At 42.6% G+C, this 110,606-nt stretch overlaps 4 protein-coding genes and 1 long non-coding RNA gene across 11 annotated transcripts; 3 read left to right on the forward strand and 2 right to left on the reverse strand.

Moving 5' to 3' along the window:
- The first annotated feature begins 11,020 nt into the window (after positions 1-11,020).
- itpr3 (inositol 1,4,5-trisphosphate receptor, type 3) lies at positions 11,021-55,211 on the forward strand. The gene is made up of 58 exons (XM_072713005.1): positions 11,021-11,471; positions 16,520-16,590; positions 19,016-19,137; positions 21,376-21,462; positions 23,858-24,016; positions 24,261-24,359; positions 24,933-25,016; positions 25,122-25,268; positions 25,393-25,488; positions 25,832-25,876; positions 27,178-27,320; positions 28,421-28,520; positions 28,847-29,007; positions 29,517-29,658; positions 31,026-31,187; positions 31,444-31,616; positions 31,877-31,996; positions 32,238-32,426; positions 33,585-33,836; positions 34,188-34,332; positions 34,453-34,597; positions 35,177-35,373; positions 35,769-35,889; positions 37,402-37,456; positions 37,543-37,708; positions 37,984-38,178; positions 38,956-39,030; positions 39,184-39,303; positions 39,409-39,531; positions 39,656-39,856; positions 40,472-40,723; positions 40,864-40,989; positions 41,082-41,207; positions 41,909-42,029; positions 42,183-42,352; positions 43,463-43,611; positions 43,896-44,004; positions 44,084-44,168; positions 44,263-44,438; positions 44,814-44,973; positions 45,319-45,461; positions 45,758-45,958; positions 46,069-46,179; positions 46,716-46,811; positions 47,310-47,411; positions 47,588-47,674; positions 47,832-47,942; positions 48,358-48,550; positions 48,687-48,806; positions 49,056-49,228; positions 49,693-49,857; positions 50,592-50,775; positions 51,545-51,643; positions 51,735-51,866; positions 52,061-52,222; positions 53,134-53,294; positions 53,615-53,776; positions 54,082-55,211. Exons 1-58 carry the CDS (start codon positions 11,377-11,379, stop codon positions 54,202-54,204), a joined length of 7,989 nt encoding a protein of 2,662 aa, XP_072569106.1. The 5' UTR covers positions 11,021-11,376; the 3' UTR covers positions 54,205-55,211.
- A 1,135-nt stretch (positions 55,212-56,346) lies between these two features.
- Positions 56,347-67,877, forward strand: apobec2b (apolipoprotein B mRNA editing enzyme, catalytic polypeptide-like 2b). Of its 2 annotated transcripts, none has more exons than XM_023813401.2 (3): positions 56,347-56,746; positions 65,228-65,758; positions 65,960-67,877. In XM_023813401.2, exons 1-2 carry the CDS (start codon positions 56,445-56,447, stop codon positions 65,754-65,756), a joined length of 831 nt encoding a protein of 276 aa, XP_023669169.1. In that variant the 5' UTR covers positions 56,347-56,444; the 3' UTR covers positions 65,757-65,758; positions 65,960-67,877. The 2 variants fall into 2 exon arrangements, with proteins under 2 accessions (XP_023669169.1, XP_023669168.1); XM_023813400.2 differs by having other exon boundaries at positions 56,348-56,746; positions 65,228-65,784.
- Positions 67,739-79,524, reverse strand: oard1 (O-acyl-ADP-ribose deacylase 1). 5 transcript variants are annotated; one of them, XM_023813404.2, is made up of 7 exons: positions 79,160-79,240; positions 78,096-78,259; positions 77,137-77,238; positions 74,016-74,178; positions 69,062-69,120; positions 68,524-68,636; positions 67,739-68,343 (listed from the first exon to the last, which is right to left on the reverse strand). In XM_023813404.2, the coding sequence occupies exons 2-7, from the start codon at positions 78,108-78,110 to the stop codon at positions 68,241-68,243; spliced, it is 555 nt and encodes a 184-aa protein (XP_023669172.1). In that variant the 5' UTR covers positions 78,111-78,259; positions 79,160-79,240; the 3' UTR covers positions 67,739-68,240. The 5 variants fall into 5 exon arrangements, with proteins under 5 accessions (XP_023669172.1, XP_023669173.1, XP_023669170.1 ...); XM_023813405.2 differs by having other exon boundaries at positions 79,083-79,175; XM_023813402.2 differs by lacking the exons at positions 78,096-78,259; positions 79,160-79,240 and adding an exon at positions 79,378-79,524.
- A 3,899-nt stretch (positions 79,525-83,423) lies between these two features.
- On the reverse strand, positions 83,424-95,001 carry LOC111844677 (sodium- and chloride-dependent GABA transporter 2-like). Of its 2 annotated transcripts, XM_023813353.2 has the most exons (14): positions 94,776-95,001; positions 90,722-90,856; positions 90,427-90,567; positions 90,239-90,317; positions 89,978-90,110; positions 89,758-89,892; positions 89,409-89,512; positions 89,157-89,281; positions 88,975-89,087; positions 88,744-88,881; positions 87,698-87,800; positions 87,454-87,554; positions 84,673-84,843; positions 83,424-83,746 (listed from the first exon to the last, which is right to left on the reverse strand). In XM_023813353.2, the coding sequence occupies exons 1-14, from the start codon at positions 94,969-94,971 to the stop codon at positions 83,594-83,596; spliced, it is 1,827 nt and encodes a 608-aa protein (XP_023669121.1). In that variant the 5' UTR covers positions 94,972-95,001; the 3' UTR covers positions 83,424-83,593. The 2 variants fall into 2 exon arrangements, with proteins under 2 accessions (XP_023669121.1, XP_072569107.1); XM_072713006.1 differs by lacking the exon at positions 88,744-88,881.
- Positions 90,454-92,871, forward strand: LOC140591684 (uncharacterized). Its single transcript, XR_011991963.1, has 3 exons — positions 90,454-90,586; positions 90,732-90,873; positions 92,662-92,871. It is a non-coding gene; the product is annotated as an uncharacterized lncRNA (long non-coding RNA).
- Positions 95,002-110,606: the final 15,605 nt, after the last annotated feature.

Consider the following 110,606-nt stretch of genomic DNA (forward strand, 5'->3'; position numbering starts at 1 on the left):
AGAGTGGGAGGAGTTGAGACTAGTTGGCAAACAGGCCGAGGCACCAGCCGGTTTCTGATATCAGGAAAGATGCTGGGTCATAAGATTCAAGTTTCAAACCAAGTTGTTCTGCCCACCAGGCTGCCTTCTCCATCTTGGCCATGTCCTGATCACAGCCTCAGATACCGTTATACAATTAGGCTGCCAGCCATCAACTCAGATAAAGTACAGTAATCCTAATTATAAAGTGACTGATGTGTCAGATTCAGTTTGAGATATAGATATTATTCCAATAGCTCAGTTTTAGGACTAATAACAACACACACCATCACAACCACCAAATCACTAACTATAACCTTCTTTTTACACATCTGAGTGCTATCCTGTGATTAGCATCACAGGTCACCTCTCATCGTCTCAGTGTTAGCCGTTAGTAGCAGTGAGAGTCAACTCTGACCTCTTCTCTGGAAATGCAATGCTTTACAACAGCTTCAAAACGAGGTAGGATGGTTGGGGATGGAGGTTGGTCTGCTTGTCCAATTTCAGCTCCTGCTCCCATAGCTTCCTTTCCCCTATCAACAGGAAGCCCCAGACACTGGGAGGCTGTGTCCCGCCCGTGCCACCAACCAGTTTTACTTCCTGTGCAGGGAACCTGGAAGGCGGCCCCAGAAATGCAGCTCGCCCACCAATGATGTTGACCAGATGACATGTGCCGAGTTCATTGTTATAAGTTTTTCTGTGTACCTCATGATTACATACTGAGTATCTTAAGATTACATGCTCAGCATTTCTTTATGTAGTAATATTGTCCCTTGTTACAGTAGTTATACATTCAGGAGTTTTGTGTAGTATTACTGCATTTACTCACTCAGTATCACTCTGTACCATTACTGTGTTTCCTGATTCAGCAGCACTCTGCAGCATTATTGTTTATTTACTCAGCGGCAGTCTGTTACATTATTGTGTTTACTCATTTAAGGATATCATCTAGTACAATGTTTACTTTTTTTGCAACACACTACATAGAATAATAGTGTTCACTCATTCAACAGTACTGTAGAATTACAGTATCAATGTGTAATGTTACAATACATACTCATAAGCAACACTTTGCAGTGTTTAGCCTTCTGAAAAGTTTCAGTCCTTCTTGAAATACTGTCCTGAGATGTGTGTAGAGGGATATCAGACCATGTTTAAAGAACAAAAAATCTCAGTTTTCAATAGGATGAAGGAGATGAAAATCTTGATCTGGTGATGGAGATCATGGAAGGCATTGGACTTTATCCTGGTGTTCATGAAACCCCTCTTAAATTTATGTAGCAGTATGTATGGAGGCAGTATATAGGAATATTAAAAAGAAAAATGTGAGCTTGTTGACCACATTATCTCCTTGCTGATTCAGCTTGTCAATGGTTGGCATGTCCAGTCATACTTTTTTATGTTAGTCACCTTTACACATTTAATAACTTTGCAGTTTTTGTTACCAGTGCAAAATTTGTACCCTGACTATTTGGCCTCTTCATAATCGTTAGTTGCTTCATATTATTTTAAAAACTCATACATTAAAGTACTGATTGTCACTACCTCTTTTTTACCTGTCATTTTCAAATGTGGTGTTTCCATTATATCTCCTATACTTTGATTACAGTTATGCCAAGTTATGCAGCTGTTTAAGTTAAGAGCAATTCAGGTTAAGCACCTACAGTAACTGAAGGGTGCAAAAACCAGCTCCATTCTGGAAATTTGTACAAATGCCAGCTCTGCACCTCTGGGAAACCTAGGACTGTCTGGTCAATGGGATACTAACTGAACATTTAAAGGGTGAAATTTTTAAGATGGACACAGGCGATGGAGGTATGATGTTAAACTGCATCTGGCCCTGCAAGTGGTCCTCCAACTTGCTGGGAAAACAATTGAGGGTTGGTGGAGGGATTGGGAATCCAGCCACCGCAAAAAAACTCACAACAGCTCCATCTAAACAGGCACGACACCCTTCTGCTCTCTGTGGGAGTACCTCTGCTGCAGCCGCCCACAGGAAGGCTGCACGCACCATGAAGGGGATGGGGGAAAGCCTTCAGGAGTCTCATCTCTGGAAGAGTCGAAACTGTCGAAGAGCTAATAGGCTCAGGCCTGTTGGGGATTGGGGCTGGTGTGGTGCTGAGGCGTCGCCAGGCTGCATGGCTGCACTTGGGTCCTAGTTTGAAGCGACCCATCCAGGTAGGTGCGTGGAATGTCTTGTCTTTCTGGCAAGATGACCATCTTCCTCTGCTGTCGGGGGAGCTTCGTAAACTCCGTGTTTCGGTGGCAGCACTCTCTGAGGTATGCAGACCAGGGAGAGGTCAGATCTCTGTAGGTGGGTACACCAACTTTTGGTCTGGCCGGTCTGATGGCTGCCATACTCAGGGAGTAGCTGTTGCTGTAGCGAATCAGCTCCTCCTGATGGTGTCTGATGTCACTCCTTTCAACAAGCCTATTATGAGACTCAGGCTAAGGCACTCCTTGGGTGTCTTGTCTGTTGTCTCAGTGTATGCTCCGACCACGGTGAGTGATGTCTCGTTGAGGGAGACATTTTACTCACAACTTCTCTCAGTGGTTGATGGGTGCCCATGAGGTGACAATCCTCCGGTCATGGGTGACTTCAGTGCGACCACTGGCACTGACAGGGCTGGCTATGAGGATTGTGTCGGCCCCCATGGGTCTGGAGACCAGGGTAAGAGTGGCTGCATGTTCCTTTACTTTGTGAAAAATCAGGGGCTGCAGGTTCCTGGATCCTGGTTCCAATGCCCTGGGCCAGATCATTGCATTTGGTACTCTAATACTGGTGGTATGGTGAAGGAGATTGATTACATCCTCGCTTTCCTGGAAGCTCCTGCAGAACTGCAGGGTCTACAGAAGTGCCTAGTTTGTGAATTCTGACCACAGACTTGTTGTTGCTACTCTGAAGATTCAGCTTAGATCCAGTAGCCTACCACCTACTAGGAGAATGAGGCTGGAGCTGGCCAGACTCCAAGATCAAGCTGTTTCTGATAAGTGCCGATTCTGGGCCGAAGAAAAAAAAAGGATTCCTCCAATTGAGCCCTACTTTTGAGCACCACATCTGTTTCTATTAGTCATTTTGGTTACCTGGTTCAGGTCTGCATGTGGTAACATACAGTAGAATATAATGTAGGCTGGCAGGTGACACATGCATAAGTATAGGTGACTGACCAATAAGCACACAGTAAGAACTTGATGCTTAAAATTTATTTAAGGGAAATAGTGTTCTACTGTTGTCAATGTCATTTAATTACTTGAGATGGAATCGCTGATACTGACAGTGTTGACAGTAACAGAAAGATTGATAAAAGGTTGACAGATAGATAGATAGATAGATAGATTTGACAGACAGTTGAAACCATTGTATGTTGTACAGGTGCACCACTTCTTTGCGTCCTGTACTCTCCATATATATCAAAATATATATTATCTCTATAATGTTTAATCTCAAAATTAAATGAAAATATATTGGGATAACTTTCTTTCAGCCTTCTCAAAACCATTGGTTAACTGTGGGATGAATAACTCGTTTGTTTACAAAGTTCCCTGCAATGCACCCTATCCTTATCCCATTGTGTCCATGGAGACAACGCTTCACAGTGTCACCATGGATACACCCTGCTTGGCCAGTGAAGCTCGGTGAAGGCGAGCAACTGAATCACATCCATGGGCTTATAAATCATAAGAAAGTTCTGTTGTGCTTTCAGTTCAGTCAAACTTAACCAATATAAATGGCTGAGTTATGGAAATGTCTGACACCTGGGGTCAAATGAAGCCAGAACCAATCATCTGTTGGGTCAGGACAGCTGTACAGAGAAAGAGCTTCAAGCAGCACTAATAATTCCCTGATGTTCCTGTTGCTGTACATTATTGCCTATTATCCATGTCTGTTAATGTATAAATGTGTGTATTCAACTATTGTAAACATGCATTTCCTTGAGGAATAATAAAATAGGTGTATATCTGTTTGGGAGCCATTAATTCCATGCTACTGTGTGTCATGCCCCGCTCCGTCCGATCCTACTGTGTGCCACGCCCCCTCGTTAACCTCATGTGGAATCCCAGTGTTTTACAGCTGTTTCGGATTGTTGTCATTAGTTCAGTGTATTTAGTCCGCGTTTCCGTTTGTATCCCCAGTCCGGTCATTGACGTTGTGTTTGTGTGATGCTCTTTTGGATTAAACCCCTTATTTCCCCGATTCCTGGCTTCCGTGCGCCTGCTTCCCCGCTCCGTGCTACACTCGCCATAACACTGTGTTTCTTCTTCAGAACAGCAAAGCTGGAAACATCTCAGTCACTGTCTGTGCAGCATTCTGTATTCTTCCAATTAAAAATTTTTTATATTTACTAAGTGATATAATGCAGTTTTTGTATACCTGGGAGAAAATCAGGAGCAGAAATTTTGACAGAAGTGATAACTTGCATTATTTATAAGTGTGAAATTCCTGTCCATCCAGTTACAGGCCATTTTTCATTAGCGTACCCTTTGGGGTCTTTAATATGGGACACTATCTTGATCTGTGATAGAATGTGACCCTACAGATCAGAATGTGGGTGCCTTAGGATGATGATACACAGCGCAACTTTTTTGAGCAATGCTGCCAATAAAATTTCAATAATCGATGCTGTTCAATAAAATTTTAAGGCCCCCCTTCAGCAAAAACTTTTACCATTCCACCACCCCCCCCAGCAACACTCCCCACCCCTCGGCACTGATCACTACACCATTGTAGAAAATTGACTCAGACAGCCCACTGGCCTCTGACCATGTTAATGCTTCGCCAGCTACATACTGTAGCACCTGTTGAGACATTTACAGCCTGTGTTGAACTGACATAAGCTGCAATTTTAGTGATACTACAGTGCTTACACTACTTCTATCACTATGACTTTTAAAATTGCGTAACGTTAATTGATTTACAGTCTATAACATTGTTTATTAACACTTTGTGAGCATTATAGAAAAATGAACTGATATAAATTGAAGGGGCTCTGTTTTCTTGATGTGCAATATTTTAATTTAACAAAACACTGCAATGATAATTTGCAAAGGTCATTGGTACTTTTTTTGTTGTTGAGGGAAGCAGGAGCTGTGAACTGACAAAAAAGTTTGAATGGAAAAATGTTAGATACGCCTCGACTTGCCCTCTGAGGTTAAGGATGGGGAGCTGTCCCTTCCCAAGTTAATGTGCTATTCCTCCTGAAACTCCAAACAGGAGCTTTAGGTAGCATGGACAGTGTGCTATGGTTTATGCAGCTATCTAATAAAACCATTAAGGCCAAAAGCTGCATTCACTGCACACTGCTTGTTGAGAATAGAATAGAATAGAATATTCCTTTAATGTCCATCAAATTTACATCAGATGGAAATTCATCTTTAACAGTGACGTAAGCACACAATACAGACAAGACTATACACAATAAACATATATCAATACAACTAAATATAAATAAAATATGTTAAAATCAAAAAATTTAACATAAATAAATTTAAAACAAAATACATAAAATACCTGTATAATAACACTATCTGCTAATAAAAAAGTCTGAAAGAAAGAAAAGAAACAGAAGAAAAAAGAATCAGGAAAGAAAGTTAGCTTCATATAAACAATAAGTTATTTCATGCCATAATCTTGTACTGGATAAACAATTATGGAAAATGGATAATTCAGTGCAACTTTAGAGGCACTGCAATATATGAGGATGACAGGGATACATGCATCTGTGAAGTTTCTTATTTACTCAAGTGATCTGAATTCCCTAGTTCAATTTTTATCAGATTATTCAAGTCAGCCTATGTGTTTCTATGATGCTTCAAAAACATTATTTCTTCATCTGCCAGTGAATTCAACGATCTTATCAGATCTCCAGCCGCCATGTTTCAAACGATCTAAATGTAACACGCTTCCGCCAATCCCCGCCTTGACGCAATGATTGCCGTAGGGTGGGCGTGGTCAGCTCGGAATGCATTTTCAAAGCCGCATTGAATTTTGCTACAAATATCCCACGGCGTCATGATGAAAATGCAATCATAAGTGTCCTAACTGTTAGTGTAAATGCATTTAGGACAAATAACATTTAAATGATAATTTTGCTACTGTTTCTGCTTGGACACGTTACACATATCAAATCAATTTGGGTTATACATTTTCATTTTAATTTTGCTACTTATAAAGCATTAAAATAGTATGCACTTTACAACTTAAGACTACTGTTGGAAATGGCAAATGTAAATAATATAATTTAATTTTCAATTTCATTCTGCACCAAATTTTGCACGCGTGGAGGTGATGGAAAATGTTAATTTAAATACAGAATTACATTGCCATTTTGAATATTGCATTGTCATTTTGCATATTGTATTGCCATTTTGCATATTGCATTGCAAATTGAATTTTGCTACACATATGCTTCCATATCAGGGTGCTGCTTTCAATCTGCTAAAATATGCTGATGGTACAACTCTCACTCTCTCTCTTTGAGGTTTTGCGTGGAAGCTTATTTTGATCACGTGTGTTCTCAAAACCATATTTATAGAGCAAAAGAGCTGACTTCACACATCCCTATGCACTCCTAACATTCGTGCCACTCTTGACAAGTGAATGATTTACATATTTATATGCCCAATATGAATAACAGGCTTGCTGACTGCACAGACTGCATCTACTGCAGAAGTGCAGACAGATTTGCCTGAGAACATGTACTTGGCACTTGGTGTGCAAAATCTGACAGTGCACACATCAGTTTAGCTTACTAGAATCCTAACACAAAGAAATCTAGCTTGCTAGATCCCTAACTCTAAACATTTCAGCTTGCTAGAGCCCTAACCCTAGACTGAAAAACTGATATGAAGCCTGATGAGGAGTTCAATCCAAAAGCCAATTTACATATGAACCATCCAGGAAAAACTTTATCCCAAACTCTTAAAATTATATTGTGATACAATGTAATAAACATATAGAACTCATACAGTACAGCACTGAGACATGCTTGTATGAGAAGACTGAATTCCGGTTCTGCCCCCACGGACTTTCTGAAACTCGAATATACACACACTCACACCCACACATACTCACTGAACTGCACCAGTCACTTTGTGCAGCATTGGTCTGCTAATTACCTCATCCTACTCATAGTCTACCTCATAACGACTCTGTCTGTTCAAGGCTGCTCTTTATCACTTATCATACTTACAAGCTCTATTTGCACTTTATGTCTGATTTGCACTCTCTGCCACATGCCCTTACTTGTATATTGTATTTATACATATTTTCTTACTTGTATTTTTAAATTTTTATTTTTTTGTATTAATGTTTTCTGTTTAACAAGGGTTTGTGAGAAACGTAATTTCAATTCTCTGTGTGTTCTGTACATGTGGCAGAATTGACAATAAAGCTGACTTTGACTTGACTTTGACTTCACGTTGTTTATTCAATTTCATTTAAAGGCTTGTTAGGTTACAAAAATGTGTTGGTCCCTTTCCAAACAAATCTGCTTATGCTTATGGATTTTTTATTGATGGTGCATTACTACCAGAGCTCTGTTAAAACTGGCTGTCTTCACTGTCAAATGCACCTGCCTAAGCTTGTTTTTTCAGGTGAGCCCAAACAAAGATTTCCCCAGTATGTGGTCAGTCATGTTGTTAAAAATATGTATGCAAAGCCCTCTGTTCATGGTTTGTGGATTCAAAAGAATATTCACTGTTTGTAGTCTATTGGTATGTTTTGCAAAAGGGTGTCACATCATTTTCCATCATCTCTTATATTGAAAAAAATCAGACAATATAATGCATTAACATTTAATTCCAGTACTGAAGTTGGACAATGAAATTAGAAGATTTCGTTTAGACCATAATACTTCATTAATATGGTGTAGTGCCTTCTCTTGCGGCCAATACAGCATCAGTTCATATTTGGAATTCACCAATACAAGTTCTGCACAGAGGCTAAAGGGATTTCCTGGCTTGCTCCTCCAAAATACCTCCAAAGTACCTCAATAATATTCAGATCTGGTGACTGTACAGGCCATGGGAGATGTCGAATTTCACTTTCATGTTCATCAAACCACTCTGTCACCCATGTCTCCCGTGCTACACCTCACGCCACAGCTGGGACTTCCCCTTTCCAGCTACTTTGGGGACGGCCGATGCGCACAAAGATGACTCTGCTGCCTTCCGCTCCTGCGCCTACACAGACCGACATGGACGTACGTCACAGGGTCAGCCAGCGGCAGCACAAAATGAAGGCGCACACTAATGCCAAACGTGGTGCTCGTCCTCCTTCTTTTCAAAAAGGGGACAGGGTGCGTGTGAGAAACCCGCTACGTGTGCCTAAGGGGCACAGGAAGTTCAGCGACCTTCTTACAATAAGTGAGAAGGTTGCTGAGGGTACATACTGTACAGACTGAGTAATGGCAGTACATGGAATGCCTCCCACCTTACTGGATTTCCTGACACTACAACTACGTCTACAAAGGAGGACACTCATCCATCTAACCGTCCTCCTGAACCTTGACCCATGCGAGATGTTCGCCAGCCTACCTGGCTGAAGGACTATATCACTCGGATGTTACACTTTCATATCGTGATGCATATGGTGTTTCACTAGGTTACTTTCCGGCGTTAAATTATCAATGCACTTTAGGTGATGCACTGTATGTAACTGTATGTAGTTAATGTGTAACTACACGGTGATGTTGCGGTCAGTAGGGTTAGTTCTGCATACCCATGTTACTATTTCTGGAAAGCGCCTTATTTCGTTGTCTGTGACCAAGAATAAGCTAACGGAATGTTACTACTTTAAGCCACAGAATGTTTTTACCTCATATGTTTTGAGTAATACTTAGGGTAGGTGCTCCTTCTTAAAAAAAGGGAAAATGTTGTGTTCTGTGCCTTTATTTGAATAGATAGCTATACAGGATGTACTATGCATGAGGCTGGATAGGATGTTACCCGTATGTACGAGTTCTGCAATGTGACTAGTAAAGGACTGGTTGATATACTCCGTCTCACCGTCATTTATTACACCAAAATACCACACACGGTCCTCCAGAATGATTCAGTAGTCCTTGGCAGTGAAGCACCCATGTAGAACAAGTAGTGGGCCTAGGGAATGCCATGATATTGCAGCCCAAACCATCACTGATCCACCCCCATGCTGTACTCTGGGTACACAGCAGTCCAGGTGGTAAGTCTCTTTGGGACTTTGCCACACCGTGACTCTCCCAGATGTGGGAAAGACAGTGAAGGTGGTCAGAATAATACGTTTCCCATTGTCCACAGCCCAAGATTTGCGCTTGACATTGGCTTGAGTGAGTAAATGTTTGGCTTAGCAGCCAGACCATGAATACTGACCCTGTGGAGCTCACAAAGAACAGTTTTGGAAACAGGAGAGTCAAGGTGTGCATTTAATTCTGCAGTGTGTTGGGCAGCTGTGATTTTACGTTTTTTGGATGCAATCTAGGTTAGTGCCTGGACATCCCATTCAGACAGCTTCCTCTTGCATCCCCAGTTGGATGTGGTCTGTCCTGCGTGGTGGTCTGCCATCATTACCCTGGATGCTGTGGCTCGTGATACCCCAAAAAGACTTGCTGTCCAGGTCATAGATGCGCCAGCGAGATGCTCACCAACAATTTGTCCTCTTTTGAGCTCTGATATGTCTCCCATTATGTTGTGTGGATTGCAATAGGCCTTATTTTATGTACCTATTGCTCTACTAATTCAACCATCACACTGTGCTCTTACTGATGGAATGTGCAATCATTAAATACTCATGGGCGTAAATTATGGGGGGGATGGGGGGGTTGTAGCCCCCCCAATAAATCAAAACCAGCTAATACAACCCCCCCAATAATCATGTTTCCCCCGTAATGGGTGGAGACCTCAACCCCCTCAATGTTCCAGCCAAAGTTACGCCCTTGTAAACAGTGGCCACCAGGCCACACATTATAAGCGTGAAACCTTTTGCCCAGGTGTTTCAGTTTCATTGTTCAACCCCTGTACATGCATGCCACGCCTTACACATCCAAGCTTGCACATATACCTATAATAATTTCTGGTCCATTATTCCGTAGGAAATGTCGATCACTGAAAGGCAGTCAGTTTGTACAAGTTGTAAAAAGGAAATCGCACTTAAATCTTTTGTTTGGCTGCCGTCTATTTCGTTCCTTTGCTTAGCATAAATAGTTGTTAAATGCATACGCTATTGTGGGTAATGTGTTCGCCTAAAGCACACATACTGTACTGACATCGACAACACATAGAATTGCATGGAACCGATCAGTATAACTACATCATCGTCACTTATTATTTAAACTCCCTGGAAGGAAAGGCTACTTTGTGCTGTCAATCACAACTGTATTTCTTACTATTACTAGTACGAATTATTGCTTGATCGTTCGGTGTACATCTACAAATATTTATTCAGCAGACGCTTTTCTGCAAAACGTCTTACCGGTCAGAGCATATATCCTTTTGCTGTTTAAATGTACAGTATATACTGTACGTACATTTAAACAGCAAAAGGAATCTACAGAAGACAAACACTTCAACAATTTGAGGTTTTGTGTGTTGCTTATGTGACATGTTAAAGCTTTACAATATGGTAATTAATACCATCTAATCGTGAAACATGAATATATAGTGTATATCGCCATTCATATTTACTTATACCTTTCTTTAAGTGCAACGGTAATCGATTTTATTTTCGTTTAATTAATTAAATTACTCATCCGATCCTACACACAATTAAAATTCTGAAAAATTCATCTGTGGCGGGTTACGACAAATTGCAAGAGCAACTTAAGCATGAATAAAGGGATGTCATTAGTAACTTTTAGTTTCCGTTTCGGTGACAGCTCACTGGCAAGTTGGCGAGTGCTTGAATATGTTACTGGTGCGTTTCCAGTACTTAAGTGAAGCCGGCTGATAATGGTTTTCGGGTGCCCTTCTTCTGCATTTGTGGTCTGAACTGCAATTACCTGTCTGTAGTCAATCTTTTGAGTATCCCACCTATTTGCATTGTGTACACTTCCTGGTTTGAGTACTATTTGGCCCAAGTACACAGCAAACCTGTTAGGACTAACTAGAAGTTTTTTCAAAGCTGTTCTCCCAGTATCCGTTTGCAGTTTCAGAATAGTCGCCTTTAGGTTTGATTTTTGTTTCCACGTAAGATAAGAAGGCAGGCTGAAACTTTGTGTATGAGTTGGCACACAGCAGGGACGGGTGGCCAGGAAGAGCGCAGCGTTTAGAGAGGCGGCGGTATCGCACGCCGATATGTGAAAGGAAAACGATCGGCGAATTTCTCGAAGAACTTCATTTTTTACTCCCTTCTCCCGCACCATACTTTGTTCTTTGGAGAAAACAATGATGTCTGATTCTGTGTCTAGCTTTTTGCATATAGGGGATATTGTGTCCCTGTATGCAGAGGGATCTGTCAATGGCTTTATAAGTACGCTTGGGTAAGTAGTGTATAGCATTCAATTAAGTATATAGGTAACAGTAGATTTTTTGAGTTATATGCAAGCTTATATAATTGCTAGATGTCTATAGAAACTTTTCAACTGTTTTGACATTGATTCGTATTTGGGCACTATGGTGGAGGGAACGTGTAATGATTTGCGCTGGTGTCACTTTCGCTACTGGACACGATGCAATTTTCCTAAATAATCATAATTTGCTGCATCCAGTGGACCCTGTATAACGTAGCTTGTCTTAATGAAACAACATTAGGAAGCAGCTCGTTGGGTTAAGACGCTACTTCCTGGGTTCATGCCGATGTAACGTCTCCTTAAAGATGTGCAGCAGGGTTTCCACACTTTAACTCGGACGATCGTTCTTGTTTCCAGTATCACGTTACATATCTAACTTTTCCACAAGTTTGTTTGATAAGACACTTTCCTTTATTTGGATACGTTTGATCTACACAATTGACCTGGTAGAAGGCAGTATACTCCAGCAGTACAGTGCATACCCAGATAGCACAATGATATTGTTCCAACGTTGAATTAGTTAAATGCGTTGAATTATGGTCAGTGTTAAAATATCAGCGTTGAAACTAAATTGATTTTTGGTCAGATTTTTAATATTGAAAAACTGATGATGACAAAACTTGATTCAATGTTGATATAAAGTGAAACACTGAAGATGACGTACGTTGCTTCACCCTTTTTCTCTGATATGGAATCAGTGTTATATGTGTGCTAACAACATTTTAGCTGAAGTTAAATGTTTTTCACCTTTACATCTGAAATTTAGACCTTGATTTAATTAAAGGAAATACATTTTCTGTTCTCCAGCCACAACATCATCAGGCACTTTAACTATAAATCTGTAGTTTATTCGAGTCAAATGGACCGGTGGTGCAGTATGTGTAATGGCTACGTATACAAGTGGAGAAGTTTGTGAACTGCCAGAGAACACTGTTGGGATGAAATTATATATGTTTCTTATGTAGATTGCTTGTATAAGAAACAGAGAGCGCTGCATCTTTTTTGGCATTTTACGTTATAAACATTCAGGTACGTTATTTATTTTTCGAGTACTTTAATTTTTTCTCTGTGCCATAGATGTTAAACACTGCTGCATATAGAATTTTATTATTCACTAAAACTGTACAAAATTTTGTAGGCAGGGTGATTTGAAACAATGTAACAACCATCTAAGTATTTATTCTGGTTCTCCCCTGAGGTGAGATGATAGCATTGTGCCCTGGGTGGACAGTATTGCGTTTTTGTATTGAGAATGATGGAATTAGCCCTTATTTGTTATTAAATGCCTGTCTCAGGGGAACACAGTGCAGTCCATTGTGCCTCGCTCTTAGGCTCCCCCTATGAACATAAATATTCCTGGTGCCGGATGCGATCCAAGCATGTGCAGTGGAGATTGCCATCCAGTGTCCAGTGCAGGACTGTTCAGTAACTTCCTGTGGTTTTCTTTAGGGAAGTGTGTGTGTGTGTGTGTGTGTGTGTGTGCGTGTGTGTGTGTGTGTGTGTAAATTAATGGATAGCTATGAGGTATTATCACTGGGGCTATTGAAATAACAAACCACAGTCAAGCCCCCTGCAGCGGCTGTGTCCCTTTAGGTGCGCTCTGAGAAAGTTCATCCAACTTGCGTCATTCACTTCTTGAATGTCAAATAGGATAAGTGCACAGTAATCGCCACTACCAGGAAAAATGCAGGAAACCTGACACCCCCCCCCCCTTCACTCCTTCGATTTGATATAATAAAAATATAAGAGTAGAGGAGATTATTGGACTTTTTTCATTTTTATCAAAAGTAGAAAAAAGACACAATGGTAAAAAAAAAAAACAACAATTTTTCCTTTCAAAGTAAAGTTCTTAAACATCAGTAGTGCCTGGGGCACGCTTAAGTTATGCAGAAAGAGTACTGTTTGTTTAGAACAACTGACCACGTTGCACAATTGTTCCTGGTCTCCCAATGATATGAAGTATGAGCCTTCTTTCATACAATAGCTTTGTGTCGGAAAAGGGTATTGTTGTTATCTACCAGCACAAGCTACAGGAAATTGTTCTGTAGTATACTGGAGTAGAAGTTCTCTGAAGAACTTCTCTTCTGTAAGGGTATGGAATGGAGTAGTGATGGAGTACTGTGGGAGCATGCCAAAACAGTAGTGATGTTATGCAGGACTATGAGACAGAACAATGATGGTGTGGTGGTATTCTACAGCAGTCATGGATGGAGTAGGAGTAAGGATACGTTACTGCAGTTTCTATTGCATTATTCTAGAAGAGTGCTCAGGGCTACTATGGAATAGTTTTGATAAATGAACTATTTGCATATTAATTTTCTTCCTGTTTACCTGGCACACTACAATTCTGTCTTTGGTGCTGGGCTGTGATTGAATTAATTGGCTCTACATTGTACTGAAAGATGATCATAGTCATTGTTGCTTCTTTTAAGTAGGTACTGTGGCATGCTGGAGAAAAAGGACAGAGCTAAAGCAAAATCAAGTCCTTCACCTGTTTTTGGGCGTGGGATTGTTCTGCCTGCTGGTTTGCATGGGACCACACTGCATTCAAATGCCATGCTTTTGGTGATGAGTGTAAACTGCTCTGCAGGAGCATTTTGCGTGTGGTTCAGCCTCACCCAGAAACAGAGAATACTAATCCATCTCTTTTGTACCAATTTAGAAATACCTAAATATCCCATGTCACTGCACCATCTCAAAAGGGACTGCCACCCCATAAGGTAATATAAGCTATCAAGATGACAAAACATTTGCATTGTCCTTACTTTAAAACTTGAGGTTAAACTGTTTTTGGCTTTATCGAATGCCGTCTTTGAAATTCCAAAGGGGTTTACATTCGTCAGCTATAGCCTGCTAGGATTAAAGTTTACTTTGGAAATGCCCCAGACACAACGTTGCAACAAAATGTCTGTAGAAAAATTAATTAAAAATCACACATTTTGTTTGCCGTACAATGACCAACTGAACTAGATGCCTGAATATAGCTGCTTTCACCTGACAAGCCAGTTAAGACAGGATGATTCCTCTAATAACACTTAGGAAGAAAGGCTTGGATCTGTGCCCCACACACACAGACTGCTGCTGCCATATCTCACTCAAACGAACTGTGCCATTGACTGTAACAATGGGAGACTTGCTTGTGGATTTGTTGGGATGGTGCAGTCCTCCGGCCTGTAATCAAAGTGCAGTGCAGATGGGGAGCCTAAAAGAGGAGACTCTACACAGCTCGGCTGCCTCGGGCCTCGACTCCTCAAAGGTTTACCATCATGCATCTGACATCTTTTCACTAGCTCCCATCTTTCTGAATGTTGCAGGAAACTGATGCATGGCGGAGTGTCAAACACTGGCCAAGGCCTACTTTCAGTTAAGACCTGCTTTGTGCCGTGACTTTGATTTGTATTGCACCCCAGCTTCGAACACGTAGCGAAAAGAGTTACTGACTCCACTAGTCTTTTCTTTGATTTAAACTGGGCTAATGGTCTATGTATATGTTAAATACCTTAGTAACAAATGTATTATCGTGGCCCTATCAAAGGATATGAAACAGAAAGAAACAACATGCGTCAAGTTATTCTTATAATGATGCTGGTGGCTGTAATGTACGGTATGTGTGAGCCATTAACGTTCGTGTATACTTGCTCCACTGTTTTTGAGATGCTTACATAAGATAATGCAAAATCTATCAACAAGAGCTAGCAAGGTCTTATCATTTTCTATCAAATACACTGTGTTTCTCACCTGTAGTTAGATGAAAAATGACATCCTGTGTTTGGTAAAACAAAGGAGTGAATGGGTTATTAAATAGGCATTTTTCTGATCTTAATGGGCCAACACCTGCAGATAAAGACTTTGGAGTGTAAATGATCGAAACAAACTGCACAGTTTTAATACATCCACATTCACTTCACTTGCCCATATACCATACTGACTTTTGTAGTCTGTTAAATCACATGCAAATAAATTATCCATTACCAGTAGGTAGCTATTGTTTTGTTGTTACCTTGAGTGACTAGGCACCTATAAATGTATTTACAGTCACTGATGCAGTTGACAACGTGTTTTGGTTCAGCACACTATTCTCTCTAAACTCTACACACTGTAGTGTGTGAAAATCTCAGTCATATTTATACTGGTCTTGAGTAGGCATTTGCATTAGCAACCTATTAAACTGGCATAATAAACCGTGCGGGGGAGGCACGGTGACACAGTTGTTGGCACTGTTGCCTGACACTTCTGCCTCTTGTTTCCTAGATGCATGTGTATGGAGTTTGCATGTTCTCCCTGCGTCAGTAGGGGGTTTCTTCCAGTTTCTCCAGTTGAAAAAAAATGCTAAGGTGTTTTTAACTCAATTTTATAAAAATCAATGAATGCAATAAAGAAACTAAAAATAAAGTCTTGTATTTTGTTTGGTTACTTATGGTTAAGGTTAGTTAGGGCTGGGTAGGGGTTAAGGTCGTAATTGCTGGTATTAGAATTTTACCCATAGAAATGAAAGGATGGTCTCCACAAAGACATGAATATAAACGTGTATGTGTGTGTAACCCTGCACCGGACAAGCAACCCTGCATAGGACAAGCAGGTACAGAAAATGAATGGATGGATGGATGGAAAAATCTGTGATTGTACTAATGAAGTAGTCTTCCTCATTTACTGAACTCCTGATCTGTTTTCTTATGTAAACATGTTACTCTGAGTAAAACATGGGGGGATTGAAAGATTAGTTAAGTCCTCTGTATGAACAACAGAAGTTGCCTTCTAATCTCCTTCTAGATAGTCAAGAAATTCGCTGGATGCCGACTTAGCATAGGAAATGCCTGGAATCAGTTTCTATCACCACCAGTTCCATCTGTCTTTTCCTGAGGCTGATTAGAGGGGAGTGATTATCTCTGCTCTTCTCTGTAACATTTCTAGACTTAATCTAGGCCACCACGGACCTAACAACACTACTGGTGCTATGCTGTAATCCCCTAGACCCCTACCCACACTCTAACCACTAATACTGTATGTCTGTTCCATAGGCTGGTGGACGACCGCTGTGTGGTGGAACCTGCTGCTGGAGACCTGGACAACCCTCCAAAAAAGTTCAGAGGTCAACTAGTCGAGAACCATTTTTGAGAGTCTTACAATTTTTTAATTGGGGAATTTGTCCTCATTAAATATATAATAACACTGCAAAGTCCTTCACATGTCTGCTCTTTATTCCTGTTTTGCTTGCAAAACATGTTATTTATACTGCATATTGTCATGTCCAGCTCCCTCCTCCTTGTTAGGACGAGAGGGGCCCTCTGGGACCCCAGGCAGGTCCTTACCCTGGGTGCTGATAGCAGATCCGGAGCAGGCAGGTCCGGAACGACGGGCAGATCGGGAACGGGTGCCAGGATGGGCGCCGGACGAGCAGGCACTGCCCCTTTAAGGGCTCTAGGGACCCGGGGAATAGCGTTCCTTACGGCGCGTATCCCGCCTAGACCCAGGCGCGCCGGCCGGTAATGATATGCCGGCAGCGGCGGCTCCTCGGTGAAGGCGTCGGAGGCTTTCTCCCCTTCTCCCAGCGCCTGCTCGCCCGGCGCCCATCCTGGCACCCGTTCCCGATCTGCCCGTCATTCCGGACCTGCCTGCTCTGGATCTGCCATCAGCACCCAGGGTAAGGACCTGCCTGGGGTCCCAGAGGGCCCCTCTCGTCCTAACAAGAAGGAGGGAGCTGGACGTGACACATATACAGTCGCTTATTGGAGAGTAACCACTTTCCAGTTACGCCTTTGGGCTTATTTAAAATATACATTTCTGCTCATGTGATAGGAGAGTCCTTAGCACAATAGCCAAGCTGAATCCTGGCTTTACAGCACAAACATGTTCTGCTTGTCTGTCATCAAATTCAGTGAACCAGCAGTTCCAGCTAATTTTTGGTACTGATAAGAAAAGTTAAAATATTTATCATGCACTAAATTCTATAGGAATGTATGACTGTTTGTTCTCCAGGACTCATAAACTGCACGTGGTTAGTATGCGTGTCCTTTGGGGGGGGGTGCGGAGGTACTTGAATGTGACAACAGAGACAAGGACAGGAAGAGTCAATATTGAATATTGTGTCAGGCTGGTACAGTCTAAGAGGGTTTGTTGTGTAGATGTTTCAGCCGTAGTTTTATAACTGTGTCAAGTTATGCTGCCAAGCAAATTAAGTTAAGGGTGGGACTGAGACTGGGCCTGGGACCGGTCAGTATTGCTGCTACGTTCTTATTTTAGGTCACATTAGCCAAATGACTAGGACCCATGGTTCTCACGCGATATGCAGGAAGCTCATATTGTGTCGGTTGTTATTTTTGCTGAGCTGTAGAATTATTCTTGCTTCGACTATTGTTTGACTCCATCACCATACCAAGTAGCAGTGTTTTATTGTGCTTTATGCTTGACAAACTGATTTTGCGTTGGTGAGGAATACAGTGACCCCCCGCTATATCGCGGTTCAGCCATCGCGCCCCCACTATATCGTGGATTTTTCCCATTCACAGTTCTTTGCGTCACCTTGCTTGTGATCCGATTGTTGTGAGCAAACATTTTGTGAACCCATACTGAGCTTAAAATGCTTTTATATGTTACTCATATCCTTAGCCTGACATCCACATATCATATGTGTTTACAAAGTGTGTTTTAATAAGTTTACATGTGTTTAAAACGTGTGGGAGGGGTATTTTAAGGCTTAAACTATAAGAAAAAAATGTTTATTTATACAGTCTTTCTATATCGCTGATTTTCACTTATCGCTGGTGGGTCTGGAACGTAACTTCCGCGATAGGCGGGGGATCACTGTACTGTGTGGCAATAAGGATATAGTAAAATCCTTTTAATACAAATCATATGCTAACTTTTTTGAGCATTCATTCATTAGGCAGTTTTTGTATTCCCCTTTGTATTTCCCAAAATTTATATGACAAAGTAAAGTGTTTGATTTGGAATTGTTCATATTATTAATTACAGTAAAAAGCCTGGGGACCCACTGTACAGTACATGTGTGTATGTGAGTGTGTAGCATTTTAGGATCAGCATGTATTTCTCAACCAGGGGAAAGTTAACATGAAATGTTGGTTAGTGGTACTTAGCTTCTTCCCTTTTTTGAGAATCTGGTCACAAAAACTCTATTTCAAACACTTTGTATTATACACACTTACTGTATATGCGTATAAATACCAGACAAGAGCAGCTGTCTACTACTGCTTTATTACAGTGGTCTATGGCTTAACTCATTCCACTGAGCCTTCGCCTTGTGCACTAATTGTCTCCTCCATGCTATGGCCCCTTACCTTCAAGCTTCCCTCCTTTTGTCCAGGATTCCCATGACTCTGCCCCTTCCTATGACTCACTTCTACCACTTCGCCTCAAAGCTATTGTCCTTTGCAAGCTACCGTTGCTTCCCTTCAAACTCACTTGCTACACCAGATAGTACATCTGAATCCCCTCCAGGTGTGCCTTAATTATTCCAGATGGTTTGACTCTGGCCCCACCTCTGTGCTTCTCCTCAGATTGCCTCTTTAAGGTCTTCCCCATGAACCGCTACTCTGCTCAGAAGCAGTTCTGGAAGGCCAAGCAGGCAAAACATGAGAAAGATAAAATCGCTGATGTAGTGCTGCTCCAAAAACTGCAGGTGAGAGGCACAAGATTGTGTTGTATTTCCATCCAGTCTATTTTCAAATGATAAGGTTCTTATACCACAGAAGCTTGAAAGGTATGAAGTTCAGCAACTTTCAAAACATTAAAATCTGAATCAGATTTTGATTAGTGCCATTTCAGGTGAGAAAGATTATGACTGAGGAACGTAGTTATCGTGCCTAAAATGTGAAATGCATGCACTGAATAGTATTTTAGAGATCTCCTATCTTTAAGAGTTTCATTCACATGAATTGGTTCTGTAAACCAAAAATAATACAGTGTTACCTCAGAACTCGAAATCGGACCGAATCCTAAAAAGTTCGAGTTCTGATCGAATTTTCCCCATAAGAAATAATGAAAAAACAATTAATTGGTTCCCGGCTCCAAATAAATTACACCAAAATATGTTTTTTAAGCATTTAAACACAAAATGAACTGGACAAAACAAGAAAAGCATATTCTGTACTAAACACATCTAAGCACATTTATCAAAACAGTAGTTTGTCCAATTTATCCAAACAATGTGTAAAGTTAAAAAAAACAATGTGTTCTGCCCCGATTGTCCACTCCTTCTGTGTGCCACGCCCCCTCATTAACCCCATGTCCAATCCTCGTGTGATCAGCTGTTTCTGGTTGTTGTCATTAGTCCTCTGTATTTAGTCCGTGTTTCAGTTTGTTTCCCCAGTCCGGTTATTGTATTGTCCGTCTGCATTTTGCCTGCCTTACCTGTAACTAAACCCAGTATTCCCTGATAGCCTGACGTCTGCACCTTTGTCTCCGTTCCATCCTGGCTCGGCAGGACATTATCATTATAATGAAATGTATTAATGGTTTATTATTAATATTAAAATAATGAATATTGTTACTGTCTATCATTGTCTAAATGTATTTTTACGGTCTAAATATATGTATTCAGTTAGTGTAAACATGCACGATGCTCTCACAGCGAATGCAAGGCTGAGACTGAAGCGTTACCCTTTGTTTCCGCTGAGAGACGTGCCGCATGACTCATTTCCCCGCACGTACAAGTTATCTTAGGTCGGCATTCACGGTTTGACTTCTGAGATTCAGATCGAGTCCTAGGTAATTTTTTAATTTGGTTGGTTCGACTTTTAAGAAATTCGAGTTCTAATGAGTTCGAGAACTGAGGTACCACTGTATATATATATATATATATTGCCATTGGTTCCCACTTCAACTCAGTCATATATATATATATATATATATATATATATATATATATATTTATATGTATGACTCATATGACTTTGGAAAGAAGTACCTGCTGAACAACATAAGTGGGAACCAAAGCAGTGCTGGGTCCCCTCCCTCTTTGTAAGTCAAGACAGGGAGGTTGAGTATCAGGAATAGCAGCCAGAAAGAAAATGGCTACAGAAAATGCTTCCGAGACCAAACAGGTGAGACCAGAGTGGACAAGTAGGACAGCTGAGACGCTTCTGGCTCACTAAGCACGCGTCATTAAAAGTCCCAGCTGCATTTCCCAGGGGAGCAGCCTTCATGCAGAAAGATCTAACCTGGCCGTCCACACTATGCAGTTAGCATAAGATCCCAAGGATTCCCAGAATGATTCCATCAATTATCCTGATTGTTTACACAATTTATTCAATAAAGAAATTCGAGTTCTAATGAGTTCGAGAACTGAGGTACCACTGTAATTAGTATTAGTAATTAGTAATAGTACTAGTGGTGGGAAAAAAATATTGATTTTATGATTAATTGTGTTCTGCTTTTGACGATTTGATATTGATTCACAAAACCCCAAGATTTGCCCTAACCAATACCTGTATAGGTATGTTCCTCAAATAAAACGATTTTGGCATACAAAGCCTTTGGCCTTTCTTTAGGGGTTTTCACAATTTGTTTCCAGGGACTCAGCATTTGTAAATTTGTGTTCTATTCAGAGCCTTTTAAACATCTCTCCAAATATGGAAAGCTGCTATATAGTATTTCATATTATTCCTTTTTCCTATTTGATTGATATCAAATTATAATTGAATTGAGAATCATTAGCTTGCAAATTGGAATCAAATCAAATTTGGGCATCTGTGCCAGTAGCCAGCTCTAACTTGTAGTCTTTAGACTGCTCTGTGAGACTGCAGTACTGTAATGCAAGTTGCCAGTAAAATCCCAGCTGAGTGTTTCTCTGATCAGGCTTGTGTGGCTGCCTGCGCCTGCCTTGTGTTAGCAGTACTGATGCATTTGTCTCACACAGCATGCGGCAAACCTGGAACAGAAACAGAACGAGACAGAGAACAAGAAGGTGCATGGGGATGTGGTGAAGTACGGCAGCGTCATCCAGGTAGATCCCATCCGCAATGCCTTACTGTACTTCTGCAGGTGGAACCTGCTGCACCACTCAGATGTACCATGCCCGCCTTTGCCCAGTTAACTCAGTGCTGATGTGTTTGAAGGCAGTGACATGTTACTGGCTGAAACCCGAAGCCATCAGGCCCCATGCGCAGAGCTGATTGAGGGGAGAGGAGGTGGAGTTCGGTTTCCATGGCATCGACCCTGGAATTTGCCTGAGTCGTGGCCCTGTCTGCCTGCATTCCTCTATCATGGGGTATCTCTTTCCAGAGGAAGGCAGAGATGCAAGTCACATGCTTGCATTCATATCTTTATGGGGACTGTAAATTTTCTTTATATTGGCATAACTAGGGTTGGGCGATTTGGACCAAAAATCATATCCCAACATTTTTTAGCTGACCGGCGATATACGATATATATAACAAAGGACAGTATCAAGTCAGAGCCAAGTGACCTCAATTTCACACAAGCACTTTTATTAACAGACAGCTGTACATGTGCATGAAAAATATCTATATTGATATAAACGATATTGTCTCATCCTATATCTTGTAGGAAAATATGTTGATATATCTTAAAAACTTGATATATCGCCCATTTTCTGTAACTACTTGTCCTATTCAGGGTAGGGGGGTCCAAAGCCTATCCGGAGGCTGCGGGCACAAGGCAGGCAACAACCCAGGATGGGACGCCAACCCATCGCTGGGCACCTTAACCATAAGTAACCAAACACAATCACTAGCAAATATGAGATCAGCAAGGTTAACAATAGTAGATACTTTAGTTGATCCCCATGGGAAAATTCTCTTTATGCCTCCCCCAGTTTGCTCTCTCTAGGGGAGAGCAAGCTGGAGACGAAGGGCAGCTGCCTGTTGCGGCATCCAGGGAGCTGGGGGTTAAGGGCCTTGCTCAAGGGCCCACAGACATGCCAACCTGTATGAACCAGTATCTGGTATCTGTCCCCTATGTTTCAGGCTCCTGGCTCTCTGTGACATTGCACTGGATAGATGGTAAAGGATGATAGATGAACTATGAAGGAAGTTGTGCAAACCAGGATATGTTTTACCATTTTTGCTATAAATGTGTAAGACAAATATATCAGGGTCAGATAGTACTGAGATCAGCCTGTCAAGCCTGAATGGGATGGTGAGAGGGAATTCCCGTGCCCTTACAATACTTCTGCCTCGGAGAGATGTTCCTTATGTGTGCCTAATTAACACTGGTGCACTGAAGATTCCCTGTGTGCGAACAATTAAGTCAGGTCTTTGGAACAGAGCAAACATAATTGAAACTGTGATAGTAATTAAGATTGTGAGTGCCTGTGAGTTTCTGTCAGCGCCTTTTTGAGATTCTAATTAATACTGCACTTCTGTGAAGGCTTGAGCAGTTGTGTTTCTTTGTACATGTAAATAGGGTGGTTAACATTTGTATGACTGTAATTGAAGTGTTTGCATCTGTTGTAAGGCTGTGGGTCTTCTTGACACCTGAGACCAGCCAGTGCTTCAGGCCCCAGGAGACGGGGGATAAACTTGCTATCAACCTTGTTCTTGCACTTTTGCTGTAAACTAGGGCAATAATCTGCAAGCCTGGTTTAAGGTTGCAACTGTGTGATCCAAGCCTTAGAAGACGTTATTTTTCAATATTTGTCCTGTCGTCTTATCTAAAGACAAACAGCAGGCTTCCTGGAGATGGGTGGAGCCCGAGAGAGATGGTATTAGGCAGTTGTTGTCCTTTGACTGTGGTGAACATAGTACTCCACTTGTGCCTGTAAGGGTTAGGGTCCGAGGAGTGAAGGAAGTTTGATTGCTGTCCAGAAAGTAAAGGCTATGGATGCAGGTCTAAGGTCTTCTATAGGAGGAAGACGCGATTTCAGCTGCTGAACCTTCTTTGGACTGTTTGACAAAAATTTGATAGATTACATTAGATAAACTTTATCGTTGAACTGCATGGTTTCGTGAACAGTTGGTGCCTGTTCTGATAAACTGTCCCCACCTGAAGACAACTTACACGATCTAAAGAAATGACACATCCTTCACTGCTGGAGTCCCGTCACCTTTAGGACCCTATGAAGTGCCATTGTTCACTGATTATTCAAAAGTCCAATAGCACAATATGTAAGGTGGCAGTCAATGACACAACTCAAACCAGAGACTGAGGGCTGATCATTTGCCCTGGAGTTTGATACATTTGCACACCTTTCACATATCACCTGGTATTGCCCCTATACCTCTAACCTCTGATAGGTCATACGGTGACATGGATGCCTACCTGTGAGGCAAAGGTACATCTCACCTGGCGCTCATAAGTAACACTGCAGTTACATGTATGTATCATTCCCGGAGTTGTTGTGGAAATTAAGTTCTCTGTTGTCTTCGCCTTGATGGCAGCTCTTGCACATGAAGAGTAACAAGTACCTCACTGTGAACAAGCGGCTTCCAGCCCTGCTAGAGAAGAATGCCATGCGGGTTACATTAGACAGCACCGGTAACGAGGGCTCCTGGCTCTTCCTACAGCCCTTCTGGAAGTTGCGGGCCAATGGGGACAATGTAAGTGAAGAGGCACATATGTACACTAACACACAACTGTTATTATTTGTATCAATGTCAAGACTTCTTGATCCCACCTAAAATATGATCTGTAACTATTTTAGATGATGAAAATGTTTTCAACACCCTTTTTGTAGGAATTTTTATTCTTGTAGAAAGGATTTCTCATACGTGTGCATGTCTGACTGAAACATGCTTGATGGTGTTTGGTTATGTGTGATTATATCTTTGCTGCCCCCTGCAGGTGGTGGTCGGAGACAAGGTCATTCTAAACCCAGTGAATGCAGGACAGCCACTCCATGCCAGCAACTATGAGCTGCCTGACCATGTGGGCTGCAGGGAGGTGAGGGTACTCAGTGATGGGCGATCTCTACCCTTGAGCTTCCATCAATGCAGCTTCTGCCATTATCACAGCTACTTCTACCTTCAGGAAAACCGTACATTGAGTCATTTACTAAGCTGCAGGTCGTTGGTCTGTAGTATGTTCTTTATTTAGAACCACTAATTTCTTCCTGACCTAGGATTACTAATTATTAATTCTAGAATAATACACTTGATTATATTTGTTTATGTCTGCTGAACCTTCAGTGCATCTTTCATCCATAACCATGCATGTGGGCCATGATGAGCCTGGAGTTTGTCCCAGGAAACCAGGCAAGGGACACCAGAGATGGGTTGCCAGTCCATCATGATGTAGAGACACCAGTTCACATAATCTGCAGTTAAATACAGAGTAAATAAATGGGAATTAGGTCAAATCTTTATGACAGGGAAATGAAGTTCATGAAAACAAATTTAGAAGTATTACTTTTCCCAAATGCCACACATCATGTTATTAGGAGACCTGTTAACTAACAAAGTGGTCGCTTTTTGAACTACATAATCAGTCAGCATGCATTTGTGTCTCTCTCTGCAGGTCAACTCTGTGAACAGCAACACTAGCTGGAAGATCAACTTGTTTATGATGTTCAGTGATCATAAGGATGAGGTCCTAAAAGGGGTGGGTTTTCTTCATGATCTTCATCTTCATCATCATCACTGTTTTCTGCATGTGTAGAAGAGTTCTGTGTATCTTCTACGGCTAAAGCCTTGTGTCTGCCATCAGGGCGACGTGGTGCGACTGTTTCACGCAGAGCAGGAGAAGTTTCTGACATGCGATGAGTACAAGTCCAAGCTGCATGTCTTCCTTAGGACAACACTGCGGCAATCTGCAACCTCTGCTACCAGCTCCAATGCATTGTGGGAAGTGGAGGTTTGTATGAGCACTTCATGTGTAATAGGTTACATGCCTGTTTTGTATGTGTTTTCAACATGAACTGTTTCACCACCTTTTAGTTGTCCATGATATCGATCAGCTGGTTTCCTCTGCCTTTCAGGTCGTGCACCATGACCCATGTCGAGGGGGGGCTGGTCACTGGAATAGCTTGTACCGCTTCAAACATCTGGCTACAGGAAGCTACTTGGCTGCTGAGGTATGGCCAGTCAATGTAACAGGGACTTTAAGGCTCAAATTAGCTCCCCTGTGTTTGAAATGGTCAGAGACACCAAATATATATGGTGTTTTTCTCCGTGCTGGTTTCAGTGGTGGAGGGATGACGTCAAAGAGGTCCTGTAACAGGAAAGATTAATTTCAGTCCATTTATGTTCCTGTGCAAATCCCATTACGTTCTAACAAATTAAAGTCATTTGCAGTTCTTTAACCTTCATGATCACTCATGTAACATATTTAACGTTATTTTGGGCCTAACGTAAGTCATGGCTACAGGATACACGTCATATACAGTAACAATGAGAAGATGTGTGTTATTTTTCTAGGAAAACCCAGGTTATAAAGGAGACAACACTGAGGGCCAGACTGTTGTGAGTAATTTAACTGAGCTTTTTTGTTGTATCCATTGCCACCTGTTGCTGGAAGTCCTGAGCAGACATCCGAGCGGTTAGCAGCCCTTGAATGAGCTTCTGTAGTGGAGCTTGTCTCATGGCCATGCTCCCCCCCATACTCCCCCCATGCTCCCCCCAATGACTCAGCAATTTCAGACTCCTTATTGGTTTTTGAGCAGCACCTGGCTGAGCAGCTGGGGTTTGTTTTCCTATCATCCCCTTTGTTTTAAATCCCTTTGCAGTCCATGGTAGTTTGTGACATTTACAGCACAGTAGGAACCACTGGGGCCAGAGCCTGCCTTCAGCCAGGCCACTTCAGTGTCTAACACTTCTTAGTGAGGAGCCCAAGGAATGGATTTGAAAGATTTCATTTAATTTGGCTAAAACAGCTAAATATAGCTTTTGTTTATTCTGATTTTGACATTGCTTTGACATCACCACATTGAGATGGGTTCTAAGAACTTAATCTTCCACCCATCTGGCGTAAACACCTAATATTATTATTTTGTCTTTTGACTTGTGCTGGATCATTTTATTTGTAAAGCGAAAAACAAACAAATGCTTCTTGGTTCAACCTCATTGTGATGTGATATATCATGTGGCTTTGGTATGTAGTGGAAAAATCACAAAAATTAAATATCTAGATGGGGGTGCAATAGGCAGAGGACAAATATAAATAGGTTTAAAAGTTACACCACTCAAAGTAAACATAGGCTAAAAGGTTAATGGACAGCTATCAGTGCTACATCTTTTTTAGATTAAACACTGCATGTTAACCTAGGCCCATTTCATCAACGGTATTATTATTGGTCAATGGTTTGCTTAATAGATTCAAATTTAAATGATCATGTTCTGCTTTTGTCATTCCATTCAACATAAAATGGTCAAACTTTATTTCACCTAAACCTGGCGGTATGAATTGCCTTTTTGCGGCATGGCAGTATAGTTTGTGATAAGGGCATGACAGGAGATTATCTGGACGAAACGTGATTGGAAATTATGTGGGTTGCATGACGGAAAGTTAATCTAAATGACATGGTACCAGAAGGTAAAGGTAAGAATCTCAGTTTTAAGTGTGAGTGTGGCATTGTGGGAAGGGGAGTGAGTGTGGCATGATGGGAAGGGGAGTGAGTGTGGCATGATGGGAAGGGGAGTGAGTGTGGCATGATGGGAAGGGGATTGAGTGTGGCATGATGGGAAGGTTTGTTTTGCATAATGAGAAGGCATGCGTTGAGAAGGCACGATGTGAGGATGTGCTCATGCTATCCCTGCCTTTTCAGACGGACACTGGGCGCAGCAGCAAGAGGAACCTCGGGGAGAACGTGAAGTTCAAGCTAGTGGCAGTGACCCATGGGAATGACATTGCGTCACTCTTTGAGCTGGACCCTACTACCCTGCAGAAAACGGACTCCTTTGTGCCCAGGTAGATGTTGCGAGAGAAATCTTGGCAATAAATAGGAGGGCTGAGTGGCCTACGCCTCTGATCGAAAGACCACCAGTTTCGGCCTTGACAGAATAGTCACATGTGCGTGGGCCCTTCAGTAAGGCCCTTAACCCCCAGCTCCAGCGGTGCTACACACTAACTGACTCTGTGCTGTGACTCCCAAGCTTGCTCTCACCTGTGTATGTGTCTATGTGTCTCATGGAGAGCAAGATGGGGCAGGCGAAGAGATGTATTCCAGTGTACCTATACTTGTACTTGGGCGAATAGCAAGTAAAGGTTCATAATAAGGTTGATAAGGTTGAAAATAATAATGTATTCTAGCCCCTTCAAATGTATAAGGGTCAGGGGCAGCAAATCCCCGTGCATGTGGTAATTCATGAATAATACTTGGGCACTAACCTCAACCCATAACAGTTTGCTAGCCTGAATGGTAGTATAGAACATCTATTTACAGCCAATTTCAAAACAAACAGTATTGTACTGTACTGTACACTTTGCATGTCAAATTACTTCGCTATTTTCTATCTAGACCTTTTCATATAATATACAATCCATCTAAATTATGCCCCTGTATGTACAAAGTTACCATTGAGTGCACTGGGAGCACTACGTTTTGGACACATTATTAATAATGCTAAATTAACAGCACTGAAAATTTTAAAAAGTTATTGCAAGAAACTCGAGATTCCATGGTCACAAAAACATCTAACACGAGTGAGACTGGTTTCCGATGAAACCAAGTCTTTTAATATTAATGCTTAAGTATTACTAATATTTATATATTATACGATTTTATGCAACCCTAATCATTTAAAATTTTTAGCTAACGCATGGTCTTAGTTTCCGTGATCTTTCGGCAAGGTCAAAAAATATTGCCATTTGATTGTTCATGGTCATGTTTGTGAAAACTAAGACCGTCAATGTCAAATGCGCAAATGTAAAGGGGTTACTGTCTATTTTATATATGGGCGGCACAATGAAGCCAAGGGTTGCACTGTTGCTAAGGCAAAGTGAGGGCTGGGGTATGCACAGACTGCCAGAATGCTGACTGCTACTCTGTCCTCTGTCACATTCTATAGAAACTCATATGTGCGTCTGCGTCACCTCTGCACCAACACCTGGATACAGAGCACCAACGTGCCCATCGACTACACGGAAGAAAGACCTATCCGACTGATGGTGGGACCTGCCTCTTCTTACTCTGACTTTATTATCCTCCTCACTGCTGTCGTCTGACTCCACCTTTTTAAATTTGATTTCACTGCTGTCTTCCACAACACTTCTGTGATTCTACAAACATCTTTCTTTTCTCACTGTTGCCTTGGCCTGAAGACCAGGCATAAGATGAAGAAGAGTTTTTAATTTCACACTGCCAAAAATCACTTTGAAACACACCTGGGTTAAGCCAAAATGAAATAGCTTGCATTGTATTTTTAGGAAAATTACATTCAGTAGAAACTCTGTGGTTTTCACCATTGAATCTCTGACTTCTCGCTCTCAACCAGCTGGGTACCTGCCCCACAAAAGAGGACAAAGAGGCATTTGCCATTGTCTCTGTACCAGTGATGGAGATCCGTGACCTGGACTTCGCAAATGATGCTAGCGTAATGTTGAGCAAAATGGTGGATCACTTCAACAATGGTTTCATCAGCCAAAATGACAGAAGGTTATTCAATTGATATTTCTACATATTCTTCTTCCCAGCTTGGATGAGTGTTTAACGCTAGACATAACAACAATGCTATAAACAGACAGCTATTAAAAACAGAATCACAGATAGCAGTGGTCAGAGAGTGATTGCATTCCATATTCTGTCTTGATTCAGACATAATGTAGATCAGACATAGTGTAGATCCCCTTTACCCTATAGTCTAAGCAGAGAAGTAGGAAAAGGGGCAAATGGAAATATGACAGTTCAAGGTACCAATATAGCAATTGTTTTAGCAAGGAATATCAAGGTATCAATACAAAAGTGGGTCTTCAGAATTTAGTCCATTTGTAAATTTAGGTGCGTTATGACTAGAATCATTACTGCTAACAGGTATGTTATTTATTTAGGGAAATTCCAAAAAATACTACCTGAGATTTAATGACAAATTTATTTTCTGACTAGCAAACAGTAAAACATCAGCAAGAGTGTTTGTTTAGTTACACTGCTCTTTCCACTGGTGACAGATTTGCCATCAAACTGCTAGAGGACCTGGTGTTTTTCGTGGTGGACACGACCAACAGTGGTCAGCCCGTGCTGGATGTGACCATGACCAAGCCCAACCGCGAAAGGCAGAAGCTCATGCGTGAGCAGAATATCCTTAAACAGGTGACATCAAGACCTACTGTATGGTTTGAATCATGTGACCCAAAAGATTTTGCAAAAAAAAAAAAGAAGTTTGTGAACCCCTTGGAGTTATTTGGATTTCTGTATGAAAGGCTCCTAAAATGTGATCTGAGTTGAAGGAAACTAGCTAAGGAAAGTCTCACACAACAAACACAAACTGCAGTTTCTTTATTGAATAAATTGTGTAAACAATCAGGATAATTGATGGAATCATTCTGGGAATCCTTGGGATCTTATGCTAACTGCATAGTGTGGACGGCCAGGTTAGATCTTTCTGCATGAAGGCTGCTCCCCTGGGAAATGCAGCTGGGACTTTTAATGACGCGTGCTTAGTGAGCCAGAAGCGTCTCAGCTGTCTTACTTGTCCACTCTGGTCTCACCTGTTTGGTCTCGGAAGCATTTTCTGTAGCCATTTTCTTTCTGGCTGCTATTCCTGATACTCAACCTCCCTGTCTTGACTTACAAAGAGGGAGGGGACCCAGCACTGCTTTGGTTCCCACTTATGTTGTTCAGCAGGTACTTCTTTCCAAAGTCATATGAGTCATACATATATATATATATATATATATATATATATATATATATATATATATATATATATATATATATATATGACTGAGTTGAAGTGGGAACCAATGGCAATATATATATATATACAGTGGTACCTCAATTCTCAAACTCATTAGAACTCGAATTTCTTAAAAGTCGAACCAACCAGTTAATAAAAATGTTTACACTAACTGAATACATATATTTAGACAGTAAAAATACATTTAGACAATGATAGACAGTAACAGTAATTATTATTATATAATAAAATACATTTTAAAATAAAGATTTCTTATTAATTATTTTAATATTAATACATTTAATTATAATAATATTGTTGTGCCAAGTGGGGATGGTACGGAGATAAAGATACTTTACAAATTACTGTTTTGATAAATGTGCTTAGATGTGTTTAGTACAGTATATGCTCTTCTTGTTTTATCCGGTTCATTTTGTGTTTAAATGCTAAAAAAAACATATTTCGGTGTAATTTTTTGGGGCCGGGAACCAATTAATTGGTTTTCCATTATTTCTTATGGGGAAAATTCAATCAGAACCCAAACCTTTTAGGATTCGATCCGGAGTTCTGAACGGATTAAGTTCGAGTTCTGAGGTACCACTGTGTGTGTGTGTATATATATATATATATATATATATATATATATATATATATATATATATATATATATATATATTTACCAATACTAGTCATTACTCTGAATTAATATTAAAACCCATGAAATATTGACCCTAGTACTGTTATCTCCCCTGTATGTATATTTCCTACAACTGCTCTATAGGTGTTTGGCCTTCTGAAAGCCCCATTTAAAGTCAGGGATAAGGGGGTATCTTTGCTATGCCTGGAGGAGCTATCGGACCAGAAGAACGCCCCCTACCAGTACATGCTCCGCCTCTGCTACCGGGTCCTGCGCCACTCGCAAGAGGACTATCGCAAGAACCAGGTGTGACTACAGCCAGGGGTGTGGTCTGTATAAATATGCCAGCCAGTGTCAGAGTTCTCTGTGTTTCTGAAGCCAATAGAAGTGATTGAGTTTGGCTGACAATGGAATAGCTGTATTTGCATCCCCTGTTAATGACAGGCTCCTCCATGCCTCCCAAGACCAGTGATTGGGTTATATTGCATAACAATAACACGTTTGTAATGACTCCAGTGAGGTAATACATTTTAAGCACGTCCATCACTGGTGTCTCCAACAGGAGCACATAGCCAAACAGTTTGGGGTGATGCAGGCTCAGATTGGCTATGACATACTTGCTGAGGACACCATCACAGCACTGCTGCACAACAATCGCAAACTGCTTGAGAAGCACATCACCAAGACAGAAGTGGAGACGTTTGTCAGCCTGGTACGGCGGAATCGGGAGCCCAGGTGAGGCTGGTTGGGCATGGAGCTTCTCCACTAGTGCTGGTAATAAAAAAAAACATTTTCTGTGGACCCACTGTGTGGTGTTGATGTTAGTAATATAGTGTTTTTTAACTTGGGGGGCTGCTGTGAATGTGTTGATAGTACATTGTTGGGATCCACTGAGAGAGACTGGGAGACTGGTGCGTGTGACAGACAGAGTAGCGTGAAGGGAGAAACCTGGTGCTGCTTTATAAGAGTTGGTGACAGGTAACTTTTACCTAAAGGTTCCTGGACTATTTGTCAGACCTGTGTGTCTCCAACAATGTGGCCATACCTGTGACTCAGGAGCTCATCTGTAAGTGTGTTTTGGATCCGAAGAACAAAGACATCCTTATCAAGACTGAGTGAGTAAATAATAGAGTACTTTTCTGCAAATTATGTTTGTTTTATCAGAATAAGCAACTGGAATTTCTAATTTACTTAAAGCTGAACGAGAAGCTAGCAGTGAGTCTGTAATTCCAGCTTTGCATGATAAGATGACACTGACAACATAAAAAATCTGAGGAGGCCTCTTGCTATGTTTTCACTTTTCTTCTTCTGCCTGTTGCTGCATGTATTTGCGCGCTTGCGCATGTGTCTGTGTAGGCGACGTGCTGTCAAGGGTGGGCCCCAAGCCTCAAGGTACCCAAGCGACGAGGATTTTGGAGATGAGGATGAGGTGTGGCTGGTCTGGAAGGACAAAGACAATGAAAGTCAGGAGAACAGCATCCGACAACTGGCACAGGGAGCTGGACAGGGCAATGCTCATGATGAGAATGTGCTGACTTACTACAGGTACAGCCCCAGAAATACCATTAGAAATACCCCAAAAAATGCATTACTCTCTCCCATTGATGGTATCTGATAAAAAGAATATGCTCACAATCTTACAAAAAAGAATATACTTATTTATACGTAAAACACCCATTACCAAATATAAGTACAGTGGTACCTCAGTTCTCAAACTCATTAGAACTCGAATTTCTTAAAAGTCGAACCAACCAGTTCGAAAAAAAATTACCTAGAGCTTGATCTGAATCTCAGAAGTTAAACCTTGAACGCCGACTTAAGATAACTTGTACACGTGGGGAAATGAGTCACGCGGCACGTCTCTCAGTGGAAACAAAGAGTAAAGCTTCAGTCTCACCATCGCATTCGCTGTGATAGCATCGTGCATGTTTACACTAACTGAGTACATATATTTAGACAGTAAAAATACATTTAGACAATGATAGACAGGAACAGTAATTATTATTATATAATAAAATACATTTAAAAATAAAGATTTCTTATTCATTATTTTAATATTAATAATAAACCATTAATACATTTAATTATAATATTATTGTTGTGCTGAGCGGGGATGGAATGGAGACAAAGACGCAGACGTCAGGGTATCGGGGAATACAGGGTTTAATTACAAGTAAGGCAGGCAAAACGCAGACGGACAATACAATGACCGGACTGGGGAAACAAACTGAAACGTGGACGAAATACAGAGGACTCATGAAAACAACAACAGCTGATCACACGGGGATCCCACACGGGATTAACGAGGGGGCGTGGCACACAGAAGGAGCGGACGATCGGGGCAGGACACATTGTTTAGATACATTTATTTTCTTACTTTACAAATTACTGTTTTGATAAATGTGCTTAGATGTGTTTAGTACAGTATATGCTCTTCTTGTTTTATCCGGTTCATTTTGTGTTTAAATGCTAAAAAAAAAACATATTTACGTGTAATTTTTTTGGGGGCCAGGAACCAATTAATTTGTTTTCCATTATTTCTTATGGGGAAAATTTGATCACAAGTCGAACTTTTTAGGATTCGATCCGGAGTTCTGAACGGAGTTCTGAGGTACCACTGTACATTCAACAGCTAGCAATAGACAGTGTTCTCTTTGTAAATAAAGGCTTCATTCATAAATGGAGATCTGTATCTCTTCCCAGGTACCAACTGAAGCTCTTTGCCCAGATGTGCCTAGACCGGCAATATTTGGCCATTGACGAGATTTCTAAGCAGCTGGATGTGGAGCTGATCTTTTTGTGCATGATGGATCAGACGTTGCCCTACGATCTGCGTGCCTCCTTCTGCCGGCTCATGCTACATGCACACGTTGACCGTGACCCACAAGAGCTGGTGACTCCTGTCAAGTTTGCTCGCCTCTGGACTGAAATTCCTACCTCAATCACCATAAAAGAGTGAGTCCCCTTCCCATGTTGCTGTGTTCTCTAGAGGGTACAGATTGTCTGTTCTGCAGAACATGCATGTATTTTGTATCAGAAAACCACTGGGCCCCTGAGCAAGGCCCCTAATCCTGTGCTGTGACCCCCAAGCTTTCTCTCCCTGTATTTGTATGTCTCATGGAGTGCAGATGGGCTAGGCGAAAAAGACAATTTCCCCAAAGAGATCAATGAAGTATCACTATTCTATTCTATTGTAGGAGTACAACTGGATAATCAATAAATATGCATTTAAATATGCTGGAAGATTTGATTAGTTGTCATGAACTGTTGAAATGTCTCTCTCTCTGTCTGTGCCTCTTTTCTCAGCTATGACTCCAACATGGATGACACTCGTGACAACAAGAAAAATAAATTTGCTAACACCATCTCTTTTATGGAGGAGTACCTCAACCATGTACTCAATGATGACCTCCCCTTCGCCATCAAAGAGAAAAACAAGCTCACCTATGAGGTGGACCCCTGTTACCTGCCTTTTGCCATCTGGATTAACAGTCCACTTACACTCACCACTGCCCTGTCCTGCCTTCATATGACGACTCCACAACCTCTTTCACTTTTTTTGCTTCCCCAGGTGGTAAGTCTGGCCAGACACCTTATTTATTTTGGCTTCTACAGCTTCTTTGAGTTACTGAGATTGACCCGCACGCTCCTTGGTATCATCGACTGCACCCCCAGCCAGATGCTGATGAATCCCATGTTCAATGATGATGGCAGCGGTAAGGTGCTAAAGTGGATACTGGATGAGATGGGCACCCTGAAGTCCTCTAAATTACTGTTATTATTATTAATAAATCAATGCAATATGTGTCCTTTGCCAAAGACTCAAAGTTGTGACACGCACCAAGGTCTCATAGTCATGGAAATGTGTAACTTTAGTGTTGGGTAGAGGTTGTACGCAACAAACCAGCCTTAAATACAGGATAGACTAATATTTATTTAGCCTGCATTTTTGTCTCACACCATTGTATGTATTTGCTACAATTATGCATTTAAGAAATTATAGTATAGTGCCGGGTAGGCAACCCGTATCCTGAAGTGCTGAAATCCAGCAGGTTTTCTGTCCTACCAGATGAGTTACTATCTGCCTGAGATCAGGTGTGGTTCCTCAGAGACCAGGTAAGATGGAAACATTCCAGGATCAGGGTTGCCTACTCCTGCTATAGTGTATCTTGTAATGTTTATGTCAGGTAAGATAGAAGAGCATTTTAGTGAAAACAGGAAATAGGAAAGTATGAAGGTCAGTTTAACGTGTATAAGAAAACAGTAGAAAGTAAGAATCACCAAAATCACTCCAGGGAAGAATATGAAGCGCTCCATCCACCACATGGGGCAGATGATGACCACCATGGTGCTGAGTCGTAAGCAGTCACTGTTCAGTGGCGGAAACAGGTCAAGTCTGGGGGCGGAGGCCCTGGGCCGCACCAAGGACAGCATCGACCAGCAGGATGTCACCGTCATGGACACTAAGCTGAAGATCCTGGAGATCCTGCAGGTGGGCAGGCGATGGAAGCATACTGTCAGAGCCAGAACTTCTGTCTTAGTGACAGGCTTCCGAGCCTATCTCTAGATAAGCTGAGAAATTTGGTATATTTCGTGTATTTCAGCCAGCATGCCTCATTCCAGCAGTCCTTGCACTGACTTGCACTTTTTATACAACATCTCAACAACTCGTCCACATTGTATATATTTACCAAATGATATGTGATCATTATCTTGTCTTGTTTTAACTATGTCTATACATACTATATGGATGTGAGCCACTTAAAACTGGAGACAAATTCTCTGTATGTGTGAACATACTTGGCCAAAAATAACCTGGTTCTGATTCTGAATGAGAAGTGATGAGCTTCCTCCCCCTTCCCTGCATTCCATTCACCTCTTTTCCAGTTCATCCTCAACGTCAGGCTGGACTACCGGCTGTCCTTCCTGCTCTCTGTCTTCAAGAAGGAGTTTGTGGAGGTGTTTCCCATGGAGGATGCAGATGCCACCACAGCCATGGAGCTATCAGGTAACCCAGCTAGTATTCTTTTGGGCAGTTCCATGGAGAACCTGTCATGTTGGTCTGAGTGCAAAAGTGTCACCAGTAACTCACCATATACCTTTAAACCAATGTTTCCCAATCCGGTCCTCAGGGACCTGCAGACAGTCTACATTTTTGCCTTGGGAGGGAGCAAAAATGTGGACTGTCTGAAAGGGAGCTGGGAGGGAGCAAAAATGTGGACTGTCTGGCATGGAGCTGGGAGGGAGCAAAAATGTGGACTGTCTGACAGGGAGCTGGGAGGGAGCAAAAATGTGGACTGTCTGACAGGGAGCTGGGAGGGAGCAAAAATGTGGACTGTCTGGCATGGAGCTGGGAGGGAGCAAAAATGTGGACTGTCTGACAGGGAGCTGGGAGGGAGCAAAAATGTGGACTGTCTGACAGGGAGCTGGGAGGGAGCAAAAATGTGGACTGTCTGGCATGGAGCTGGGAGGGAGCAAAAATGTGGACTGTCTGACAGGGAGCTGGGAGGGAGCAAAAATGTGGACTGTCTGGCATGGAGCTGGGAGGGAGCAAAAATGTGGACTGTCTGGCATGGAGCTGGGAGGGAGCAAAAATGTGGACTGTCTGGCATGGAGCTGGGAGGGAGCAAAAATGTGGACTGTCTGACAGGGAGCTGGGAGGGAGCAAAAATGTGGACTGTCTGCATGGAGCTGGGAGGGAGCAAAAACATGGATCATCTGTGGGTCCCCGAAGATCGGATAGGGAAACACTGGTTTGAACTCTTATTTTGATCAACCACATCACAGACTGAATGCAAGGCAATGTGTAACTTACGGCATACACTTTTATTATAAAACAAGCAGCATAAGTATTCAAAATTATATTCGAATACCATGATCATAAAAAAGTGCGTGGAAAACTCTTAAAAACCCTAATCATTCATGCTTGTAAGTAGGATGGTAATCCTCTCACCAGAATATGGCATTTTTTGGGTATTTTTAGGGCATTTTACAACAGTGTAATACATTTTCAGGGGAAAATCTAAAATGTTTCCATATGCATTTCTGAAGAAGGTTTTATAATATACTTCAAGGTCAGTAGTATTTGGAGACCTGGTCATTACACCAACAAAAACTTGCATGACATCTCATTCTAAATCTATAGGCATCAATATGGAGTTAGCTGCCACTCTTCTGGGAAGGCTTTCCACAGGATAGAATTTTTGCCCTTTCATTCAGAGGACCACTGAATACCTTTAGAGGAACTAGAGCAGAGATTACAAAGCCAGACCTTCATGTGCCTGACCTCACATCACATCCATCAGAACATCAGTGCCTGACTTCAGAAATGCTTTTCTGGGTGAAGAAGAGTAGTAGCTGTTATAGCTGCAAAGGTGGGAAAAGTCCATATTGGTGCCCCTGGATTTAGAATGGGATGTCATAAAAGTTCCTATAGGTGTAAGGGCAAGGTGTCCCAATACTATTGACCGTATATTATGTATTCCGCTTTTGATCCAATCTGTATTCTGTCTCTTGGCAGCAACTATAAACCTACCGCGTATAGGGGAGCAGGCAGAAGCTATGTTTGGAGTTGGGTAAGTGGCTTTGGAACAATTTTCTGGACAATCCAGGGCAAAGAAACAAATATGGGAGGATTTGAGTTTTTATTGATGTAACACAGGAAGGAGAACAGCATCCTGGAGGTGGACGATGAGGGCGGACGCATGTTCCTGCGAGTGCTTGTCCACCTCATCATGCATGATTATCCACCACTAATCTCTGGTGCCCTGCAGCTCCTCTTCAAACACTTCAGCCAGAGGCAGGAGGTCCTGCACACATTCAAACAGGTACACCTGCTAGGCGGTAGATCTTTAAGGTAGCTGTAGCACAAACCTAACAGTGTATATGATTTATATTACAATGAATATCTCACTGGTGACAACACTGTTCAGCATGCAGTCTGCACACCCCATATGTGACACCGATCATTCGAAAATACAGTTCAAATTTATATACAGTATCACTCGTAAACAAATATGAAATATCCCTGACCAGAAGCACTGCCCTAGGGTAAGTACCACTACCGTTTCCCAATCTCTGTCTCTGTCCTGCTGGTGGGCAGGTTCAGCTGCTAATTTCCGGTCAAGACGTGGAGAACTACAAGCTCATTAAACGCGACCTGGACCGCCTGCGCACCATTGTGGAAAAGTCTGAGCTCTGGGTGGAGAAGAAGGGCAGTTCTGGTGGGGGAGACAGCAAAAAGGACAACGAAAAGAGCAAGGACAATGACAAGGACAAGGACAAGGAACCAGTCAAAGTAAAAACCGTGTTCTTTCACTCCTTTAGTAATTTGACTGTCTGACTGTTTTCTTAGGCTGGGGAAGGTGTCTTGACAGATTGTCCAGACAGATTTGTATTTTACTATGACACACCCTGTGACATCATCGTGGGTGTGCATTCATGTGTGTTTTTTGCTGCGGTAAAGATAAGCACAGCCAACAAGTCTCATTTACCAACAAGTTGAGGCATTATGTTCAGCACAGATCAACATAGTCTACATAAACAATGTGGAAAATGAAATTAGACATTTTTCTGTCAATGTGTGTTACATTTGGTTTTTTGCTGGCTATCGCCCAGTAACTTTATTCTTCCCTGAGCCACAGCTCTGTGTCTATATTATTAACTGACTAACTACAAAAGACAATATCTCTTTGCAAAATATTGCCAATTTATGCAAATTTTCCGCAAAAAAAGCATGTGGAACTGCATCACAAATTAAAAAACACTGCAAAATCAAACATTTTTGGCCACAACAATCACCAAAAAAACTTAAGATTAGGTTTCACACGATGCCTGCTTTATTCAGGTCATTAAGGCCAGAATCAGCATCTATTTCTGTGGGTTAATGTGTGTTGCCCCACTCCAAAATTTTTGACTGATATTATTCATGAATAAAATTGGAATATAATGGAGGACAATGCTGAGATAATGGTGGAGGAAAGGAGATGTTCAGATGTGGGGATGATGGTGAAATAGCCGTGTTGTGGTCAGGGTGTTGGGACACGGATGTTCAGTCTGTGTCATGTTTCCTCAGTCAGCTCCTGAGGATGCTGCTACCAAGAAAGAGAAGATGGAGAATAACAGCGAGAACTACCAGTCTGTCAAGGAGGTGCGGGATAATTCTGAAGTTCACCTGGAGATGAATGAAGGACCCACTGGATCAGACTTAGAATTTGCTGTCTTTGTTCATTGTAACCTGTCCCTGTGCATTTGCGGTGCTTGGTCATTAACACCTAGCTATTCAAATATCTGTAACCTGCAGATCTTGGAGGGATTGAATAAGATGTGTAGCTCTGGTGTGTGGAAGAAGCAACAACGTCTACTAAAGAACATGGGGGCTCACAAAGTAATGTTGGACCTTCTGCAGGTGTCCTATGACAAGGTGAGCCCTGCTGTGCTCATGGGGCCTGCAGTTGTCAAAATGGTGGAATCGTGTGTATTTTATTGTGTTATTTGTGCATCATGTGGAGTCATTGATTTTTTACAGAATGACACTAAGATGCAGGAAATCATAAAGTACACTCACCAGTTCTTGCAGAAGTTTTGTATGGGGAATGCAGAGAACCAGGCTCTCCTGCACAAGCACTTGAATCTTTTCCTTAATCCTGGGGTAAGTAGTTACCAGAAGATAGTGAGAATTCCATGGTTTGCAAGTGGGAGTTTCTCCTTGGATTTAGCAACAGCTTTGCATAATTTTTTCATCATTTTTCCTTTGTGTCCTCTTCCCTCCTCAGTTGTTGGAGGCAGAGACTGTTCAGCACATCTTCAACAACAACTACCAGCTATGCACGGAAATCAGTGAGCCAGTCCTGCAGCACTTCATTCACTGTCTAGCCACACGTGGGCGCCATGTGCAGTACCTCAACTTCCTGCACACCATCATCAAGGCTGAGGGGAAATATGTCAAGAAGTGTCAGGACATGATCATGACCGAGGTGAGGCTGAGCCTGGAGCCTAACAGGCTGTGTGCTTCTGCCCGTCAGTACTGCAGTGGTCTGTCCCCTAGGCTATGAAATATATCAGAATGTCAGTACTGCAGTGGTCTGTACTACACCAGTTATCAGTACTGCATTCCTCACCAACATTTTACTTAAGGGTGCACAAATGATGTAGTAGTACACTCTTACTTAAGGCATTAATTAACAAGTAACTAAGTGTTAGTTACATAATGATTCCATGTTCATTCATCATTAATCAACCATGGCAGTTTATTTTGTACAGAAACTGTATTAGTTCATGATTTGTTTTTGAGTAGTGACTGAGTAAGTAAGTTATTTGTGCCCCCTCAAATAAAATATTACTCCTGGTGCCTCAATGTCTTGGACTGTGGGTACAGACTAGGCTACCAGTACTGCAGAACCGTATTTTCTAACCTTTCACTGAAAACACATACAGTATTATGTCTGTTGATTCCCCAAATTCCTGAACAGAAAGTGCAGCTATGTCATTAATATTAGCATGAGACGACAAAAATGTAGTTTTGATTATTAGCACCATTTGATTTTGTTGCTACACTGGTGTTTAATGACTGTCATTACGGGCTGCTCTAGCTGACCAATGCTGGTGAGGATGTGCTGGTTTTCTACAATGACAAGACGTCCTTTGCCACCATGCTGGAACTGATGGCGTTATCACGAGAGGGCATAAAAGAAGGCAGCCCACTGCGGTACCACATCGCCCTGGTGGACCTGCTGGCTGCCTGTGCTGAGGGCAAGAATGTGTACACTGAGATCAAGTGCACGTCACTGCTCCCCCTAGAGGACATTGTCAATATGGTCACTCATGAGGACTGCATCACAGAGGTCTGCCTTCACTCCACCTTTTCTTATGTATAAACTTTTACAATCTTCATTATTAGAGTGAACTGTGCATCTCTGGTAAACCTTACACATTTTAAACTATTGTGCTTTTCTGGCTGACTGATTGTGCTCATTGTCTACAGGTGAAGATTGCCTACGTGAACTTTGTGAACCACTGCTATGTGGACACAGAAGTGGAAATGAAGGAGATTTACACCAGTAATCACATCTGGAACCTGTTTGACAACTTCACGGTGGACATGGCTAGAGTAAGTAGTCAGACAGGGTGTCTCACGTAAAGCTTATCTGCCACCTCAGTCAGATATGTGAATGAAACCCATCCCTCATCTCCTGCTTGCAGGTATGCAGCAACCGAGAGAAGCGCTTCTCAGACCCGTTGCTGGAGAAATACGTCATCAATGTGGTGCTGGACACCATCAATGCGTTCTTCAGCTCCCCGTTTTCTGAAAACAGCACTTCCCTGCAGGTAAATGGAAGGTGACCTATGCAGGCTCCACTGTGTGCAAACTTGTACCCACCTGTATATGCATTCATTTGAATGTGCATGTATATGCATGTATGTACTGTAGCTTCAAACAATATTTATACTTCCTGGAATATCAGCAGAATTGATTGATTCATTGCAGTAGTTTCCGATATAGGAATACTATCTCATGTCTTGATTCCCATTTTCTAAATTATGATTTACAGTAGAATGTGTTTTCCCTGTATTGTATTGTATTGTATTATCTTGCCTTCACTGTGGATGGGATGGTGGCTCAATCGTTAGCACTGTTGCCTCACACATCTGGGACCAGAGTCTGAGTCTCTGCCATGGCTCCATGTGTGTGAAGATTGCATGCTCTCCCCATGTCATTGTTGGGTTTCTTCTGGATACTCCAGTTTGCCTTCCATGGGCCAAAAACATGCTGAGGTTAATTGTTAGCAAATTGTCCATATGTATACCTGTGTGAGTGAATGGTGTGTGAGTGTACTGTACTCTGCAACGGGTCGGCGCCTCATCCTGGGTTGTTGCCTGCCTTGTGCCCCATACTGTACCTTCTGGGACAGGCTCTGGACCCCCCATGACCCTGAGTAGGACAAGTGGTTACAGAAAATGGATGGATGGATGCATTCGCTGTGCCTGAAATAGCCGGCACAGTAAATGTGTCTCTTGTTGCTTGTTAGACCCACCATACCATAGTGATCCAGCTGTTGCAGTCCACCACACGGTTTCTCGATTGCCTCTGGCTGCAGGCACAGCACCGTGGCCTTGTGGAATCCTGCATCCGGACACTGGTCATGACTGGTAAGGGGCAATGGCGCACGTGTGTGTGTGTGTGTACTGTATTATGACCATCAATGTATGTAAGGATTGGTACTGTACCAGTTACCCATCATAGCTCTCTGCTGTTTCCACCTCCTCATCCCATCTCCTGACACCTCTACCCACACTGAGCAGCCAAGTCTGCAGGCGTGACCGTGGAGCTGAGCGCCCAGGTGAAAAATTTACTTAAGAACCCCGGTACTCTGTCCCGCACTAATCCCAACTACAAGAACCACTTAAGGTCAAACCGTCCCCCCATCCCCTGCAGCCCCTGGGACTACAAGAACATCATAGAAAAGCTGCAGGTAAGCTCAGTCCCTCCTTATAAACTAGCTTAAGAGCTGGGACATCAAGAACATCACAAAGGAACTTCTGGTCCTAACTGAGATATATGCCACTGTCACCTAGTAGAAGCCTTTACCAGAAAACACATTTTTGTTGGAATTTCCAATAAACATACTTTGGCGTGATAATTTTATTGCAGATGGCACAGTGACTAAGTAGGAATCCCTGAGGCCTCAAGGTTTCATTCTTGGTTCACACATGTTTGTGTGTATGGAGTTTGTATGTACTCCCCATGTTTGTGTATATGGAGTTTGTATGTTCTCCCCATGTTTATGTGTATGGAGTTTGCATGTTCTCCCCATGTTTGTGTATATGGAGTTTGTATGTTCTCCCCATGTTTGTGTGTATGGAGTTTGCATGTTCTCCCCATGTTTGTGTGTATGGAGTTTGCATTTTCTCCCCATGTTTGTATGTATGGAGTTTGCATTTTCTCCCCATGTTTGTGTGTATGGAGTTTGCATGTTCTCCCCATGTTTGTCGCTTCCCTCTCATTCTCTAGCGCAGTTAAAGAGATTAATTGGTGGCTGTAAATTGCCTTTAGACTTAATGAGTTGTGCTGGCCTGGCACCTCATCCATGATGCCTTTTACCACCTACGCCATGTTTCCTGAGCTATATACCAAGAATGCAAAAATCATACTTGCGGCCTTTGCAAGACCAGTCTTGCTAACCTGCCTCCAAGAACGAACTTGGGGAGCAATGAATTATGGGACTGGTCTCGTTTACCAAGAACGCAACCGATATTTGGGGCGGGGTAATAACGTCATCCAGGGATTTTTACTGTCCTCTGTACCTCTGTTCTTAGTATTGGAACTGGTATTTAGCAATGGAAGATAATGTAAAATGGGTACACTGGAACACAAGAATGGTCAAATATGCATGTTAAGAAACACCCATAGACTCTAGGCTTGGTATAAACCTGACCTGCATAAGTTATCATGAGGAATAGATGAATGGATTATTTTATTGCACTGTAGAGTTGAATTACTTACTCACACAGAAGCCCCCAGCGGCCTTTTGGTTAGCCCTTCATAAAGTGTGCTGCCTGCCACATGGCCTGTCATATGTTAGGATGTGATAAACACCCTGGAGAACCGCCTGAAGCCGTTGGTGGACGCTGAGCTCTCGGTGCTGGTAGATGTGCTGCAGCATCCTGAACTGCTCTTCCTGGAAGGCACAGAGGCCCGTGCACGCTGTGAAACAGGGGGCTTCATCTCTAAGTGAGTGTTTGTTTCTGTAGGTGAGTGGTTGTGTGTATGTCAGGGCGTGCATGAGGTATTCAGCATGAGATATTCATTAAAATGCAATACATTTGTGCATGTTCATGCATGTAGCATGCAAGTTGTCCTACGTGTAATGCAGGTGTCATTCTATGTATAACATGTTGCTCTGTTTATAAAGCAGATTTATCATGTGTGCGATGCATGCATGTTGGTGGGCTTTCGAACTCTGCTTTGTGCATGTGTTAACATCACTCTTCATGTTGGCCACCTTGGGCACCTAGGCTCATACAGCACACCAAGTCCCTCATGTCCTCAGAGGAGAAGCTGTGCATCAAGGTCCTGAGGACACTGCAAGAGATGCTGATTCACACCTACAACTTTGATGACAAGGTAAAAGTAACGGTCTCGATTCTTGAAGGGCATGTGTTGTGTCACCCAATGCCTGACTGGAGATGCCGTTTCCCTACAGGGAACAGCTCTAAGAAAGGTGCTGTTACAGAACTACCTCTTCAACAAAAAGGGCAACAGCAAAGGGGAATTAGGGGAACTGGGAGGTAAATTTCTTTTGCTTCTGATTTATGTGTGTGTTTGTGTAAGCAGACAGAGTTATGTGTATTTGTTTCTTTATTTGTCTGTCTGTGTATGAAGGACTGGAACTGGAGAGGGACTGGGGGGTGGTGGCTGCGGCCCAGTGCCATTTAGACAGGGAGGGAGGCACCCGACTCTTCATTGACCTCATCATGAGCACCAAGAACGAGAATATCTTCCAGGAGAGCATTCAGCTAGCCATCTGCCTGCTGGAGGGAGGCAACACGGAGATCCAGGCAAGGATAGTATATCATGAAGCCTGATGGCGAACACACACGGCACATGCTGGCATATTTTGTTTTTAAAGAGAATTCTTAGCTTGAAAAGTTATTGTTAAATTGTGTTAGATTATAAATTATTTTAAAAAATAAGACATTTAATGCTTTTAGATCCTTAAAAAAGAAACTGATTTGAGGTGATGTGCCCTTAGTCTGTTTTCTGCTTTCTTAGGTTATATTTTTCAAAGTGTTTTGTACATTTATACAGTGTATATACAGTGTTTATACAATATATACACTCATAGCTGTTTCTCAGTGGATTAGGAACTTTAGCTTTGTAAACCTCTGAGATTGTTCTAAGGAGATTCAATCCTGACCCCAACTTGCTTTTAGAATTCCTTCTACAAGCAGATGATGGGGGACAACAAGTCAGAGAAGTTTTTCAAGGTTCTCCATGACCGAATAAAGAATGCCCAGCTGGATATCAAGGCCACTGTGTCTGTCAATGTGGGCGAGATGACCAACAAAGCTAAAGACAGGGAGCTGGACCCTGGTGAGACGAATGTCATTAAGGGTTTGTCTTAGTTGGATAGGTACTTAAAGAAGTGTGAATTTTCTGAGTTATAACAATTTTCCAGCAGCACTTCTTTCAGATGAGTGCTGAATTGGAATGTCGCATTTTAGTCAAAGGTCTTTTTGAACTGGTTTACGTTTTATTAAGATGGGTAACTGGCAAATTTCTGGTCTTTACTGAAATAGGGCTTGCTTTTCTGATCTTAGGAAATATATAACAAAAAAGAATGCATAAATGCCACACAGGTTAGGCTGACATCAATTCATGGTATCAGAGTGCCCCGGTCCTTGCATCTAGACACCCAGCCCAGTGTTTCTCCTCTAGCAGAGTCCCAGTCGCTGGAGCCTGCACAGGGCTCTATGGACATGCGGGAGGCGGAGATGGAGATGGGCCCAGCCATCAGCATCATGAAACCCATCCTGCGATTCCTGCAACTGCTGTGTGAGAACCACAATCTGGATTTGCAGGTTGGTAATGCTGGGATCATGAGAAGATGCAAGGATTGTCATAAGGAAAAAGGAATCATGTCAAAACATTTATATTAATGATTTGCAGAAAAAATGTAACATCTTCATAGGAGCTGTATGTGAAAATCACAATATGTTATAAGATGTTTCACTCTTTCTGTAGATACTGCCTGTCATACGTTAACTATCATACTCATCTCAACCTTGATCTCTTCTGTTGAACTCAAATTCAGCTTGGAACTTCCTCCAATAGCTTTCAGTCTGCCTGACCAGTACACTTTTATTGCCCATGCTAGAACTTCCTACGCTGTCAGAACAACAAGACCAACTATAATCTGGTGTGTGAGACACTACAGTTTATGGACATCATGTGTGGTAGCACTACTGGTGGCCTGGGCCTACTGGGCCTCTACATTAATGAAGGCAATGTGGGCCTGATCATCCAGTCCCTGGAGACACTCACTGAGTACTGCCAAGGACCATGCCAAGAGAACCAGGTAGGCTTACCTAATTCAGTTTGTGCTTCTCTGGCTTCAACAAAGAAGGTACGCTTTGCCTGGAAGAAATGCCACTAGGATTGTAAGGAAATCTCACTCTCTCTCTTTAGACCTGCATTGTAACCCATGAGTCCAATGGCATTGACATCATCACAGCACTCATCCTCAATGACATCAGCCCACTGTGTCGCGACCGTATGGACATGGTGCTACAGCTCAAGGTGTGGCTGCTCTTCAACAGGCTTCAGTTCTATCTACCCTGAAATACCATGGTATCTCTACATCCTTGTGCCTGATACCTCTAAATCACCCATTCTAAAAGTATGGGATGTTGCTGTCACTATCAAATCTATACCCTCGAGCCACAATACTCTTTCTCAGTCACAGGATTTGAAACCACAATATTATTACACAATACACTCATACGCTGTATACCTACTGTATGCCCAGTTTATGACATATGCCTGTTTATTAATTCAAAAGCCTTGTCCTCAAAATAGTGAGTTATGTTGCTACAGCAGAATATGTACGATGTGCAGATGGGGTCAACAGGTTCATTTACTGTGCAGCCCAGCATTTGAACAGATAAACGCAGAAACTGTCAACCCATTAAGGGGTTCAGGAGACAAATGGTGTAGGTCGTGCTCCCTAAAAAGGGGAACTTCACATGAAATCTTCCCATGCATTTTTACCACATGTCATATTGCATTGATGTCCTGCACCATACTTACTGTTCCTCTGCATCTGTAATTCACAGGACAATGCTTCCAAGTTGCTACTGGCCCTGATGGAAAGTCGACACGACAGTGAGAATGCAGAGAGGATTTTGTTTAATCTTCGTCCTCAAGAACTGGTCAGGGCACGCCTCCGCCCCCATTTTTTTTTGTAAATCATTTAGTCAGAATTGTCATCATAGTGCTTTAGTAACACAATGCTACACCAGAAAAGAAAGTTATGCCTACATGCCAGGAGGTGGAGAGGAATATTTTGATTTGCTTTTGGTGGGTTAGATGGCTAGGTACTCTCCCTCTTAACACTCTACATTGGTGTCTACCATCGGTATCTGTATGGGTGGAGGTGACCAAATCACATTCTCCTTTAAGTGTTACATCACTGTATTAAAAACCTGCAGTCTGTAGAGCAAAAATAACTGATTATCGTACTGCTAATCTTGATCCTTTTCAAATTAAGATGAGAGTTATGAGTTGAGGGGGAAAACCTGTGATTACCATTTCAAAAGTCAACTTGTGTGAAAATGTGCTAGACTAAATTCTTTTTGAAATTTAACCTGAATGACTAGACCTTTCTAGACCTTTCACCTCATTGTTGATGTCTCTTTCTGCCTATGCAGGTTGATGTAATAAGGAAGGCATACTCAGATGAGAGTGACTGTGATGATGACGACGTGTCCCCTCGTGAGGTCGGACACAACGTCTACATCCTGGCGCTTCAGGTCTGCTTGATAAAATGTATTAACTGATTCATAGGTAGCAGAGTCCCCATTAGTAGAATTGTATCTGTTGGTCAGGAAGGAGCTAAATATATCCTTAGCATTTTGCACCTTCTGCTGCTCCCACTGATATCCCATTTTATCATGATCACTATCAGCATTCTGATGTCTCTCTACAGCTGGCCCGGCATAACAAGATTCTTCAGAATTTGCTTAAGTCCCTAAAGAGATCAAAGGGAGATGGGGAGGAGGGCATTTCCTCAATGGTGAGTTGATATCTTGCATCAGTCTATCTTATCTAGGTCTACTACAATGTCAAGGCTCAGCCCAACCACAAGGCTAGAGCAGAGTGCATTGTATATATCAGCACTCATTTACTGCCCTGTCTTCCTCAAGCTCAGTTGATGTTTTTGTGGCCCGTAGCTCAACTTGAACAACCGTCCATTATCCAAAATGTTGAAGTCATCAGTCCCAGTGGAACAAGAAGAGGAGGACCCACTGAAGTACTATGAGTTACACACTTCACAGATTGAGGTACAGTCCACCTCGCAATTTTTTACAATACAGAAAGGGCAATTTTTGGCAATCTTTGTTTGATCATTAATTTCATAATCCATACAGTTAATATCCAGATATAAGTATGTAATTTTATTTTCGTATTAAGTTCTGTTGGGACGTGGTATTCTTCACCCTTATTTTCAAAACTATTTCACGTCATTATCAACTGTTTCTTTTCTCTGTGTCCAGATTTCATCCATAGCTTTGTTCTAGATTACTTTCGGGGTACTCAAGAATTTGACAGAATTTAAACCTAATTACAGAATAAATGTATAAATCCAAACTAGGCCTTAAAATAAAGCTTGACATTAAAAATCTGTAAAATCCTAATGCTAAATTAAAGGCAGAGCATATAAACCAATCTGTCTCTATCGCCTTTGTTTCATACCAGATTGTGAGGGATGACCGCAGCATGGAGCAGATTATATTCCCAGTCCACCCTATCTGCCAGTTCCTTACTGAAGAATCAAAGGTCCGTATCTTCAACACCACCGAGCAGGATGAGCAGGGCAGCAAGGTCACTGACTTCTTTCAACAGACAACCTTTCTGCATAATGAGATGAAGTGGCAGAAGAAACTCCGCAGTAAGTGGCAGAACATCAACCTCCTTCATTTGTTTCTCCAGTATCCTTATCACTATGTTGATATTTTATCATAATCTCATCCTGGGAAGGGCACTTTATTTTGTGCCAGCTAACTGACTGGGCCGCTATTATCCAGGTATGCCGGTGCTGTACTGGTTCTCTCGCCGGATGACCTTGTGGGGGACGATCTCCTTCAACTTGGCCGTCTTCATCAACCTCATTATTGCCTTCTTCTACCCTTATCATTCAGGACAAGGTGATTTGCATTATACTTGTATTTGTAGTTGCATGTTTGCCACTAAACAAGACATAAGGGGGGGTTCTGATAACATTCTGATCTTGATAACCGATCAAATGCTGTCAAGCAACTAATACAATATGAAGGATGTGAGTGGGGTGATGCCAGGGAGTCTCAGTGTGGGAGATGTGCTGAGGTCCTCAGGTAATAACCTGAGGTAATAACCTGAGGTAATAACCCTCGGTGCTGTTTTTCTGGTCTCCACAGGAGCTGTTGACTCCTCCCTGCTGTGCATGCTGTTCTGGGGCTTTGCTGGCCTGTCTGTCATGGGTCTTTTCTCCCAGCGCTATGGCCTGAGGCCTCTCACCATAGCCCTCATTCTGCGTTCAATCTACTACTTTGGCATTGGTCCCACATTAATCCTACTAGGAACGCTTAATGTAAGTTTGTCCCCTGATGCTTTTTCTGCCAGGAAAGTTGAATGTGAATCAGATGCCCAGTATAAAACTGCTGGGAAGACTGTATGAGGTTTTTCTCCCCTAGTCACTTAACCCATTTGGAATGCTCAGTGTAAGTTTGTTCTTTGTCACCAGCTCCTCAGTAAAGTGTGATTTGGCTGGTTAAAAGCTATATAGCAGAATGAAGGCCTTAATACCAGGTATAAGTATTTATACAACATATTATATTTTGCAAAAAACTGCACTGAAAGTCAGATTTGTCTTTAGCACTTTATCATTATGAATAGACATGAAATCAGTGCTCTCTGATTATAGTACCATTTCTGCAGGTGTCCGCTGTGGACGGAGATTGTCAATCTGCATGTCACACTGCATTTTCCACCCCTCTGTTATCCATCTCCTCTTCATGTCTCTTGTTCTTGTGCTCTCCTGCCTTCCTACCACAGCTCATCAATAAGATTGTATTCGTAGTCAGCTTTGTGGGCAACAACGGCACCTTCATCAACGGTTACCGCGCCATCCTGATGGACATGGAGTTCCTGTACCACCTGGCTTACGTGTTGACCAGTTTGCTGGGACTGTGCGTCCATGAGCTCTTCTACAGTATCTTGGCAAGTCCCTCAAAGTTACACACAGACACTTATCCTGAAACTTTGCCATTAAAAAAACTATACAAGCTATAGAAAAGCAGGTCATGAGCTAGAAAGGCAGGGACTCAATCAAAAGTGACAGAAATGCTAATAATAAGACTAATAATGCACCACAGAGCAAATGGGCTAAAGATTCACATGCTAACATGCTAAACAAACACAGGCACACATACTATAGACACAAAGCCACAATAGGTTTAGAGATACAAGCTAGCAGACTACAGCACATAGTCTGATCTTAGATTTAATATTATTGAGCTCCCAGGTAATGAGCCATTTTGTCTTGTTTTTAGCTTTTTCTGAAATTAATATGACTTTAAAGCACTCTGAATAGAATATATTTTCTGAGTGCTTACTAGAAATTTTCAAACATTCTTTGTGAAGCATAAACTAATTTGTCAAGAGCAACAGTATTTAAATGGATGGATTATATAAATATTTCTAATTGCTTTACAGAATTATGGTTTACAAAAATCAATTTTTTCAACTCAATTGTGAGAATAACAATTCTCCACATTTGCACTGTGCAACTCAAGCAAACTGAGGGTTAAATTAATACAAAGCAAAAAGATGAATGATTATAAGCACCCACAAGCTGAAGAAGAAGGTCCTCTGGTAGAAAAGCTCTTCTATGTAATTAAATTATTTTTCTATATATATTGCTTAACTAATTCTGAGTTTGGTGTTGCACACAGCTGTTTGACTTGATCTACCGGGAGGAGACGCTCTTCAACGTCATCAAAAGCGTCACACGGAACGGGCGCTCCATCCTGCTCACCGCGCTGCTGGCCCTCATCCTTGTCTACCTCTTTTCCATCGTGGGCTTTCTCTGCCTCAGGGATGACTTTATCATGGAGGTGGACCACCTGCCACTACTAGGTACCAGCAGAGGGGGCCAGTGCAGGGAGCAAGGCCTGTTAGTGACATTCAGTGCAATGGGGGAGATGTTTTGTTATAAATCATTCCTCAGTTGGAAAGTACTTACACACCAGCAAGATAAAGACAGGTTTGATGCCAAGAGTTTATCAAAATTTCATACTACTTGCAACTTTATGAACAAGAGATTCAAATGGGATATAAGGTGTCAAATAACATTGGTGAAAAAAGAGGGAAAGAATGTACAATTATGTTCAGTGTGCATTATGCAACCTACAATTTACAAGTTACGCAAAGACTAATGTTCCCCCAGTGTTTACTTACCCAAAACATAAAAGTAAGTTTATCAAGAGAGCAAACCCATAGTTTTTGCATAAATCCATGCTGTTCCACACAGATTTGCAACACAATCATTAGTAAAGACACTAAGGATACAAATATAAAAGAAACACAAAGAAAACTCAGATCTAGGACTTTAGAAATCTCTACATTTTTGGAAATGTCAAATAAATCAACAGCATTGTACCTAACGACTAAAAACATGTGTCTGAAATATTCATTGGTAGGTCCTACTCTTGTAGCCTTATTAGTTTAGGTATAACACATAACTAGACATTTTGTTTGACTTGTTTGTTTTGTGTGCAGCTTCTTTGGCTGTGTAAATGCTGTTACTACAAAATTACAACATTTTATACAAATACCGTGTTATGTAGAAATTTTTTCGATGTTACCAGAGCAGTTTGGATTACTGTGCCTCATTCTGCATATACAGATGCTCAACACCAGGACACGACTGAGGAGACACTCGGGTCATGTCCCGGGGACCGAGTCAGCTGCTCCGCAGAAGAGAGGGTCTCTGTGGTTATCGAGGGTAAGTACTTTACCAGACTGGTACCCCAAACGCCTACATTGGTCACCTTTATCTTGTGTGGGAATTAACGTAGCCCTACCTCGGTCTCCAGCCTCAGAAGATGAGGACAATTCGGAGCGTGCCTGTGACACACTCCTGATGTGCATTGTGACCGTGCTAAACCACGGCCTGCGGAACGGGGGCGGAGTGGGAGATGTGCTGCGCAGACCGTCCAAAGATGCACGTGACGTTCCATTGCTTAGACCTCCTGTCATACATAAGCTATACTCATGCATACATTTTTTGTTTCTTTTTGGCCATTGCAGTATGTTAATACTCTTTATAAAGCACGTAATCCGGTGATTACTAATTCCAACCAGTACAAACATACACACCTGAACTACATTCTCCTTCTGTCTTTGCATGGTCTTTAGGAAGCGCTGTTCCCAGCACGGGTGGTCTATGACCTGCTGTTTTACTTTATCGTCATCATCATTGTTCTCAACCTGATCTTCGGGGTCATCATTGACACCTTTGCAGACCTGCGCAGTGAGAAGCAAAAGAAAGAAGAGATTCTGAAGACCACCTGCTTTATATGCGGTAAGAGAAGAAATGTCACATGAAGTTATTGGATTACACAGTCAATTATGGAAAAGGAGTATGGAAGCAGGACATAAAGATGTATTAGCAAATACTTCATATACTGTAGTTGCATAAATAAGAATCAAGACTTATGGTTACTCATAAAATCACAGAGGTATACAGTACAGAATACTGCATTAAGAGCTTTATAACTTCATGACTTGCTTTATCAGGAATCCTTTTATAATATCAGGATTAATACATACATAGATACAGTACACATAATGTTCTTCAGGGTACAAATAACAGCATAGTGGAGTTAGATCAGATGTCCTCAGTACAAACTGGAGCCTCCTCTGTGTAAAGACTAATGTCATGGTCCAGCTAGGTAATCCCATATTCTTAGCTTACTAATGGCATGACAGCTGTGTCCAACACCTAACCTAGAAAACCAAAGCCTGTTCCTCTATTCAAATAGTTTCCACTATACATAGATAACCTATATAAGTAACATACTGTATACCACAGAAATCCTATCAAATGTTAATACAGTAGGCCTGTCATAATCCAGGATATTGTATTTTACGTGTACAATCCCACTTGTACCTTCTTTACAATTTAAAAGAAATAATCTAAGCTGCATATCATTACTACCATTCATATTATGTATGAATTAATATAATGAAATAAATACAGTACACTTCTTGTCAGTTATTATAATTCTTATAATGTTTATTGTTATTTCAGTTGATTTATGCAGCTGTTACATAGTGTAGAAGCCTTTAATTATCCTATTTTAACTTTTACTTTATGAATATAATGTCTGTCTTGAAGCTGTTATATGCTGTTTATTATTGATTATGGAGACCTGGGCAAAAAGCTTGACAGTGGGACCTGCATGTGAGATTGGTATTGGTTCCCTTCTTCAGGCTTGGAGAGGGATAAATTTGACAACAAGACAGTATCCTTTGAAGAGCACATCAAGATGGAGCACAACATCTGGAACTACTTGTACTTCATAGTGCTGGTGAGGGAGAAGAACAAGACTGATTATACAGGGCCGGAGAGCTACGTGGCCAGAATGATCAAGGTACGACCACATTTCATTTGAATATGAGTAAAGTAAGCTCATCATCTGCAGTGCCAGTGTCCAAATGTATGGTATGCAGAATCAATTTCAGAACATTAACAGTAACTGGACGGGAACTGCTTTACATAAGATCATCTGATAAAAAATTCATAGTACTTGGCCCTTGTTTGATCTCCGTATGACTTTTACGGTAATGAGAAAGCTCAGAAAAAAATTACTTCATAAGTGTGGTTCATGTGTGGAAAAACTTCCCCTAGCAGCTATTGGTAAAATCATTCATTAAAATGTGCCATCTCACAGTCATGTGACTCCTCCCTCAGAATAAGAACCTGGACTGGTTCCCGCGTATGCAGGCCATGTCACTGGTGGTCACTGAGGGTGAAGGGGAGCAGAACGAAATGAGGAATCTGCAAGATCGGCTGGCCTCCACCATGAAGCTTGTCTCCAATCTCACAGGACAGTTGACTGAGCTGAAGGAACAGGTAAAAAAAAATACCACCAGGCAGGTTTTCTGCAAAAAGATATAAAGATTTAATTTTGGAGTATTTCAGTGTCCATACCTGACTATGAGGATTTCCTCTGGTAGGGATATCACAAAAGTGCGCTAGTTATAGAACAGTAAGGTGAGATTTCTATTAATCTAACTCTCTACAGTCCAGTCAAATCCTGTAAACAGCAGCAGTACAATGGCAAGAGAACAGATGGTGCTCTGATGTCAGCATTATGATATGAAAGGTGGTGTCTGTGTGCTGACATGCCTGTGGTATGTCCTTGTGGTCCTGTGCAGATGACGGAGCAGAGGAAGCGCCGGCAAAGGATGGGCCTGGTAGACGTGCAGAGTGGCAGTTGTGTTTCCACGGCCCCCAGTGCTGCTGGTGTTGGGAGCAACCACCAGTTAGTCAAAGCCTAGGACCCAGCAAACCCACTAATGACAGAGCATGTAAAAACAGAGCCAGTGTTAACAAGCTTGTTCAGAAACTCTGGTCGGTGCTAACAATGGGAAGGCTTGGGATGACTGGGATTAACACTTAACGCCCCTTACAAAAAGTGTAGCAACTCACAATGAGTTGGTTTCACCCATAAAGGTCCCCATATGGGATTTTAAAAAATGCACCTACAAGCAAACCTGCTGTTTTCGAAATGTACTTAGCAGCTGATTCTCAGCTGCTCTACCCACTGGCAGATGTATTCAGACAATCAGAAGTGAATGTGTCCTTTATTAAATTTAGAAAGGACACTCGACAGTATCTGTGCTCTATGTACTGTGTGGTTCTGCTTTTCCACAGTGCACAGACTCAGCTTCACGTTAAAAAGACGTGTTGCCATTTGCCGCTTCCCGTCAGTGCTGTACTCTGCAGTGGCATGAGGGGAGAGGAGGCGATAATGCAGGGCAGAGACAGCATGTCGACGGGGCTCTCATGTTATCCAGGAAACTCCCTCCAATGTCCTACTGGGAGTTCACCACTGTGAAGCAGATGTGAATCTCATGTTTTTTGCACACCCATACCTCTCTTGACAATGGGCAGGTCCCCATATATACCACACGCTCCACATGATTTTATTTCTACATATCCCGTATATGAATGATGTTCATAGACATTTTAAAGCCATGTCATGTGGTTCCTCATTCCGCAGTAGCTGGTAGATGCCAGCATCATGTTGTGCATAGATTAAACCTGGGACCTTTTGAAGGCTTGTTATTTATAAATGCACGAATGTGTTGCACATGGGAGTTGGCTCCCATGTGTAGCTTAATGGTATCATTCACTACTGACAGAACTAGCTTTGCCTGTTTTTAATGCCTGCTGTATTCAAATGAGACTTATAGACAAAATATATTGTATTATTAACCATTAACTGTTTATTTACTGTATGGTGATACATAATATACTAAACATGATAGACTGAGAAATTTGACATTGAGCATTTCCTTTATTTCTAATATTATACAACTTTATATAATTATAAAAGTTGGGGCCATTTAAAGGTGTTTAAAGCAGTGCTTCCCAGCTGGTGCCTCCCCCGCCTCTCAACTCCGAGGGGGGTTGAGAAACACCAGTTTAAAGCATTTAAATTAAAGCAATGACTTTGAATAGTTTCATAATACAGGGTCTGGTTACCTTTGCGTTTGAGGAAGAAGTATGTCTTTAAAAGTCAACATTGAGAAATTAATCACAATTGTGAAAACGAATGTAATATTTACGATCTGCATTTTGGACCTCTCCAAATCTCCAGTTTGGCCGGGACAACTTGAAAGCACACCCCTGCAAATGCCAGGATTTAGCCGGGACATCCCAGTGAGGATTTTGAGCGCAGGGGATGGTGTAATTTAAACACCCACATGCTCCGCCAGGAAGAATGTATTAATAGGCTGCTCCCTGCGGTCTCACTGACAAACCTGACACTGTCACCCAGAGAGAGATGCTTTCATTTGCAGAAGCCTGTGCCGGGATCCTGCTGCTTGGGATAGACACAGCTGATTCAATCCCAAGGAGGGACTGCTACTGTTATCATTATTCAGATGCATAATTAATGCTTTAGCCCAACACATTTTACAGTTTTTACTCAGACATAAAGCTTCATGTTTAAGCACAGACATTTAGGTTAAGCGACTAGCTTAAAGGTTCACCAGCAGACTCTCCTGCGCCTTGAACAAGCATGCTTTACCTACCAAGTACGTAACTGTACATGCTGATTAGTGCTACCCTTCGTGGCCATTAATATTTAGCAGTTTAAATGAGCTCTGGAAATCTTGTGTGGTATCCAGAAATGACCTGCTCCTCATGGAGACAGGCCCACTGAGACAATGGTAAGAAAGGATTCCCCTCCTCTCCTCTAACACACAGCCTTTGTATCAGCTATCCATACCCAAACTGGAGACCTGTACCGACTTCAGCAGACCACAACCCCCCCGCCTCTAGCTTTTAATAGCTGCACTTGGAATAAGAGCAGCTGTCTGTCTCGTTCTCTTGCCCTCTGAACCCTCTCTCTCCTATCCCTGCTGCTTTCTCACCCTCCCTGCCTTCTCTCTCAAATTCACATTCCTGCAAACCTTCCCCCCCCCCCCCCCCAGCCCGCATTCAAACCATCTGTATTCTAAGAACCCCGCTTGACATCAACCTCTGTCGAGTCGCTGCTCTAGTGCTAGCAATGTCTGATAAAAAAGAGGGTAAGGCTCCCGGCAAGCTCCCAGGGAGGAAAAAAATGGAGAAGAAGGCAGACAAGGCCCCAGAGAAGGAGAAGGTAGAGAAGAAGGTGGAGAGGAAGATGGAGAAGGACCCAGATAAGGCTGTGGAGAAAGTTCCAACAGAGAAGGCCACAGAAAATGCTCCAGAAGTCGCTGAGGGGACAGTGGGGAACGGGGCCCCCAGCGAGGGGGCGGTTGCCAGTGGGGGTGGAGAGGAGTTCGTAGTGGAACCCATGGAGCTGCCTCCCTTCGAGATCATTGTAGGGTGGGTACCAGCAGCCGTACTTCCACACCTCTGTTCCTGGTCTCTGGGTTTCCAATGTCCGGGGTACAGCTGTCCGCACAGGCAGTGGACAACCAATGACTGGCCTCAGTTTGTTACTGTAGACTATTGGACAGAGAAACTATCCAGCCCTTTTACCCGTAATATCAGTGTCGACAAAGTTTGACACATAATGGTAATGAATCCAATTTCATGATAAAATTGTAGTTTTTACATGTACTACATCTGAAGATGCACTGACTAGGTGTCAGCTGTACTGGGTTATCTGCTCTGTACAAAACCCTTCACCACAGCAGAAATAAAAGCAATACATTTGGCGTTGCACTCCAAAGCCAGTTATAAATAAAACTATGCTTGTCTAAACAGGTCATCTGTGCATGGGAGTATTTTTAAATGTGCAGTGAACAGAAGTGTCTGGTAGCTAGCTAGGGTCTGTGTGTCTCCTGAACTACCAGGCTACAGATATTCAGCTTGTCAGAGACCGAATATAGGCACTGGATTCATCTGAGGGGCATGCGGGTCACAGTGTCAATGATAATCGGGGGATTTAACATCAAAATGCTTTTCTTTGACACCTATTCTATTCTATTCTATTCTATTCTATTCTATTCTATTCCTTAAAGTACTCAGACTTGTTGTCCTACTATCAGTTTAACGCACTGTGCTCAAAAACCATTAAACAAAACAGAAATTTGTTTCGAGACCATTTGGAGACGACGTTGTCTCAAGACCAAATATGAGGTCGCATTTATTGGGGTAGAGTCCAACCAGGGTGGAGGGATGGCTGTAGGGAGACGCATTTTGTACAACAGTCGATAAAAAGATTAATCATTCAATGTAATCCAAAGTTACATTAGTGCTCGGACCTTCTATACACATTTTGTCTTTGACTAAATATAAATTCAGATAACCCACTAATTAATAGTCAATCTTCAAACAATACTTCAAACACCATAAACAATTTTTATGCAAATGACTTGTTAGAATTTATTAAACACCTTAATTGATTAAAGTGGAAGCTCTTTAACATTTTTGGGTGGTAAAATCACAAGAAGCTTTACTCAGCCATTCTTTTTCATTTGATTAATGATAAAGATATTACTGTGATAAAGGTGAGAAAATATCTGTTGATTTGGTGTCAGAGCTCATGAGACCTATAGGAATCGATAGTGACCTATCAATAAAACTGTTGACTTGAGTCTTTAGATCAGCAACTGAATCCTCATTGCTGGTTGCACTAGTTCGGACAAAATGGGTTCAGTGTCCAGGGTAAGCAATGGTAGCACTTTACAGGAAACATCTCCCTTGCAAATACAAACATTTAAATGACCTATGCGTCTTTGGAGTTGCCCTCTTAACACCCGATACTTCCCTGGGGCTTCTCGAGATTCCCAGATGGCATCGTGTGCCTTTAAAGCAGTCGACACACTATAGGCCTTGACTCAGTGCATTATAATATTCAAATTCAAACGCACTTTCAAGATTTCCAAATGCTTATCCAGTGCAGGATCATGGGAAACACACCAACAAGATCTGTGTCCTTAATGAGGGTGTTTATGCTGCATTGAAATACAGTCTTACTGTTAGTATAGATGCACGCTGAATTAAACACGTATGTTCGCTGTGTGCATTTGCTTTGATGTTACTACTTAAGGTCATTACAAAAGCAACACAGTAGAACTGTGTATTCTGATCCTTAGACTTTACAGCAAGCTTAAACTCATACTAAGGCAGACGCATAATTCCATCTGGCAATAAATTCAGTTTTTTATATTTCATATTTAGAATAAATGTAAGTAAACATTCACCACGGAAAATGGTTATTGTTATTATTATTTATTATTATTATTATTTTAAATACACTACTGTGAAAAAATAAGAGCACCCCTTGAAAAAAAGTTTTTTAAAATATAACTGGACAAACAAATATTTAATCTTCATCTGATATATGGGTTGGCTCCCCATCGTGGGTTATTCTGCCGGTGGATTCCAGAAAAAGCTTTGGACTGCTGCAACCCTGCACAGGACAAGCGGGTATAGGAAATAGATGGATGGATGGAATCTTCATTTAAAGGCTTTTGAGAAAGGTGAGGTAATCTAACAAGTTTGACTTCAAAATTATTTATTCAACAAAACTCAACAGAAATATAACTTTCCTAACTTTTGACAGAAATAAACTCTAGAAGGTGTTTCTCATAACTATCAGGTTTTTACATCAACCTGAAGATATGAGCAACGGAACGGGTGCAAGACAGGGCCCCTGGGGAACAGGAGCCGTACCCATTACACCAAACATGACAGGGCCCCTGGGGAACAGGAGCCGCACCTGTTACCCTAAACAGGACAGGGCCCCTGGGGAACAGGAGCCGCACCCGTTACTCTAAACAGAACAGGGCCCCTGGGGAACAGGAGCCGCACCCGTTACCCTAAACAGGACAGGGCCCCTGGGGAACAGGAGCCGTACCCGTTACACCAAACATGACAGGGCCCCTGGGGAACAGGAGCCGCACCTGTTACCCCAAACAGAACAGGGCCCCTGGGGAACAGGAGCCGCACCTGTTACCCCACACAGGACAGGGCCCCTGGGGAACAGGAACCGTACCCGTTACACCAAACATGACAGGGCCCCTGGGGAACAGGAGCTGCACCCGTTACCCCAAACAGGACAGGGCCCCTGGGGAACAGGAGCCGCACCTGTTACCCCACACAGAACAGGGCCCCTGGGGAACAGGAACCGTACCCGTTACACCACACAGGACAGGGCCCCTGGGGAACAGGAGCCGCACCTGTTACCCCACACAGAACAGGGCCCCTGGGGAACAGGAGCTGCACCCGTTACCCCAAACAGGACAGGGCCCCTGGGGAACAGGAGCCGCACCTGTTATCCCACACAGGACAGGGCCCCTGGGGAACAGGAACCGTACCCGTTACACCAAACATGACAGGGCCCCTGGGGAACAGGAGCCACACCTATTACCCCGTTACCCCACACAGGACAGGGCCCCTGGGGAACAGAAGCCGTACCCGTTACCCCACACAGGACAGGGCCCCTGGGGAACAGGAGCCGCACCCGTTACCCCAAACAGGACAGGGCCCCTGGGGAAGAGGAGCCGCACCCGTTACACCAAACAGGACAGGGCCCCTGGGGAACAGGAGCCGCACCCGTTACCCCACACAGGACAGGGCCCCTGGGGAACAGGAGTCGCACCCGTTACCCCACACAGGACAGGGCCCCTGGGGAACAGGAGCCGCACCCGTTACCCTAAACAGAACAGGGCCCCTGGGGAACAGGAGCCGCACCCGTTACCCTAAACAGGACAGGGCCCCTGGGGAACAGGAGCCGTACCCGTTACACCAAACATGACAGGGCCCCTGGGGAACAGGAGCCGCACCTGTTACCCCAAACAGAACAGGGCCCCTGGGGAACAGGAGCTGCACCCGTTACCCCAAACAGGACAGGGCCCCTGGGGAACAGGAGCCGCACCTGTTATCCCACACAGGACAGGGCCCCTGGGGAACAGGAACCGTACCCGTTACACCAAACATGACAGGGCCCCTGGGGAACAGGAGCCACACCTATTACCCCGTTACCCCACACAGGACAGGGCCCCTGGGGAACAGAAGCCGTACCCGTTACCCCACACAGGACAGGGCCCCTGGGGAACAGGAGCCGCACCCGTTACCCCAAACAGGACAGGGCCCCTGGGGAAGAGGAGCCGCACCCGTTACACCAAACAGGACAGGGCCCCTGGGGAACAGGAGCCGCACCCGTTACCCCACACAGGACAGGGCCCCTGGGGAACAGGAGCCGCACCCGTTACCCCACACAGGACAGGGCCCCTGGGGAACAGGAGTCGCACCCGTTACCCCACACAGGACAGGGCCCCTGGGGAACCTGAGCCGCACCTGTTACCCCACACAGGACAGGGCCCCTGGGGAACAGGAGTTCAACCCATTACCCCACACAGGACAGGGCCACTGCGTAGAATTCCTGTGATGGAGGAGGGGTTTCCTGCATGTACGACCCTCTCCTATCCCCCCCAGCATTGATCAACTCCTTCATATATTTTCTTGTATATTTGGGATCATTACCATGTATAATGACCCACATATAGATCAACTTTTTCACATCACATTCTCCTCAGGCACTTTTCTGGTATGATTTTGAATGTACTGTAGACACTATGATAAGTTGGACAAGTCCTGAGGCAGCAAAGCAGCACGATGCCAAACACTCCCACCACCATGCTGGGTATGAGATTCTTTTTCTCAATTTTTGAGTCATGACACCTGGTATTGTGCCCAAACAGCTTAACTCATCAGTCCAGAGCACATCATTCTCAAAATGTTATTCTGATGTTTAAAGGCAAACTTCAGTCTTAGTTTGATGTTCTTTTTTGCTGACCTCCCATGTAGGCCAAATTTATGCAGTCTCTTAATCATAGTAGACATGTCCACTTTCACATAGAACATGGGTTCCCAAACTATTCAGCGCACGACTTACTGCTGGTAATGCGAACCAAGCTTTTGCGCCATTTGTACCGGGACCTTATAGCCAGCAACAACAAGCTCCTTACCCCATACTCCTGAAGCACCTCCCCAGGACCCCGGAGGGACACCATCGTATGCCTTTTCCAAGTCCAAAAAACACATGTAGACTGGTTTGGCAAACTCCCATGAACCCTCCAGTATTCTTGGGAGAGTGAAAAGCTGGTCCAGTGTTCAGCAGCCAGGAAGGAATTGTTCCTCCTGAATCTGAGGTTCTACCAATGGGTGGGCCCTCCTCTCCAGTACCCCGGCATAGACCTTCCCAGGGAAGCTGAGGAGTGTGATCCCCCTGAAGTTGGAATACATCCTCCAGTTCCCACCACCCCAGTCTGTCAATCCAATGTAGAGGAGGTCAGTCAGCCAAGACAGCCCAACAACATCAAGAGCTGTCAAGAACTCAGGACGAATCTCATCCACCCCTGGAGCTTTACCACCGAAGAGCTGTTTGACTACTTCAGTGACCTAAGCCCTAGAGATGGGCAAGTCCCCCCCTAAGTTTTCCAGCTCTACTTCCACCAAGGTGTATCAGTGGGATTCAGGTGACCCTTGAAATATTCTTGCTACCACCCGACTTTATCCCCAGTTGAGGTCAGCAGTAAACAGCATGAGTAAAGCCCTGCTCTCCCCCCCCCCCCCCCCCCGTCACCTGACAATTTGCCAGAACCTTTTTGAGGCCAATCGAAAGTCCTTCCACACCCGAGTTTCTGCTTCGGCAACCACCCAAGCTGCTTGTGCTTGGCCTGCCGATACCTGTCAGCTGCTTCAGAAGTCCCACAAGCTAACCAAGGTTGGAAGTCCTCCTTCTTCAGCCTGACAGCTCCCTTTACCGATGGTGTCCACCATCAAGTTCGGGGATTGCTGCTGCAACAGGTACCAACAACCTTACGGCCACAGCTCTTAATGGAGTAGCTGAACATGGTCCATTCAGCCGCAATGTCCCCTGTCTCCCTCGATTAATTTTTTTTTAACCACAAACTCCACAACGCATTAAAAATGATCATGTGACCCACCAGTTCAGAAATATAAGTTGCTGGCGGCCGTGCTGCTCCTGGGTGGGTCCGGGGCGGGCTTGGGGTTCTGGGGGCGCTCTGCCTCCGGGCTGGGGTTCTGGCTGGGCTGGGGGGGCTTGGGTCCTGGTGGGTGGGTCGCCGGGGTGTGGGCTGGCGCGTGCACTGGGGCCCGGCCCCGGCGCGGGGACCTTCGGCGCATTGGAGGGGCTGGGGGCCTCTTTAGCTGCCTTAGGGGTATCCACTCTGCGGGGGTGGGGGGGAATCCAATAGAGTAGGAGAATGGACCCAACCTGGGTGTCTATTGTCTTATGTAGTCTGGGAGTTGACTGAATGGTGGGGTGGGTGTAGTTTTTCCCTCTGTGGTGGGGTCTGGTTGGCTGCCCCGGGCTCTGTGGTGCCCGGTGGTGCCGCTGCTCTGGGCCCCCGGACTGGATGGGCCTCGGCTCTCCCACCCTGGGTGGATTTCGGGGAACGGGGGTGCTTATGGGGGTCAGCGGGGGGGCTGGCTCCAGAGGGGGGGTACTTTGCCCCCCCCGATCCTTTCCTCCCCATCCCTAAATGCTTCCCTCCTCCCGCTCCGTCACCCCAACACACATGTAGGGCTTTGAGGTGCAGGTGCGTCGCTGGGATGCAGGGGAGGTATTCCTCCTCTGTCCCCCCGTGACCACCTGTGTCTCAATCACACATCACAACTTAGACACTCTCATTACTTACTCTCTCATGACACATACACTTAGGGCCTTGGGGTTGGGCACAAGGAATGGCGTCCAGAGGGCGGTCTGTTCATTCAGCCTTACCTCTGGTGCCAGTGCCCATTTCTCAATTTTAAGTTGCACATAGACATTGAGGGTTCTGGGGAGGGGCCGAGCTGACACCAGCTGCTGATTGGCAGAGGGTGGTTAGCACCATGCCCTTCCCCTGTTTTAAAGCACTTTAGAACAACACGCACCAACACCACATATGAGCAGGCGGAGGGAAGCATGGGGTCTTTTCACACCCCCGTTCTCTGTTCACCATCTGGGGCCGGGGGCTGGGAGGAGCTGGCCGTCCGGTCGGGGTCTGGGCAGGTGGGCTTCTCGGCTGCTGCGGGGTCCGGGGTGGTCTTCTTGTCCCCACGCCAGAGGAAAAGAGGGGTCCATCTCCGGGGTCTGGTGGCGGATTGCCCCTCTGGGGGCGGTGGTGCCTAGATCTCGGAGTATAGAGTATATATGGGGAGTGTGAATGTGCGTACGGCGTTCATTTCTGTGTCTTCATGTTGGGCGAATGGGTGAATATTTGTTTATGTGAACATGAGGGTGGGAACGTATGCTTGTGTATGTGTATGCCTGTTTGTCTATACGTATGTGTCAGGTTGGGTCTTAGACTCCACCTGAAATAACATCTCAGGCTCTATTCCCCCCCGCCACACTCCCTGCTGGTGGATGAGGCCCCCGGCTGCCGATGCGTTGGTGGTTCTCGATGTCCAGGGCTGGATGCTCTGGTGTGTGCTGGCTCACTCTCGCCGGTTGCCTGCCGGGGTCTGGCCCTTCCGGCTCTGTCGGGGCCCTGGCTGGGGGGTGGGGGGGCCCTTGGATCTCTGGGCCCGGGGTCCGGTCTGCCCTGGTGTGGCCGGCCGCCGACGGGGCCTGCGTGCTCGTCGCCACGGCCCCCTGGGGCTCCTGTGATGTGGCTGCCGGATGGCCCCCCTCCGGAGCGCTCCTCTTCCCTTTTCTCGGTGGGTGCTGCAATTGTCCCTGCGGCGGTCCTCCTGGGGTTCCCGGGCCCTGGGGGGCCTCTGGATATCTGGGGCCCGGGTCTCCTCCTTGTCGACTTCATGTCCTGTGTGGGCGGGGCTGTGGCTCCCCACACACACTACTAGACAATTACATGGAGAAACCTTAGGAACACCAGCGTGCTGACACACAGGTGTACACACAGGTGCTCACGGACACATGCTCACGGACACACACTGTCTTGATCGGCTGTTGTTTCTGGGCATGGGTTGTAATGCTGGTTGTGTGTGCTGTTCAACAACATTTAACGTTTGATGGTCGTTGTGATTAGTACAGATGTCGTATGTTGTCTTTCTCTTTTCAACAGACATGGATGCAGATTATCTGTTTTGTTTTTTTTTTTTTTTTGTTTTTTTGTTTTTTTTCTTTTTTCTTTCCATTCCTCTCTCTCCCTCTCTCTCTCTTCCCTCCCTCTCCTTCTTTTGAGGAAGTAAATAAAAATATAAAATAAAAAAAAAAATAAGAATTATAAAAAAAAATATATATATATAATAAAATAAATAAATAAATAAATAAATAAATAGATACAGATAAAGTAGTCCTCCGCAGAGGGGGGGTGGAGGAGGGAATATATATATAAAAAAATATATATAAGTTGCATCTCTCAAAGATACTGTAATGGCCTAATCATTTGGGATTTTTTTGATGCATCTGATTAATATGGTGATAAATGTAGGGATATACAAACTTTTCCTCATAAGGAATTAGTTTTTTATGGCATAAATGATTAATGAAGACGTGAAACTGTATAATTTTTATCATATTTCCCTATCAGTATTGTCAAAATGAAACTCTAACATTGTTATGCTGAAATGTTAAAAACGAGATCCAAGCGGTATACTTACTTATTCACACCACTGTGAATTATGTGAATTACAATGTCCCAGTTAGTGCTGCATCCTCGTGACCATATGGGTGGCACTACTTCAGAATGTTCTGTCTGGGTCTTTATATGGTTGTTTATACCAGGATTCATATTTATGTATAATTTTAATCTTAATCCTGCCGGTACCGATTGAATGAAACCTGCTCATCCACTGGATGTAACCTGTTTCAGTTGCTATATCTTGACAGGTCTTAAAATGGGACAATGGAAGATAATACATTTTCAGTGCAAACCTTCTCTTTTCCAGAGAGAAGATCAACCCCTTTTTCTTCAAGTTCCAGTTCAAGAACGTGGAGTACTCATCAGGCCGGAATAAGACCTTCCTGTGTTTCCTGGTGGATGCTCAGAACAGCAATGGGGAAGGCCTGCGGGGCTACCTGGAGGACGAGCACACAGGTGCCCACGCCGAGGAGGCCTTCTTCCACCAGGTGCTCCCGCAGTATGACCCCGCCTTGCGCTATATGGTCACCTGGTATGTGTCGTCTAGCCCGTGTGCCGCCTGCGCCGCCAAGCTGACAGAGATCCTGAAAACTCGCAAGACACTGCACCTCACCATCTTCTCCTCGCGCCTCTTCATGTGGGAGGAGCCGGAGATCCAGGTGGGACTGAAGGCTCTGGTGGCAGCCGGCTGCAAGCTGCGCATGATGAAGCCCTCAGACTTCATCTACACCTGGGATACTTTTGTGGAGAATGAGGACCAGAGCTTCACCCCATGGGAAGACTGCCAGGAGAATTACGAATATTACCAGGAGAGGCTAGCTGACATCCTTCAGTGACCGTATGAGTGGCCAAACTTTTGCAGTGGTAAAAAAAAAAAGTTTAACTGTCATAATACTGATTTTCTTAGCTACTGTTTAATTAATACTACATTCGTTCAGAAATTCTTATTATTAGTAACACCTCCAGAATTCCTTTTGTTAAGACAGAAAACATCATATTCTGGAATACTCCTCTAAAACCTTTTTGGTTTGTTTTTCAGGTCAGATCTTCAGAGTTGTTTCTTTCCCCTTGCATCCTACTTCTGCTTTCAAGCAACATTAAACCTGCACAACATGTCCAACTTGTCACCTCTTCCCACAGCCGGTCTGGCTCTCTTCACTTTCGCCCTAATATGTATCCCACTTCAGCTATTTCCAAGCATGCACAAATGCCTAAACATTACGGTATCGTCTACTCATGTAGACTCCCTGCCAAGCGAGTTGCCTTCTTTACACACTACAGGTCTAAGGCACGACATAGGATGGCTGACACCACCAGCCAGGGCCTGACATTTTTCTACTTGGAAGATAGTGTTCAAGTTGCCCTGTTGGACTCCACACGACCTCCTATTGAAGAAGGATCCCAATTCCTTTTGGCTGCTGTGGAACTCTCAGTCCCAGTCAATAACGGAACTAGCTCAGACTCAGACCAGTGTGAGCTGCAGGAAAGGGGGCCTTTGTCAGCCCCTTAGAACCCCCACATCTTTTCATTTGATGAAGTAAATGGCCGCCCTTTCTTCTATGATAACTCATCAGCTATCATCCAACCTTTCCTGCTCTCAGAATAGCAACAAATCTGTCTTCCAAATCCCAGAATTCTCAGCAAACATTCATTATGAACGGCCTGTTTTATACCATGTCTTTAGAGCTCCCCCATGTGGCTCTGCAGTGGTACTTCGGAATCACTGCATTGCCAAGCTGTTAAAGAATAAACAAGTGACAAAACAGCCTGGAAAAGGGAGCTATGGGTCAGATGGCTACAGCTATACACCGACCATCAGGAAAATGACCTCATTGTGTCATTCTGCTTGTCAGAAGACCTTTATCTTTCAGCATTGTGACTGTGTTTATTTTTTTAGCTGAAAATTCCACCCACTTATGACTTTCAATTATTTTTACATTGTTAAAGGTCTCCCACACTAGGATTCATCATATTCTGGAAAAACCAAATCTGTATTCATTACAAATCAGTTATAGTTTTCACATGTTATTCTTAAACACGCCTAATATTTACATATGTACAATCAAATGTATATATATTAGCCAAAAAACTCAACAGCTTCCAATTTAATTTTAAGATATACTTGCCTGTTCTTGATTCATTATATTTAAAACAGACAGTGGTGAGAAAATGTTTATTGACATAGCAAAGTTCAATGTTGTGCATCGCTTGTTAAGGATGTCTTCGGTTATTATTACTACGCAGGCCAGATCACATTTTAGGAGCCATTCATGGAGGAATCCAGTTCATTCCAAACGGCCCATAAACTTTCACTCCCAATTGTCTGCAAATCCTGTTTAAGTAGGATGAAGCATAAGAACTGGCTGAATTTCCCCAAATGTATAAAATGATATTTCAGTTTCTTGGGCATCTATTTTACTTTACTCCTCATACGGGCTTTTATATATATATATATGATGGAGACCTCTGTTTGCGCATAGAAACTAAGCATCTCTCTGTGGTAGATACGTATTTCAGGTCTTGGTCACACAATGAGCACCTGTACGTTTAGGTTATTACCTGCATATACTGACAGTTGCCAAAAGTAATCGGCATCCTGCAGATCCTGGATGCATCTACACCTGCCTACAAGAAACATTTCCCTCGCAATGTGTGGTCACTATTAAGCATTTCATATTTAGGTATAAAAGTGTACAGCTCACATATCGGGCCATTTTACTCCCAGTCATTGCATATCCCTAAGGAAAAAAACTAGTTTCCATATGGGTTCTGTCATAGGTTTGTCTCAGTGAACAGAAGTCACAAGAAAGAAACACGGTTTAACCTAAACTCTAAAGTGTTTAATCATCAGGCAAACTTCTAACAAAAGCAGAAAAAGAAACAATTCAAGTTCTGCAGCAAGAAAGGAATAATTTTCCAGTTAAAATTGTTTAAGATAATAAATGCAGTTCATCATATACAGTGTTCTATCATGTATTTTACAGAACACATAACATTTTAATCCTTCACATATTGCAAGCCACAACTGGCAGTCTTTATAGTGTAAACCTCAGAGCACTGGAACAAAGCTTTCTAAATATAGTTTGCACACCGCTTGCAACGTGGGTATGTGTATGTGACCACCTGCATTTATGGTGGAACAGGATGTGTGTGTGTGTGTGTGTGTGTGTGTGTGTGTGTGTGTGTGTGTGTGTGTGTGTGTGTTCTCACGTGTGAAGTCTGAGGTATGTGAAAAGGGTGTGAATGCGTATCTGTGCCTGTATGGTGCTTCCAGTCCCAAAAAGCAGATCCCAGGTTGGGCCCTGCCAGGGCTGCCAAGCTCACAGACTATACACTGTGATTCGAATGTTGGAGTCTCGGAACACCTCTTCAATAATCACTGACACTTTCTCCCAGCTCAGGCGATCGAGTCCACAGCCAATTCTGGATTGGAGTTATGCAGAGGCAAAAATATACACAGTAAGTAGATTAAGGGCTTACAAACCACTTCATTCTCATTTGCAGTTTAGCTGTGCATTATGAGCAACACATAACTACAAACAAACCTATATCACACCTTCCACTGCTGAAAACACAGACCATGGTTAGCAAAATGGCACACACCGTGGAATGGAGATGCTGGCAACACTGTTCTCCCAGCAGTGTGTCTTCATTGCCACCAGACTCTGCTTCAGACTCTCATAGGTAGGTTTCTGACTTGCCTTCTTCTTGGTGATCTTAACAGGGTGAAGAAAGAACAGATGATGGACAAGAGGCATTAAGAAAGCATGATGGTCCTCAGAGGAGGCCCACAACTCAACAGGTACCACAGAGTGTCATTTCAGTTCATGTCCAACTACAAAATATATCAATGTAAAGCACACAGCTGGAGAAGACATGCAGTTTTGGCAAACGTCATTCACGCCGATAAGCTTTTCCTGGGCTACATAACACCCAAAGGACCATGGTGGACAGCCAGGAAGCCCATGGCACTTTGCCATTGCATCATCGGCCAAGCAGCTGAGCGATATGTCACCGGGGAAGGAACTTGAACAGTTGGAGAGTTTTCGCATGACAGGGCCTATTCATTTATGGGAGAATCTTCCAGGGGTATCTCCAGGGCCCAAGCCACAACCCTAACTCATTCCAGTCTTCTCCTTACCAGGTAGTACACGAAACGATTGTGTCGCCTCAACACGGCACAATCTCCTGTCTTCTTGTCTGCAAGAAACAAGGTTTGTTATGCACCAGTTCTGGCCAGTCTGTAGCACAAGCATGTAAGGTGTTCCCACAGACCAATCAAATTAAAGCACAAGCTTTAAACATGCGATTTGATACGTGAGCAGACGGTAGTTTGCTGAAAGTGTGATGCCATGGATGATTGACAGTATTGCATTTCACTGCTGTTTAATAAACTTCTGTGACATAAGTGGATAGCTCATGTGTTTTGGATGTGCCATGTACACTTACAAACCCCCATTAGTTCGGGAAGCATGGATCAGAAATGATGTTCTTGTCTAAAGTAGGCACTGGAGTGGAGATTTCCCTTCAGGGTTCTGGATGCGGGCAAACATTCAGCTCAGAAGGAATCAGAGAAGTATAAGCTTTCAGAAAAACATTTGCTTAAATGTACACTATATGGACAAAAGTATTGGGACACGCCTCAATCATTGAGTGCAGGTGTGTTTCAGACCCACTGCCACTGGAGTATAACAGGTTCAAGAACAATTGTGAAAAAGGGGCCATTCTGAAGAGCTCAGTGAACATTGTACTGTCAAATGGTGTAACCTTTGCAATAAGTCAATTTATAAAAACTCTTCCCTGCCAAAATATTCCACGGTCAACTGTAACTGGTATTATTTCAAAGTGGAAGCCTTTAGGAACAACAAACTCATCCATGAAGTTGCAGACCACATAAAGTAACAGAGCAGAGTTGACAAGTGCTAAGCTGCATGGTGTGTAGAAGTCCCCACTGGTCTGTTGACTTAATAAATGCAGAGTTCCTAACTTCCTCTGGCATTAACTGCAGCCCAAAAACTGTGCACCGGGAGCTTCATGGAATGGGCTTCCATGGTTGAGCAGCTGCATGCAAGCCTCACATCACCAAGAGCAATGGCATGCATGAGATGGAGTGGTGTAAAGCGCACTGCCACTGGACAATGAAGCAGTGGAAATATATCCTGCGGAGTAACGAATCACACTTCTGTGTCTGGCAATCTGATGGACAAGTCTGGGTTTGGTGGATGTCAGGAGAACTTTACCTTGTTACCGTGTGATGGGTTGACACCCAGTCTTGCACCCATAGCCTCCGGGATAGGCTCCAGTCTCCCAGCAAGACGAGCTAAAATTCCCACAGACACACTCCAGACTCTAGTGGAAAGCCTTCCCAGAAGAATGGCAGCTGTTACAGCTGCAAAGGGGAGACCAACTACATATTAATGCCTATGGATTTAGAATGGGATGTACAAAGTTCCTGTTGGGGTAATGGCCAGGTGTCCCAAAGCTTTTGTCCATATAGGGTCTGAATTATTTATGATGTAGCTGTATTTCCGTAGTAACAGATTTTATAGATTGAATAGGTGATTTTACATTTGTGACCTCTAAGGGGAAAAAAAAGGTCTTCCACTGCATTTTTCCACAAATTTGGTTGATGCCATTTATTTATTGCTGAAGAGAGAGGACGTGGAGAGGACGCTGGCGTTGTGTGTTCGCCGCTTCTCCACCAAAAGAGTAAAAGAGTATAGTAACTTTGCCCTAAAACACCTTTTTACGACTTCGGCTGCTGTTTCTTCGCTCAGGACCCCTTACATATGTATTTGGGAATCGCCGTGCCTTCGTCCTCGGCTAGCACGATGCTAACCTACTCGGCTGCAGACCTCCTGAGTGTCAACAACAGCAACGTCTCTGTGGATCCTCTGGACATCTTCACCATGAAGCAGCTGGGTCTCCTTTGCCGACGTCCATATGTCCACAGATGTTCCCGGAGAAAGTTTATCCTCCATCAGACCGGGTTCTCCAGGCCGGTCATCTGGTCAGCTGGATGTTCCGGCGCACGGCGATTACATCATCAGACACTTCGGCTTTTGGGATTTGTAGTCCCGATATTACTGCAGCGACTCCTGTGGCTCTTCGGATGCAAGAAGTAAAACGTGGAGTGGATTTGAATCTTCTCAGGACTTTTAAAAGACATATGGCATGCTTTCACTGACAAAACTTTAACGTTCAATCCTTGGGTAATAAAGCATGTCTCATTCAGGAGCACATCCAGGACAAGGATTTGGATATCATGTGCCTCAGAGACCTGGCATCAGCCAAAAAGTGTCTCTGTCCTCAATGAGGCCTGTCTGCCTGGAAATAATTATCTTCAAAGAACACAAAGCTCAGGTCGTGGCAGTGGCTTATCCGTCATTTTTAAAGGTCATTTGGGCCTTTGTCCGGTGCCTTTGCCTGTGCTGTACTCCTCTGAATGCTTGGCCTTCTCCTCCAAACCACTGCACTCAACGACAATACATCATATCTACAGGCCCCCATTCCAAAGCTCTCTCATGAAGCCAAAGCAGCAGATTTCCTTTCAAAATCTAAAAACCATTAACCCTGAACTTCTTTCAGCTTAAGGATTACATTCCTGTTTCCATACCAATCTTCACCAATTCAGTGGATTTCTACAACTCCACCCTCTCCACCATCGTGGACCGACACACTCCCGCTAAAACGAGTACAGTTGCCTTTTTGCGCTCAGCTCCATGGTTTACACCAGAGCTAAGGAAACTAAAGGCAGCTGGTCGAGCGCTTGAGAGACGCTTCTTAGCTTTGGGTCTGCTAGTCCACAAGCTAGCTTACCAGGAACACCACAAATAAGCAGGGGCCCTCAAAAATGCTCGATAACGTTTTTACTCATCCATAATTTAATAACCCGGGTAACCATCACTCATCTCCTCCAGCCTCGAACACCATCACTCACCGACCCTACTAATGACCTCTAATAAATTCTCCTTTCAAAATAAGATCCTAACAATCCGCTCTTCATTTGCAGCTGCCCTCACTGCACACAGTACTGGTGCCAACACACTGCTAGGGAACCCTTCCCTCTTTTGCTCCTTTCCTCAGGTCTGTGTGAAGAAGGTTGAGGCCGCCGTTAGGGCCATTAAACCCTCTACATGCGCTCTTGGCCCCCTCGCAACAGTCCTGGTCAAGGCAAATATGGCCTCCCTCGGCCCCCTTATTACTACAATCATCAACCAATCCCTCCAGTTTGGTTGTTCCCTCCACTCTGAAATCAGCCATAATCAAACCCCACCTTAAAAAGCCTAACCTGGACCCTCAAGAGCAGGCAAATTACAGACCCATTTCCAACCTCCCCTTCCTTTCGAAAGCTCTGGAAAAAGTGGTTTCAGTTTATCTTCAGACACCTACACGACAATAAAATTCTGGACAAATTTCAATCTGGCTTCCGCTCCGCATACAGCACCGAAACAGCTTTGATCTGGGTCACAAATGACCTATTGATCACTGCAGACCGTGGCTCCTCTTCTCTCCTCGTCCTTCTGGATCTGTCAGCAGCCTTTTATGCAGTTGACCACGACATCCTCCTCCACCATTTACAACACCTTGCAGAGTTCACTGGCACTGCCCTGGATTGGTTCAAGTCATACCTCATAGACAGATATTAGTTAGTCTCCATTGGACATGCTAAATCATTGAGCCATCCTGTCACCTGTGGTGTTCCTCAGGGGTCAGTATTGGGACCCATTCTTTTTAATCTGTACATGGCTCCACTTGGACACATCATCAGCAGCTGCGGGGTCTCATTCCACTGCTATGCCGAGGATACCCAGCTCTACTTGAAGCTGGGTAGCAATGTGTCTAAGGTCCCTCTCACTTCATCAGCCCCTTCGATAGCTACGCCCCCCCACTCCCCGCCTGTCTGGATAAGATAAAGGCATGGATGGAGCAAAATTTCCTTCATCTTAAAGGCTGAAAAACTGAAGTGATTCAAATTGGCACTCCACACCAAATTCAACAAAAAATCTTCAATATCTCTTTCTCCAGTCAGAACATTTCTCTTTCTAAAACAGTCGCTAACCTTGGTGTTATTTTTGACCCTCAACTTACTTTTGAAAGCCATATCAAGCACATTTGCAAAATCTCCTTTTTCCATCTCAGAAATATTGCTAAACTCCGGCCTACACTTTCCCTTTCTGATACAGAAAAACTAGTGCATGCCTTTGTTTCCTCCAGACTGGATTACTGTAACGTGCTTCTCATCAGGATTTTTGGCAAAAACATACAAAAACTTCAGTATGTTCAGAACTGCGCTGCCAGGGTCCTGATGAGAGTGAGGAAACACGAGCACATCACCCCCGTGCTCCGTTCCCTTCACTGGCTTCCCGTTTCTGCCTGGATCACAAAATCTCCCTGCTTACCTTCCAATGTCTGCATGGTAATGCGCCTGTATACTTAAAAGAACTCCTCACCCCCCACTGTCACCCACGCACTCTCCGCTCCACCAACACAGACCTTCTCCTCCCACCCAGGACTTACTCCCGTACCACTGGAGATAGAGCCTTTTCCTGCGCTGCCCCACGGCTGTGGAATGCCCTACCTCTACATTTGAGGGCTCCACAGACTGCGACATGTTTTTTTTAAAAAAAGCCTGAAAACATTTCTTTTCAGCCAATGTTTTTAATGATTGCTTAAATGTTTTATTCCACTTTTTAATGCTGTTTTTCCATGTAATGTCTTCTTGAGATTTTCTTTGTAAAATGTAAAGTGCACTATAAATTTAATTTATTATCATTATTACTATTATGTGACAATCTATGCCAGCCCAAATGATGCTGTAGGTGCTTAGGTGTCTTGGACAATCATTTGGAGAGATGATCTGTAGGGGTACCATTGTGCTTGATTCTGAATTCATTCAGTTAGCTAGGATACATCAGTGAAAGTAAAAAGTAAACTAACTGGAAAATACTGTTTGGTCTGAATAGATAGGGATTAGCAGGTATGAAAGCCATACGAAAGATATGCGCGGTCATAGCATGCTACATACCTGCAGTTAGGCCATACAGGAAACGTTATCGAAAATATTAGACCAAGATGACCAAGATGTGACTCACTTTGTGCCTTTAAGTCACTCACTCCACCAAACTGCTTCTTGAAGAGAACGGCAATGCCAGCGCCCATGCGGCAGTCCTCGCTAATGCAGTGGGCCAGCGCCTCCTGTGGAGGGCAGGAGAACAGGTTCCCCTTCAGGTAACGCAGGCCCCTCACCCACGGATCCTGAGGGGGGGGGGACAAAAGAAGGCAGTAGAGCTGGTGAGTGCTGTGCATCTGTTTGCGAGGTCACTGGCTGCTGGAGGAACTGCATACTACATGGCCATGACACCGGTACTATTAAACACAAAGCATGAAGAATAAATAAAAAAAAAAAAAAGCGCTTTTTTTTTTTTAAAACTAAAATATTACTTTATTTGCCATCTCCGAGTTTTTCCCATTACAATGGCTGTACAGGATTAGTGTGATTACATACTGCCTTTCCCAACGTCTCACTTTCAGCAGCTGAAAAATATAACCAGATACCACTACCACAAACTGGAGATGATGGCTTTTTTGCACAGATTGCCTCAGGGTACTCCAGTTTCCTTGCACAATCCAAAAGCACACAGTTTAACTGAAAATTTTTCCATTGGTGGCATTGTGTGCCTTGCAAGTTAGCAGAGGGTCAACATTACAATGAAATGTGATTGACGCGAATACACAAGTCTCTCAGAAATATAGTTTAAAAAATGTAAAAAAAAAAAGTAACTGCTGGCATGTACTGAGGTGGGGAGGGGTGAGAACATTATTGAACATGAAATAAAAGAGTGAGCAGCAGCACAATTGTCAACGATTTAAGGTGGCAGTTAAGCAACAGTATTGCACAGAGTAAGTTTATTTTTTATAATAATAAAAATGAAATGCAAAGTGCACCTGAGTCTATATTGTATAGGACAACTTTTGTGTGTGCATCCAGTGAAGTATGGTGTGTGTGTGTGTTCAAGTGTTGTAGTTGAGGTTTCAAATGGCTTGATAAAAACTATTTTTTAGTCTTGTAGTCCGAGCAGACAGACTCCTGTATTGTCTGCCGGACGGTAACAAGGAGAACAGCTGTCGTGCTGGATGCTTGTGGTCCTTCATGATGCTGTGTGCTTTATGGAGGCACCGCTGGAGATTAATGTCCTGAATAGCAGGAAGACTCATGCTTGTGATGTACTCTGCTGCCTTCACCATTCTCTGTAGCGATTTCCAGCCGCTAGCAGAGCAACTCCTGTACCAAACTGTAATACAGCCTTTCAGCAAGCTCTCGATCGCACTCCTGTAGAAATCTGACCTTGACACCATTGATTTGGATGGGCTTGTGTTCCCCGACTGGTTGTTTCCAGTAGTCCACTATCATTTCTCTTGTTCTGCTGACATTAAGAGACTGGATAATAACCTGACACCAGTTGTACAGTGCCATCACCTCCTCTCTATAGGCCGTCTCATTGTTGTTCGTGATGAGGCCTATGATGGTTGTGTCATCCGCAAACTTGATGATGATATTGGATCTGTGTTTAGCGACATAGTCGTGTGTGAACAGAGAATACAGGAGGGGACTAAGCACACATCCCTGCGGCATTCCTGGGTTTAAGATGAGTGAGGAGGAAGTGTGTTTACCAACTGTCACCATCTGGGTCCTGTTTGTGAGGAACTTGAGAATCCATCTGCACATGGATGGACCCAGCCCAAGGTCGACGAGCTTCGAGGCAAGTTTTGAGGGGATGATGGTGTTGAATGCCGAGCTGTAATCGATGAAGAGCATTCTTGCATATATATTCCCCTTTTCCAGGTGAGTGAGGGCGGTGTGCATTGTCAAGGCGATGGCATCCTCTGTGGCTCTATTTGTTCAATAGGCAAACTGAAGAAGGTCCAGTGTGTCAGGGAGGGAGGAGCAGATGTGACCTTTGACCAGCTGCTCAAGCCACTTCATGAAGGTTGATGTCAGTGCAACAGGGCGGTAGTCATTCATACAGGAGACCACTGGTTTCTTTGGGATAGGAACGATGGTGGATGTTTTGAAGGAAGTAGGGACCACCGACTGCCTCAGGGAGAGGATAATGATGCTGGTGAACTCCCCTCCCCTGCCAACTGGGCGGCGCACGCTCTGAGGACCCAGCCTGGGATGCCGTCTGGTCCCAGAGCTTTGTGAGGATTGACCTTTCTGAAAGACCATTTCACGTCTTCCATTTTGCGTAAGTTTCAGCCTCACTGCCCACCTGAGGATACAGGACCTGCTCCTTGTTGTCTGTGTCAAAGCGAGCGTAGAAGTTGTTGAGCTCATTTGCAAGAGACACAGTGGGCCGAACATTGCCTGCGTTTTCCTTTTTGTAGTCAGTGAGGCAGCGAAGTTCATTCCACAAGCGCCTGATGTCAAAGCTGCGGTAGCTGGATTCCACCTTGTCCTTGTAGTCTTTTGGCCTTTTTGATGGACTTCCGGAGGTCATATCTGGCTGCTTTGTATGCATCAGTGTCCCCCCGAGTTAAAGGCAGAGGTCCGCACCTTGAGCTTAGCGCAAATCTCCCTAGTTACCCAGGGTTTCTGATTTGGATATTTGCATCGTCTATGCATTTGCCAATATAAGCTATGACAGTCTGTGAATTCATTGATGTTGCCATCAGCTGCATCCTCAAATATCTGCTAGTCAGTTGTCTCAAAGCAGTCTTGTAAGACCCCCCTCAGCCTCACTGTCCCATTTGTAAATGTCCCTGGAAACTGGTATTTCCTGTTTAAGTCTTTGTCTGTATGCAGGCAGTAGCAGTATGGAACAATGGTCTGCCTTACCAAAAGATGGTTGGGGAGGGGTTTGTAGCAGTCCTTGAATAGAGTGTAACAATGATCCAGTGTTTGATTACCTCTTGTAGAGGAGATGTGTTGGTAGTATTTAGGGAAAACTTATGTTGGCCCTGTTAAAGTCTCCCAACACAATAAAGGCCGCTTCTGGGTTATTATTCTCAAGTCCACTGATGATGTCATACAGTTCGTCCATAGCCGAAGCTTTATCAGCATGTGGGGGGATGTAAACAGATGAAAAGAGAACTTAACTCCCTCGGAAGGTAAAAAAGTCTAACTTTAACGGTCAGTAGCTCAAGAGTCGGAGAGCAGTGCGTTTTTAAGACACACACATCCATAGCCCACAAAGTTAACCATAAAACACACACCTCCTCCCCTTTTCTTGCCGGAGTCCTTGGTTCCGTCTCCCTGAAACACAGTGAACCCTGGCGTGACGTCGCAGTCGGGTATGCTGGGCTCCAGCCATGTCTCTGTGAACGCCAAAACACAGCAGTTCCTGAAGTCTTTTTGGTGTTTATCCGTGCACGCAGCTCGTCCAGTTTGACGACTAAGAAGGGCTCCAGACTACCCTGCGCTGAATATGCAGTGATGGAATAATTTCCTTGCAGATAAAATGTTTTCTTAATCTGAAGATGGCTAGAAAAACTACAGATCCAGCACCTTATGATGGTAGCAGTAGCAGGTATGTGGGCATAGCTAATGTACTTTATAAAACTGAAGCTACAGTTTTAATTACTGAAAACTAAACCGCAACTTAAAGGCAGTCTATTATCCTTCGGTTTCTCTATATTATAGAGAAATTAGTACCCCTTAACTGGTCCCTACCATAAGGGACCACCCTGCATTGGTAGCGTTCAAATAAATGAACTGTTGCAGACTGAAGTGCAAAAGCAAATATACACAATACTTTATTTACAGATTCGTCACAAAAACAATTAAGAAGCTGGATCCATACCCTTACACATACTGAAATAGTTACACATTAAGAAGCACTCTCCGGCCCATAAAAACACACTTAGCGGCAGGGAGATCCACCATGCGACGTGCAGGGCGGTATCCCAACCCTCAGCGTTGCCATGTACTCCACTACAGATTCAAACTTCCACACCAAAATCACCCCATTATAATCAACACAGCAATCACACTTGTGCGATATCGCACGGAAAAGCACTAAATCCTAAAATGGTACCGTAGCGTAAATGGTTAAACACGCAAAAGTACACATGGCCACCATACAGGCTGAGGGTAGGACACCCCCCTATAGCAACCTTTTGTCAAAGAAACAATTCACAAGCAAGGAAAAGCAAACAAACAGTGTAACACATACCCTTATCGTACACATGGGGAAAGCAGTGGCTGAACTACTGTAGGGAAATCAACCCAAAAGTTGGAAACAGCTCCGTCGCGGAAGCCAGGTCCAATGCCAACTCTACTGGGAATCTGCCCAGGTACGCAATGCCCACGTTGGCCTTCGCCGTACAGCAACAACACCTAGATAGAGAGAATAGTAATAGCTTTTCTGGCACACTAAACAAATACACCATAATCACGTCACACTCCCCTTCCACAAACCTCCATCCAATCCAACATTCGATTACTCTAAATGGTGCGTGGGTGCATTCATTAATCTCTCGGAACTTCGAGCTTCCACATCTGGAAACAAAACATGGCTGCCTACATGAACACGCTGCTGTGTTGTTGCTTTATATTTTAGCAAGTGTGGAGTGAGATTCTTTTTTTTCCCCGAGAGACATACAAACAAGAAACGCGAACTAGTCAAACCACATTAAAAGCTTTATAATAGTTTTATTACATTCATACGGATATTGTTTGAGAGGCCAAAAAAACACACTAACAAGTCCGGTAAAAATCTGATATTGCATGCTAGGATACCGTTTACGGTCATGATATGGTATTCTCTAAATCGAACCCATGTAATTACATTTATAACTTAATTCATTTAACAAAAACCATGAAATATTTATAAAATAGAACTACTGTTGACTGTAAGCCGCCATGTTGAAATGACGTCACAGAGGAAACGGACATCAGCGTCATGAAAGAGGCGTATTCCGACGGGAAGTAGTTTTCCGTGACGTTTTCATCCGAGTTCCGACTCGGAGTCGGAGAATCGAACGCAGGATTTGTTGTAAATCGTAGTTCGTAGCTCGAGCGGGAGATTGTCGGACGTGATGTCACAACTCGGAATTTCCAAATTCCGAGAGATAATCGAACGCACCACAAATAGCACCTCGAGCAAGATTACCTACAAGAATTAAGTCACGTTAATGACACACACTAGCCGCACACAAACCTAAAATTCACAATGACCGCCACAAATAAGGTCACAATAATTCCACAGTAACCAACGCAGTACCAAACAATTCAAACCTGCCACAGCGTACTCCTTTCCACTACCACTACTTGCAGCAACGCCTTTGACCGACCGGATATACCGTCATATAAAAAAAAACAAATACACTCTCCTCGATCACTCCTGGGTCCTAAAGTTCCACTCGTTACACATATTTGCGGGGGATGCATTTTCCCAGGCTAATTTTTGTTCTTAGTCCATATATGATGGGTTGCGATAAAATGCGCGGACATACCTGAATTTCTTCTTTTGCAGAATCCATCTTCAGTTTAGCTACGGACACTGCACGGGAACCGTAAACGATTGCCACCTAATAGCGATACCATCACATTCGAACAGTCCGCACCATGCAATTATACCAGGGGTGGCCAATCATATCCGCAAAGGACCACTGTGTATGCGGGGTTTCGCTGTAACTCCCTAATTAGATTACTAATTCGAGGACTGATTGGCTGAAGAGTCCACACACCTGGGTTTGAACAGCTGATCGACCTACAGATTATGCCCAAAACCTGCATACATACCGGCTCTTTGCGGTTAAGATTGGCCAACCTTGAACTATGCGCACAGACCGGGCATTTAATCAAAGTATTCACGTGTTTAGTAACCACGGAAATACGTTATACACAGGCAATCTGTCTTTATTGTCCAGATTGCATTTTTTGGATAATTTCTGCAGTTGCGTTTCTCCTCTGGCATCTCTACAGAAACATCGAAGTTGTACTTTGCCAGGGGCTTTTTTTATTATTATTAAACTATAACCGCCATAAGATATCACTCAGTATAAGCATATAAGGTGCACACATAATAACTAAAACGAACAGACCGTAGTACCATCTATTGCATAGATTCAAAGATGCGATCGATCGTACACTACCTATTCGGCTATTTTATTTAGGCATTTTAACCTAATGTTACAAATGTCTTACGAACTTTCTTATGAAGTCGGAAGAACAACTCGAAGCACGCAAAGTTATATATGTTAGGTAGAAATTCTCCGCGATTCTAACTGATTGAATGAGATAAGTCGACAATTACTAAGAACTAGTAACAGGTTAAACAGGTTAAGTAAAACATAGAACAAGAAACTATTTTATGCATGCATGACGTTGCACAGTTGAAGGGATATGAAGAAGGGCTTATGAGGTTCAAGATGGTGTGGTGGGGAAAACAAATTTAGTCGCCGGTTGCGGTTTCTTATTGCTCGAGTAAAAAAATAGACAGCATTCGCAAAATATGGTATGGTTAAGCAGAATTAAGTATTAAAAGGAAATGTAACCAGTTTAAACTTGTGTTACGATGCATTGGTATTTGGCAAAAAAAAAAAACAATTAGATTTTTTAAACATTTTAAAGTTGAATTTTTATATTTAAATTTTTTTCTCATGGACCATGTCCAATAATTTAGTGTTTCTTCTGCATTGTAAATAATTGAAAAGTCTGGGTTGCATCGTTCCTCACTGTCATGACGGTCGAAAGACATTCAGTGAGTCCAGGGGCGTCAGAAGCATTTTGAATGGGGGGGGGTCTGGGGACCCTTCCCCAAAAATGTTTTAATGAATTAGATGCCATATGTGTATTCTCATATCGATCAAGTGGAATGGATTCTTTCGCGAAGCAATAGAAACAGCGCTGGGTGAACTAATATTTTATGGTCCAAACCAATAATTATGCAATGTGAGGGGGACGCCCATGAGTAAGTCTAATCGGTGTCTCAAAATTCGAGTGTGTGTGCGCGGCCTGGGACTGAACAACATCCAGCCTGTACCCCAGCCTTGTGTCCTGGGGTAGCATTTAACCTGGGCTTGTGACTAGAAGATTCCAGGTTTGTGCCCAAGGGGAGTTGCCGAAGAAGAAATTCTATGAATGAGTTTTAAATTTTTTGGCATATAAATCCCTCTAGACAAACTGGTTGCTAGGCAAGCTTTAAAACACCTGCTGATTTTGGACCTAAATAAAGAAAGCAGGGTGAAGGGATTAGTGATTTTGAGTCATTAGTGAACTTGAAGAGCAGGTTATGGGAGGAAACTAGAATAAGTGGAGGGAAGTGAGCTTGAGTAGAGAATGAGAATTCCACACAAAGGAGGCTTGGGAAGTGGGTATGGAGAATGGCTATATGGATAGATGAGAAAAACACTTTATTAATAATACTATCATCCTGTGCTTTTTGTAAGCCTGCATATTTCCCAGCTGTGTTTTACTAAAAACATTTCTAGTTTTGATTATTTTAATTAGCGTAAGCACTGCACAACAACTACTCTACTGAGACACATACAGTATAGCAAACTTGTGTACAGAAATATTTTCTTTATTTTGTATAAAGTAGTGCATGACAAGGCTTCATGTTTTTGGATCATTAGTAAAAAAAAAAAACTCATTACATTTACAATATCTATTCTAGATTTTATATAAATGACATGCATGTTGGGTTATATTTATGTAACTTTAAAGAAAGTAGGTTCTTATAGGCGGATGTGGAGAAAGGATTAGAGAAGGGAACACTTCATCTGCCTTCTTGCTCTTCATCTTCAGGCTGCAGCGTCTCTCCAGGACCACGCCTCCACCCAGAAGGATGAGATGTAGGTGACACGTCTGATGGTACTGGGTGTCCTGGTGGCTGGGATCTTACTTGCTGGCTTTGAACATGATTATGCATCATGCAGTCAAGGCAGATAAAGCTTCCATACCCAAATCAGGCACTCAATTCAGACGTAATTCCTCATCTTTAGTATTTATCATTCTATTAAGTACCATTGTACCATAAAAATCCCCATTACTCTGAGATGTTAACCCTCTCATTGCCATTACTGTACAAATTCTAAAGCTGCATGCTGACCTCCATCTTGTGTGGTAAGAACCTACTGGGTGATGCTCAGTCCTTCATGGCAACAACAAGCAAGTCAAAGGAGCCACCTCCCCTCGCAGTTTTAACACACTTGTTCCAAAAGTGCTGCTACTTATGTTCCACATGGACTATTTTACGTAACCATTTAAACAATCTTTAATGTCAAATTAATTGCTACGTGTATACCTTTAAATGTATGTGCCTTGGTCTCTTATAGGCTGCTGTTTAATGTGGCAATAGCTCAGAACAAGGGACTTTGGGTGTATCCCTGTTTCTCTCCCTGAAGGCACCTGTTGCACCTGCTCTAAGACCTGCTCTACCTGCTGCTGGGGTTCATACTCTGGTACTTGCTACCAGCCTTTGTAGGTGTAAGGAAATACCTGTTTCTCAAAGTCCCAGCCTACTTTCTCTGATGGCACATAATCTTTGTCCAACAGGCGCATTTCTATACTTCCACATGCAGTGGAATCCTGAGCTCTCTGCATATTTTGTGACTGAATTTCGGCATTCTGTCTTAATTCATACAATTGCCTGATGTCATGTAGATGTACACAACTTAGACATTCTCATATTTATGATATTATGGGGGCTATCAATTTTTTTGAAGACTCTACCATATTTTTTTTTTTGCTGTGTATGTTTTATGATGTACTTCATTATATAGGGAAGGTAGATGTAAACATGCATATAAACCTGCTCCTTTTAACTCTGCTGAATGACCCCTATTTTCAGCTCGACCTGCATTCTGGCAGCACATGTCATTCAACCTTTTCCTTTGATTTCAACAATCTGCAGTCGGTTGGGAAACATAATGGTATGATAAGCAATGTGGAATTATGGGTCTCAGTCTTATAATTGTCAATAATGTTTGAAAGCCTAATCAAGCCCCGGGGGCATTTCTAGCTATTGAAAAGATCAGGGGCTTAAGTCAAGTTTACCTGGGGCTTGACCTGAGGTTTTTGTTTTTGAAGGAGAATTGGCATTGGGGCTAAAACACTTGGGGCTCAGCTTACAGTACTCAGAGCTATAGCCCCAAGTGATCAGACCTAACGACACCCATGTCAAGCACCTTCACAGCAAAACAAGTCACCTGCTATTAGTTAAAGATAAGCAATAGTGATAAGATAAGCAGCATCCCTCTAGCCATCCATCATCCATACCCACTAGATTTTAATTTTAATCACTTTTCAGTACTCTATGGTCATTTTCATTTTTGGTCGTACTGCTAAGCAACTGCAGCTTAGAGTCACGCTAAACAATTGCTAAGTGCTAAATGATCGCCGAGCTAGTGCTAAGTGGACGTTCTGTCAGACTAATGCTTCACAATGCAAATTTGCTTTACAGTCTTGAAACATTTAGGGCTGCCAAACATTATATATATATATATATATATATATATATATATATATAAATATATATATAAATATACATATAAATATACATGCAGTTCATATGAAAAATATATATACATTCATAGATAAAAATGTAATATCAAATAAATGTTCAACCAGAGGCAATCATATTGTATGAACCAAAACTCAAGGTTTGGCATCTTTACAGTGCAGCAGCTGTAGACTTTGCCCCCTGGCCCCAGACTCTTCTTCAGGTTAAAAGGGTCCCCGTTCAGAAGCGTGGGCGGAGGGCGTCCGGCTAGGACGGAGGGTGCACAGCTCCGTGAAACTCTCAAAGGCGGCTGAGCTGTTCTTTTGTGAGCCAGGACGTGGCAGGTCATCTGCGGGGGTGCACAGTGTCCGAACCCTCTGTAGCAGAGAAAGGGAAGACAGTAAGAACGGAGCAGGCAGCAGAGCCCCGGTCAGACTAAGGCCCATCTTACTGGTTTAAATAGTAGTTTAAATAAAATAGTTTTAAAATATTAAATAGTTTTTAAATTGATCTTTAGAAAATAAAATAGAAGAAAAACTAAGGACACAAAACACTGCAATCCGTCTGAGCAACTAATATGGTTTATTAATTAGGTTCAAATACCAGGAGTAGGAAGGTTTCCCCTTTAGATAATAAAAATCTAGGTAACACACAAATAATGTAATATTATGCTATTACTTATGTATTAAGTAACCACAAACTAAGTTTTAGTTATATAATGATCTCATGTTAATTCAACATTAATTAATTGACCGCAATTACTATATCTATTAATTTTGGAAACCTCTGAACTACTGAAGGAACAAGTCATGAATATCACAAGTTAAATACTGATCTCATATTTGTTCATTAATGAGTCGTGGCACATCTTTTACCTCACCGACTATAATTGTTCATGATATGTACTTTAGCAGTTACTGTGTTATTACTAAGTATTTGTGCCCCATCTAGTAAATTTTTACCAAAATCTAGAAGACTTTACCTGTTACTATGCATAGAAAGGTATTTGTTTAAATCTAATGACTTTTCTGGATTTTTGTGTTTTATTTTGTAGCTGCTTACCGTTCAGTGTTACACAGTGACAATAGCATTATTAATAATTAAACTAAATCTGATATTAAATCCTTTATTTGCCAGTTACACAAGAATGTTTACAGCTTGTGCTGCCCCTGGAGCTGGGGATTAGGGGCTCAAGGGCCAGGGCTTGAACCGGTGACTTTCTGATTACAGGCAGGGAGGATTGATTTGCTAAAGCCACATACCAGCACCATTAGGGTTTGCACTGACCATCCACCTCACGCACCTGCCAAATGCTCCCTGGAGTGATGGCCATGGCGTAGATCATCCAGAGCGGCACCAGGAGTGTAGAGGAGAGGGTGAAGAAGCCACCAATAGCATAACCCCACCAGGGGTACTCATAGATGTTGTTTAGCCTGAGGGGGGTGTACTTAAACAGGGAGAAGATGAAGGTACCCTGAAAGAGAGGTGGAAACAAGAATGGGAACATCAGGTCCCAAACACCACCATGACAACTGCAGAGGGTCCTTCATATTATTAACTGTCAATATGCAAGCAGTCTTCTTCCACTAGTTTTTCTTAGTTAAAACTAGGTGGCATTTACTGTTCTTCAGTTTTATGTACTTACTTTAGAGTCTAGAGCCACATGAATGGTTCAGCCTCAACCTGAGACAGCATGTGAATTTACTGACAATAAGTCAGGATAGCTGAGATGGTCCACAGCCATATTACCAATAAATCAAACAGGTAATACATAATAATACTGACAAACTAAAAATGTGAAATCTATTGTTATTTATGCCAGTGATATATTATAACGTTTTGCTTCAATACGCTTATTAAAATAAAACAGTAATACAAAAGATAAGATCACAGTAGCGGTAAAGATTTCTATGCCATGGAACATCTATTGTTTTCCTTCCAGCACTTTAGTTTCTCCAGCACCATAAGAACATAAGAACATAAGAACATAAGAAATTTACAAACGAGAGGAGGCCATTCGGCCCATCAAGCTCGTTTGGGGAGAACTTAGCTAATAGCTCAGAGTTGTTAAAATCTTATCTAGCTCTGATTTAAAGGAACCCATGGTTTTAGCTTCCACTACAATAGCAGGAAGACTATTCCATACTCTGACTACACGCTGTGTAAAGAAGTGCTTCCTCAAATTTGTTTTAAAATGTTCTCCCGCTAATTTCCACTTATGGCCACGAGTTCTAGTATTTAGACTAATATTGAAATAGTCATTTGGCTGAACGGCATCCAGACCCGTTAGAATCTTATAGACCTGAATCATATCCCCCCTTAGTCTCCTTTGCTCAAGGCTGAACAGATTCAGTTCCGCTAACCTCTCCTCGTAAGACATTCCTCTAAGACCAGGAATCATTCTCGTAGCTCTTCGTCGCACCTTTTCTAAGGCAGCAATGTCCTTCTTGAGGTATGGTGACCAAACCTGCACACAGTATTCTAGGTGGGGTCTTACCAAGGAATTATATAAGTGTAACATCACCTCCCTTGACTTAAACTCCACACATCTAGAGATATAACCCAACATTCTGTTCGCCTTTTTTATTGCTTCCCCACATTGGCGAGAGTGGGACATGGAAGCATCAACATACATACCGAGATCTTTCTCGTAATCAGCTACCTTTATTTCAGTGGAACCCATAAAATATCTGTACTGTATATTTCTGCTCCCTGCATGGATTACCTTACATTTATCTGTGTTAAATTTCATCTGCCAAGTATCAGCCCATTCGCTAATTAAATCCAGATCCCGTTGGAGCCTCTCTGCTGCTAGATTAGTATCTGCTACCCCGCCCACCTTAGTGTCATCTGCAAATTTTACCAGTTTACTGTATGTATTCGTGTCAATATCATTAATGTAAATTAGGAACAATAGTGGTCCTAAAATTGAACCCTGCGGTACCCCACTATAAACGGAGGCCCACTGTGACATAGTGCCTCTAATAACTACTCGCTGCTTCCTATCAGTTAGCCAGTTTTTGATCCAAGCTGCCACAGTTCCTAAAATTCCTGCAGCTTTAAGCTTTAACAAGAGCCGTTTGTGGGGGACAACATCAAAGGCTTTCTGGAAATCTAAGTAAATCACATCATAGGCCTTTTTGTGATCAATTTCACTTGTAGCTTCCTCAAAGAACTCAAGCAGATTCGTTAAGCAGGATCTACCTCTCCTAAATCCATGTTGGCTATCCTTTATAATGTTATTTGCATCTAGGTAATCTACCATTTTCACTTGAATTATAGCTTCCATAATTTTTCCAGTAATGCTAGTTAAACTGATTGGCCTATAGTTTGCCGGATTACTTCTATCCCCTTTTTTGAATATGGGTGTTATATTAGCATGCTTCCAATCTGATGGTACCACACCCGCAGATAACGATTTCTGGAATATTAAAGTCAAAGGTTGGCTAATAATATCCCTCATCTCTTTCAAGACTAAAGGTAAGATGCCATCAGGCCCCTGCGATTTATTTATTTTGAGTTTAGCTAGGCTTAGTATCACATCAACCTCAGTTATACATATATTGGTCATAGACGATGCTGTATTCGTATTAATTGGTGGTAAGTTACTTGTGTTCTCTATTGTGAACACCCTTGAAAAATAATCATTAAACTCATTTACCATATCAATTTCGTTATCAATTATAAGGCCCTTACTATCCTGCAAATTAGTGATTTCAGCTTTTAGTGCTCTCTTGGAGTTAAAATATTGGAAGAAACCTTTACTGTCATGCTTAGCCTCCAATGCAATTTTTCTTTCTACATCCCTCTTTGATAGCCTAATGTCATTTTTTAACTCTGCCTGTAGACTTAGATACTCCTGCTTGATTTTGAAATCATTAGTTATTTTCCAGTTGTGGAACAGAGCCCTTTTCCTCCTGACTTTATTCTTAATTTCCTTAGTAAACCACCTTGGTTGTCGTTTCCTAGATTTAGTTTTGCTGGAAACAGGTATGAAGTCCTCTTGCACTTGCAACAATGTGCTTTTGAAAAATTCCCATGCCTCTTCTACTGTTCCACCAGCAGGGGGAATGAATGTACTCACCATGCACACCAGTGGGGTTAAGTAGATCCAACCATAGCGGACAAGGGGCCAAGGCCGGTAGCCAATCATGTCTGCAATGTTGTCATGCATACGGGAGCCACCTGCACAAAGGATTCACGCTCGCTGTGAGACTGCGGTGGTTAGGCATGGTTTGGAAAATGAGTAGATGAATGTCTTGTGTTCTTAAAGCTTTAGTCAGTTATTGTTAACCCAGATGAGATGCCACACCGGGCCCATTGCTTACCGTACACCCAACCAATACAGACTGACTCCAGGATGGCGAAGACCAGCAAGGTCATCCCACTGCAGGCATAGTAATCAAACAGCTGGAACACATAAAGTCCACCCTGGGGGGGGGTTAAAATTGGTTAATCAAGAACATTAAAATCAAAAAATGCTGATTTAAAGCACTTTTACAATTGAATTTTGAATTGAATTGAATTTTGAAATTTAATAATTTATCTTTTAATTAATATGCACTCCCTGACATATTGTTAAGAAGATAAGAAATTTACGAACGTGAAGAGGCCATTCGGCCCATCAAGCTCATTTGGGGGGAACTCAACTAATAGCTCAGATTTGTTAAAATCTTATCTAGCTCTGATTTAAAGGAACCCAGGGTTTTAGCTTGCGCTACACTAGCAGGAAGACTATTCCATACTCTAACTACACGCTGTGTAAAGAAGTGCTTCCTCAAATCCAGTTTAAAATGTTCTCCCACTAATTTCCACTTATGTGTGACACATACTGTAAGTGGAAATTAGTGGGAGGCTCGTCTGATCCTCGTGTGTGCCACGCCCCCCTCGTTACCTCATGTTACTTCCGGATTGTAATCACCTGTTGCTTGTTCAGATCAGCCTGTCTTGTGTATTTAGTCCGCGTCTAAGTCAGTATCCCCCAGATCTGTTATTGTAATGTTACGTATTGTTCGACGTTCCTTGCCCTGTTCCTCTGTCTCCCTGAATAAACCCCGTTTGTCCGTATTTACGGCTCCGCTCGCCTGCTTCACCGCTTGCCTATGTGACATTATGGCCACGAGTTCTAGTATTTAAACTAATATTGAAATAGCAATTTGGCTGAACAGCATTCAGACCTGTTAGACTCTTATATATCTGGGTCATGTCCACCCTTAGTCTCCTAACTTTTCTTACTTTACTTACTCCTAACTTTTCCCAAACCTGAAATGTTTCCCCTCAATACCTTAAAAGTTGAAAATGTTAATGATGTTAATAATATGCATGACAGTGCACAAACACAAAATATATTAACCGCCCCGTCTCTATGTCTTACTTCCGTAATCATGACCAGGCCAATGAAGAAGCTTCCCACACTGAGGATGAGGAGAAGAATCTTGCGCCGGTGGCCAAATTGGAAGAAGGCGGGGTACATGTCTGAGATGGCGGTGACCAAAGACTCATGACATACAAACTTTCAAAAGAGAAGCATTGCAATATCGGTCACACATCCTGGTCATTCTCATTACTGTAGTTTTGACTCCCAACCAGAAGGTGGCGATCTTACCTCAGTATCCAGACCCAGCACGATGAGCATGATGAAGAAGAAGACGGCCCACAGCTGGGGCACAGGCATCTTGGCCACTGCACGGGGGTACGCAATGAACGCCAAGCCAGGACCTGTGGTAGAAATGGCTTAACATCTGCTGCCTTTTGATGTGCAGTCGCGACACTGAGTTTCCCGCTTACCTGACTCCGCCACCACAGAGATGTCCACGCCCTGTTCGTGGGCCATGTAGCCCAGCACAGAGAAGATGGCAAAGCCGGCAACAAAACTGGTGCCGCTGTTTAGCAGGCAGAGATACATGCAGTCTCTGCAATGAAGGATACTCAGTCATCAGCATTAAGAGCTACATACAGTGCAGTCGTATTAAATACAGTAGAATTCAGCTGCTCCTAAGGGAGAATTCTGGAAGCCGCTGATCCTTCTTTCACACTCACTTGTAGCAGTTGTTGCTATACTTGTTGTAACTGCCTAGGGCCATTAGACAGCCTGTGCAGACGCCATAAGAGTACAAAATCTGTGTCCCCGCATCCACCCATACCTGAAACAAAGGATTTTGATTTGGAGGATGATTGAGATAATGGGCTGTATTAGACATATTCCAGGAATCCAAGTGTTATTGTTATGCCTTGTGAGTCAGTTAATTCTTTTGAATAACCAGAAATATAATGCATTGCCAGATTTTTTAAAGTGAAAATGGTGAATTCACCTACAGCATTCAAAATGATTTTTGTTCACCAGGTGCAATGAAATAAATGTAAGAGTTGTCATGAGAGTTAACAGTACCTGAGGATCAGAGAGTCGAGTGGGATCAGGGTACAGATAGAACAAAACGCCATCTTTTGCTCCAGGAAGTGTGAGCCCCCGAACCAGCAGCACTGCCAGCATCACGTAGGGGAAGGTGGCTGTGAAGTACACCACCTAGAAGCAGAAGCTCATCTCTAAATGTAAGCCATCCAGGTGGAATTCTGGGTAGAGTGTCAGAGTGGGGGGGGCGATCCCTCACCTTTCCAGTAGACCTCACACCCTTCCAGACGCAGAAATAACAGATGATCCAGCACACCAGGAGACACAGAGATAGGTCCCACCGCACAGTGCCCATCTCTCCTATCCCTGAAGACAACCCCAACACCCTCCTCCTGAGGGGACATTGGATAGCTTTATATAACTTTCGTAAAGTATCATTCTGAGCTTTACAATGGCACATGAAACACATAAGACACTGATTAATTCCCATCATGCTCTGGGGTTCTGTCTGAATACTTACTCCCAGAATTCCACCACGGGGGAGGTAGCTTTGTCCAGCATCTGGTCAGTGATATTGTGGCTCAGTGGAACACAGGTTTCTGAATCATTTCGGAGACAGAGATGTGGTCAGTGGTTCTGTTGTGAGACAAACTGCATGGTATTCTTAAGATCTACAAATACAGTCAAGCCTGATGAGAGCCTCTTCACCTGTGTTCCAGTAGTTATGACATGTGGCCCAGGGGAGCTCAGAGCTGAAGGAGAAGACAAGGTACAGCAAGGCCCAGGCCAGGATGACGATGTAGTAAATACTGGTGTACAACACAACAACCTGACCTGCGTATCCCACTCCTGAGAAGTGAGACAGAAGGTGAACAGGATCATTGAATCACTGTTTCATATTTCATTGTTCAGTTTGAGTTCATTTTCTGACTGCATCTCAGCAGCCTGAATACAGAAGATCTCACTAAACCTGTACCCAAATGTAGCATGACTTCATACTTACCCTCAAACAGGGGGCAGATCTTTCTCCAGCAGGTGATGCCCCCCTGGCTGGTGTACTGGCCCAGGGAGGTCTCCAGCAGGAAGAGGGGGATGCCGCAGGTGAACAGGAACACCACGTATGGAATGAAGAAAGCCCCTGGGGAGAAAAGCATGGTAACTTAATTTCAAAGTATCATACATTAACTATAGTCAAAATACTACAGTGCATTTTATGAGGTGAGCAATTAATCAACAATTAAGAAATCTGCATCGAATGTTCTGACTTTTTCAGATGCACAATGTTGCACATCTAGAATGTGGTATTTTGTTTATGGGTAAACATTCAAGTTTCAGCTTATTAATATAGTACAATGAGATGTGTACCCACTTACTCATTTGCCTACTGCACATTATCAGATAATATGCACAACAGGAACAGTGAAGCAGGATATAAATAACACCCAAAATAAATAGCACCAAAAAAATTGTATCCTAAGAAATGGAAAATGAGAGTGATGATGTGTGTGCAAATGACCTGGAGTTTGTTCTTCATTGAGATTATATCTTATAATGAGCAGCTGCTGAATAGCCTCATGGCTTCTAGGTACTGTAGAAACGGTTTCTGAATCTTGCGGTTCCATTGCTGATTTTCTTGTGGTATGGCACTAATTGGGAAATGTGAGGGGTATATTCATGGGAATACTGCCTGCAGTGGAAATGTTAATCAGTTCTGTGACGATTATTGCATATTCATCCAGATATGATAAACAGTCTGTGAATATACCCTAGTCAACAGACTTTACAGTACCCTCTGCCTGCAAAACAGGAAGGAGGAGCACTGTGGCATGGAAAGCTTCCGTAATCGTAATCGCTATGACATCATATAGCAAGTTATGTGTCTTGCTTCCTTGTGCTGCAATGTTGATGGCAATCATTAACAGGGAGAAGAAAAGGCAGCACTTTATATTCCAAATTGGGGGGATCAGTATTGTGCAACTAGCACATTTTCTCACTATTTGGCTGTCCCAGGTGAGTCAGGGCACTTTGACATTTGAGAAAGTGTAGCAATCGTAAGTGAAAACTGCACTAACTCACTTGAGAAATAGCACCAATAAAACAATACAAGATTGTGAATTACTATAGGTAATATCTTTCATAAAGGGTGTTTGAAATCCACTCCATTTGTTATCATCTTATTTGCCTAAATTAACTGTCTTAAGGCCATTTAACTCACTTGTTTTCAAGTTTTGTCACTTGCACAAAGGTACATATACATGTGTGTGTTGAAATGCTTTTAGCATTAATCTGGAGTTTGTCACGGCATTTTAGGAAACATGAAATGAATCAGGAAAGACTGAAGTTTGTATGACTTGAGCCCACTTATCTAAATCTCCTTTGCCTGCATATCTCCTGTGAATGGAGGATTAAGGCTGTGAAGCCCACAATGTGTGAGATTTCTTTTTGCAGTTCTAGAGGCCAGAGCAGGTTATATACCTCTAGCTTAAATACCTAAACAGTTCTAGCTCAAGTCACTGGAAAAAAGATAAACATAGCAAATTATGAAGTCAAACTGAAGTTTAATGTTACTATGCTATCTTCAATTCAAGCCTGTTGTTGATTGTTTTTGAACATAAGCCATGGTGCGTGCAGTTTGCTTTAGAGTTTAAAGTTTTCTGTAACTGTAATTAATCTCTCAATGTTGTATCTCTGAGTTTTGGTCAGGCTTGCAGGGACCTCATCATCAGCTTGGATGTTGTTCCTTGGTGGATACTTCACACATAGCTGCTGTCTTGTTTCTGTGCTTACATGCGTGGTTTGCTGGAATTCTATTTCCTTTTACTGTATATCTGCATATTTTGAAATGACAGTAAAATTTGACTTGACTTGAATCTGTCAGAAACCCACCAGTATTGCCATCTCCTGTTGCTAATCCTCAGTTATGCCTGATTATTGTCTCCTGAGGTCTACTTGCTGACGCAACCTGTGTCCAGCTCATCTGAGGCTCCGACTTGGAGAAATGAGGCTGTTTAAGAAATGTGTTTGATCTTAAGCCTATGTTTGACTTTAAGCTAAGCCTAATGTTGTAATTGTTTGCAATTGTACTTTTTTGACTAAGCAACAAAAAATTCTTGCAAGAAAATGGGCAAAGATGTTTTTCCTCTTAGTGTATAGTTGCAGCACTGTTTGACCTGTTCATTAGTCAAAATCTGAAATCTGAAATATGAAACCATAAAAAAATCAGCAATGCCAAAAAACAAAAGTATAATGTGTGTTTTTGTTCCACAATGATGGTCTGAACAAATAATATTAAGAAAAACTTGCAACGATTTCTTTTGAAGACATTTTTCAGTTACTCACTCCCTGTTTGCCAGGAGGATATGCACTGCGAGCGGAAGGGCTTTTGTACCAGTGTTGGGGGATTTGGTTCCTTTTTCTGTTTCATGGGGACTAACTGTGATGTACAGGTATCTCTCATTTAACGACTGCATTACGTTCTGTAAAACAGGATGGATTTGGACGTTGATCAAATGTTACCATAGTCACTTAGAAAGTTTAGGCTACTCTGACCTGCCGTGGTGTAAGATGCCTTTAATACTGTACAAAATAGTTTAGGTATCTTCTGGATAGTGCTGTATTTTAAAGCACTATTATGGATTATTAAAGCACAATGTGAAAACATTTAGTACAGTACAGTACTGTACAATAATTCTTCTTTTTATCTTTTATAAAACATGAAACACGTACCATGCATAGTAAACATGAAATGCTTACCATGCATCGTAAACAACCACGTATTATGTGTAGTGGCATGTCAATTTTAAGAAGTTTTGTATTTTTTCTTTTTTTTCTAAAATAAATCATTCTTCGTTTTTTATAACAAAGAACACTTTACCTTCTTCTGACTTTTTAGTTTAAATTTCACATTTTGAACACTTAAAGGTGAGTGGGGATTATTAAAATACAATATGAAAAATTAGGCAACACTGTACAGTAGAGTGTCTTTGCAGTCTGACAGCATTACCTACCGCCTGCCTGCTCTCTACCTACCGCCTGCCTGCTCTCTACCTACCGCCTGCCTGCGTGTTTTATAAAACAGCGGCTGCTACATCTGGCATTAAAACACAAATTTTATTTTTTGTTGTAATTTTTGAGGCCACAGCCATTAATGAGAATACGTGTTAATTGATCGGGGGACACCTGTATATGTGTAACAGTGCTGGAAGGCCACATTTTGTAATGTATGAATTTAACAATGATCTCTTTGACCTCTTTAATGACAATGGAGCTGCTATGTTAAATAATGATCAAATAAGTAACAAAACTGATTGTCAGTATGTTACTGTTGTTGCTTTACCTATTTATTTGACTTTTACGTTACATGGTTTTAGTTTTATTTTATTATTTCCACTCCATTATCCCATACTTTTTCTTTTTACATTAATTTTAGTGCCAGCTTAATTTCTAACAATTATCAATTTTTATCAGATTCACGTGGCATTTTCATTGGAAGAACCAAGTAAGATTTTTAAATTTATCTTAAAGTTTACTTATACTTTACATGTCTTAAATTCATATCAATAAAAATTCATAACATGTAAAGACAAACGTCAATTCAGTTTGGCTAAAAGATTTGTTTCATCTACTTTCATTTACTTTTATTTTGAAACAGAACCAACGGCATTTGTAATATTGTGGTAATTGCAGTTGTTTGCAAGGTGAAACTGGAGGCTTGTTCTGTCACATTCCTCTGTCCCTTACTGGACACTAACCTGCCACTGAGGGGCACACCTGCTCAGAATAGCACAATAGTTTCAGTATCGGTTTAACCTAGTCTGTCCAGGGGAGGGGGTTATCCCCACAGATGGACTGTATAACACAGATCTGTCATATAAAAACTGGGAACATAATCAATTAATTTATGATTAGGGGTAAAAGCAACCCCAGCAGTGAAAGGCTGAAAAACTGATGCTATTCATTTCAACTTCCTGTTATGTGAGTTTGAAGCTGAATGCTGGGTTACTGTGTTCCTGGAAAGACTGAGAGGCACGCCCATGCTCTTTATAGTTTGTACTCACCTCCCCCATTCTTGTAGCAGAGGTACGGGAATCTCCATACGTTACTCAAGCCAATGATGTTTCCTGCTACAGCTAGGATATACTCCATTTTACTGCCCCACTGGCCTCTTTCTTGGGATCCGGTTACCGGGGCATGTGTGCCGCTGTTCTGGCCAGCCATCGGCAGCTGCACCTCTGGTTGGTGGTACTCCTCCATGGTCTTCGAGGAACAGAACAGGTGACACCACCTGCTAATGTTGACAGTCCCTGCCTGTTGATATTATCTTGGCTCTCTCAACCAATCACAGTCCAGGCAGTATGTAAAGGAGGATACTTGCAGAGCAGACTGCATTGGAACAGTGCCTTAAGTGACGTGTTTAACTAGTTCTTTTGTTACACAAACATAGTACTTTCGGCACTTCACTGCTACCGGTTTTGCAGGTCGCCACTATAATAATATAATTTCCACGAAATCCTTCTGAAGGAATTTCTAACTAGAGCTGCCAAATCATCATTTTAGGGGAACACGATACCAGTGGTGGATGCAGGCTGTTGGAAGGGCCAGGGCACCTATTCATGACGTACACCACCTCTGTCAGATTTAAGATGTAACAGATGTAAGTTTGTTTGCCAGCATGAATAAAGATGGAAATAAGTATTTTAACAAGGCAAGATGTAGGCAGATAGTGCTGAACCACCCCCCCCCCCTTTTATCTCCACCCTCTCCAGCACAGGGGAGTATGATTAGTCCTTAAACTCTATGACCTACTCCAGTTTTCTCTATGCTATGATTGATCCAGGACTGGCGTATCAACTTCTGACAACAGAAAGGAAACGATCAATTAGCCATTCAATTAGGGTAACCAGAACAGCTGTACCGAAAGTGCCAGTGGGGTACTTTTCTGGTACTTTGGGGTGGGACTTCAAACGCTTTCTTTGTCGACCGGTTATGCAAATAGCCTGCCTCTGAGACACAATATCACCAGCATCTTGAAAACAATTGCGAACTCAGAAAACAACAATAAACAAGGTAAAAAAAAATTATAAAATTAATAACAACTGATGCGTGGATAAATAAAGTGACCCAAGCTGTAACTGCGGGTAGTGATGAAGCAGCAAACTGGAAGAGGCAGACATTCCAGGAAGAAGACGGCACATTTTTTCTGTGGTGTTTCATTGAACATTATGATCACGTGAAAGGACCAGTTGTACTCTATAATAAAATACATATAAATTAAAGTAAAATAAATAAAAAATGCAACTCGGGGGCAGACCTGTGTCCGTAATGAGCGTCATGCACACGTTTCTAAAACACGCTGCTTAAATTCCATTTAACAATGCGCCACTGACTTTAGACTTGGTTTTTATTGGTCAAAATCATTTGCTCTTTTGATGACGTGCGCGCATGGCATGAAAATGAGCAATGCGCTGGTATGAAACCAACAAAACCACTGTCCTGTCTGGCTTTGATTTCCCTCTGGTATTCACCCTCTCCTGTCGTTGTGCCTCAGTCCGTTCTCTCTGTGGTCCACACTGGTGTTTCTGTCCCTGTCCTTATGGTCCTTCCATGTGCTTGCCCTGTCTCTATCTTGTTTGTCCAGTCTGTCCTCCCTACAGTCCCTTGCCCTGCTCCTGTCTCCCCCCTGGTGCAAGTAATGTCCTGTCTAGCAGAGATGTTCACAAGTCACAAAATTAGAGCCCGAGTCAAATCTCAAGTCTCCAACGTGGTTCCAATTTGACATTACTATTTATCAAAAATTTAACTGCCTATTTGTTTTTTATTCTATTAGTAACTCATGTGACTAAATGGGAATCACCACTTTGAAAACTGCTTGTCTCATAATTCATTAGGTTTATACCATATAATTCCAGCATGCTAATATAATGCCAATATTCAAAAAAAGGGGATAGAAGTAATCCTGCAAACTATAGGCCAATCAGTGTAACTTGCATAACTGGAAAAGTAATGGAGACTATATGTAGATGGTAGATTACCTGAATTCAGATAATATTCTGAGGGATAACCAACATGGATTTAGGAGAGGTAGATCATGTTTAACTAATTTACTTTAGTTCTTTGAGGAAGCTACAAGAGAAATGGATCACAAAAAGGCCTACGATGTGATCTACTTAGATTTTCAGAAGGCCTTTGATGTTGTCACCCACAAATGGCTCCTGCTAAAACTCAAAGCTGCAGGGATTTTAGGAACTGTAGCAGCTTGGATCAAAAACTAATTAACAAACAGGAAGCAGCAGGTAGTTATTAGAGGCACAATGTCACAGTGGGCCTGCGTTCATAGTGTTGTACCATAAGGTTCAACTTTAGGACCACTATTGTTCCTAATTTACATTAATGATATTGACACCAATGCATACAGTAAACTGTTTAAATTTGCAGATGACACCAAGGTGGGTGGTGTAGCACATACTAAATTAGCAGCACAGAGGCTACAACGGGATCTTGATTTAATTAGCACCTGGGCTGATACCTGGCAGATGAAATTTAACATACACTCACCTAAAGGATTATTAGGAACACCATACTAATACAGTGTTTGACCCCCTTTCGCCTTCAGAACTGCCTTAATTCTACGTGGCATTGATTCAACAAGGTGCTGAAAGCATTCTTTAGAAATGTTGGCCCATATTGATAGGATAGCATCTTGCAGTTGATGGAGATTTGTGGGATGCACATCCAGGGCACGAAGCTCCCGTTCCACCACATCCCGAAGATGCTCTATTGGGTTGAGATCTGGTCACTGTTGGGGCCATTGTAGTACAGTGAACTCATTGTCATGTTCAAGAAACCAATTTGAAATGATTCGAGCTTTGTGACATGGTGCATTATCCTCCTGGAAGTAGCCATCAGAGGTTGGGTACATGGTGGTCATAAAGGGATGGACATGGTCAGAAACAATGCTCAGGTAGGCCGTGGCATTTAAACGATGCCCAATTGGCACTAAGGGGCCTAAAGTGTGCCAAGAAAACATCCCCCACACCATTACACCACCACCAGCAGCCTGCACAGTGGTAACAAGGCATGATGGATCCATGTTCTCATTCTGTTTACGCCAAATTCTGACTCTACCATTTGAATGTCTCAACAGAAATCGAGACTCATCAGACTAGGCAACATTTTTCCAGTCTTCAACTGTCCAATTTTGGTGAGCTCGTGCAAATTGTAGCCTCTTTTTCCTATTTGTAGTGGAGATGAGTGGTACCCGGTGGGGTCTTCTGCTGTTGTAGCCCATCCGCCTCAAGGTTGTGCGTGTTGTGGCTTCACAAATGCTTTGCTGCATACCTCGGTTGTAACGAGTGGTTATTTCAGCCAAAGTTGCTCTTCTATCAGCTTGAATCAGTCGGACCATTCTCCTCTGACCTCTAGCATCAACAAGGCATTTTCGCCCACAGGACTGCCGCATACTGGATGTTTTTCCCTTTGCACACCATTCTTTGTAAACCCTAGAAATGGTTGTGCGTGAAAATCCCAGTAACTGAGCGGATTGTGAAATACTCAGACCGGCCCGTCTGGCACCAACAACTATGCCACGCTCAAAATTGCTTAAATCACCTTTCTTTCCCATTCTGACATTCAGTTTGGAGTTCAGGAGATTGTCTTGACCAGGACCACACCCCTAAATGCATTGAAGCAACTGCCATGTGATTGGTTGATTAGATAATTGCATTAATGAGAAATTGAACAGGTGTTCCTAATAATCCTTTAGGTGAGTGTAGATGAATGTAAGGTAATCCATGCAGGGAGCAGAAATATAAAGTACAGATATTTTATGGGTTCCACTGAAGTAAAGGTAGCTGTTTATGAGAAAGACCTCGGAGTGTATGTTGATGCTTCCATGTCCCACTACCGCCAGTCTTAAAAAGGCCATATACTTAAAAAGATGTTGGATTACATCTCTAGGTGTGTAGAGTGTAAGTCAAGGGAGGTGATGCTAAGATTATATAATTCCTTGGTAAGACCCCACCTAGAATATTGTGTGCAGGTTTGGTCACCTTACCTTAAGAAGGACATTGCTGCCTTAGAAAAGGTGCAACGGAGGGCTACGAGAATGATTCCTGGTCTTAGAGGAATGTCTTATGAGGAGAGGTTAGCTTAGCTGAATCTGTTTAGCCCCGCGCAAAGGAGATTAAGGGGGGACATGATCCAGGTATATAAGATTCTAACGGGTCTGGATGCTGTTCAGCCAAATGGGTACTTTAATATTAGTTTAAATACTAGAACTCGTGGCCATAGGTGGAAATTAGCAGGAGAACATTTTAAAATGGATTTGAGAAAGCACTTCTTTATACAGCGTGTAGTTAGAGTATGGAATAGTCTTCCTGTTAATTTAGTGCAAGCTAAAACCCTGGGTTCCTGTAAATCAGAACCCAGGACCCACTGCACCAGCATAGGGTCTGACAATAGGTCCAAAGATTTCATCCCGATACCTAATGGCAATCAAGGTGCCGTTGTCTAACCTGTAGAGGTCTGTGTGTCCCCCCTTGGATATGCCTCCCCAGACTATCACTGACCCACCACCAAACCGGTCATGCTGAACAATGTGACAGGCAGCATAAAGTTGTCCACGGCTTCTCCAGACCCTTTCATGTCTGTCATATGTGCTGAGGGTGAACCTGCTCTCATCTGTGAAAAGCACAGGGAGCCTGTGGCAGACCTGCCAATTCTGTTATTCTATGGCAAATGCCAATCGAGCTCCACAGTGCCGGGCAGTGAGCACAGGGCCCACTAGAGGACGTCTGGCCCTCAGGCCACCCTCATGAAGTCTGTTTCTGATTGTTTGGTCAGAGACATTCACACCTGTGGCCTGCTGGAGGTCATTTTGTAGGGCTCTGGCAGTGCTTATCCTGTTTTTCCTTGCACAAATGAGATACTGGTCCTGCTGATGGGATTAGGACCTTCTATGGCCCTGTCCAGCTCTCCTAGAGTAACTGCCTGTCTCCTGGAATCTCCTCCATGCCCTTGAGACTGTGCTGGGAGACACAGCAAACCTTCTGGCAATGGCACGTATTGATGCGCCATCCTAGAGGAGTTGAACTACCTATGCAACCTCTGGGGTCCAGGTATCGCCTCATGCTACCAGTAGTAACACCGACCGTAGCCAATTGCAAAACTAATGGAAAAACCAGTCAGAAATGATGAGGAGGGAAAAATGTCAGTGGCCTCCACCTGTTAAACCATTCCTGTTTGAGGGGTCGTCTCAGTGTAGCCCCTCTAGTGCACCTGTTGTTAATTTCATTAACACCAAAGCAGCTGAAACTGATTAACAACTCCCTCTGCTACTTAACTGACCGAATCAATATCCCAGAAGTTTAACTGACCTGAAGCTATACTCTGATTAAAAAGTGTTGTTTTAATTTTTTTCGAGCAGTGTAGTTTACAACACAGGTAAAGCAACATCTATTTCTAAGCAGTGCAATCTAATGTAAAATAACACTTGGAGTAACACTCGGAACACCCTGTGCTTTGTCATATCGGGTCTGCAATTTTAACTAGTGGCAAAACAAAAATCGTGTTGTTTGTTGATACCGCCTGGCGTCACGCTTCTCCGGCTCCAGTTCCTATGCTCTGTGCACAGCTGCACGTCATGGTGTGTTTAACTTCTTTACAAATTGGGGAGTGTTGTACCCTCATTGCTTTGCATGTGTGGAAATTTCAAAAGAGCCTTAGAGACTGTTATTGTTCAGGAGTTGGTATCAACAAGTCGGAGTCCGAGTCAAAAAATAACAAGTTGCAAGTCGGAAATCAATTTAAGAGTGACTAGAATGCGACTTGGACTCAAGTCCTCATCTCTGCTGTATAGTCCCCTATGTTGTCTGTCATCATCTTTTTCAGTTTAGACACCCAGTCCAGTTTTAGATTAGATGTTTTGTCTCCCCAAGTCTCTAGTCCTGAGTCTGAGCATTTGGTATCTGACCCTGTCCAGCATCCCTGGTCCTGCCCCATGTCCTGCCCCATGTCCTGCCCCATGTGCCCATCCTCTCGTCTGATCCTTTGGGCCCCCTACCCTGGCTTGCCTGACATGTTCCTGCCCTCTTGATAACCAGCCACAGCTGCCTCTCTTAATTATGTATAAAAGTGTCTCCCAGTCCTGTGCTCCCTGTTCAGTCATTGTTCTCTGTTTGCAAGTTTTCCCTGCCTGTTTCTCCTAATAAACACCCCTGCGAGGGGGTTCGCTTTCAAACAGCATGCATTCAGCCATCCTTCCCCCACCACGACGTGATACTGTCCCTGCCATATCATCAGATCTGTTTGTATAGCAATCCCCCTCAGAGTGTCAGAGAACTATACGTTCAAACAAATTGAATAATTTAAAAAAAAAAAAAAACAACTAAAACAGACTCATGTTTTTCAGACACCATAATCAAGTCATTTAATAAATGAATGCTGGCTTTGGAACCTATCTAACTTTAAGCTTGTGAAATTAACCCATTAACACCAAAATTAAAGTAAGATGAACAGTATGATTTTCTATGAAATTCAATTTTATTATATTTATGATAAATGATTACAAAAATGTTTACAATAATTGGGACCAATAAAACAAATAAATATCATTTTGAAACCTCATTGCCGTTTCTGTACAAACACTGAATGCTTTGACAGCCATTGTTATACACAACTTGAAAGAAGTTAGAAACCTGCCTTAAGGAGTCAGTAGGGGGCGCTGTAGCCCTACTACAGTCAAAGGCTGGTAGCGATCAGAAAGAAGGAAGCAACATAATGTCGAAAATGAGCTGTGCAGGTATACGTTTAAAACATTCCGTAGAATGATAATTGGTTCCCAATGTTTTCTGATGGAACTATCCATCCATCTTTTAGAACTACCTATCCAGTACAGGGTGGCACTGACCTTGGTCCCTGTCCCAAGATTCCAGTCCTTTGCAGTATAAACTATAAACAATGAAATGTGAAAATCTCACTGTTAATGCACCATAAAGACACCTACTTAATCCCCTAAGCATGTTTTACCTGCAGAAAAATGGCGTTAGTGTAGGTGAGATACCAGTGATGTTGGCCTTGAGTCTTATATGCAAATATGTTCATGTTTACAATAAAATTAGTTCCTGGAAACCACACTCTGTGTTACAATGTTACATATTAAATGCATACTTTTCATAGAATATTACACTGCCCGTACAAAAAAAAAGTCACCATTTGAATTTTTTGTTGGGCCGCCTTTAGCTTTGATTATGGCGCATTTTTGTCATGGCATTGTCTCCACAAGCTTATGCAACATCTCATCCTTTATTTTCATCCAGATTTGCATTAATTTCTCACCAAGATCCTGTATTGACAAGTGAGTTGAACCCCTCCATAAAGCCTCCTTCAGCACATCCCAAAGACCTTCAGTGAGGTTAAGGTTACAACTCTGTGGTGACCAAGTCATGCGTGAAAATGATCCCTCATGCTCCCTGAACCACTCTTTGACAATACGAACCCAATGAATCTTGGCATTCTTGTCCTGGAATATTCCCAGGCCAACAGGGAAGAAAAAATCCATTGATAAGAAATAAGAACATAAGAACTATACAAACGAGAGGAGGCCATTCGGCCCATCGAGCTCGCTTGGGGAGAACTTGACTAATAGCTCAGAGTTGTTAAAATCTTATCTAGCTCTGATTTAAAGGAACCCAAGGATTCAGCTTGCACTATGTTATCAGGAAGACTATTCCATACTCTGACTACACGCTGTGTAAAGAAGTGCTTCCTTAAATCCAGTTTGAAATGTTCTCCCGCTACTTTCCACCTATGGCCACGAGTTCTTGTATTTGAACTAATGCTGAAGTAACTATTCGGTTGAACAGCATCCAAACCTGTTAGAATCTTATAGTCCTGGATCATGTCCAGTCTCCTTTGCTTGAGGCTGAACAGATTTAGCTCAACTAACCTTTCCTCGTATGACATTCCTCTAAGACCAGGAATCATTCTTGTGACCCTACGCTGCACCTTTTCTAAGGCCGCTATGTCCTTTTTAAGATATGGTGACCAAACCTGCACACAATATTCTAGGTGAGGTCTCACCAAGGAATTGTATAATCTCAGCATTACCTCCCTTGACTTAAACTCCACACACCTGGAGATATACCTCAACATCCTATTGGCCTTTTTTTATGCTTCCCCGCACTGGCGAGAATGAGACATGGAAGCATCAACATACACACCAAGGTCTTTCTCATAATCAGCTACCTTTATTTCAGTAGGTCCCATAAAATACCTGTACTTTATATTTCTGCTCCCTACATGGAGTACCTTACATTTGTCTATGTTAAATTTCATCTGCCAGGTGTCAGCCCAGTCACTAATTAAATTAAGATCCCGCTGTAGCTGCTGAGCCGCTAGTTCAGTATCTGCTACACCACCCACCTTGGTGTCATCTGCAAATTTCACCAGTTTACTGTATATATTGGTGTCTATATCATTTATGTAAATTAGGAACAATAGTGGTCCTAAAATTGAACCCTGCGGTACCCCACTATGAACGCAGGCCCACTGTGACATTGAGCCTCTTATAACTACTCGCTGCTTCCTATCCGTTAACCAGTTATCAATCCAGGTCGCGACAGTTCCTAAAATAGTTTAAGTGAGAGCCTCTTGTGGGGGACAACATCAAAAGCCTTTTGGAAATCTAAGTAGATGACATCATAGGCCTTCTTATCATCAACTTCCTGAGTAGCTTCCTCAAAAAACTCCAACAGATTTATTAAACAGGATCTACCTCTCCTAAATCCATGCTGGCTATCCCTCAAAATGTTATTTGAGTCCAGGTAATCTACCATTTTCTCTTTGATTATAGCCTCCATAACTTTACCAGTTATACAAGTTAGACTGATTGGCCTATAAACAGTAAAGTTAAGGGTCGGCAAATAATATCCCTCATCTCTTTTAACACTATAGGTAAGATGCCATCAGGGCCCTGTGATTTATTTATTTTGAGCTTAGCTAGGCTTTGCAAAACATCAGCTTCAGTTATATATATATATATTAGTTATAGACGATGTTGGATTAGTAATAAGAACTGGTAAGTTACTAGTGTCCTCAACAGTGAATACCCGTGCAAAACTATCATTGAACTCATTTACTATGTCAATGTCGTTTTCAATTATAAGACCCTTACTATCCTGCAGATTAGTAATTTCAGCTTTTAGAGCTCTTTTAGAGTTAAAGTACTGGAAGAAACTTTTAACGTCATCCTTAGCCTCCAATGCGATCTTCCTTTCGACATTCCTTTTAGCTCGTCTAATGTCATTTTTTAATTCAGCCTGTAGATTTAGATACTCTTGCTTTATTCTGTTATCATCAGTTATTTTCCATTTCTGGAACAAAGCCCTTTTCCTCCTTACTTTATACTTTATTTCCCTAGTAAACCACCTAGGTTGCAATTTCCTAGATTTATTCTTGCTGGAAACAGGTATGAAGTCCTCTTGCACTTGCAATAATGTGCTTTTAAAAAATTCCCATGCCTCTTCAACAGTTTTGTTATTTAACTCCATCCAGTTCACAGTTTCTAGTTTTAATCTCATACAATTGAAGTTAGCCTTCCTAACATTATATATTTTTGATTTGGACTTTGCTCTTCGGGCACTAAACTTAACCTCAAATTTAACCATGTTATGATCGCTACTGTCAAGTGGTTCTAAAACGTCTAATTCACCAATCCTGTCCTGGTTATTAGATGAAACAAGATCAAGAATGGCATCTCCCCTGGTAGGGGTGTTTACAAACTGAGTAAAAAAACAATCCTGTACTAATTCCACCATCTCAAGTTCATTTTCAGAAGAGCCAGCAACAATGTCCCACTGCATCCCCGGTAGATTAAAATCACCCATAACTACCACATCATTTTTATTGCTCATAATCCTAATATCACTGCATAACAATCTGCTTTCCTCGGCAGCTACATTAGGTGCTCTGTAACAAACACTGACAATTAGGCTATTTGAGTTTTTGGCATCTAATTTTACCCATATAGCTTCCGTACTTTTACTTATATCAGTAAGCTCCCTTGCCTGCAAGTTTTCCTTTACATATACTGCAACACCACCTCCCTTCTTACCTATACGGTCTTTACGGAACAACGTGTAACCATCCATATTATATTCTTGTCCATCCTTTTCACTCAACCACGTTTCAGTTATTGCTATAATATCATAAGAGTCCGATGAGATAAGAGCCTCTAAATCATGAATTTGATTCCTAATACTCCTGGCGTTTAAATACAGACAACAAAGGGTAGGACTATTACAGTGCCTACTTATAATATGATTTTTTGGGGCTTTCCGTTTCCCCCCAGTTACATACTTAACTAACCTCCCTGCCCCCCCAGTCCCTAGTTTAGCTAGGCTTTGCAAAACATCAGCTTCAGGGTCACACTGAAGTTACCCACGATCAGAGGATTGTCACCTTGTGACAGAAATGGATGGAGGTGTAACATAAGAACATAAGAACATAAGAAATTTACAAACGAGAGGAGGCCATTCGGCCCATCAAGCTCGTTTGGGGAGAACTTAGCTAATAGCTCAGAGTTGTTAAAATCTTATCTAGCTCTGATTTAAAGGAACCCATGGTTTTAGCTTCCACTACAATAGCAGGAAGACTATTCCATACTCTGACTACACGCTGTGTAAAGAAGTGCTTCCTCAAATTTGTTTTAAAATGTTCTCCCGCTAATTTCCACTTATGGCCACGAGTTCTAGTATTTAGACTAATATTGAAATAGTCATTTGGCTGAACAGCATCCAGACCCGTTAGAATCTTATAGACCTGAATCATATCCCCCCTTAGTCTCCTTTGCTCAAGGCTGAACAGATTCAGTTCCGTTAACCTCTCCTCGTAAGACATTCCTCTAAGACCAGGAATCATTCTCGTAGCTCTTCGTTGCACCTTTTCTAAGGCAGCAATGTCCTTCTTGAGGTATGGTGACCAAACCTGCACACAGTATTCTAGGTGGGGTCTTACCAAGGAATTATATAAGTGTAACATCACCTCCCTTGACTTAAACTCCACACATCTAGAGATATAACCCAACATTCTGTTCGCCTTTTTTATTGCTTCCCCACATTGGCGAGAGTGGGACATGGAAGCATCAACATACATACCGAGATCTTTCTCGTAATCAGCTACCTTTATTTCAGTGGAACCCATAAAATATCTGTACTGTATATTTCTGCTCCCTGCATGGATTACCTTACATTTATCTGTGTTAAATTTCATCTGCCAGGTATCAGCCCATTCGCTAATTAAATCCAGATCCCGTTGAAGCCTCTCTGCTGCTAGATTAGTATCTGCTACCCCGCCCACCTTAGTGTCGTCTGCAAATTTAACCAGTTTACTGTATGTATTCGTGTCAATATCATTAATGTAAATTAGGAACAATAGTGGTCCTAAAATTGAACCCTGCGGTACCCCACTATGAACGGAGGCCCACTGTGACATAGTGCCTCTAATAACTACTCGCTGCTTCCTATCAGTTAGCCAGTTTTTGATCCAAGCTGCCACAGTTCCTAAAATTCCTGCAGCTTTAAGCTTTAACAAGAGCCGTTTGTGGGGGACAACATCAAAGGCTTTCTGGAAATCTAAGTAAATCACATCATAGGCCTTTTTGTGATCAATTTCACTTGTAGCTTCCTCAAAGAACTCAAGCAGATTCGTTAAGCAGGATCTACCTCTCCTAAATCCATGTTGGCTATCCTTTATAATGTTATTTGCATCTAGGTAATCTACCATTTTCACTTGAATTATAGCTTCCATTATTTTTCCAGTAATGCTAGTTAAACTGATTGGCCTATAGTTTGCTGGATTACTTCTATCCCCTTTTTTGAATATGGGTGTTATATTAGCATGCTTCCAATCTGATGGTACCACACCCGCAGATAACGATTTCTGGAATATTAAAGTCAAAGGTTGGCTAATAATATCCCTCATCTCTTTCAAGACTAAAGGTAAGATGCCATCAGGCAGCTGCGATTTATTTATTTTGAGTTTAGCTAGGCTTAGTATCACATCAACCTCAGTTATACATATATTGGTCATAGATGATGCTGTATTCGTATTAATTGGTGGTAAGTTACTTGTGTTCTCTATTGTGAACACCCTTGAAAAATAATCATTAAACTCGTTTACCATATCAATTTCGTTATCAATTATAAGGCCCTTACTATCCTGCAAATTAGTGATTTCAGCTTTTAGTGCTCTCTTGGAGTTAAAATATTGGAAGAAACCTTTACTGTCATGCTTAGCCTCCAATGCAATTTTTCTTTCTACATCCCTCTTTGATAGCCTAATGTCATTTTTTAACTCTGCCTGTAGACTTAGATACTCCTGCTTGATTTTGAAATCATCAGTTATTTTCCAGTTGTGGAACAGAGCCCTTTTCCTCCTGACTTTATTCTTAATTTCCTTAGTAAACCACCTTGGTTGTCGTTTCCTAGATTTAGTTTTGCTGGAAACAGGTATGAAGTCCTCTTGCACTTGCAACAATGTGCTTTTGAAAAATTCCCATGCCTCTTCAACTGTTTTGCTATTTAACTCTGTCCAGTTTACAGTTTCTAATTTCCGTCTCATACCATTAAAGTTAGCCTTCCTAACATTGTATACTTTTAATTTAGACTTTGCTCTTCGGACACTAAAATTAACCTCGAATTTAACCATGTTATGATCACTACCGTACAATGGGTCTAAAACCTCTAATTTTCCAATCCTATCCTGGTTATTACAAAAAACGAGATCAAGAAGGGCTTCTCCCCTGGTAGGAGTATTAACAAACTGAGTAAAAAAACAATCCTGTACTAATTCCACCATCTCAAGTTAATTTACAGAAGAGCCAGAGACTGTGTCCCACTGTATCCCAGGTAAATTAAAATCACCCATAACCACCACATCATTTTTATTACTCATAATCCTGATATCATCATATAATATTCTGCTTTCCTCTACAGCTACATTAGGTGCCCTATAACAAACCCCGACAATAAGGCCATTTGAATCTTTAGCATCGAGTTTGAGCCATACAGCTTCTGAATTTTTATTTTTATCAGTGAGATCCCTTGCCTGCAAGTTTTCTTTTACGTATACTGCAACACCACCTCCCTTCTTGCCTATCCGGTCTCTACGGAACAACGTATAACCATCCATATTATATTCATCACCATCATTGTCACTCATCCATGTTTCAGTTATTCCTATAATGTCGTAATTGTCTGAAGAAATTAAAGCCTCTAAGTCATTAATTTTGTTTCTAATACTCCTAGCATTCAAATACAGACCACTAATGGTAGGCCTTTTACAGTGTCTACTTTTAATATTTATTTGGGCTTTCCGTCTCTCCCCACATAAATTCTTAACTGACCTCCCTGCCCCCCCAGTCCCTAGTTTAAACATTCCTCAACTATTCTGCACATACGCCTCCCCAATACACTGGTTCCCCTATGGTTCAGATGCAACCCGTCCGGCTTGAACAGGTCCCACCTGTTCCAGAAGGTCTTCCAGTGCCCCATAAACCTGAACCCCTCTTTCCTACACCACCATTTTAGCCACGCATTTAATCCCCTTATCTCAGCTAATTTTGCCTGACTTGCACGTGGCACGGGAAGTATTCCAGAGAATACCACCGTGGATGTTCTGCTTCTAAGCTTATCCGCGACTTCTATAAATTTATCTTGCAGAACAGCCCTTCTGCCCTTTCCTATGTCATTGGTGCCAACATGCACCACGACCACTGGATCCACCCCGGCTGGGGCCAAAAGCCTGTCCACTCGATCTGGAAGGTCCCCTACCTGGGCACCAGGCAGGCAAGACACCGTACGGGACCCTCTATCATGGGTGCACACATAACTATCTACACCTCTTATAATTGAATCACCTACTACCACAGCCTCCCTCCTACTGGGGCTAGGTGGCTCCTTGGCCATTCAGTAGATTCAGGTACTCAGCTGACTTCACTTTATTGCTGCATAACGTTGCAGGACTGTAATAATGATCTAGTCATTGGCTTTTAAGTATTTGCTGATATAAATTCAAATGGTGACTTTTTTTTCGGATGGGCAATATATTATTCATGATCTTTTAGTGCCAGAAATAGGTTTAGAGAACACAGAGCTCAATGCTATAGAATAATCATATTTTATACAATGATTACATAATAAATGGGAATAAAGAAAAGTGAACTGCATTAGTGTGCTATGATCAGTCTATACATGTAAAAGATTTGCATCCCATCAAAAAGGCTACACAATTATTAAATCTATCTTCTTTCACTTATGAAGATATTAGACATTACAGCAATTATAGTCGTGTAAATGTATTATTCCGCTTATCCTAATTTGGCTTGGCCTGTAGCCATAATGTGGCTACGTAACATTTTGTTTACCAGCAAACAATCTGTATAATGAATCACTGAAGTACATGTAGTTTCACTCTAAGTGGGAACTCTGGTTTCCCCCCACATTGAAAACTGGGGCCTTCAATTTCCCTCACTGTAGATGCATTATTAGGTTTGTGCCCTACAACAGACACAACTACCATAATTCCATCCACAGCATATGCCTCTGAGGATAGGACTCAGATTTCCATAAATCTGAATCAACAATTATTGGAATTATGGATAAGTCTAGGAATTTATTCTTAGTTTAATTATAATTTCAATTATTTTAACTGTGGACTTCGAGATGCACCTAAAGAAAGATGCTGTACAAAAATAGTAGGAGTACAGATATTTCTTGGGTTTTACACTTTATGTTTCAGCATATGTTTATGTTTAAATACTGAAGGTTTGAGTTGAAATTTATTCAAAACAGGAGCGGACTAAACATAAGGCAAGGTTAAGCAGCCACCTGGGCCCCTGAAATCTAGGGACCCCATGAAGACATGTAATGGTCTATTCCTACTTTGATACTTAATGCTGCCCAGCTTTGTTTTCACACTGGAATCTACTGGTACTGATTGTTTCACTGTCAAGCGAACCAGTACAAAGTAGTGTAACAGAAGAAGAAAATGGTGCAAAGATACAAGACTGATATTACATCTCCAGTGTCTTTGATACTCTGTTATAGTGATAGACAAATTGTGAAGACGGAGAAAACACAATTAAAGGAGACATATGCAAAAATTCAAGACTAACCTTAGCCTCGGGGGTAGAGTAAGGTATAGGCCAGGCCAGGATCCAGCACAGTTTGTGGATTTCCCTGTTCAAACACACCTGCTAAATCTGGTAATTAGCTGACTAAGACATGTTTAAGTTAAACGTCTTAGATTTGGGTGATCAATCCACTGGCGCAATACCCCCCTACCCCCGATCCGTCAGATTTTCCGACAGCATTCCTGCCCCTCACCCTGATTGGTAAGTATTGTCAAGTTCGGTGCCCATCCCTCCCTGCCCTACATGTTTTGTCCCTTGTTGGCCAGCAGGTGTCGCTGGTCAATTTGCTTCTCTCTCCCTTTGTCTTGTAGCCCTAGTCCCTATTGTGTTTCCCTGGTCTCTGGGCTGCCACATAGCTGAAGGGCTTGAACGTTTGGCTCTCAAGCTGACCCCCTCCAGTCATGACTTTCACGCTGGCCAGAAAAACCCTCTGGTTAATTCATATTAGTTTTATTTTGCTTAGTGTTTGGTATTGTTTTCTTTGCTTTGTGTTCCTGTTTTTGGTCTTCCCTGTTCATGCCTGGGTTAACTATATTCTGCTTGTTCCTAGTTTTTTTCTGGTGTTGTTAGCCCTCAGTGTTTGTTAATGTTCCCTAGTTCCTGTGCACATTAACTGTACTTATTCAACCTGTGTTTTGCTGTTCCACTTTGATGTTTTTCATTCGTTCTACCCCTGTTCTTTGTTAGCCCTGTCTTCCGT

This window comes from Paramormyrops kingsleyae, chromosome 6 (assembly GCF_048594095.1).
Source record: "Paramormyrops kingsleyae isolate MSU_618 chromosome 6, PKINGS_0.4, whole genome shotgun sequence".
NCBI lineage: Eukaryota > Metazoa > Chordata > Actinopteri > Osteoglossiformes > Mormyridae > Paramormyrops > Paramormyrops kingsleyae.

What these genes read in the sequence shown, in the direction of transcription:
- itpr3 (XM_072713005.1), top strand. Translation starts at nt 11,377, where the DNA reads ATGATGTCTGATTCTGTGTCTAGCTTTTTGCATATAGGGGATATTGTG. An exon ending in AAAACAAGCTCACCTATGAG is followed by an intron (nt 34,333 to 34,452) that starts GTGGACCCCTGT and finishes TTGCTTCCCCAG; the next exon opens with GTGGTAAGTCTGGCCAGACA. An exon ending in AGACAGGGAGCTGGACCCTG is followed by an intron (nt 44,974 to 45,318) that starts GTGAGACGAATG and finishes TTTCTCCTCTAG; the next exon opens with CAGAGTCCCAGTCGCTGGAG.
- apobec2b (XM_023813401.2), top strand. Translation starts at nt 56,445, where the DNA reads ATGTCTGATAAAAAAGAGGGTAAGGCTCCCGGCAAGCTCCCAGGGAGG. An exon ending in CCCTTCGAGATCATTGTAGG is followed by an intron (nt 56,747 to 65,227) that starts GTGGGTACCAGC and finishes TCTCTTTTCCAG; the next exon opens with AGAGAAGATCAACCCCTTTT.
- LOC111844677 (XM_023813353.2), bottom strand. Translation starts at nt 94,971, where the DNA reads ATGGAGGAGTACCACCAACCAGAGGTGCAGCTGCCGATGGCTGGCCAG. An exon ending in CTCGACTCTCTGATCCTCAG is followed by an intron (nt 89,513 to 89,757) that starts GTACTGTTAACT and finishes CCTTTGTTTCAG; the next exon opens with GTATGGGTGGATGCGGGGAC. An exon ending in GCCTGGTCATGATTACGGAA is followed by an intron (nt 87,801 to 88,743) that starts GTAAGACATAGA and finishes ACCCCCCCCCAG; the next exon opens with GGTGGACTTTATGTGTTCCA.
- oard1 (XM_023813402.2), bottom strand. Translation starts at nt 79,404, where the DNA reads ATGGATTCTGCAAAAGAAGAAATTCAG. An exon ending in CGGCAAGAAAAGGGGAGGAG is followed by an intron (nt 74,179 to 77,136) that starts GTGTGTGTTTTA and finishes CCCCCCCCTCAG; the next exon opens with GATCCGTGGGTGAGGGGCCT. An exon ending in ATCGTTTCGTGTACTACCTG is followed by an intron (nt 68,637 to 69,061) that starts GTAAGGAGAAGA and finishes CACCCTGTTAAG; the next exon opens with ATCACCAAGAAGAAGGCAAG.